Source organism: Coturnix japonica, chromosome 9 (assembly GCF_054131305.1).
Source record: "Coturnix japonica strain WE chromosome 9, WE-NBRP24, whole genome shotgun sequence".
Taxonomy (NCBI): Eukaryota; Metazoa; Chordata; class Aves; order Galliformes; family Phasianidae; genus Coturnix; species Coturnix japonica.
In genome coordinates, this window is record NC_140671.1 from 2,640,914 (window position 1) to 2,755,725 (window position 114,812).

A 114,812-nucleotide genomic window follows, 5' to 3' on the forward strand; every position below is an offset into this window, starting at 1 on the left:
TAGCAGTAACTAACCATGGCATAGACTGCACCGAGTCATCCAAGCATAACATAGATATAATGAAAATATTTTTAAAGGCAAACATTACATAAACCAGTGCTAAAATTATCTAATTTACTATTCTGACACAAGTGATAAATGTAAAAGGAAAAAAACATATATCTCTATTTCACAGAGAATGTTCCTTTCTGTATTTCTTGCTACATGACTTGGATGTTTACAAAGGAAACGAGGTTCTTTGTAAGGGGTATTAAAATGTGGTGAAACACGTTTCCCATCTGAATTCCAGTCTATAGTTTTTCTGGATAAAGTTGATCTTGTTATTCAACACCACAAAATTCCCCTTCAGACTGACTTTTCATTCACACCCCAACACATCTACACGGCAGCCATTAACATTTATTGATGCCTGCTGGATGTTTGTGGACATCAAATGGTGGATGTGGGCACAGTGAGGTGGTGGGTGGTGAAACACTGTGAAACAGTGGATCACCTCCATTGGTGCAGATATTTAGGAGCACAGCATGCAAACTCTTGTGCATTGCTGGTGAAAATACACAACCAATGGTGGTGACTGTGTTAAAAATAGTAGCTGAGTATTTGCTCTATCAAATAGTGTTATTGTGTTCTCAGAATATGTTGTCATTTCCATGGGAATAAATAGGAGGTGTTACTTTTGATGTGACCAGCGTTGTAAGTGCTCTGCTTGTCAACTGTGAGTTACAAAGCACTTAACGAAGAGGACAGTATAATTATTTTCATTTCCCTGATGGAATAAACACATAGTCAGGACAAGCTACTTGCTGAAGGTCATGCAGTGGGGTACGAGCAGAACAGTGAAAAAAAACAACACGTTTTTTTCTGAAATTGTATCCTTTCTAACTGTGCCTGTGCTCCCAGATATCCAAAACGTGGGGAACTGACAGTTGCCACAGCTACTTGGCTGCAGAATGCAAAATGTCATGGGAAGTTAACTGTGGCGTGTGCCCCCTCTGCTGTACAGCAAATTGTGCACCCAGTCACAGAAAATAATCACAGAAAAGAAGATGCTGGTGTGATGGTGGGAGGAGACTTCAGGAAGTCTCATCTTTTGCATGTATGTGAATACATACAACCGTATACGCACATACAGACACACATATATAAAGTGTGTGCATTCACGCTCTGTGTATCTCTGTTATATTCAGAGATCTGATAGAATGAGAAGTTTTTCCTTTGAGACAGAATTTGATACTCTGTTGCCTCTGTTTTCTTGTCCACAAATGTCATTTTTTCAACTAGGCTTTGATGCCGACCAGATTGCTGGAATAACTGGAACAGAAGAAATAATAAGCATCAGATGCTTCAGAAATCTTCCTTAAAGGGGAGGGTACGCCTGTGCTTGGTACATCCCATAGGTGTAAACTGTAATGCAGAAATATTGTCTGCACATTATCTATGCAATGGTAGCCCACTTGATTCACATAGTAGGGGAGATCTCACGAGTTGAGATCTGCTTGCTTGAGCATAACATTAGCAGTCATAGGAACCATAATTTTATACTGTTGTTTATAATCCATGTCAAAAGAATAATTTGAACATATACAAAATTATTTTAGGAAATTAAGATTTCTTATTTATCTGAGAAAAAAAAAAGAAAAAACAACACAACAAAACTAAATTATTTTCCTACTTACTGGCAAAGTCATTCCTATTACATTACACATTTTAAAACTCACATCTCATTCAATTAAGATTTCATACCATTGACAAAATGATGCTGTCCTGAAAAAAAATATTGCAAAAGCCACAGTATACATGCCATAAATAAACTGCAGGATTTCCAGGCTTCAAAGACTGAGGACAGAAAGAGACTGTTTAAAGATTCATTTGTACATTTCTTATTCAGTACATTTGCTGCATTCACTAACAACAAATACATTGAATCAAACAAAAAGAACAGATTTAAATGGCTATGGAAAATGTTTGTGTTTTTTTTTTCTCATCAGTCTATCAAAAACATAAGAAACCCCAGCCCCAAACTAACATAAATACCATGTTCTACCTCCTAACCTCATGTGACATAAACAAGATGTATACTGCTTCATCACAAGTCATGTTCAAACGTTAATGCACAGGTTATCCTCGGTGGATCTCAGTAGATATAATAATGCTCCCTTAAAATCTTACACATTTATAGCACATTTTGTAGTACAAAACAAAGAACATTTGCATGTTCTTCTTTTCTATAAACAATTTTAAAATCTGGTATATACCTGGATGGAAACCAGATTGAGCTCCTTGTATCACTGTCACTTGGTACTGTCATTTGTATGTCATGTGTTGTTTTCTGTTGGATCTTGGGCAGCGATATGGGCGGCCAATATACAGCCAGCCAGAAAGGAGGAAATGCATTCAGTGAAAACTGTGTAGAAGGAATAAGTAAGTCTTCAAAAATAAGATTTAAAAAAAAAAATCTTTGTTCCACTACAATGAATGGAAGTTATGAAGGAGGGTTTAAATTGTTACCCATGATCACAGTGTTAAAACAAACAGACAAAAAAACAAACTATACACATGCTCCAGTATCAAAAAATATGCTTAAATACGATGTCTGCACACAAAATAGACACTTTGAACTCTGCTATCACAGTACAGTTACAGTCTTCTCCATACATTCTGAGGGCTCGTTCTACTGTATCTTTTGGGGCAAACCAAATGAACGAACAAAAAAACCATAACATTCTCAGACCAAGAAGAGTAGGTATATTTGTACAGCTGAAAGACAGTCCAACTTATAAAAAACTAAGAAGAAGCTATACACAAATGCTGAAAGAAGGACACAGCCATTTAGACGTTTAGCTTTTACTGACCCTCTCTAGCTGTCAAAAACTTGAGTTTATTTACCAACTGGCAATGCAAGATTAGAAGCCTATAATTTTATGTACATACGTGTCACATTCTGCTCTGTTCTAGCTGCAGAAATTCAGAGTAGGTCTGGAGAAACCAAGATAATTTCTGTAGACTGTTTTGATTTGTAGCCACAGACAGACATGGGTGAACTGTGGGCTTTCAGTTTGGTGACCATACCAAACCTTGGTAAGGATAGAGAGGAAGCAGAGGGGATGGAAAAGCATGAACCAAACTGAAATAATTCATTTTTTTCTTAGTGCAGGCAGGAAACATGGAGAAAACTTGTTTTGGATCAATAACAAATGAAATGTATCAATGCTTTCTAAAACTTCAACTCCTTTGCTTTTGGATGAAACTTTTCACTAAATTCAGTCCTAACTGATGAATGCTTCTTGTTCCTAAAGTTCAGTCAATTTATTATTTTTATTTTTTTTTTTTTCACAGCTTTACTGTGCAATAAACAATTTCTACCCTGCAAATAACAGTGCAAATATCTTTTCTCTTTGAAATCACAGGCAGGCATCTTGCTAGATTCACTGGGACCAGATGTCCTCCTTTTGTGGAGGTTTGGTAGCCAGGTGTCTTGCAGAGACACTCAGGACAAGGAGATATGGCACACAGCCACTCTGTGTTGGAGTCTCAGCATCACCAAAGACTGTTTTTGGGGACTCGGGCTGCTGAGTAAATCCTCGACCACTATTATGCGTATTCAGGGACTCTGACCATCTCTGGGGCTTATAGCCTGCTTTACCCCAGCTGGAAGGTTGCATCATTGGCACAGCCCGGATTGCACCCCTTGTACTCCAGAGGTCACTTTGGTGAATATACAGAACACTAGACTAAAAGAAAAGTGCACTATTTTTTCCCCTTAAAGATTCTTCATAGCAGTACTAAAGCAGAAGTTATTAGGTGTTGAGCAGAGTTTAAAACCACAGAACACTCAGAGGAGACCTATTTAAAAGTTGCCTGTAGGTAACAATACACAGACTTATTTGTAGTCTGGCTGTCTTCACAGTATACCATTGTGCAACGTTTTTGTGGTTGCAGTTCAGAGTCCCAGTCTGACAAGTAAAAGGAGAAGCATAAGTCACAGCGCCAGGCTTTGGTTTCCAAAAGCTACAATTAATGCATTTGCAAAACGCAGTTGATGGACAGTTGTTGATTGCATCCAAAGCTTCAGACAAAGCAATACAAATACTCTGTATTGCTGATGGTGTGGACTGCTATAGGACAACCGTAGCCATTTCTGCCTTCTATAGATATGTTGTAAACAGCAATATCTAAAATACTAATAGCTTCATGTATAGAAGTATTACATGTAACATGTGCTGTTTATTTGTATAGAGACATATGTGCTGCTCAGCTTTGCTAATTCTACACACATATCTGGGAGCTGAGTAGCCTGGATTTGCTTCTCCCTCAAGTCTCGGTTCCTTTGTAGCATTTAAATTAATCACCACACTGTGGATTTTGAATGTTTCACTTCAATAACTGGATTTGGTAAGGCATTAAGTGTAAACAAAGTGTGTACAGCAAGACTGGAATAGCCTCATTACAATGTCACAATGGGAAACATTTCATTTTAGAGCATAAAAATCCATCTTTCCCAAGGTACGCTGACTTTCCTCTGTTCTGGGATCTGGAGAGATTCAGATGGCAATAAAACTTTTTGCATACCTGGTGCTTTCATCAGCGCTGACAAAGCCATCCAGTGTATATTTGTGCTATTTACTTACACCAATAAGGCTAACAGGCAAGTGGTAGAAAGTGGTACAGTTTTGAAGACAAACGGAATAGGGCTATTTAGTCAAGAAAACAATATGGCAATTTCCAATCTACTAGTCGGTGATTAAAAAAGCAGTTTTCTACTGGTATTAACAGTGAGAAAATACTGGTGGACATTGTGTCAGAGGTCCTGAATGTATGGCTTGGTTTTCACTGAGGATCTGGCACTGCTGTCAGACTGCTGATAAATCAATGCGGTTGGCTGAATTGGTGCTTTTATCCCAGGTGTTCAGCTTTGTGGGGGTTGTGCCTGGCCTGTTCCCACTCATCTAAAAAAAATAACAGTGAAAGTAGATTTATTTATTGTGCTAAACCACTCTTGTCTGATGAAATAAAAGCTTGAAAGGATCTATTTACATTACACCGTTGTCACAGAATCTTGAAAGCATATTCCATAAAGGATTTTTAACAGTTATTGCCAGAATCTACGCTGATTGGCAGTGATTGCTTAATAATACCTATCACTTCAGAAAGTCTGGCTCTTTATAAAGACTAATATATTTTGCCTCGAGGCAATCTAAGCAAAGCTGGAAAAGCATACACAGGCATTGATTTATTTAAGAGTTTGTTTCTCAGACTTAGAAGTAAAAGTATCCTATCAAAAAGGCATAGTCATAAGGCAGATACATTGTCAAAATGCCACTTGAATGCAGAATGTGAAGTTCATTACAAGTGATGGAAATGGTCTCGTTGAACCACACTCTGGAGTTGGTAATGCCTGCTTACTTTCATGTGGTAGTTTACCAGGAAGTAGATTTCTGTCCTTTGCTTTCAAAATATGTACCGTAGCTGCAATATAATACTTGCTGATTCCACCTCTGTTCACTGTGCACTGTTAGGTATCCACACACCTTTTTGTGTCCCATTCTTTCAACAGAATGTGATGTAGAACCCTTTCAAGTACAGTAGGGAAAAGAAAGGACAAATACTCACGATGTCGGAATTGAAGGGTTTTACATTGATGTTGCGAGTCGAGCTACTGGTGAGGGACCACACCTTCGTTTTGTGCTTAAAAGCAGCTCTGACCTGTGGGAGGAAAAAGTGGTGTCAGACAGAAGATTTATTTTGAACAAAGTTGTGTGTATTTTCTCAGGTGCCGCTTATGATTACATCCTCATTAACCTTCCCTCACATTAACGTTGCTAACAACTACATTATGTACTAAAAACAACAGTCTGCTCCTACGCTTTTATTTACACTTATTTTATTTTTCAAGTACTCACAGATTAAATACAGAACATTTTATAACCTCATTATGTCTCATTTCTCTGGCAGTATTTTCATGCTATCTGGGTTATCCCAGCCTCCCAGATGTCCAAACTATTACTCTTCATCTTGTATGAATGGAAAAATATGTAAGCATACATTCTTTGTATTTGCAGTCCTTGTAGGAAGGAGCACCTTTGGACAGGCTCTCCCTGGTGATCTTGCAGCCCTGATGGTAAACAGACACCTTGAAGACATAAGCCAGCTGCCAGCCTGCCTTTCTCTTTGCTGCTTGTGCATTTGTTGTCATTGAGCACAGGGAACGGAGCTCAGTGTTTTACGCAGCTGCTTGGAAATATCTGTAGATTTTTGCTTTACAGTGTCTGAGTTTTTCTTCTGTGGTAAGAAGGAAAGCATTCTCACAGTTTAGCTGAAGTATTTTAGGGATGCACAGCATACAGCAAAGCCAATAGCACCTGCTCTCCAAGAGTGCCAGTTCACATTTGCTGTACATTAACTGTTTTTAGAGTATTCAAATCCTGAAGTGTTACTGACCTTCATTTCTCATTGGCTTTCTGGAAAAATGCCCAAGATTCAAATATTTGTATTTGATATAAGAAGTGATACTTGACAGAAGGAAAAAGGCTTTCTAAGTGTGGGGTAAAACAGGATGAGGATGTATTTTACTTCCTTGCCTTTAGCCTGCCTGCTTAACTTCATTTGATTGCAATGAAGATAAAGAATTTCACAGTCACTCTTGACTCTGTGAACTGACTGTAGAAAAAATCACATCAGTGCTCTAAGACTGGATATGTTGGTAAATATTAATAAGCCATAATTGATTAGTGAAACATCTCCTTGGAAGAGCTGGAGTGCTTTTGATGCATAGAAACTGAACGAGCTATAGGGCAGAGCTATTCCATAGCATCCTGATGGAATAGCTGTGGAAGAATCAGATCTGTGCAAGTATTCCCTAGGCAGTGCCCACTGTGGCCATGTGAGAAATGGTTTTTGTAAGAAATTTTCATTATCAGTAATACATGTTGCTGAGGATTTTCTGCTGTGTGCTGTTGGAAAAGAGGATGCTGTGAGCTGTGGGCCAAGCAGGGATGTCTCTGCGACATCAGCTCTGCTTTGGCTTTATCCCAGCTGCTTCGAGACAGCCTTTGTGTGAAAAGATGCCTCTTGGTCCATTGTGAAAACCTCAGCTCCTAGCCAAGAAAAATACCTGGAATATGTTCTACACTGTTTGGTTTCCCATTAAGAACTGCATGAGCAGTCTCCTAAAGTATGTTTTGCTGAGATTAATGCTTGTTTCCCTCTATGGAACTGCAGATGAAACAAAGCCAGAGGCCCCCAAGCAGGGACTGCCAGACTGAGTCCTGCTGCCACTGAGACAACTTCCCTCAGAGCACAGCCTGTGCCCTGCTCAGCCCCTCCAGCCCCTGGGAATGTGTCATTTATTTAATCTTAAGATGCCTTCACTTATCCCTTTTTGAAAACTCTTCTTTGTTAAATAACATACATGTCAAACATGCGTCAAAATGCTGCAAATCAGTAACAGCAGTCATACCAAATTTGCTAAGGCCATTTTGTAACGTACCTCTGAATTCAGAAGACAGTGAAACAGGAACATGAAAAACCCCTGAAACAGAGAAAAGGGTCAAGGGTAAAGAATGGCTGTGAAGAATGACATACTGTAATTGTAATCTCTCACAGCACTGTGTAACTATAAACACTGAAAAGTGGGATAAATTTTGCCCACCATTAAACTGGAGAAACATGCCACATTAGGTTCCTATGTAGCTTGCCTAGACCTTTTCATGTCAAACTCTGCCTCTGAAACTTTGGGGTTCTGCAGCCAGAATTCTTGTCATGAGTTACATGAGAATATTTTGATTGTGCCTGAAAATGTAGAGGCTGAGGGAAATGCTGCAGAGAATTTCCCCAAAGAACTTCAATAGAGTTTATTTTCTTTTTGGTGAAAATTTAACCTTTTCTGATCAGCCCATCAAGAGCTCTGTGACCGCCTTTCTGTGACCATAGCAGTATTTGTTCCTGATGTAGCAAAGGGTTTATTAAAGTTAACATTTTCTCTCACTTCGTAATCATCATTTAGGAAAGAACTCACCTATAGATTTATACCTCTACTGGAAACTGTGTTTAATGCTAGGCAGATGCTTGCATTCTTTCCCAAACAGAACTCTTTTTCCAGATCTGTGTCTCAAGAAGTCACGTCCTGCTTTGTGCAGCGTGCAGAACAGATTCCTTTTCCTCTGTATGCTGCTCCCAGCAACTTCTGTTTGTTTTCAGTTATTCTTGGTAACGAAGCCTCAAACTGACACAGAAGTTTTGTTCTAGTAAATTTAAAACAAGAATCTTGCCTTTACCTTTAAGAATCCTGCCTATGATACCTAGTGCTAGAAGGGTAATCTGTTGCTCTATCTCACTGTCTAATTTATTTAGCTCTTGATACTGGAAACACTAAGAAATGGGATGAAAGTTCTCTTTATACAGAGATTAAACAGTTGGCAGCACTGTGTGGTCAGCAGCACTTAAAAGACACAGGAAGGAATATAAAAAATCCAATAAATGAAAGCATGTGAAAATATTGTTAATGATCCATTTATTGCATCTCAACAGCAGATCAGTAGCCACAACCTTTCCAACCAGATACTTACTTGCAGTGAATTGAAGACGGCAAACATATACTGAAATATTAATGTGTGGGCATTGACGGCCAGAATCCCAAAGATCCATGAGCTTCCCAGGATTGGTAAGAGAACTGCTACAGCTTTAGCTGTTAGTCTGAAAGAGAAAATAATGAAACGAAATGTGATGAGATAGTTAAACTTCAGGGAAACGCCAGGGAATTTATCAGTTATTTCTTGGTTGAAAGGCGGCGTGTCTGTAATAATGTAAAAATTCCTTCAGTGGGCTGGTCTCTTAGTTACTTGTTGCTCATCTATAGAAATGGGGATAACAGAAGCTTGAATACAGATTGAGAGAGTAGGGCACTAAGGGTGCCAAGGAAGGGATGGAGAAATTCTGCTGTAGCTACTGTAGTTGTACCTTCAGTTTACAGTGATATATAATCATCTCTTCAGTGAGGAACAATAAGCTTAAGGGTCAATTGCAAAGGGCCAAAACTGAGAACAAGGGCAGTATCACACGGAAAAGAGTAAAACCATTATGTAGTATATCCAATGTACATTCTCTTACTAGCAAGACAATTTGGTATTGCTCTTCTGGAAAGTGACTTGGGATTTTTAATCACCGCAAGTGGAATGAAACATTATCTACCTCTGCCAAATGCAAATCCTGTAACACCACAGAATTATTCTGCTTCCTCTTTGCTTTGTCAGAGTTGATTCAGAGAAATGTATGCCAAATACTGAAATAACTTGTGTTTCTTGGAGGTGTCTCCTGATACAAGTTCACTCTGCTTAGCTTGGATCATTTGGCCAATTTTCAGTAAAAGATGATATGACAGCTGAAAATAGAAGAGCACTGAGGAAACAAGAGGGGTTTTTGGTTTTGCCTTAATGAGCTGTGCTTAGGATGTTTGTTATAGTGGAAGATCAAAAGAAACTGAAGAAACTGTAGTATTCCAGAGAGCTGTATAATCACAGAAAGCTTTTTGCAGCAGCTGAATTCTGAGGATCAAATTCTGTATAATTTGGTTCTTGCATTCATTTTCTGTTTTCATATGAATATTGCAAATCTCTTTCTCTCTACCCCAGAATACTACACACCAACGTCCAAGAAAGTCAGGCTCAACTCATGAATTGAGTTCACTAAATTAGTGCTTATCCTACACAATTGTCTTCTTGTGAAGGCATCGGAGCATCATCTCTGATTGGTGCTAACAGATGGCACTCAAGTATTGTACTTTTTTTGTCTGCATACACCCTGTAATACTGAGTGCAGTAGTGCTGTAGTGATGTCCATACAGAATGTTTCTAGTGTATTCACAGAAAAACGAGAAGACAAGAGGGTTACGCTTTGTAAGTCCTTGCTAGAGGATGTTACAGGTGTCCAATACATCCAATAAATTCATAGAAGACGGTTCGTTGTGGATTGTTAGATGATTTAGGATTGTTCGGGTGTAGGAAGATTAGTCTCTAATCTTTTATATGCAGAAAAATGGGAGTGTGTATTCAGAGAAGAATCGCTTTGCTTGACTTTTATAGTAGGAATCTGTGGTTGGACCAGTGGTCCATCCAGCTTAAAGCAAGATGGCAGTCCTTCTGTTCTTAGTTTAATCCATCTGTTTTTAGATTAAGACAATAAACACCTTAGTTACTGTTTGCATCAATTGAGCCAGTAAAGGCAGGTGTGAGATAGAGCAGGGCCAAGTGACTCACAATGGAGTTGTTATTAAATTGTCTCTCACTTTTTCCCAGTAAATGCCATACACCTGCTTCACAGCACTGAGCAACCCAAAAGCATTTGTGATGTTTGTCCACTCTGTAAGCTCTCGAAGCTCCTCAGAGATCCCACAAGGCAAGACATGTTTGCTGTCAAGACACTACTAAATAGACAGCCTGGTGATATTCTGCCTGTCAAGGATGAGCAGATGTGCAAAGAACCTTTGCACACCCAGGCATTACATTTCAGTGACAGCTATCAAAAGACTCTTCCTCTGCAGCAGCTGAGTACAGTGTTGGTGGCACAAAATAGAAAGCGTGGGGAAGGAAACTGTCCCTGCTTGCAAGGCAGATAGATGCAATATTTAACACAGTGCTTATAAGCATGTACTTAGCTGTTGTAGCCCATAGGATTTAAGCACATTCTTAAACTTAAATATGTGTTTAAAGTATTTCATGAATTTAGTCTATGGTACAATTAAAGATAAAGAAGGCAAGAGAGCAGTAAAGGGAGCACAGGAGAGGAGAATCTAAAAGCCTGTCCAAGCTCACATAAGCTCAATTTCTCAGAAATTAGCAGATTTTTATTTATCTGGAAACACACAGTGTAGGAAGTTGTTTCAGGGAGATTAATGTTGTATATGAGCCATTTAGCCCCTCATACAAACTGAAGTAGAGGTTTGGGATAGCTGTGCACAGAGCTGCATAACAAGCAATCGCTTGCAACAAACATAAGACAAATGAGATTGTTTCAATTCAATGAAGAAATCTTTTAATTAAATACTTAGATCCAAGACATCTTGTTCATTTCAGTGACCTGAGCACTCACTTCATTATATCCTTCATTAAAAATCTGTGTTGAAATACTGCATAGGCTTCAATTTTATAGGGAAATCTGGGGCAGAGAAGAATCAGGTATCTATTATTTCCCTGTATTGATAAGTATCTTAGTGTCCTTGGCCATGACTGCTTCTGCACAATTTAATTTCATTCTGCAATGGGTTTGTTCAGCCAGAATAGTGAAAGAATACAAGAAAGCCTGAGTTCTCTTATTTAATTACAATATGCATTTTAAAAGACACCATTTTAAAGCAACTAAGTGATAGAAGAGTGTTTTCATGAATCAAGGATGCTTTCTTTTTCTCTGTTAAGATTTAAATTCATCACCTCAGCTGCAATAGAAGGCACATGCTCTACCAGGGAGCTGCCACAGATCACCTCCTGCAATAAATGCTCTGCAGAAATATCTGTGTGATCCTACACAGCCTCAGGAAAATGCATCTTCACAGAACTCAGAGCAGACAGAAAGGGGAGAATGAATGAGCACACAGAGGATGGGGTAGCTACATTCAGACTCCATGATGGTTTACAAGTCCCTTGTAACCCAATGCAGCAGGTGATCAGTATGCCCAGCACAGCCACATTTGTAAAACTCTCTTCATTACAAAACACCTTTTTTCCCTTTTTCAGACGCTCCATTTTTATAAAACTCGCAATTTGGAATATAATTTTCCTGAGCTTCTTTATTACTAGAAATAAGTTTTCATTATCTCTTCTTGAGTTTTAGTATTAACAGTTTCATTCATTGTAATCAGGGGGATAGAAGAGTTCGGTTCAAGAACTTTTAACATCACGAATGCCTTGAATATTAGATAGATAGATAGATTGATAGATAGATAGATAGATAGATAGATAGATAGATAGATAGATAGATAGATAGGAAGATTAAACTCCACTCACTTTTAAGCACAGAGTTCAGCAGAAAAATACAAAATACAGATATATGAGATTTTTCTTGCATATGTATACATTTCATGACTACCATTTAGAAATGCAGCAGAGGGGAAAATTCATTTAAGACCACCTAGGAGTTACTTCTGCCTGAACATCAAGATCTTACTAAGCCTTTTCTTATTTGTTAATTGTTTACCTGCTCTGAATTTCTGTGTAAGCATTGTTAATTCAAGGCATTTGTGAGCTCTATTCACCAAGCAGAGCAGTCAGCTGTGTTCTTCTAACCTTTCATTTCTTCCCCTTACCCCTCCCCTCCCCATCATTGTTTCATTTTGTCATTGAGCTTCAAAAAAAAAAAAAAAAAAAAGTGTAAAATGCTGTGTCAGAATGCAACTAAGGCTGCAAGGTTAAAAATGACTAAAAAACCCCTATGAAATACCAAAGTTAATGTTCCAGCAGGAACATTAATTCCATCACACTGCAAGTACTTTATTTTATTTTTTTTTATTCCCATTTTTCTCTGCTGCATGAATATTTCAGCAGATTAGCTCTAGCACACTAACATGTAGAGCACAATCTCATACATGTTGTGTTTGGAGAAGGAATACTACACGGCTTCAACTGGGCAACACTTAAAACCAAACTCACTCTCGTCATTCATCATTTGAGTTTTATGTCATCTGTGAAATTGGTGACATGAAGAACCAAGACAGTGGGGCAGAGGCAGGTGTTAATGTGCAGATACTGGGGTCTGGTTGAGAGAGGGCTCCATAAACCTTGCTAAAATCTTTCTTTGTCCTTGTGCTCTGAATGTGTTGGGAAACAGAACGGCCTTTTCTGTAAATCTCTCCTGTGTGCCCTTCTCATGCCTTGGCTTTTGAAATTAAAAGCAACACAGCAGCTTGTCTTTTTGCACCTACTTTTTAAAGTTTGGATATTGTTACTCTTCTGCAGTCTAATAGTATAAAGTCTTGTGAGTTTTTTGTGTCTCTGCATCTGAGTACATTGAGTGATCAGCACAGGGATTAATCAATTCAGAACAAAGCAAAATTAACACAAAAGATGTCTTTTATCCTATTGTTATTTCCTTCAGCCAGTGTTTTTAGGTATGTGCCTGTTATTACTTCATAACATAGAAAATTTCTGTGAAACAAAAAAAACTTAAGTCTGATTAAATTTTTATATTCGGTGTACGTGGAATAGTCCTTGAGATATCCTACCTATCAATTCGTGCTGCTTCTAGTGTGGTTTCTCACTCTGACCCTGTACTAACAGCATCTGCAGCTGGACTCAGCATGAGCTATTCTGGTGTGACTTGATTTCCTTACAGTTTTCGTGGCTGTTTATTGCAAAACAAAAGCATCACCAAACTGGTACAGCACAGCACCCATCCTACCATCCCATCTGCAATCCTGACCTGTGCATTAATCAATTATTAGATGAAAAGGAAGTCTTCTGAGTTGGATAATTACTGTAGCTGTATGGAAGTGCTGGTATGTTGGTTTCGGCACCTCTGAGGCATATTTTATTTGCCAATGTCACATCAAGTCATTGCACTGTTAGTAAAGTTTCTGTGAATGTTTTTCCAAGAGCGGAGGTGGACCTCATAGTTTTATTGTATTTGCAATTGGAACAGCTCTCCTCAATTGAGATTGCTCCCTTCCCCTTATTTAATCTCTGCCCTTTTCTGCTATTGCCCTGAGCACACTGTCGATATCTTATACCAGTGCAGAACGACTACACTGACAGCTACAAGAAAGAAATTTCACTGCTTGCAGAAGGAAAATTTTATTACTTCTGTGAAGGGGACCCTTAATTCACAAATCAGTTTTATTGGCTGTATATGAAGAACTAATCCTTTTAAGACTTTGATATCCACTTTCAGTGACGATGCCAGCTGAAGTAAGAATTAAATTCAGACCCATAAACAACATTATATAATACTGGAGGAAACACTGTCTATAAAAGCAAAAAAAAAAACCTTCACAACAATTCATCAAAATTGTTACCCTGACAAATAGGCCTTTTAACTGAAATTTCCCTCTTGTTCTTAAACTCTTTGCTAGCCACTGTCAGCACTATCCTTTATGTAAAAAATAAATGACTCCAAGAGCCTATAACTAACATTTCAGACTAATGCTGAAAAAGGTTGAATTCAGCCTCAGTTTCCCATTTGCTACAGCTATCCCGAGAAGATGCAGCTAGTGAAAAGCACTGTAGAAGAGATCTAAGCTGTAACAGCAGCTGTCTTGTGAGTGAGATGGGGAGTGAGTTTCTCCTTTCCTGTTACACTCCAAGTACAACATGCAGACATTGCACCACTGACCCTCACCAGAAGGCAGCTGCTACCAAAGCAGTGGAGCTTCTTGTAAGTCTTCCCAAAAGGTAAAACTACCTCAGCATCCCATACATCTGGTAAATACGAGAAGTGCTGCCTTTTCAGTCATCTGCCGATAGCCCTGGATAAACCGCAAGATTTACGGCAGCCTTGTTCCCACTGCTTGCTCAGCAGCAGTTTTTGTGGATGGAGCCCTGGTTCTCTCCTATGCTCTGTTCTGCAGTCTTTTCAGACACTCATTTTGCTCTTCTCACTGGAGGTACTGGCTTGTTAGGGAAAATGATCTTTGTCGTTTCATACCTGAGCCCTCTCCTTCAAACAGATCAAGAGAGGTAAGCTCTTGTGTTTCATGGGATGTGCCCCATTCACTGGCTAGGCCAGTAGATGCAGCATTGGCTCACAATATAGTGGGTCTGGGCTTAGATCACTCTTCTGACTATGACACTGCAGTTCCCTTTTTTTAACCAGATCACTTTGACTCCCTGCTTGCTGCTCATTCTCTCCTATTGAACCTGTTCTGCTTATACTGAATAATTAAATATTCACTGGGTCAGAGAGATTAGTTGTGAGGCACCCACTCGAGAGAGAAGTCCTACCTAATCTTTGCTTTATTAATATTTCCTATTTGATATTAAATATTCAGTGGAGCAGGAACTGAAATTCAAGTCTCCTTTCAAAGCCTCTTGAAACCCAACAAAGCTACAGGCATGGCCAGAAATGGAAGTGCCTCAGGAACTTCAGTGCTGAGAAGGCAGTCCCAAGGGCTGGCAGCATTGACTTTTGGCTTCAGCACTAAACTAGGGATTTAGGAATCCATGCCTTGCTAAGTCCTCTCACAGATGAAATCCTAGGATTACGTCCTGATTCTAAAATTACAAAAGAAAAATAACACTTGCCAAAGAAAGTAACAAGCACTTAACTTAAACATGTCCTTCTCTTCAATTCAAGCCATTAAAATAATATAGGGAATTAAAATTTAATATCCATGCAAGCTGGATTTTCAGGGTGAAGATGTCCCCAGGAGAACAGCATTTGCAGAGGGAGTTTTCCAATTTATCTAGAATACACTTGAACATTTCTTACAGTAACTCCCTCATTGCATGGCTGCTGAGACAGCATTCCCTGTTTTTTGGTCCCCAAATCCAATATTAAATCTAATTTTCCACTGAATTTTGCCATTGAGTCATCAATAAAAACTATAACAAGGTATTCTCAAAGCCACATCCAGTTGAGGAGCATTTATAATTTGTTTTGGAAGAGGTGATGAAAATACTACCTGCACTGTGAGGCTTTGCAGCGCAGGATACCCTGTGGTATGTGTGTTCATTCCCAAGAGACAGCCAAAAGCTCTTCTGTTCCTACTGAAGTCAGTGTTTTCTTTTAAAGGTGATTGGGAGCTTTAGCTAGTTAACAGCCGTGCTGCTTTAATCAAGACTCTGTATTTGTGTCCACGTGTGCTGCCCTTCCTGCTCTGTTTGTACTAAAGCATCCCCTGAATCTCAGGAAGAGTCCCCTTTATCCCATAGTAACCTCTAATACAGCAAGCAGCATAAAAAATCCTGGTTAGTTGATGCACAGAGTACCATCACACACTGGCAACTACACAGTCCTATTGAATACAATCATTTATACTGGCCATCAATTATCTTTTTTTTTTTTTTTTTTCCTAAAACTAAGCAGAGTAAGGGTCTGTTTATTGCAGCCATATGTTAATATGTTTTATTAATAGTAAAAGTACGTCTGCTGAAGAAAAGCTTTTGGGAGACTTCAGTGCTTTGTGACAGGAGAAAAATTTCCCAGTGTGTTGTATTGATGGCCATGGCCAGGAGACAGAATAATCAAATTCTCAGAAACCACTGTGGAAGATGAAAGCAATTTAACAGAAAAAGGAAAAGAGCAAGCCTTGACCCTCACCATAGCATAGATTTGTTAATGTCTCAAACACAAACTGTTCTTTTCCATAGTTCTTAGAGTGTTTTGTTCTTCCTTAAAAGCTGAGTCTGGAATTATTTCGAGGGAAGCAGAAAGAAACAGAAAACCAAGACAATCTTACATGATTTCACTTCAGGAGTTCCTTAATAGCATCACAGAAGCACAGTGACAGGGGAGTATGGATGGATTAATTTGTTGTTCTAAAAAGAAAGCAAACTGTAATGTTGTAATGTGTTGGGTCATGTCATCATTAAAGGTAGGTTTGTCTCCAGAAGTAGAACAGACCTCTTACTTTTAGAGTTCCAATGTACAGAGCAAGCACTCAAGAAAAGAGCAGCATTTTCCCTCCCAGACAGAAAGTAAAACTTATGCAGGAGGAATTGTTTCTATCCACATACTGCTAGCAACAAGCTAATCCTGGGCTGAAAAAGGTCATGAAATTATTTCTGTTGGTAGAACAGATGAGCAAAAGATATCAAATAATTAATTGACAAAATACAACCATAAAATGAGTTGTAGGAGCAATATATTAATAGGATAATCTTAACCTTGGCTGCTGCTGAGGCTCTGCATATGTGGAAACAGATGTTCCTCCAAACTCTCCCCTTCTAATATGGACCTAGTGACTAGCTTAACTTTGGACTCAGCCCAGGAGAAGGAATTTGTTACAACAGCTTATTCCCAGAAAACTCGTTACCTGTCTCTTCCAAGGGCAAGGCAATGGAAACGTCCCAATGGGCTGGATCCTGCCTGTGGGTGCCAGATGGACCAGGCTATGTGTCATCCACTTCTTTTCTCCAACATTTGCACCTAATTATTTCTTCCACTACAGTCTCCATTGTCTTAGCCATTTTCAAAGCTCCCAGCGCAGGACTTCTTCCATCTCAGGACAGCTTTCTGCATAGCCTATCCCTAGGGATCTTCTCAGCACGAGGGATTACATTAGCCTAGTGCTCACTGTTTTTAATTGGCTAAATCTCCACAAGTCATCTTGAAACAATATACTGAAATTAGTCTTACTGTGCTATTTACAGCCATCTGAATCTTTTTTATGTTTCTTATGTCACGCGGCACAAATATTTGTTTTCTCAATGATAAAACAAGATGACAGACCAAGAGCTAATAAAGAGGGATTGTCAAACCATGGAAGTTATGAAAAGAACCTCATAGTGTTCGCCTTTCCTCATATAATGGAGATTTGATGGTAGAATTCATATGACTTGAATACTGATGTGAAAGGGCACAGCTTGTTCTGAAGGTACATGCAGAGAAAAAGAAAGGGGGTATCAAGAATGTAGATCTGCTCAGAGAGCAAAAAGATATAGGCAGAAAATTTCTGTGCAAAATAAAAGAAAAAGAGATGGAACAGTAGGGCAGCACGGCATCTTATCTGGCTTGCCAAACCATGGACATAATGCAGATGGAGCCTTTTTTTTCCTCAACAGTTTAAGAGTTGTCTAAAGGAGAAGAAGTTAGCACGGAACCAGCTTGATTCAATTGATGATACTGTTAATGAAAGACAGAGTTTACAAAACTGTTCTTTTTAAGAAGAAGATTTGTAAAGCTGCAAACAGTGATGGATCCCATTGCCATATTTTTCATTTTGTTGTCTCCCCCAATATCAAACCAGGAACAACATAGGAGAGAAAGACACTGTTGCCCGCATCCACTAGAGGAAGACAGTTTGTCCTTTCTTAAACTGTCCTTGTAGAAATGTCAAGCTTTTCAGGAGAATCCAATAGAAAAACATTTCTGAAGCAGCTACACCCTGAAGAGACTCCAATTTCTGTCACTGGAGGCTTTTAACAGATAGTGTTTTACACTGCATTCAAAATAATGAGAAGCAATTACACAGCCAGTTACCACTTTTCAGCTGACAAGTGGCAACAGGCCCCATGGCTTGGTAGTTTTCTGTACCTGGGAATGCCCAGAAAGAGCAGCTTCATGGACAAAGAGTTTATTGGAAATCTTTGGATTGAGTAAATATTTCTAGCTCTTAGTTTGAAGTCAGTGGGGCTTAATTTAGGATGACATAGTAACAGTCACATCAACCAATACACAAAACTTCTGTGGAATAACAGCATTCATGCCCCTGAAGAACTGAACTCTGAAAATGATCTCCTGACCTGAGTGGTCTCAGTGACCCTTAATTATGCAGTGATATCAACAGAAAGATCATTCTTCTATTTCCATGGTAACGGTACCAGCGAACAGCAAAGCTATCAAGGTCAGGCGTATAAACTGAGAACGAAAAGTAATTTTCTGTAATGGTTCATACGAGCCTTAACTGCAGCACTGCCAAATAAATAGCCATATACTTGCTTGATTGCCTGCCTCAAATGTACGTAAAGGGGGAAAAAAGAATTGCCAGATTACAACTACAATCACACTGCCTTGCTGCATGGTTTCTAAACTGCTTGCTAGTGACTGTTGCTTCAGAGGATAACACGAACTGCAGAAAAGCATTGAGCTGTGCAGTGCCGTAATGTGAAGAACTCAATTTCTTATTAAGCTGGTTTTAAAGAAATGAGGCAACATATGGTTTTTATTGTGTTTATCAAAGTTAATGTCATAGCTGACGCTGTATTACTTACAAAAAGCCCAGCAAGAGGTCATAAAAATTCCTCCAAAATATTTTCCAGCTTGTTGAAATAAAAACATTTTACTGATGGGTTCGATTCCCACCTTCTCTAAGGTCCTACCTGCAAATGGGAAAGCCAGAACAATCTACGTGCTTTCCTGCTAACCTTCTTTCCAAAATGCCTATAACATCTCTGTAGGTAATGGCACATTATTATGTAAATGAAGACAGTATCTAAAAGTTTGGAAGGACTTTGGATTCTAAAATAGGACATTTTCTTGGTTGCCATTACCCATATTTTTCATTTATTTTCTTTATTTTGCGAAAGCATTGTCGGGAAAATACGTAAATCACACTTAGCTGAGAGCTGTGTCACACTGGGTAGTGATTTACATGGCTGTTCAGAGCTCTGCAAAAGGTGCGTGTTTAAATAAGCGTTTACTTTATGCAATGGTCTAACTATAATATTTGTCTTATTATTCTGCATAAAGCTGACAAAGAATTCTAGGATTATAAATTAGGCCAAGGACATAAAAGCAGCAGCAGCTCAAGCAAGCTCTTGCAGTTATTGCTGTTCACAGTGAGTCGTACCATTTCATGATGAATGACCAGCATTTAATTGTTACTCTGGTACCAGGCATAAAGCTATGAGTAATTCACCATCCTCCTCCTACTGGGATTTTTATGGCTTAAAATCAGGTATTAAAAGATTGAAATCTAAGAGAAATTAGGGCATTTTTAAAACAGAAGAATGCGCTCTCCGAAGCACTTCTTCACTGCAGATTGTCAGAAGTTGACATTTTCTGCTGTTTTAAGTCTAATAAGCACCGGGGCTGAAATCTATAGTGGTACAAAGAATAGTTAAACCCCACCAGAGTCATCTTAGGCTCATGATGTCTCTTCAGAGACGTGACTTACAAAGCTGGAAAACAGATAGAAAGAGGAGAGGGAAGGAAAGGGAGACTGAGAGGCAGCAGACAGTGAGTGATTTGTCACTAAGGTCACACAGTCAGTCCCCAGCAGACCCTGGCATGCAAGGCAGTGCCCCACAAACTGAATGTTTGTAAATGGAGCCACTCTGGGAAAGAAAACGACAAAACTTCACTCAAAAATGAGCAGTTTTTCAAGTAGGCTCCTGGAGCAGATTTATAGATATTGGTGTTATATTTGCATGAAACAGTTAGTGTTGGGCACTTAGAAAATTCCAATCTCAGAAAGAAAAACCTATTGCTGTCTCCAGGGCTCAGACATGAGGGACACGAGCAGTGTGAATTTTAGCAAAGCTGTCAGTAGTTCTTCTGATTGTTTATCACTGTTAATGCTGTGTCTTTACTTCCCTTCCTAATAAAGAAGAAATTAGCACATGGAGTTCAGAGTTCCTTTGGAGCCCATAATCAACATGTGAGCCCTGCTCACTCTTGAGCAGTAAATCCTATTTAAGGAGAAAAGACAGAAGAAAACCAGCTTCCATAAAGGATGATCTTGGCTCAGAAAAAGGCAAGCAAGAAAAAATAAGCTGTGAAAGGACTCACAGTGTCATCTTGTCCAGTTCAGCCACGAGGCAGGGTCATTTGTCACTCCTGGCATCAGGATTAGCTGTGACAGACATTTGTGCAACCACTTCTGGAAGCTGTTCAAAAGACAAACTCAGCAGCCCTTCAGGTGATCAGCTCCCTTGCTTTGATACTCTCCTTCCACTACTGGAAGTCTGAAATACTTGATTTTTTCATCAGTTGAAGATTCTTCCTATTTCTCCCTTTTTTTGTGCCCTTGAAGAAGTGCCTCTTTCCTACAGAAATGTTTTACATACTTGCAAGCTTTTACCACCCCTCCTGAAACGTGCCTAAGATGAGCCTGAGCTATCATATGGCCTGAAGCCTTTCTTCAGTGCTTCAATTCTCAACTTCTGTACTAAAGGAAGCACTACCATTACTGCCACTATGGTTACTAGAAGATTAGCACTTCCTCATTAATACTCTTATTGCCAGCACTTAAACCCATGTATTTTTAGTCTAAAACGCTGAGTCTAATAAGATACCCAAACTGCATTCATATTTGTCATATTCAATGAGCCAAAAATTTAATTTTGTTGAAGACATTATCATTGGCAGTAGCACGTCGGCTCACTAATTGTCATTGCTTAGTACATCCCTTTTAATTATTTCCTTTATTGCCAGTCACTCTCCTCCTTCCAAGAATTTCCGTAAGGCACATCGCTCATCCTATTTGAAGCCACGTACAATGAACGTGATTTCTTACAGTTATAAATTGTTAAGAAAGGATTGCTGAGGGCAGATCCAACTTGCCAAACTGTTCTTTCTAAATGATGGCTCTCCCTCAGCAAACAGGAAAAGCTCATTTCTCTTTTGACAGAACAGAGAGAAGCAGAGCACCGTGTCTCTCAGGGTTAGAGCTACTGTGTGTCAGCAAGGCATAGGAAAGATTTTCTAGTGCTATGGGTCCGGAATCCCCGTGGACTTTTAGAAGAGTTTGACAAGATTATGACTTTTTTCTCATCCTTGAAGGGAGAGGGGAGAAAAAGAAATTCTCTAATGGTATTGCAAAAGGGTAGAATTTAGTTATGTAGAGAAGTTCCGGTATCTTCTTGTTAGGAGAGCTCTCATGAGAGCTTCAGGTTATGTGTCATGATTGACAAGTGCATTCTCCAAAAATGAACAGCTGGAAATAATCCTTAGAAAGAGAAATCCTTGCACTGCAAATGGCATGAAACAGGCACTGGGTTGCAAGAGGAAAATGCAACTAACACACAGTTCCTCACAGAATAAAGCCTTACATTAAAAGCACTAAAGTTAGCAGCTCTGACTTGGAAGAGTGTTACCTGAGACAAAAGGTGACTGGGCTGAAAGGCAGGCAGTATTTCTATGAACAGTGTAAAATGCTGATGTGGAGTTGTGGCATGGAATGGATCATTGATTAAACGGGTGAGCCATTTGCCACAGCGCATTCAGTGTGCTGCGGAATATAATAGATGGCTTTGCAAAGTGCTTTGGAACGGTCAATTACATGCTTAAACTCTACAGATGTCTGCAGCATCATGAGTTGCTGGCAGACAGCCCTCGTGTATTTGGATCTGTCAAAGGGAAAATTTTTCTGTGCAGCTTTTTCCCCCCCCAGATAACCAAAGGAAGGAACAGACTTGCAGGAAACTTACATACCCTGTTTTCGGGTACACCCAAGGTGGCTTATGCTACCTTTGAAAATGCAGAATGAGCTGACACAAACTTACTGCAGATCTAAGGTCTATGAAAATTGCATTGCAACCCCTGTAATCCAGGAGACAGGTAACCCAATAATCAGTCATCATACCTGTGACAGGCTTAATCGGGGAAGAGTTCTCCTCTTGGAGTTTATTACATTTTATTACAAATGTGCACATCTTTAAAGCACTGTCACATTAGGCATCTTTTCTCACTGTAACAGAGAAGTAAATTCCCAAGTAAACACAGCACTGGGGCTTTGGAGGGGTAGAGCAGGAATAAGAAAAACACCTATTTTATTCCTAGCCAGAGGAAATGGATGCACTGAGAGAGGAATTAAGATTTTACACAGCAGGAATACGGAAAAAAAAAAAAAAAAAAGTGTTCAAATGGTCCATAACTCAAAAAAGTAATCATTTGCTTCTTCAAGCACGTGAGCAATTCCATTAAACTAATCTGATTTAATTGCATTTAGCTCAGAGAGAGACTGCTTGTGTGCTTAAACACAAACATAGAATGAATTGTTTCCTGAAATGAAAGTCCAGTCAAGAAGAATGGATAATACAAACAAATGTGAATATGCATTTACATTTTTCAACGTGTTTGATTCAGTATTCTTTATAGTAAAACATTCAAATTAGCCTTTTGGTGGGAAATCTGTTCCCTGGCTGCAAAACATTCTCATAATGCAACATCTAAATTAGTTACCACACAGCGTTATTTTACTGAGAGTCAATAGCTCACCTGGCAAAGAGCTCAAAAACAATCCATCTCATCTAAAGGAAAAAGCTTATACAAGACTGTGTTCTGTATGCCTCAGAAAACAGTACAGAAACCATGTTCTGCAGTGAATTCAAGTAAGAAATAGGAGCTCTTAGTAATTCCTTGCTCACCTCTTACCAGCAATCTGCTTTTGCAGTATTAGTTTCAGGTGATAAATAAGTGACCATTCACACACACGCACTAATTATACAACATCCAAATATCTACTACCAGACTTCCACGGGAGTCTGTTATGTGATCGTATATTGTTTAATGAATTGCGTTAATTTTTCCTTAAGTTATTGTGAGGCTTGCTTGTTTGTTTTAAATTATGTATCACAGACTTTACTCCTTTATGCTTCTTCAATTTAGGCTGGATGTATTATTATTTTCTTTTAAAAAATAACAACAAAGAAACACGTCCACATCTGCCTGTATCTCCAAAAACAGGGGAAAATGATCAGCAAAATGTTGTCTGATATCTTCATTATGACTACAGACCTACATCAGACTACAGACAACATCAGAACCTGAAAAGGTCAATCAGCCCATAATGTACAGCTCTTTATTCTGAGCGGAATGTGAATTGGGAAGATCATGAATTAATTAATTTTATGATATAAAAGAATTTTGTTAACGCTTTCCTCGTTTGCTTTGGCTTTTTAACATGAAGTTTATGAAGGCTCTGCCTTCAGAGCTGAGCCCTGGCTCATCCTGATGCAAATTCTGTGGTCATATTTGAGTCAGCATTTAAGAGGACCTGTTGCCACACAGAAAATCAGGAACAATTACTCTAAATAATCACATCAGTTTATTGCTGTCTGTTGCCAAGAGAAACAAGTCCTTGTTCATAATATCCAATCGCGTTGCCAAGTAACTTAATCTTTAGGGAAACTAAATACGCTCCAGCACTAACACTAATCTTACAATAAATATCTTCTCTAATTGATATCATGGCTCATAACTTCATCTTTGTTCTGACAGTTTACTAAGGTAGTCTCTGTTTAGTCACAGCCTGATGACCTCGAGGTGTGAGTTATGACACTGGACTTGATGGTGCTTGTGGGGTATCTGTGTTGGGGCCAGGCAACTTGGGTTTCTCTCAGATTCACTGGAGAGAAAGCAGAACCTTTAAGGCAGGTGTGTCAAGTAGACGAGATGGACTGCAGGGCAGAAACACGCATTTCTCCAGTGATAGGGAGGGCAGGTGAGTAGAGGTTTCTGATTTGAGGTGCTCTCCCACTCGGGTTGCCAGCAGAAATGGAAGCCAGAGCTCTTCAATGTGATAAAACTCTTCCTTTGGCCAGAAAGGTTGGCAAGATACAAGCCTGATGATGGGCCAGATCCATAAACGTGCAGGCTGGGGTTTTCAAACCTGAATGCCGGCAACTGCTTTTTGTTTGAACTCGGCAGCTGCTGCAAGGGTGAGGTCTGTTAGGTGCTTACAGCAGTAGTAAATATTGGCCTGAGTTACCAAGGAGAGGCAGCCAACACCTCTCTTACACTCCCATCACAGCACTTCAGTTGCTCTTTAGCCAGTTTTGCAATGCCTTTGGTTCGTTACCACTTGTAACCTTCAGAGCCTCCACTGTATCATCTAAATTGTTGCAGACAGAAACTTAGTGTTTCTTATTTCGCTTTCCACTTAAATTTCACTCCAGCTTGAAAAGAATGTGCTGAAGTATCTCTTTCACTTGCAAGTTTATTGGATTGAGCAGTTCTCATTTTCTTTATTTTGTCTTTTGCTTCTTTTGCTTTACGAAACAGTGACTACAGCCCTAAAAACCCCCTTTCTCCCTATGAAACACTTCGCTACAGCAAAGAACTAAGACATTGTGACAAAGTACATTCCTGTCTCACCACAGTCATGTTGTGCCATGTTAATTTAGATGTTTCCAAGAAAAGCTTGATAAATTCTTTCTAACATATTCCATTTTCCCCCATAGCTAATGTCAACTGAATAGCCCTAACCAGATGAGTGCCTGACAGGCCCTTTGTTTAAGGCTTGTGGTGCACGATGCAGTTTGTGATCTTCAGTGATTTCTCCCTAAGCCAATTGCACTTGTTGATTCAAAAACCACCTCATGGTTCTTGCTGACAGCAACTTGACAGGAACTGCAGGGTTATTGCATTTGTCTCATTTCTCTGTGCTGTCACTGGTTCCTTTTGCTGCGCTTATCCCCTCTCATTTGTTAACAATCTCTAATCAACATCTGGGATTCTTCAGTGGTTGCAGGCATTTTCATTTCAGCACAAAAACCATTTCCCAACCAGCTGTCAGAACAGAGCCCACTCTTCTTTTGTTCTCTTCCTTTTTGGAAAACAGTACTGGGGGCAGAATTAACTCACACCAGACACAAACTGTTCTCACCTGTATAAGGATTACTGATGACAAGAAAATAGATCTAGTGCTACAAAGCCCTTCTTTTTCTTTCTTTCGTTCCAGCAGGTACACTGGTTACTTTTTCCATGGCATCCTCTGTACAGGAAATTCTAATTCAGCCTGCCTCACTGCTACGTCGAATCAGGTTGTTAAGAATCTCTAAGATCTGATTTGTATAGCAATTTATGCTGTTCTCCTTTCAAGTTTCTGAGGACCTATTTATGTAATGATATCTACAGAATAAGAGCTATTCTGTATGTTCTGTTTACTTTTCGATCTATCTTATTCAATCGATCTGTTTTTATGAAGAAAACCTTATTCATGACTGTTGTCACATACAGCTTCTCAGTAGTTATTGGGTCAAATCCTAAAACTGTGCTTCAGAAATACCTGGCACAAGGAGCATCTCTTAACGAGGTTCATGGACACTTCACATTTTCAGTACAGAGCTCTACCATTCGCAGTCTATAGCTGTTAATATTTAAACTAAGGGCATGTAAATGCATTTCATCTTATTTCTGGAACAACTATCCTTAAACAGTTTTACATATGTATCCATACATGGCTTTAGGTAAATATATATGTATATTTAGGGAGAGAGAGAGAGAGTAGTGTTCAGGGTAATGTGTGTATTGAATTGGCTCCTCATTGTGGCACAAGTAAGGAAACACCTTACTGCATAAAGCTACCTGTGTAGCTCTTGTTTATGGATGTTCTCGTGTTTTCATAATTCTAACAATGGATACAGATTGTCATTGACAATACACAGTTATTTGCTTCCCAAAGTTCTGAATTTCCTTTGTATTTCTGACGGTCACAGGGACTCATCCAAATCTGAAACGGTTATTTTAATTCCCAGTCCTTTCATTTCACTACAATGTAATTATCGTATAGATTTTTGTGTAGGCTTATTTACTGTTTTTCTTCTCCTGTTGGGAAAGCATACAATAAGTATTCTAGTAGGTATCTATTTCCAATATTGTAATCTTAACGGCATTTTTAAAGTTACGTAAGTAACTCAAGCATAAAAATGATTCCTTATGACACCAATTCAGATTGGTGGCGCCGCACCTTATCACACAATAGTCTGTGACTCAGAAACATTAAGCACAAACCATCAACACATTTTTCCTCTACCCAAGCTATAAACTCCTTGATATATATACGGTGCATTTTGTATTTGGACTAAAGTCTTCAGAAGGTAAAGCAGAAAGTGTAATATTTCGCATTTTACTTTAAATTCAGTGTATTAAGTTGTCTTGTTACTTAACCACGTATAATCCTACAGACTTTAGAAATCAGAATTTGTCCTTTCATATTCAGATGCAGCAATGTATCTACCTTAAATTTCCCCTCTAGCCTCAATAGCACAGTATTTAAGAGATGATACACTCAGAGAAGTCACAATCCCTGGGGGCTCAAAGCACCTTGATATAAAGACATAGTTGAGTTTAAGAACACATTTAAATCCAGTATAAGTCTCTGTGCTTTGCAGTATCAAGAGAGTGTTAAAAATAAGCATGTGCCTCAATATTTTGCTAAACTGGGGCTCGAAACAAGTTTATCCTTTGAAAGAATGGAATAGTTGCAATACCCAAGGACAGATTAATCGTACTGTGTGAGATTTATCTTTAAAAATAGCTGTAAGAGGAAAGTCTCCATTAATAAAAAAGGAAAATAATGGATCAGCAAATGCAGGAGACTGTAGTAAGCAGGAAAACACCTTAACTCATGCCAAACTAAAGGCTTCATCCCATGCTGCATTTGGCTTTCATAAAATATAGGTTAACTGGCTGCATTCAAGCAAATAATGTGCTATCGTTATCATTATTTGCTTGTTATTAAAATGGAATGGTATCAGCGTTCTAGAAGACCATCATACATGTCCTGGGGCTGTGACATGTGTGATTACTAGCTTGTTATAGCAGAATTTGAATATGGGAGACTTACTTGAAGGCATTGGCATCTCCGTGGACTTTATAGTTATCTGCACTGATTCTTGAGATAACTCTTGTAACAGCAATGAGAATACCAATATTGACCTGAAGAAGAAGAAACAAAACTTGATCAGGAAATGAAGAACTGACTGTGTCAGAGGTACAGAGTGCCCTCAGAATTCACTGTGCAAATGCAACACAAAATAGAAGCTTTACCTGATGCTTTTATTTAGCATAAGAGAGAGGTTTCCTGTTTTGGACTGGTATAGTTTGACATTTGTTAATGGATTTCCCTCTCCCCTAACTGGGTACTTAAAGGCAGCTTGTGTTTTTTTTCTACATTCAGAAACAGCTTGCTTCTTTCAGATGAGGACAGATTGACACACTATTCGCAACTAAAGTGTTCAGGATCCTTACTCTACAATTAAATACTCTGGTAATATACCACCAGGTGACAAATTAGACAAGAACATCAGTGAACAGGGGTCTGTCTGTGTCTGCATGCTCTTTGGTTTTGTCCTTTCATATGCACAAGCTTCAGAAAACACCTTTCTCACTAGACTTAACAATGTAGAATTCTTGTTTCTGACCAAAGTCTGCTTGCAGCTTAAGCATGAGATTATTTTAAACGAGCAATGAGAAAAACATGTTAAGCCTGAACTCTGCTCTCCAAAAACTGTACATGTTTTGATGTCAGGGATGAAAAGAATTCCCACCAGAAACCCAGGAATTCTTGAAACGACTAACACTGAAAAGGTGCAACAAAGGGAAGTTTGCTCCAGAGTCACAGGTGAAGAAAGAAAGAAATCTTCATCATTCTAAGGAGATGTGGCACAGACTGTCTTGTTTTGCAAAAACCTCAGTTCTAAAGAAAAAAGAGAAGGAGAGAGAGACTATGAAGGTGAAAGACCCCTGTCCCTTCTTTCTGTCCAAAGTTACACATCAGCTACAAAGCTGATATTTGGCACCAAGAAAAAGGAAAGAACAAAGCTCTCTTAAACTAACGTATAAAAAGAATTCATTATAGCACTACTGCTCAGTTTAAACTGAATCGTCATAATAAATTCTAAAATAAAATTTAAAATTTGGGGATCGTGGGGGGTGAGGTAAAAATGATGAAGTTTGGTGATAGTTGTTTTTGTGGCATTTTTAAATTTCATGACCACTTCTTCACTTGTAGGTTTCTCAGGGCAAATCATCACCTGGTGTAAGATGTGGGGACGGATGTGGTACTTTGTTTCTGCCTTGGCTTTTTAGCCCACACATAGAATTCCTTGTAGAACAAAACTGTTTTTCAATTATGAGAGTATTCGTTGTTCAATCGGTTTTACAGAGATTAATAAGAAGTGAAATTGAATGCTCTTGTGATCATTTTCCCTATTCCCACCAACTCATATATTGAAAATATTTTTAGCATCTCTTTGAGGCAGTAACAAGCATTTCTGAAAAACCCATTTATATGCTAAATATGCATGTTGACTGAAGCAGCAAATGATGAATATGAACAAGTTGTGCTTCCTTTTCTTTCTTTCCTCTTCCAAACTATCCAGTTTTTTGCTGCTTGTCCACCAAGCAATGCTCTGCGGCTCTTCATTCGAATTTCACAGGAATTCTGTACCCTTTACTTCTTCCCCAGCAAATTATCTTTCACAAGCCCTGTTTGGTCCTTTATCCATAGAATCAGCCTCTTCGTCTGACACTTTTTTGCAGATGTCTCATTGACAGCTCAAGTTCAACTGCTGCATGAACCCTTTTTCCGATAACTGCAAACAGCGCTCCTGCCAAGCTCACTAGCACTTAACCCCAACCCTTTCTTCCATTCCTAATTCTTGTTAGACAAACTGTCCTAGATTTTACTTTTTGCACAGCGTTCTTAAAAATACGCAGATTGTGCAATAAGAATTGGAAAAAAAACTGAAATAATAAATTCCAGTGAAGTCAAGATGAAAGGATGAAACCTCATTCCTCAAATTCTGAATTTCCTGCATCTTACCAAAGTCAACAAGAGCTATAAACAGCAACAAAGGCATACTCAGATTCTTGCAGACTTTCACTCAAACTGGAAAAGAACCCTAGGAAGTGGTTATCAAAATATCACAAGCGAGATGGTCTCCAAGGGGACAGAAACGAGATGGTTTGCTATAGCACAAACAGTTTAGCATTTCCAGATTAATTTTAATTTCTTATGTAAAAATAAATGAAAATGGAAATGAATTTACTTTATATTTTGGCTTGTCTAAAGTTGAAAGGTAAAAAGACCTTGAGCTCCTCCTCTTGTGCAGTCAGTGTAATCATATCCCTTCCAGCATTCTTTAGTTAATTATTTACAAGACGTGACGGAAGCCCTTTTATCTGGCTGTTGATAAAAATAAGGTACGTGTAAAATTAGCAACCAACCCTTAGACTCAAGTCCCAGAGATCTATGTTTAAATTTCCTAAAGCACTTGAAAATTTCTGTTTAGATATTTTGAGAAATTAAAGTATTCTCATTCAGTCTAAATAAACAGGCTAGCTATGAATGTCTTCTTTTGTTAATGTTTCAGTAAGCAAAGCATGGAGATATTTCCACTGTCTTTAAATGGGAAACCAAAACCAAAATACAGCTACTGAATTGTTCCTCCCAGTGATTTTTGATTTTTTTGGCATTTGAAATAAATGCTTAAACAATAACTTTAATAGGGGAATGATTAGTTGATGAAGTAGTCATTATTTTTTAGCATATATCAGAATGTGCAAAGTAGGAGAGCAAACATTTAAATAAGAGAACTGTATTCAGCTTCTATCTCTTACTTTTCTGAAAGGCCGGACTGCCTGCAAGTTGCAGTTATTTTTCCTTAAAAGTACACAAGAACATGGAACTGAGTCCACTCTATCAAGTACAGCTAATAACAATAGCACGTTTCCTAACTCACAGGACTCCTTTCAAGGCAGCTGGTCCGACCTCAGGAACTCACAACTCTCTGTGAAACTGGCAGGAGCTGCCAGTTCCCATTATGGCAGGCTTGATCCAGAGCCCACCAGAGCCCATGGGAAGATCCCAGGAGCATCAGGGAGCTCTGGCTATCCCTTGTAACAGCCTCACCTGACTAAAAATTGTTGGATCGAGCAGAGAGTTAAATGAGTAAAAAGAACTCTTTCAATGTGAATATTTCTTGTCAGCATTTCTTTGGGTCATATTTTTGGACGTGGAAAAACACAAAGTGCATGAGCCAAACTATCAGCAGTTCTAACACCTGATGCCTTTTCTCAGCTGCCGCAGTGGGATTTCTTGAATATCTCACTGGAGAAGCAGAATGAATGCAGCAAACAATGTGGTGAGATGACAGAAGGACTTCCTCTCACTTCTTTTTTGAGGTTTTCACTCAGATTCCTTCCAGTTCTCATGAGATTTTTGTTGTTTCTTTAGCACAGTGCAGGAATCCCATGAGTAAAGCCCTCTGATGCGCTGTGTTTCATCCTGGCCAAGAAATGGCTTGGCAGCACAGAGGAAATACAATTTTTAAAACACGGATGAAGCATATTGCCTTAATTAAATCTACTGAGCAGCTTTCCTCTGAAACCATAAACTATTTTAAGCTCCACTTCAGTTTTGGACAGTGGTACGGGGAATTAGATCTGTTTCTTCAAGTCTGAGATTTAACGTATTCTCTGACAGTGCAAGTTACTCTAATCTCTACCATGACATCATTAATAGCACGCCAGCACTGCAAGCTGTTGGAATTGCAGCCCATTGCCAGGTCACATCAGAAATCAGGGAGTGTGATGCATTTCCATACACAGAGTTGTTTAAAGCTGGGGGAATGATTCTGGAAAGCCAAAGGGTCTTCTTGGAATTGTTTTAGATTTCTTGCACATAACTTCCAGTTTTAATTTTTTACAATTTGTCCCATTGTTCTAAAAATCATCTCATATTTTTCATTTGGTGAACTGAGAGGAAATTTAATTTTAAAATAATGAATAAATTCAATTTAAAAATACGAAACTGGCTTATAACTGAGTGCTAATAAGAAAATTAGAGTAGCTTTTCTGCTGTGGTCTGTTCGTTTGTGCTCTGTTTCACCACAGCACTTAAGTATGTACTTGATTTCAGTCACTGAAAAAATCCTACTGTTTCAGCACCTTTAAACATCATCGGTCCAGTTCTGCCATTTTTTCCCATGACAAATGGTGTCTAATAATGGGCATGAGTTGCCACTTCTAAATCACTGGGCCCATCTGCGGAGTAAGATACAATTCAACACACAAAAACAGGCTCAATTCTGCACTGGCACATAAAAGAAGACCATGAGGCTAACAGAGCTTATTAAAGCATGTATGAGCATCATGTGTAAGAGGAGGAAATCTGCTTCCATATGTTTAACACTCATCATAAACAAGTGCTAGTTGAAGCCAGAGATGGCACTCTCAGCCTGGGATTCAGGTTTCATGGTGTCCTATCTGAAGACACAGGCTACAGAGCTAACATCCATACGGCACAGAACCATGGTAGCAGTATGCTACTGATTATGTCCATAAAGAGTTAGAGAGATGTGAAAAATCATCAGGCAAGTAACTGCTTGCAGGGAAAACAATAGAAGGAACTTAGAACCCGAACCCAATCTTCCTCCAGCAATGGATTGCTCACTGTAGCATACCCAATGCTCTGCATACACAGATGCTTTCAGTAGAATCTCCTTCATTCTGCCATATCTATGGATAGACACCAAGGTAGCAGATGGCTGATAACAAACAAAGCGTTCTGCCAGAAGCTCTTACTGTCTTGTTCCAAAAATTCAGGTGCTTCGTCAAGTTTTGTTTTTTGTTTTGTTGCTGTTGTTTGGCTTTGAAGACGTATTTTCTTAGGCATTCAACACTGGCTGAGGTTAGGCTGGCTTTCAAATGAGTTGTGGCAGTTTTCATGGGAAGTCGCCTTACAAGGATGGTATTGAGGTTTGGTGTTGTGGTTGGGGGCGGGGGGATCCGAAGTGGATGTGGAGATTCAGGTAGAATTCCAGAGCGGTACGCATGGAAGGAACTATTTATTTCCTCATATTCCTCAACTTTGGGTATGAATCCATTTAGGACTGGGAGGTTCTGCAAATTACTCCCTAGAAAAGTATGTGTGAGTATTCTTTTCCCAGTCACACTCCTACCACATCATTCTGTTTTAAGGCTCCGTGATGTCTGTATCGACTGTGAGGCTGCAGCAGGACAAAAGCAGACTGGGTCTGCCTATTCTCTAGTGAGTGGGAGCTGAAAGGAGCAGGCCCCCTGTTTTCTTCACAGTATAATCCCTTTTCTTGGCAGAGATAAATTGTGCATAAAAGTAGTCAAAAAACCGCTTTTTGAGGCATATTTTCAGAGCTAAACACTAATTCACACAACTAGTGGATAATTTTCTCTTTAAAGAGCAGAGGTACACATGCACACACAAAATAGTGTTTAGCCTTGTTATTTCCCTATAGGTGCTAACGTATTTTTCATCTAGCATATTCAATGCCCAGAGAGAATAATTTGTCAGCCAGCTTGCTGCTGTTTCGCACAGAGAGACTGGGTTTAGACTATTTAACAAATTGCTCTACGTGAATCAACCTTGTGAGCTCATTCTTTTGCAAAACATTTGCATTCCTACTAGAATATAACTTGAGCTGCACAAATATTATATATCATAAGCGATAGCCAGATAGTTAAACCCTTACGCTCATTGGCAAGCAGCTACGAATGCAAATTACAGAGGGCTGTGCTCACTCAGGTGAGTAAGTGCTCCACTATCCAGCATGTTTTGATTAATATCATCTTTGGACAGCAGCTGGGAAAGATTGGATTTTACAAGTTGCATGTCATTTCCTCCTCTGCTGCTGAATAACATCCAGAAAGCAAATGCTAATGTGAGAGGAGATGTTCAAACATTACGTTATTTTAATTGCTCTCCAGTCATCAATATCCACACAACTTTGAATGTAAACTCACATACAGAAGGTCAAAGGTTCTGGCAAACAAGATAATAAGCTTGTCAGAACACAGTTCAGAGCTGTTTAGCCAACCCTCATCCTGTGATCAACATTTCTGATTTACATTCATATGGTTTCCCTCAGAAAAAAAAAAAAAAAGAAATTCTGTGCAGGGATTTCCACTGTTGCCATTAATCATTTCATTAAAACACTAACATGAGGCAATTTCTGCCACACTCACATAGCAACTGTTTCCATTGTTTTTTATATATGTTTATACAGCCTCCTTTTTCAGAGCCTATCTCTCAAGTGGAATACACTGGGCTAAGAGCTGCTGGTTTTGTTGTCTCCAAGCCAATGCTAGAATGTGAACCCAGGTGCAGTATAAAATGAGCTGGGATGGTACTGGTCAACCAAAGAGGCATCCTGATTTTTCAGATCAGTGGGTCTCTTCCATGTTCATGTTCTCACTCTTACATTATAAATTGCAGCAAAAATCGTAGATAATGTGATCAATAACAGTAAAGGAAACGGTGTTGTAGGAGGAGAAATCTGCTGAATCCCTACAGGCCCCTGACTCCTTAAGCAGTCAGCATGATTGAGCCACAATGCACTGTAATTTTATGTGTAGGTATAATTAAATCGCTGTAGGGCATCTATGTCCCAGTATTGCAGTCATGAATGTGCATGCTCCTCTGGAAAATGGTGTTCATTGCAGCTGAAAGGTGTCCTGGTAGCCGTCCCAGCCCTGTCTCAATTGGCCCAACAAACTGCCACAACCAACATCCAAATCCCAGTGCAGAAGAGCACAAAGACATTATCACTGAAAGAAGGCAGATGTAGAGGCCACTTGTTACCTTCCCCAGAGAGGTGACAGCTCGAGCTGTTGGTTTATTGCATTTCTGCCAGCTGCTGACTGCTTGCAAGCCCTGCTGAACATCATCTTCACTGCGGGCATCAAGCTTTCACCCAGAAAAGTGAGATCTCTACAAGCAACAGCTTCAAACACCCTCCAGCTGAGTTCTGTTCTGTGGCTGACAGACATCCAGTATGAAAACAGCAGCCAGGGGTTTACCTACCAGAATTACAAACAACGCCGGTGCCACAAAAGCCCAGATTGCTCCGTTCTCTAGGGAAAGCCAACAGCTGTAGAGAAAAATAGAGTGATTTTAGGCAAAACACACAAACATTTCATAAGTAATGTTCTTGATTGAACAAGAGACTAAAAGTAAGTTTAAAAACATTGATGCATTTTAAAAGCTAGAGCCCTCAAATTCTGATGCAAGATCTCATTTAGATTTGATCTCATTTAGACCTTTCAAAGAGTCAGGGACAGCTACCTGCCTCAGCAGGCCTTTAAATAGCATTAGGGGCAGAAAGACAGGAAGAAAGGAAAGGTTTTATTTGTTATTGGTTGTTCCTGCATCCACTGAAAGCACTGCCTTTGTAGCAAGAGGCAAAACTAAGCCTTTTCTTACTTGCCCAGCTGGGGATGGGCAGGAGGTGGGAAAACACACGGTCATACTTCTTTCTTACAGCAGAGGCAATGTAGGCTGGTTAACCACACACAGCAAACAGCCCCTGCTGCAGAACTTTCTCGTACATATTGGCAGAATTGAATCCTGTGTTTTTTTCTCAGATAATTTTGCTTTCCTTTTTCCAATTTAGATTGGAAGGACATCGATTTTCTTTCTTTAAATATCAATTCTAAATCTGCGGATGCTCAACTGCAGTTTTCTTCAAGAAGCCAAATATCTTTAACTAATATCTAAGTTGAATATCTTAGTTGAACATCTTTATTCCCATCTTTTCAGAATCCTTCAGCCCCAGCTTTATTCTATGTGTGAGTGAGCACAGTGCTCCCATTGGGTGCCCGCTATTGGAAGCAGTGACGTCTGCCCATCCTCCTGCACCTCCAGAACAGTGCAGAGCTGCAGCCCTGCTCATAGACCAACGAGTTTTTCTCTCCTGCACATTTTTCATCCATGCAATACCTGACATGGAGACATGTTCATACTCACTTGTCACTTTCTCCATAGCTGTCCAAGGACGATGTTGCAGAAATTACACAAATCACCAGCGGGCAGCCTGTGAAAAGGCAAAGGTTGTGATAGTTCCAGTAAACCCTGCAAATTCAGCCGACCTTTGCTTGGACAACAGAGCAAGTCAGAGCAATTTTAGAATTAAATCTAACTTCTTTTGCAGCTGTTTAATGCAATATATTTTAATCAATTAATGTTGGACAAAGAAATTGACTTTTCAGTAAAGCACTAATTTAACAAGTAAACTGAATTAGTGCTAATTTCATTGAGAATCGTAACTCTTTTTCAGCTCAGTAGGTTTTTTATAGTATGATTTCTGTCTCTCGCTATTTGAACAGTGATATTCTGTGGAGCGATACCAAGTTTATTTGTACCACTTTCCCCCCAAGTAAGCTCATCTTGCTCAACAATTCAGAAACAAACTGTAAAACAGATGAGTTTCTTATAGGGATACCAGACTAGAAGGTGAGAAGACAGAAACAGTGACCTTCAGTTGCCTAGAACATTGTGCTCAGTGCTTAAAAGCAGTTATGAATGGAGCAAAGCAAATTAGGATCCCACTCAGGTGTCAGACCAATATTTATTTTAATATAACTATGTAACTACCCAGCAAGATTTCTGAGCTTAAAGTAGATGATGTTTCCAGATAGGTTTAGAAAGCTCCAGCATACAGCATCCAGTGTGGTGAAAGAGTGCTTGGGGGGGATGACGTGGGGATTATCCAGAGGCAGAAGAATATGGCCCTGCTGCCAGGGGTGGCTGTGTGCCGCTGGCCTCAGCACTGTCCTGTTGTGCCACTTACAGCTTTCCAGGCAGGGAACTGGAAAGGGAACGAGGGCCTTTTTGCCAGCAGTTCTGAATATAGGGAAACCTCATCCCTTTAAATATTAAATGATCATCTGTTAATCCCTGTATGATTTAATAAAATGTGAAGGTTTAGGTTTCTGTCATCTTGTGGAATTTAATAACCATGTCCCAGACAGAGTATTATACATGATAGCTTGAGGTTTCAGTTTTCTTTTAAATTCTTCAGGGTTTCTTCATGAGGTTTTTACAAAATTCTCTGACAAGCAATTTCTGCTTCAGCTTTACTGATTGTTCTCATAATCTTGTTAATCATCTTCACAGAATTCTGCAGAACTTTCTGGTGGCTACATGAGCTACTTGGGCTAAAAGTCCTTTGGTGTGCCCTCATATCCCTGACCACAGACACTGTTGGTTGGTACAGTTTATCTTCTGATGCTGTCTTCCTTCAACAAGCAAGCTCTGTCTGTACGTCACAGAAGCTCTAACTCTCCTCTGCACTTCTACTTTGCATTTTTTTCCCAAAAGCCGGATATTCAAAGGATTTACTGTGACATCAATTTTAAATGGCAGCGAAGAGGAAAATTAAATACAAAGTTCTTTTAGAAGATAATAAAACTTACGCAGATGAAACACAGAGCAGTCATCTGCATAAAAAGACCTGTTAAGACAGGGGTAGTAAAACGTTCTGCAGCTTAAAGTGCAGTGCTTGCTTTTTTCTTTGCATTGACAGGATATTAAATGGTAGATAGCAACGTATGCAGCATCAAGGTTTTGTTACAGTGAAATGTGACCCTTTTTGCATTAAGAAACAATCATTCAATAACTCCATAAAAGTTGAAATAAAACTATATTTAGCCTAGGAGGGTAGTAAGATTTATTCTGGACTGAAGAATCCATATGGATTGTATATTATACACAAAAGTAAATGTGTTTGCTTAATCTTTTGTCAGAAATAATTGTGTAAGAGCTGTGTAGTCTACCCCCATAATAGGAAATGTTGATGTTGTGCTGGCACTGGTTACCATCCATGAGAGAATTACGGTTATGGTTCTTGACTGTATCTGAAAGTTTTCTCAGTTAGCAGATGCTACAAATATGCTCACCAATTCTACCCAGAATTGCTAAATTTATGATGCAATAGACCGTGCATTCCAGAGCACAGGATCAGATGAAAATGTTCTCACACACATTTCTGGCAGCTGATCTATGGCAGCGGTGTCATCTGTGTCTCTGTAGTCCCAGTGCAATACAGTGTCACCTTCAAATGGGACAAATAATTCCACACACCTCCCTGTGCTGCTGTAGCTTGTCCAGGTCCGCAGGCCATCTAATTTAAAGCTACCTCTTAAACTAAGAATCAAAATACAGCCTGCAGAGAGGGCATAAACTCAGAGCGGCTGAGCACAGGAAGCCCAAAAGCCCCATCTTTGCTCAGATAGAATTCTTCCTGTGCTGAATTTATCAGCCCAAATACAGTCTCAAGTGCAAAACCTAAAACGAACATGAGAGAGATTACTAGTTTCCTTCCTTTTCTTCAGCATTAAACTTCACATGTAATCCATTTGCTTTACGTTTCTGAGGCACTAGTAATAAATTAAATGGACACAAATGAAGTATATTTCTTTCTAATACTTAAAAGATGTAATTTACTCAGTGTGGAAAAGTATATTCTTCCATCTGTTTTGAGGAAGTTAATTTTGTATGATTTCCTTTTGCTGCCTTATACTTCATCTATATCTATGGATGAATCTGGGACAGCAAATAAGGAAGCTTAGATCTTTTGACAGCTTAGAACAAAATCTCTGTTCTAAAGTGGTCTTCAAAAGAAAGGAAATTGTCAGGAATTGGAAGACAGGTTAAGGTCAAAGTGCTGCAGCAAAATCTCCAGTATCACAGCCCTTATCTTCAGCGTCCTACAGATGGCTGGCTGAGAAGAGCTTTGTTACAGTAAACATACTGTGTATGTTATGCCCAGTCACTGGGGCAATAAAGCATTTTTTTATCCCAGTCAGTCTCAGAATAGTTTTAAAAGTAGAATATTATCACCTCCCTCAAATTGCTCTTTTGAATTACAACTGCAGGCTTTAAGGTAATTTTAGCACCCTTGGGACTAAAGATAATACACAGGAACTTCAATCAACTCTGCATATTTGGTATCCCGTCTCTCTGATTACTGTTAAATTCATTTTACAGGAGTGTTATCTCTCTGGAGCCTCGATAGATATTAGCAGATCAGTGGTAGTCAGTGTGGAGTTCCTTGTTCCCAACTCCTGTCAACTCGTGCCTCAGGTTCCAGCTTGTCATCAATAGTCTCTGCAAACTTTTATATGTATGCATAGACCAGAGCTTCTGCTTAAATAAAAGTAATGTGTCTGAGTTTGTAATTTTAGAACTGAGGCTTCACATTATTCCAGGTCCTATGAGTTTGCAAATGAGTTTGTCAAATGCAGTCAACGTTTCATACGAAAGAATCAACAAATGAACTGCTTTGACTAACATGAGAAGAAATATCCTTTGTTTCTGATTTCTTTTGACCTTTTTAAATCTCTGCAAGAATTAGCCAATCCAAGCTGTAAAAAATGGCCATTCTTATTAGGTACTGGATTATGTGTAGCTGTTGTGGTTGCAGAATGGCACAAGAATGCTTGACTTTCTTTTGACAGCTGTATTCAAGAACAATTTACCCTCATTTCAACAGCCAAACAAAATAATCTTAAGATAAAGGCTTCATAGCCTCTTTCCCCAAACATGTAGAACTTCTTTTAAGATTTGTAAACTATACACATTAAAGCTGAATTCCTTTCTACTCTCAGGAAAGCAAATTGGGATCATAAGATCACTCTTTTACGTATGCTTCTGAATATAATCTTGTTCCACAGTGAAGAGACTGAAAGCAAGCAGCAAATAAATGCTTACCCCATCCAATTCCATAATAATACAAGTGCTTGCTCTCTTCTGACCCAAATACTTTGATCACCATACTGTAGAGGTGAAATCCTTCCACCAGCATCCATGCAAAAGCACTCAGGAAGAAAAAATGAAGGAGAATGGCCAAGATCTTGCAAGGCACCTAAATTAACAACAAAAATTAATAGATTACTTCTTTGCAATGCAGACATATTGCTTTTGTAATTTTAAAATTGCTATTATTTCTTTTTACATTTATACTATATGCTACATCACTGGTTAAAAGCTCTTCTAAAGAGCAAAGCATGAGAGGACTTCATTTTTTTAAGACATTTTGAGATAGTTTCAGAGTAACAGATTTTCTTATCTCACAGAATAAAAATTAAAACCTTACATTGCCAGACATGATGTGGAAAGCAAAACTGATTATTTGTATGTGCATAAGCAATACTGTTACCATAGTCTACAAGATATTTAAGAAGTCAAAACTTCAGTTTCAACCTCTTGTTGCCAAGTCTGTAGTGGACATAAGAGAATCAGAGAAGTGGGAGTACTGTGCTGTCTATGGTGGCATTTTATTCTTTTTGTTGATAGTTTAGGACTTTTTGTGCTAATGAAAATTAAAATCTTAGATCTTGATAGCATAGTGCAATATAAAGACTTCCAGACTTGCACTCAGCTTCTCTGCTTGTACAGGGACATTTCAATGCAAATCCACTGTGATTAGATGTAATAAAAAACAATAACTTTGGTTTTAATTCATGTAAGTGAGATCTGTAAACATTTAGTATTTCAAATGTTCCGTGACATACAGCTAAACCAGATTTGCTTATTGTCCAGAACTGTAAAAATCTTCCCAGTTAATTTTATCATAAGGCTATGAAATCCATTTAAATTCCTTTTGATTTCCAACAGAAGATTAGTCCACAACAATAAAAATGCAACATAAAGCTGACTTAGAAGCTGCACTTGTCAAATGGATGCTTTCAGTTTTTCAAGTAGCCAAGCAATATGCATCACAAAACAGCAAAAAAATAGCAACAGTGCAGTAGCAGGAGTCTGGTCTGTGCACAGTACTGAATAATACTCATTCTGCTTGTATGCCTTAATAACTACTTTGATGACATCATTAAATGATAGAATAATAAAAAGATCTTCCTGAATGTATTAGATAGATCAAAGTTCTATTCATGGAAGTAGAATTTTGTGATTAGTAAGTTAAAAATTACTCTTACACTACAAAAGGAAAAACTCTGTAGTATAAATTGCAAACAATTAAATAATACATCTGAAACTACTAGGGAAATTCTGTATGCTATATTTGGGATCAAAACCTAAATATCAGTAGAGGTGGGAGAAAGATGAAGTCATACAAGAAAGTGATGCCAGCTCATGGCCTGTCTGTACAGTGCCATTCCTTATTGCACTGTATTTCCTCAAGAAAACTGGTTCCATTTGTCCTCTCAAGCAGGGCTCTTATAAACTGTTTAGCACTAAATATACCCATCTTTGACAGATGCAGAAGATTAAGTTCACCTCCCAGTGTACATATTGTCTCTCTCTTTTTGTAAACTACCATTTAGCAGTTCGATTACAGCAGCAATTAAAGGTATTAAAACTGATGCCCAAGCTGGTGAGAATTGAGCATGCAGAAGGGAAAGATGCAAGAATAATAACAGGATGAATCACAACACCTCTGATCCCTAGAGGTTATAACAGTAGAAGTAAAAGTGCAGCAGATACCTGCTTGATGCTTTTCAGCTTCAAGATCTTTACAGAATTTTTCCCTACAATTATCGTTGTTACAGTTATTGCTGAAATATCCAGGGATTCTGTGAAACGTTTCACATCTGAAAGCCTGCTGCATGAAAAAAGGGTTCACTTTCTGTGAGCTGTGGTTTACAAAAAGAAATCTTCACACTTGTAAACATGGTGGACATTTCATCCTCAGATATAATCAACTATGGAAGAGATCAGTGCCTGAGATACATGGATAGATGGACAGAGGAGGAATAAATAGATTGTAGACAGATAGATCCTTTGCTGCTCTCCACTGTCTCTGTTTCATTTTCCATCTAAATCATTCCTTATTATTTTCTCCTTTGCATATTATCTTACTCACGACCTACCAGCAAAAGAGTATGAACTTAGATTCACAAATTGGTTTTAGATCCTCATGTAGTAATAGAAAATGTAACATCAGATATTACTGTTATTTATAAACTTAAGAGATGCTCAAGTAATTCAATTTTAGATAAATATAAATTTAAGTCATTTCTGTGTTAGCAAAATCAGAAGTATCCAGACCTCATATTTACCTGTACTGGAAATATATATGTATATATATATATATTATTAGAAACTGTTGGAGCAATGGCTGACCACAATAGCAGCCCATTACAAGTTTTGCCATTTACAAAAATAGAGCACACTGGAAGGTTGTTTTAAAATCAGTTTTTGTTTCTGCCTTTTTCAGGTGGGACATTTCATTAACAGATCTTATGTTTTTATGTTGTTTTTTTTAACACTGCCATGGAAAGAAATTATTTTCACTGTTGTGTAATATAAGTAACTTGACATATTCATCTTAATTGAGACTAATGTTTGAGATGCCCATTTAGATGGTTTAGATCCTGGTTTTCTATATAAGGAGTTCCCATCTATCATAGCAGATCTATAAAATCAATCCATAATTTCAAGCTCAGTTCTACAGGATCAAGCAGAAAAAGCCTATAATTACTTAAAGCACCAGATCAGCCATATGAACACATTTGTCATTTGCTTGTGTAGTTACCATAGATGTTTAGAGAAGTGTATCCATGCTTTATAATGCTGAAAATCCTCAATTTGACTCATACTGATACCTAGAGTCAATGTTTTCTGCCACTTCTGGCTAAGTAAGCAGTGCTTTCTGTGTCTTTCTCATTGATTATGACTCAGGTCAAACAAACATGAGTAATAGTTTAGAAACATAAAATTTCTGGAGTAGAGATCACGAGCAATAGATCCGCTGTTCAGAACAACTGAATGTTCTACCACACAACTCAAATCCATGAACAAAAAACAGACCTTTTGTTTTGCTGCCCATGGGAGCAGAAGAAATTGTGACAGTTCTACCAAGAAGCTCAATTGATCCATGTGAACATGCAGCTGGAACCTCCTCATTACTATAGCAACTTTACCATTTGTTGGGCTCCTGTACCCTTCTGTTCTGCAGACAGTCAAACATGGACAGATACTATGATAATGCTATTTGAATTCACAGAAGGTTTTATCCAGTGGGGTGGAGTGGCATTTTTTGCTTGGCATATGAAAAATGGGGGATCTCACACCCTATAGACATTGTATGTGGCATTCATACCATGTAGAAGCCTTGCAAAATTGTCATTGCTCTGTCTCACTTACCGTTCCAGGGCTGAACTGAAAACTGGTGACAAGCAGAATCTGAGCTACCAGGACAGCAAAGGACAGGTTGGCATGGATATGATAGCGTTGGTTGCGGATGGTGCTCACAGACCTGGCAGAAGACAGAAAGGTACACGAACAAAACAGTATTCTATGATGCATGAATATACTTATCAGAATACTTATCTGACTCATCATAAATACTTCTGATTGGCTTTTGGTTGCTTGTTCTGGTGGAGTGTCTGTTGAGCACTTACTCCACCAGGTCTCAGTGGCACCAAATTGGTTTCCTGTATATTCTGTCACCGTCCCAAAGGCATTAGAAGTCTGATTTGAATGGTAACTAGCTCTGATAATGAGTTTTGACTTACGATTAATGAAGAGTTTGACTCTAAATGGTGCTGAGCTGTCAAGGAAATCAGATCTGTGCCTCACAGAAAATGTTCAGTAATTTATACCACATTGCCCACACTCTGGCACTAAGTTTCTGTTTGTATTTTGTTTGTATTTGCCTGTATTAGAAGGTAAGTAATTAAAAAACCTCCGGGTACAATTCTGAGTTTACCACTATCAGCTTTTTAGCACTGGAACTTTGGCTTCATACACACATGGACGATGCCTGTCTTGACAGTGCACTGAACATGATAACAACATTATTTGAACCTCTCTCTCTTGTCTTTGTAAAGTGGCTGGCAATCTGACAAGAATACACTTCCCTGGGAGTATTCTGACCTTTCACTTCTGTAGTCACCCAGAAACAGGAAGTAGAAAACAAACAAAAACATTTATCCAAACATTTCAGGCCTTTTGCATAAAGACAAAAACAGTAGTAGTGAGAAGCTTTCTTGTTTAACATACTGCCTGCCAGCCCCTTCAGTATCAGGAGACCTAGACCATTTGGCTGCATGAATGACACAGCTTCCTTTGCATGACAGTATGCACTCCCATCTTTTATTATGCTGCATTGTGATGACTTTTGTAACAGCTGGTGCACATTGTGCATGTCCCCTTCAGCAGGGTGGCATAGGCTCAGCAATGCAGCTGATGGCTTGCAATTAGCCCTGGTACTTCCAGCACCGTTTCAAGCACTGTTCAGTGAGAAAGGAGCGAAAAGGGAGATAAAAAGAAATATTGATGCCCTAAGTGTAATTCTGAAAGACAGGTTGCGTTGCTTGGTACCAGTAGCTTTCTAATAAGGAACTTCATGCAGTCACACAGTGGAACATCATTCCCCAGAAGGCAGTCAGGACTGCCCTCCTGGGAAGCAGCCGTCCTTGCCAGTACACAGAGTAGCAAAGAACTTGCCAGATTCCTCTCCACTTACCTCATGATCATCTAACACTACATTGCAAAATTTCACTTCAGCTGTCTAATGAGGCCCTGCTCTCCAGTGAAAACCTAATCAAATTATTTTTAATTGGCAGTTTGAATGATTCTGTATGTAGGTGGGGTGCTTAACACTGTGATAGTCAGCTGGGTCCAAGCTCTCTTTCCAAGTATGCTCAAGGAGTTTTCAGCCCAGCTGCAGCAGTACCAGCTCTTTTGCTCATTTTCCTTTCTAAACACTAATATCCAGCTCTACACTCAGAGAAAAAATGGAGCAGATCATTCCCCTTTGCCTAAATATGCTAATAGCACAGTGCCAAATGGGCAGACATTGGACTTGCTAGGGGTGGATTTTGCCACACACGACACACTTAATCCAAGTATGACCAACACATATCTTGAGACTTGGAAGTAATACGGTGTTTGGAACAAACAAACATTGCAATCAGTTTACTGTGTTTAGCAAGCCCTTTTTCCTAGAAACTGGCCTCTCAGCATGGTTTGGTGCTTAACAAGCAAGGAGACAAGAATCACATTCCTTGCCACGATCCCAATCTGCTGCACAACCTTGGATGAGTTACTTCACCCCTCGTTAGGTTTCCTATTATTTGTTTAGACAGAAAATTCTATGAAAGCTTTTTTCCAGAAATGTTTGTATCAAGCTGAGCTGGGCCTCAAACTCAGTTGTCACAACTGGAACATAAATTGGCAAAAAGGCCCTAAAGCCCACATGGCAAAAAACTTCACTGTGCAGAATACCCTCAAAGGGGTTGCTGGGTTATAGGTGTTAGGGTGCAGAAATTCAGGGATTTAAACATGAGCCACAGAGTGAATTTCACACTTCATTCTCCTTAGCAGCATGTTAGAAAACCAGCCTAAGAGGCAACAGAAAGGTACTCAAAATTAAATGTAGGTCATTTGGTGTAATTGCACACAGTATTTAGGAAATAGAACTGAGGCAGCAGCTGAGCCTTCCTCTCCAGACATACCTAGGCAGTTTATAAATACACTGCTTTACAGGCAAGATGGAAAGCAGTAAGTACTGCTTCCTTCACTCCAAGCAATCCAAAGATACTTCTTCTGGGGAGATCCTGTGGTCCTTGCTGATCCTGTGCTTGCCTTGAGCTCCTGACAATGACTCCTATAGCCTCCTCTCAAGATTCCTGAACTATGGCAAAACATGGAGAGCTTTAAAAAATCTAAAAATGTCTCATAGCATGAAGATAGCTTGCTTTATAGGCACCACCCCTATTAATTAATGAATTTATAAATAACCAACCCGTACAAATACATGTGCAGAACCTAATTAAGGGTGATTGAAAAATTAGTATTCTTTGTTTTATTCTGGGCATCTAAAGGGATCCAAATCAGTGACCTGAAAGGCACTATTTGACTTTCTGTACCACAGCAGCTCAGCACATATTCAGTTAAATTCACTCACGACAATACAGCAAATGTGACCAGCGTGATCGTCAAGCAGAAGATGGACAGAGCACAGCCAATGTAAGTGATGGAGGAGAGGGCCACCTGGTGTTCTCTTGTTAGCTGTACACAAACAAAATAAAAAGAAAACCTATTAGTTGATTTATTACACCACCAAACCACAGGTCAGCCCCCCTGCACACAGCATTTCCTCTTCCGTATACAAGCTGATGTTCATGATCATTCACTGCTGTTTCTAACATGCAAAATGAAGAGCTGTCTCTGAACTGCAGTCTCACAGCCAAGGAACTCACATGCCCATGGCATTTTGGTTCCTCATTGTATTTCATACATCAGTATTTCCTCAAAATAAGTTTGCTTCTCTGCTGCAGTGATAGAATCAAGCCTGAGATTGGAGCAGCTTATTGGGCTGCACAAACAATGTCAGCAATGGGATATTTCACAGCTTGCAGGGCACTCTGCTAATGCTCTCATGCTGCAATAATTTACATCATTGTGCAAATACCAGAAGTGCTTCACAGCGGTGAGAACTGACAAACCAAGATAACCCATAAATCATGGGCCATTTATAGCCCACTTGTTTTGTTTAATGTATCATGTTTTCAGTGCCTGTTGAAGGAGCTGGAATAACATCCACAGAATGGATACCCGGAGAAAAGACCCAGTAAGAGCAGCCAGCTTCAGCCTCTGTTTATACCTATGGGCACCTTTTGTAGAAGAAGTTCAATTTTCAGACATTTAATCTCTGACTGCACCAGTACACAGCACCAGGATGCTCGTTGAAACCTGGATAGATTCAAAGGAGGAGCAACATTTTGTTTTCACCCTCCATCCTAAATTAATCAGCAAAGTATGCCTTAATTTTCCATGCAAGTCCTCACAGAAGAATGACAAAAAAGCCACACCTAGCAAAGGGAGCCAGGAGGTATTAATATATAATAAGTAGAACAGAACTAAGCAGGAAAATTCATTCTCATCTCAGAAGAATTTTCAAACATTTCTCCCGACTTGAATTTGGATAGAGCTGAAATTTCCATAAACTGAACATTTGGGAAAAAAAATAGTCAATCAAAATGTTTCATTTTGATGTTTGAAATACTGCGCTCTTCTTTCTATTCACTGTAAGTTAAACTCCTGGCTGAAAACTCATTCAAAATATTTATTCATTCTGAAAAATACTGAAAGGAACAATATTTTTTTCCTTTCCTTTTTTTTTCAGAAAATCTGATGAATAAAATGAATTTAGCATCACAGTTTGGAATTTTCCATTATTTCCACACACACACACACACACGTTATGTCCCCCCACACAAAGTATTTCATCAAGGATTATTGACCTCATCAGTTCTACTGGTAGATTCCCCCCAGAAATTCCTTTTGAAGGAGAAAAATAAGTGTTATGTGGCTACAAAGGGGAAAAAATCATTTTAGATAAAAGTAAAAATGATGTGCTGTATAGATACGTCTTTCCTGTAATGATCCACCAACAGCATCAGCTCACGTGCAGTAAGTTTCACGGCAGAACAGACTGTGGCTCTCGGCAATCTGAGGACTATTAAGTGATACAGCAGCAGCACTGAAAGACAACTGTTGCTATGGTGTTAGTGCTCCTAGGAAATATGCTCTTTAGAAGTTTTTTTCTCTGTCAGCCAAAGACACATTTCTTGTCCCTGACTTGGACAGCATCAATTACAAAGACAAAAGAGCTCTGTGTGCTGGACTATCTTAAAAGGTTGACATAATTTCTGTGAAACAACTTCTGTCTCCCCTCAGAAGCCACATATAGCCATTCTTCACAGATTGTTCCTGAAGTGGGAATATCTTGCACGGTAAATCGGGTAGCTTTAAAATGATTTCCTCATCAGGGATATTCATGTCCAAAATGAATGGGCCTTACTCCCTGATTGCTCTGATACACGTCCATTTCTCTTGCTATGGGTGCTTTGCAGTTCTCAAGAGGGAGGAGGGAAGCAGAGGAAGCTCTTCCAGTTTCAAGTCACTCAGGAATCAGAATTTCTCAGCATTTTAAGGCTTTCTTTCACTCCTTTCTTTCCCAACAAAGGCAGCCAGAAAATACTTTGTCTGGGTTTTAGCCCTGTCTTCCTCCAGAAAACAGTGCAAGGCGTGAATCAGACGCTCCCATGTGGAGCCTGTATGAGTTTGAAACCATAAATTAAAAAAAAATCCCTCCTCCATAAATTGTAAATAAGTCACTCTAATCTAAAACAACTTGCGTAGGTTCCTGCATCTGTGAACTGGAAAATGCTCTTTCCTCTGGTACATAAAATCTGACAATGCTCTAAGAATGGCACTCTAAAATCAATACCCACATCTGTCTGGTAACAACCATAAGCAACATCATTGAAGTTTGCTTTCTCATCTTGCATAGTACGAGGGACATAAAGCTTGTAGGTAGTTCTGAATAATTTTTTTCCTTGTAAAGAAAATGGTAGAGCCCTGTCATAGCTGTCCTCAAATCGAACAGCCAGGTTGGAGTTGAGCAAAAGTCCTTGCTCACATCAGCTGCAGCCACTGCAGCATCTTTTGGTGGATGATATAAATTGTGAAGAAAGGATACAGCATGAAGAGACCTGGAATGATTTCCAGGTTGTGCAGCCCCATTTCTGCAGACAGGTATGTGGAGTGGGAGAGAAGAGAGTCTGTGTTTAAAATATCAGGTCTCTACTAACTTCAATATGTAACTTCTCAAAACCCATCTATTACAGCACAGCTAGACAGTGTGTGTTTATGTTCATTGTAAAGGATAATAAGCATGCAGTTTTTTAGGAATACCAGTGCTGTCAAAGCATTGTGTATCATCAGTTCAGAGACAATTTCCTCTTAAGTCCCAATGCTCTGATGTGAGCTAATTTCATCTTACCTCAGCTAGTCTTTCTGCAGTTTTTCAGACTTAATGCATGACATGGAATACAAAACACTAATTTGGCATGATCGTATTGTCAGCACAAAAATGCTAATCAGGCTCTAATGCTATTACTAAAGAAAATAGCATTAAAAAGTAGCAAATAAACCGTTGAGCAATCTGTGAAGTAGTCCCATGAGCATGATTCTCACACTTGTCCCAATCTACATCAAATTATTCTTTGCTTCTAAAATAATTTGCTTCTTTGAATGTATAAGGTCATCTTCTGAAGTCTACAGCAAGCTGAAGCACTGGGAAGCAAGTTCATGAAGTCATGAGTGTTAGTAATCATGAACACTATTAAAAAAAACCAGATGTTTCTCAGTTGCAGCTTTGAGAAACAGTTACATCAGAAATTCAAACTCCATATAATCCCCCCACACCCTTCTTAGCTCAGCCTGTGACAGCCTTTACCTTGCAAGTGTCGCTAATAACGTGAACAGAGATCTGGCAGTTTCAGCAGTTACACACATCTGAAATATTATAGACCATTGTCTTACCCTACTTCTACCTCGTAAAAGAAGTTAGTACATTGCTTGACAATTTTATCTTGGAAACTCACAGGCGACCGGATGGTCTGAGAAACAATCCTGGAAAGACTACGGCTCAGACTCCAAATATATATTTTTCTTTTATGATGTTGTTAATAACAAGAAAACGAGTGACACCGAACTCCCCAGTTTAAAAATAACTGCACAGGAAGATGAAAATATATTATTATAATGGGGTGGTACTTTTCATCTCTGGAGTGTCTGGAAAAGGTCACTTGAGGCTGGAAGGCTTGTTCAGTGGGTTATACACTAAAAACTGTTTTGTCTGTATATAGATCAGAAAACCTGTTTCTTTATGTAGTATTAACAAGCAACCACATACACCGTAAAGCACAACGATCTGTCAAAAAGCTAAATGTGCTACAGAGAACCAAATTATCAACAGATCAGATCAGAGCATCTATTAGAGCAGCACAGGGCTCTCTCTCCTCAGCATCTTCCGATTGTTCATTTGTTTCCAGTGAAACTGGTACTCCTGTTCCTGTTTTTCACTCTTTATCCATCAGTTGGTTGATCCCCATTTCTCCTTTACAGAAGGTGCACCAGGAGGTGCCCTTTTGGCTTTGTCTAGAGAAGGTATTTCTGGGGAAGTACTGATCGGTGCTTTTATTCTTTACATACTACATAACACCCCTCCGTGTCTCCCTTTAGAGACTACACATCAGACACAGGGCTGGGTTCAGCAACCTAAAACAAGGTCTGATACAGCTGAAAAAGTTTGTCTGTGTACCAAATTCTGACTTAAGACTTCCCAGTGAAGCCACGAACAGATTATTTTATTTTCTAATCCTCTGTTATGAAAAGCAATTCATCTTCTTCCAAAAAACAGCAAGTTCTGAACCAGAAAGAAGTTTTAAAGCTTTAAGAAACGAAACCTGCAATCTAAGGACTATATTGTACCCACAAATTGTATTTTAGAGTATTAATTACTGGTATAGCACATAATATGATGTGTTCATATAGCATAAACATTATATAAAAGAAAATCTATTTGTTTACTGGTGGAAATATAAGGCATGAACACTGTGCTTTGCCTTAAGAGCAGTCGATACATTCCTATTCCTCTTGGTCAGCTTTCCATGTCAAAAAAGCATCGCTATCACAGAGGAACTTGAATGTATGGTTTTTGTACTGTTTACTAAACTGGCTGAGATCTGACATGAGATATCAGCTGCTGGCCTGGGCTGAAATCCACTCTGTAATCCTTTTGCAAAGGCTTGAAATGATTTCTGATGAAACATTTCTTGGGGGGAGGAAAGGGAGGAGAGGTAGGGGTGAAAAATTAAGGTTCAGCCAACCCTCTTGAAGCTGCACCTTTAAAATGCAATCTGAATCCAATTAAGAAAAGGATGAATAATTAACTTTGGCAGCCTGAGTGTTTCAGAGACATTAAAACGCTGGCCTTGGCTGATGAAGCTAATGGTTTTAATTGCCTCCAGAAAGGCTGCTGAAATTCAATTTCGGTCCAGTGAGGCCTTTATTTATATATTAAATAATAATAACAATACAAATCACTGTTTTCCTTCAGCTTGCCAAGCACTTTGTTATGTACATAACATTACGGTTTGTTTTTTTTCAAATTAACATCTGTGTTTGGCTCAGGCTGCTCTGAGCCCACAGGCACCGCTCTGCTGGGGCCACACCTATGGGGGCTGCGCGGCCATTACTCACTTTGAAAAGTCTAATTTGATTCAGGGACTTCTCTCAAGCCACAGTGTATAAAATACCAAGACAAAAAGAACACAAAACCTTCAGAGAGTCATGCTCTGCACTGTAATCATCTTCATCAGGCATTTCCAACAGAACAGCTTTTGAATTCCCATTCTCTGTTAAGTCCACATCTCCTTGTGATCAGCAGCAAAGTGCTACAGAGGGGACTTTTCAGGCTTTGAAGGAACACTTTTCTCCAGCCAGCCCAGCCTTGTGGCTGCTTATTTAAAACTTTTCACTGTGACATGTAAAATGTAGAATTTTCCAAATATCTCCGCCGAGGTGTTAATTAGTATTTTTTAAATACATGGTCTTTTAAAGTACTTCTGGGCAAGATGTCATCAAACAGTGGGTAATCTGCTCGTTACAAATCTCACCCAGCAAGATACTTGTTCAAATGAAGCCTGAAGGAAGCGTGGTGGGGAGGAAGGATTCAAGTTGTGAAGTTTGGAGATCAGAAAAGCAGATATTTGTGAGTCCTTCCTCAAGTCTGTGTTTGTGTAACAACAAGCAGTGAGCTTTTCTGCCTTCTTTTCAGGGCTGAGACTTTCAGTCGTCGGAGAAAAATAGCTAAATGTTATACTTACAGCAGATCATCCTATGTGAATCTGAAGGAGTAACTTTTGCCCATGCACCTCAGATTTATACATCTGTTCTGTGCTTTCCATTCCAACAAGAGCAGACTCATCCTGTTCTCCAATTAACAGGCAAACCAAAGACATCAGAGAGGCTTATGAGGAGAAGAAAAACCAGCATGGGTCCAGCAGCTCTATAAGGCCAAGAAATGATGGCCTTTTGCCAATCCCAAGTCTGAGATCTTTCAGAGCAGTTGGGGATAATTAAATACCCAGAGCCCAGCACAATGAGTATGTCCACCTCTCCTGTCCCAGCCGTGGCTCTGATTCAGAAATGTCCATTTCACTTTGGGGCTGCAGCAGTTGTGGAGGCCCCAGGTGCCTGGAGTTCCCATGGCAGTATTCTCTGGGATGAACTAGCACCCATAGGTCGGCACTGAGGCACTGACCCCACTGACCACTGGGCAGGGAGGGCAGAGTTCAGTGATGTTCAGCAGAGAACAGTGATGAGTAAAGGTGTGGTGCTGTAATATTTTTATACTACATGGGGAAATCCTTTAGTCAGCAAAAATATCTAGCTGCCAAACTGCTCAGTGCTTTCATTTCCAACCTAGGAAAGAAGCCTGTTGCTATTTTGTTAAGTATTCTGATTACAAAAGTGTCCTATTTCATGCTCCTCGAACAAAAGAGCTGTTTGACCATTAAAGCATTCTTAAATATTTGTGTTTCTCCAAAATAGAAGACAATTTTTTGTTCCTTTCTGCTCAGTGAAATCCAGTAATTGCCAAACAATTCTCCAAGGGATGTCAAGGGTTTAGTGTTCTGCAGCATTAGTCCAACTTTTTCCATGTAATTCTGTGAGATTAAGGACAGACCCAGAGAGTCTCCTATTTCCTCCTATCAAAATTAACAGAGCTGCGCTGGCAGAGGAACAAAGGAGAAGAATGAACGATGGCTCCGAGTTAAAAATCAAGATCAGTGCTCCATTTTCAGGAAAAATGAGCATGGGTGTAGAACAGACAAATACAACAAAGTCACACTGTGAGCACATCAGGGAGATCCTCCATGGGGGCAACACTGATGGCGATAAAATGGAGGGGGAAGTGGAGAGAGTGCGAAAGAGCAAAGAGGAAAGCTTACAAAGCAATGCGAGCATAAACGCAGGCTGATTTATCCGTGTTCATCTGTGGGCAAGGGCTGTCTAAACTGTCTGTGGAGATCTCTTCAGTTAAATAAACTGTCAGCGGTAATAAACAGGGACAAAACATTGCAATGCCTATCCAATTTTTAAATATGCAACACAAAAGAAAAATTACTGGGCTAAGGCACTGTTATTTTTTATGTTCTCAACAATGATAAACATGCTGAGAAACGTAATTACGTTAAAATAACAAAACAGCAACAAACCACGTTGCTTCCATTTCATCATCCCATTAGAGCACACGTTCTGAACCTCAGCGGTCTGAAAAATTTAAGAACAAAAGTTATCATTGCAGACTGCTGTTTTAACGTCCTCTGAGTGCAATGTGTGATTAATAGCTGGAATGTTTGATTTAGGAAAGTATTGCACCAGTCTCACAAATTATACACTTATGCCCAATATTTTGTAAGCATTTGACAGTGTTAGGATGTTTTTAAACAGTCTTTATAAACATGAATAGATGCACTTTGTTCTTTCCTAGTCGGGCACGTGTTATCAAAGATTGCTCACAAAACCAGCAATAGCAGTGGAAATTAGAATAAAAAAACCCGAGTTGCCCCAAGGAAAACAACAGGATTTCTTTTCTTTTGTAAATAAAAGCCCATACCCAAATCCCCAAGCTTCTGAAAAGCCCTGGGCTCCTTGATATGCTGCAGGTTGTCTATGGATCTAACTGCAAGATTGAGAAGTTTTAAATATTTTCCCCTTCATAAACTCTTCTCTGTTTTCAAGCCCACAGGTGGGCATCTTGAAGCGTATTGTTTGATCTTCACTTCTGAACTGTGGAACAAGATCTCCAAATGGGATGAAATACAGTCCTTTCTAGTTTGAAAAATGCAGGAAATGTGTCTAATTAGATGAAACCATTACTTTGTTGTAAATGTCCGTCCACATGTCAAACTATCATTTTTACAACCTCAGTAGAAAAAAGGAAGAGCAAAAGCCCTCAGGTAAAACCATCCTAAAAGAGCAGTCTGTTACTGCTGTGTCCTGCAGTGGTCACTTACTGGAGAGGGACCCAAACTTCATGCTTGATTTTTGCCTTGGGGACAGTGATTTCTCCTTTCTAAGGCTTTGGAACTCTGTACCCCAGGTGTCCACCATGCTTTTGCTGCTGAAATGACATTTATGTGGCAGATGGTACAAATAGCCTGGCATGACTTGTAGTTGTTGGATCACTATAAAAATAAAATCTGCCAGATGGCCGGCATGTTTGCTGGCAGTAGCACAGGACCCCACTGACTGATGAGAAGAAGTAAAGCTGCCCAAAAAGAAATAATGGCATCTGACTTTTCTTTGGAGTGCTTTTGAAATGTGGCTTGCTCCATGCTGGATTTGACTCCTGCTGGCTAGGAAGCACTTTGTGACATTCCTCTGCCTGATTGTGCCAGAGGAACATCACCCATATCTCTCCTGATGTCAGCTGTCCTTCCCAGCCCCAGGCGTGGGCATGTTCCTCTCCAGCAGGAGATACCATTTATTACAGGTTGAGATCTACCCAGGTCCTGTGCAAGTGGAGGATGCTTAACTGAGGGAACATCTCATCTGCTGTCCTCTGCTGTTCCTATTCAGGTTCAGATCTTCTGTACAATGAGGACTACAGCACTTTGAGAAAGCCACCATAGTATCGCTCTGGGTGCTCTCTGCTTGGAGTTTTTCCAAAAGAAGCAAACATATATCAGTTTAGATATATCAAACTAAATGCCTTATTTGTTTTTCCTGCCACAGTCATATTAATGCACCTTTGTCTCCCAAACTGTAGCACTGCAGGGCGGCTGGCAGTACAGATTTGCTCTGACAGCAGGAAGCACAGATTGAGGTATAAGATAGAACACAGCTCTGCAGATCAAGAAAGGACAAAGACAGGCATGAACGCCTGAGAGTGCAGTTTTAGCAAGGATTTGCTACTTGGGAGATATTTGCTTTTTTTCAGCTCCTCCATCAGAAAGAAGAACATAAACTAATTGGTTAATGTCTGCACAGCTGCTGAGCGTCCCACTGACATGTTCTGTCAGAGTAATGCTTCTGTAAAGTTCTCAATCTTGCTATATTGACCAGAGCTGTGAAAAGGCTTCTCAATAGTTTCCAAGTTCTGGTGTTATCCTGGCCTTAATTACATCCATGTAACCTCACAAAGGCAATCAAGGGCTGAACGTGTTCCTTCAGGAACATTCTGCTCATCTTTCGTCACATTTTATCTTGATTTGCTTATTTGTTTAAACAAATTGATTGCCACAAATCTCCAAAACTCCATGCGAATGTTATCATTTCCCAAGTTAAAACCAGCATGATAAATGAACCTCGGTGAGCAAGTCTAATTCTGGGCCAACCATAACAACAGAGTGCTGAAGACACGGATAATTTCAGCACTCCACGTGGCTGGTTCATCGGCAGGCTAACAGGTCAGTGCCAGCCTGACATCTGAGTGCCACATGTTTGCAGATTTATCCCATAGTTTTTTTTCATTCCTGAAATAAACATGTTACAACTGCGACTCTCCTGCGTGGCTGAAAGCAGCAAACTGCAGACATGGATCCCAGGCTCATCAGCAGTATTGTTAGTGCTGTTCTTCCACAAACATGGCAGCTTTAGTACATTCAAGTTGTTGCTGAAACTAATGTGAAATTTGAAGTAGTGTTCAACTACACTTGTAATCCAAGCTCAGTTGCAGCTAATTCACAGCATTCAAATAAGTTCTCCACGCACTGTTATACAGAGCACCAATATAAAAGTGGAGGTTAACTTTCTCACATGGAAGTTAGCATTGTAGAATGTAAAGCTTTCTTTTATGTACTCTCAATTTCTTTCTCTGAAATACTGGGATAAAAATACTCTTATGTTTCAGAGCTTCTACCTACTTACTTTCTTGTATTTCTGTTTAAATTAGACCCACCTGACAGTCTGCCCCATAACTGCCTAACAATGTCAGCATTCGTAGTCTCAATATATTTCAAGTTTTCAAGACAAAGCACTACCAGATGCCAGATATCCTATAACTCTGTCCATATAAATGTCCCTCTGAAAGAAAATAAAATCTGTACGACACATTGTGATTCCTCTCCAAGCCAGATGCATAAAGTATTTACACAGATCTTTTCCTTGTAATAAAATTGCAATGATAAAGAATCTTGAGAATTTACAGTTGCTAGTTCTTACAAGTGAATTGGGCCAGTGTTAGCAGAAAGGGAGGCACGAGGGCAAAATGCATCAAAGCTGGTGGGTCTGAATTGTGCTATTGTTGTCGAAGTGGCAAAAGCCAAACCATGGGAAGGGACAAAGAGTGAACCAAGGAGAATCTTGCTTGAGTTTAGCGTAACTCCAAAGAAAAAGTCTCTATCCTTGGTAAACAAACAGCATCCAAGCTCAGCTCCCTGCTTTGTTAGAAATGCTCACCAAGTAATGAAATGAAAAGGTATTTTTGAGGAAACTCACTTATTTTCAGTCTTTCTTGCTTAGAGACACATCAGCTTTTTCTGAAGAGAGCACTTCATGCTCTCCTGTCTTGAACAACAAATTCTCTCTGAATACTCGCAGTGCCTAAAAAACACTTATGCTTTTTTTCTTAAGCAAAAAGAAAACCAATCTTTCTCATGAAGAAGGGCCAAGTACATCAGAACACACACTGAACTCGTCTCAAGCACTCGTGGATTTCCACATCAACATTGTTCTCTGTCAACCACTGCATTATGTTAAAACCTGGGATTTTAGGTGAAAGAGGTTAAAGGTGTAACAGAAGAAGATGGGTATTAAGGTTTTCAAGCATCAGTGTCTTGGTTTACATCTCACACGTTCAGCCAAGTGCTGAGATTTTACATGAATTTTGTTTTCTAACTTATCATGAACAAGTAAAATGGCAGTTCAAAAATATCTTACAAAATTTGCAGGTTTAGACAGTTAAGATGGGGCAAAATGCTGAAAACAGAACCATTAAATGACTGTGAGAACTGGACAGTGCGTTCATGTTTCCTAATTATGCATTTCAGATCTCTTTAAGATAGTCTGACTCCAAAGGCTTTGATATAAAATGTCTTTGATCTCCACTGACTAATATTGCATATTATTAAAATTTACCCCAACATCTCTTTAATCATAACAATCTCACATCTGTTTGTTTGAAAGTTATGCTGCTCAGAACTATTCCCCAATGGAAAATCAATGAATCTTTCACCAGCGTTTAATTGGTGGATGTCCTGTTCAATCCTGATTAAATCATTTAATCTCTTTACACCGCTCTTTAAAACAATTTTAATAATAACATATTTCTGCCGCTCTATTTTTACCTCTCAAGTGGGAAGCTGTGTAGGCAAAACCTTGTTTTATTGTGAGAACAAAATGTTCCTAAGAAAATGATACTTAGAAACCAGCTGGGATTATTAGGTGTTTTATAAGTAACAAGGACAACAAAGGGTAGATAAAAACTAGGAGACCTGAACAAGGTGCCCTCCCTCTTCCAATGGCAAGACTAGTACAGAGGACTCTGGGAATTAATTAAATTGTTTGGATTGCAGACCATGCTGTTCTACACCCCAGCTGTGATGGCATGACACCACATAACTGGGATAATCATGCAAGCAGTTGTGCTAGCAGTGTTACTGAACCAGTAATTCCTAATGGCAGTTTTGAATCATTCATTTCTTGAAAAGTCTTTGCTGCAGCTCAGTGGGATAGACCTGATTACACTGATGCTGCAAGTTCACTTTTGTGTCTATCTGCAAGAACCTCTGAGCTGCCATCACAAGCACAGGCAGCTCATCCTGCTGCAGCAGCTACTTCAGGGCTGGGCTACTGTCTAAAATAAGAGCACATCCATCATTCAAACCAATTAACAGGAGCCTGAGACATGGCCCCATGCTCAGTGCATCCACACCAACCAAGCTGACAAAAACCCTCTAGCTGTACCACAGAGGACACCGCACTTGTTAGTAGCACACCATGATAAATGTGACAGTACGACTCCTACTGTCCCTCTGAAGCTCTTCTTCACTTGTTCATTTACATTGTTAGGATGGTGCCTGTAAAAAGCTGAGAATGTGCCTGAGAGTATAAATTTGACAGACAATCAGTGTAAATTACTTTAAATGTATGGTCTGTAAATTATTTATATTATAGATTCATTATTTATCAGCTGGGAGTTTTGCAGTGCAGAGCTCTGTCACTGCATCCATAGGATCATCCCTGACAGTAGCACACCAAATAAAGCCGTAAAATCATATTTCTGATGCTCATGGCAGTGCTGCCAGTTTGCCTGCTGAGACCCAGCAGGGGGCTGGCCTTGCCTGGTGCTGAGCTTTGGAGAGGAATTCCTTCAGGAGGCACAAAACAGCATTTCACCTGCAAGGAGCAACACTGCCATCTCTGAAGAAATCTCAAGGCATCACATAGCATTATGATAGCAAGAACATGTTCGGTGAGAAAAGTGATACCATTAAACTTCATCTGAAAGCACTGACGAGTATGAGGACCAAGTAGAAACCCTTGGTCACATTGGACAGAGGATCTGAGCACAGAGAAACTATACATAAAGGGTTCACTCTCCAGTTCTTTCTCACATTTCTATGCACATCTCTGCTCAGCAAGGAGGTGAAAAAGAGTAGCAGAGAAGCACTTGAAAAGCTGGCAGAACAAGTGGTAGGGCCACTGGCAGCAGTTTGCTTCACGTGGAGTTCAAACTTGGCTGTTCAAACTCCTCAAGTCTACTTAGCAAAAGCCTTAAACAGACACATCTCAGCTTTCTTGATCTTGAAAATGAAATCATCGAACCCAGGCTGGTCTGTGCTGTTTTCCAGAGCTTTTCCTGCCTACTACTTTAAGAAATCATACTAGAAGGATAATAATAAAGTGCAGTACTTCAGGATTCCCACCTACCACAGGGATGTATGCTCCATTCAGTTCCCAAATGTTTTAGAAAACGTATAGTCCAGAAGGATTAGTACAGCAGCCCAGTAAAGAAGCTGTGGAATAAATCTGAATAGGACAAATATGAGCCCAGTTCCAGTCACTTATTGATGTGGTGTGTATTTATGCTTTGTTTTCAACAGTTACACTTTTGTTTAATCTCACCTTCAGAGGCACCACTTGCATCAGAATGGCGAAATTAGTGAGGTGGTTACAAAGACACACTGAGTAGTTGAGGTCCCCGCTCTCACGCACACAACCTTCATTAGACCAAACACCAGTTCCATTGCTGCAAAGCATATAAAAATGGCACAATCTCTATCAAAATGCATCTTATTCAGGTTAGTTTGACATGCATTGCAGTGTACAGGAGATACAAGGATTTGAAAGCCATTGTATATTCATAAACAGTTAGTGCCCTCACAACTCCACCACAAAAATAAATAAGGAAAATATTGACCAGAAGAGGGCCTAAATCATACCCCTATCTGAATGTCACTAGAGATTACTTTCTGGTTTTATAACTAATGAATAACTGTTGTTCTTCATAGCATTATGCAACTCACTTATGGCATTTTATCTAAACCTGGGTTTCTGTATTTGGAGAACTATCATGTCAGACAAGTCAATAATCTTGAAGTCAAAGCATATTGTATCTCCTGCCTTTCTATTATTCAATGTCCCACTTGTCCTAACAAAGAAAGTAATTTAGAGTGATTGAGCATGATTTCTAGTGAGCTACCCATGCCAATCGTTTTTCATCATTTCACCCTCAGGGACAGCGAGGGCAGTTCCTGCTCCACTGAGGATATGGCTATCCAGGCTGCATGGCTCAGTCCCAGGGCAGCAAGGGATGTGATGCTCATAGTTTGCTTCTTGGAGCCAGGGAAAGCCTGGAAAGCCTTGTGCTGACACAGCCCTGCCAGGAGTCCTGCGACAGAGCGGGAACATAGAAGCCACATCTTGGTGGAGTTTGGGCCAACATAGGTCACTGCACAAACTGCCTATTTCTTAACTATTTATTATTTTTTATATTCTTTGGGGTTCTGAAGCTGAGTGATGAATATTTTCATCAGAGCTTATTTTACAATAGGTAAAATAATCATCTTTCATTCTATCCTTTGGGACCTCCTTGAATTCTTAAAGGGAGCCGTCTGTACATCAGGAATTGCTTGCTCTTTAACTACCATCCGCCAGGGAATAAGAATACCTTGACACAAATAAAGCTCATTTGGAAGGGTAGATTTTGTATTTCAGTTTCTATCCCAAGGCATAGCCTCAAGGGCCCAAGTCTCAGTGGAAAACCACACAGGAACAATGCCCCAGCCATGTTAATTTGCTTCAGTAAAATCTGTTTTGAATTTATTGTAATTTGTGAGTAACCATAACGACAAGTAACTGCTAACAGCTGGGACACTTCAACATCCTTGAAACAAAACTTCAATAAAACAATTACAGTGACCTTCCCGTGTGCATGATGGATAGGAGATCACAGCATTGCAGTCCTCTGCTACATCAACTAAGCTTATATCATGACAGGTCAAAAATTGTTAATCCCCATAAAATTCAAGTTTCAGAAAATACTGTTTGTATTTTAACTCAACAAGAGCAACATGCCTGGAAATCAGAAACAGGTTAAACAGATTCAGAGCTAAAAAAAAATAAAAAATAGAAGCTGTTCTTTTCCATAGATCCCATTTTCTAAGTGACATTTAATTTATTTACCTTTCCTTTTAATTTGTATTCAGGGGCGTAATGTTTCTTCATTGCACACGCTGGCCAAAACTCACAGCTCTTAAATACTGATTTCACATAGTATTGTGAAACAGGCAGAGATCCAGTGAAACCAATGGCTCTGCTGGAGGTTTGCCATCCCAAGTGTCTGCCCAAATGGATATATTCATAAACCATCATAAGCAGGATCAGTATCAGTCTGCATTTTAGTTTTGATTCCAAATTTTTCAAGCTCTCAATCCCCAACTTAACACAGGGTCAGTGAAAAAAAACCAAAACTATTTGTAGTAAAAAGCCACTGTGAGATTGTGTGTGTTGTAAACCAGTGCCTTCATTACTTTAACTACTTCTATAAAAGAAAGAGAACAGGAAGAACATCGGCAACATAAAGCATCACAAATGAGATGCTGTTTGATTTAGCCAAGTTAAAGAATCTGAACTCATATACCATACCTGTAGTCCAGAAACGCACAGTAAAGATGGACTCTGTTACTCCTGTTTAGTGCGAGGCTGTATTGTCTGGGAGTCTGCAGGAAGGAGAAGGAAAAAATAAAAAGCCCTGAAGGAGTGTTTTAAAAGAACCAAACTCTAATGTTCAACTAGCTCAGATTCCTCCTGTTCTATCAATTACAATTGATTTTCCAGCTTAACCCACCATACTGAAAGGAAATTTGTTCAGTCCTCATGGCTTTACACAAACCCCAAACATGCAAGGGCTGCTGTTGTCTAGAGTTTACACGCTGGGATTCATGTCACTTGGTGTCAGAAATGTCATCCTGTATAAGTAATATGTAAGTAACAGCAAAACAGACTTCCTTACTGTACATAAGCAAAGCACAAATGTGTGCACTCATTTTCACAGCATGTATTTCACTTCAGTGGGTTTTGTTCTCACTCATAAATATCTCACATTTTAAGATGAATAACACTGAAGTACGTGCATTACAGTGACCAACTCACAGACATTTTCTTTCCACAATACCAATTATTTTTAAATACACAATCAAACTGAAGGAACAATGCTATAGTCCAAGATTTTATTTTAACAGACCTTGGCATTGTGGTGACATTAATTTTATCTTTCACAAATGGATTTGGCAACATTCAATCTCATCCATTCAGAAACAATTGAGCCCTCATTCTCAACTCTGTCACATCACTTTCTGGACAAAATAATTCAAACAATATTAGGATGAATTAGTAGCTTGTAACAGACAAAATACACAGACAAGAGGTTTCCAGGATCTTTTGTACCCTTTTCAATATAAAAATCCCCCATGTCTACTCTGTGTTTGATTCAACCTTCGAGCAGTTTCATTTTATTACAAGCATCTTCAACATAAATCACTGATGAATTAATAGACCTGATACCATTACAGCACACGGTCAATACTGCTGTGAAACTGGAAGACAATCCAAAATTCTTGTTTTAGAGAAGAAAAACAACAAAAACAAAAACCCAGCATGCTGAAACTTGGGCAAGTACAAGAAGTCTCTGAAGCAATTTTCCTTCTCCTCTCCCACAACCCAAGAACACGTATCAGGCACAAGGTAGCACAGCACCCTCCTTACTAATGATAATGAAGCATTTCTGCCTAGCCCAAGACATTCACACTGGATTTCCACACACTTCAGGTAGCTGTGCTTTAGATAAGGCCTTTTATTTCTGCTTTATTTACCTCTGGGTAAAATAAATGGAATTTTCTTATCTACTTGAGCAACATCTCTAAATAAAACTTCTAATTCCCTATCTGACCCTATTTTTCCTAAGATTTCATTGGAGAAACAGCTGAGATTGCAGGTCAGGTACTCTCAGAAGGTGAGCTCTGAGAACAGACTGTCACTGATGTGCTGATGATCCATAACCCACAGCTGGAAAAACTCCTTCTGCAACTTCAGCTAACAGCAAGTTTTGTTGGTAGAGTTCACTTTGTTTTACTGGCAGAGAAGGCATGTAGCATAATGTTTGCCTGTTGTGCTGTATGGCTTTATCTCCATCATGACATAGCTTTCATGAAGTATGTAACTGAAAGAATTCATAGCCAGTTTGTATTACAAATTACTTCACTTTTATGACAGACAGATGAGAGGCAATTTAATAAAAAAATGAAAAGAAAGGAGAAAGATCTGCTGTAATAACAAAGATTTTACAATAAGTGTCACTTCTGACTTGTAAAATATCCCTATATAAATCTAGATTCTTAATATTCTAAATGGAAAGGGCACTGCTGGGTCAGGTTGAAATAAGACATAGTACTTCAGTTGTGTATCTTTTCACACAAATAAATCCCAGATGTATGTTTTCTCCTCAATTCAATGTCTCTGGCAAGGGACAAATTACTGTTTTTCTCCATCTTTGACTCTAAACACAGATGTCACCAATTAGACAAAGAAACACACCAGGGGAGGCTGTTCGGACTATGAGCTGCCCAGAACTGTGCGAGAACATGCCTGGAAAAAAATAGACATCTAACATGTATACAAGAAGAACCCACACTACTTTGTCTACTAATTCTCTTAAATAATGTGTTACTTGTTTTGACGCGCACAACGCAGGCCTCACCAGTGCTACTCCTGATAGCCACATAACAGTCATCTCGGACTTACAGAACTGCTGTTCTGTAACAAAACTGTCAGCAGGATAGAAACTCACACAGCATATAAGAAACTGGCTACAACAAGGGATAAACCCTCACAGATCTTCAGCAGCTCTACTGAAGTACTCTATAATCTTTGAAAAAACAAACTGACCATGTCTCAATACAGTATTTCTGAAGTTAAACTGTGTGTGACGGCTTATATGTGACTTGGAACCCGCAGCACTGAGAATATTGATTTAATGTCATTGATAACAGAGAACTTAATATGGAAGTAGGCTTTTTCACTAAGAGATTAAGTCACTGAAATGCTTATAAAAGCCTGTGAAAGGACAGTCTGTGCATCTTTTAGTGGTTTGGAGAAGGAAGGTACCAGTACACTACGTAAAATAGGGTCTGTGCATCAGTTCTCCATCACCTCAGTTCTTTATATAAATTCTTCTGCATGGAGAGGGTCACATCTGCAAGTTCAGAAAATAATTACATTAAATGAAACAAGTGCCAGGATGGTGGCAAGCAATAGCCAGGAACAGATCCCATACCACTGAACAACTCAGTGCAGACTTTGTTTCTCTGATGGGCCATGTAGCCTGGGGAAGTACTGTCTCTATTTCCAGCAGAAATACAGCTGTTCTGCATACCCTGCACTAAGCACTGACTCTCAGTGAGTTAATAAGATTTACATGACAGCCACAGAAACTCACAGTATGTATGTGTTGAGGATGTGTAGAGTATTTGCAAGGATGTGTGATGGCGATACGGTCCTTAAACCGCTGGGAACCAGGCACAAGTCCTTGGTCAAGGGGGGAAGAGTCCAAAAAAGGAGGGCAGGGGGCTGAAAGGACTGCTGGAATCCTTCAGAAAAACCTCGTTGCAGGAAATGTCATGAGCAGAATTGCAGAAGAAAAACAGTCAGCCAGCTGCTGCCGGGGAGGCTTGCCAAGGAAGAGAAGCCAAGCAGAGGGTGGGGTGAACCTTTGTGAGATTAGCTTTTTTCTCCTCCCCTGAATTTAAAGAGCAAACAAATACTTAGTGGCCACCAAGGGAGGAGGGTGTGCACTTTCTAATTCAATTTGTTTTTTTCTCAAATGTGAAGAAGGAGAACTCGTTGGGATAGTTCTGCTGATCATCTGAACGCAGTAGCTCCAAGCCCGAATGTTAGGGGTTGGACTCGCTCTTATCCAAAACACATGATAATTTACTCTATGAAGATAAATTTGGAGGCCACTTGACTCTTACAAAGTACAGAATTCTGCCTAATTCAGAGACTTTTGAAATCTTGTCATCTCAACATCCAAACACAATGGATTAAATTGAAGGTGTTGAGAAAGTTCTTTAATACTAACAGATGTCTTGTTTCTCACACACTTCACAGCCCCACTGAAATATTCTTACAGGTCCGTGAGTCAGAAGCACGTTGATTCTAGTTTATGGATTAAATTAGAGACTAAAATTATACTACCAATTAGAGGATTTCTATCTGTTTACATCCTGACTGTTCACATGATCTGTCCAGGACCATGTGATCTGCTGACTTTCCTTTCCCTCTTATGCAAACTACTTCTAACTACCTAGAAAATTAAAACTTTGAGGTATGTTCATTTACTGATTCCCCTGGAAAAAGACAGACAGACAAAGAAAGAGAGAAAGTATGTTGGCTGTATTTTTCCAAGTTGTGAGAATACTGCATTGCAACAGACTTAGATCACCCAACTATTTTAATTTAGAGTTTGTTGGACTGACTTACACATAGATGTCACCAGCACACATAATGAAAATATTGTTGCAAACTGTAAAAATAATAATAATAATAATAGTAATAATTTTATCAACAGGGAATTGGAAAGTGTTGTGCATAAAATCCAGACCTTTAGTTGATATAAATCAACCATGCTCCATTGTAGCCAACCAATCTATGTGAGCGTATGCTTGCTGAAGGGACGCAGTAGAATACTGTAGGACACAGGGTCAACATGAAAGCTCTCAGAATGTATTTCTTAATGGTACAGACATGCAGTTAAAAATAAACCAACAAATAAATAAATAAATGAAGCATGGTGACACAAAAAATGGAAGACTGTGGCAGACAAAAATATAAAGGAAAAAAGTGCAGTTAAATATCAGATCCTATAAAGGTATATGCAATTAAAATAGGTTGCCATATATATCTGAATATGAATTGTCTTTGAGTCTTCCTTTGCCTGAGGTTAAGAATAGTCAACATTTTGATTTCCTTCAAAAATATTGTTAATAAAACAGTACTTCAGTATTTTTCCCCAGCTCTTGGAGTTCTCTGTTTAACAGCTGCTTTATCAGGCAAGCAGTGTGAGAACAACAAATATAATTCTATTATGTGAGCAACGGAATAAAAAATATCTTGGCTGCTTTCTTAGATAGCATTTTTATAAAGAGGAAAAGAAAACAAGGAAGGAATGGACAACAACATTGTCCTGATACTCTTTTTCTGCTACTGTGTATAACAAAAAAAGTTGAATTACTCCTGAGTGTGTGTACAACACCAGAAGTTCTTGCTGTTCTTCTTAGAGTAGCAACTCTGCATCTCTTTAAATAAAAATGCCATCCTCTTAACTGCATCCCATCTTTCTTATGGCACTGAACAAGGGGCTTCATCGAGCAGCTGCCAAGACAACATCTGACCACTTGCACATCTCAATGTGGCTGTACATCTGCAAAGCAGTTGTTTATGGTCTGTGGGAACTGAAACTATCACTTGGTGCTCATCTCCCTTCAGCTTGTCTCTTTGATCTACTTCAGGCTAGCTGTTTATAGCTCTGGTAGCCATGATAGCATCTACAACAGATGGGGCAGTGTATTATAAATGCACTGTAGGTGAAACTGTCAGTGTTAAAAAATGAATAGCCCCCATCTCTGATTTTGAGTATTAAATAGCATAAAACCCAGTTTTTCCCAAGGAAAGCTGCCTAACTGTTGAACAATTATGGCAATGGAAACTGTGTGCAACCCTTGAGTTAAAATTACAGTCTCCCTAAACATGAATACACAGATCAAAAATGTCTTTGCTGTAGTTTTTCAGCCCCCCAAAATCCCATTAGAAGAATAGAAGATATATTCGTATAGATCTGTCAGGCTTTTAACACAGTATGCCATCATTGTTTCAGTATGAGATTTGGACTTGGGAGCTTCTAACAAAAAGCACCTTGCTCACATCACGAAGCCACACATCCTCTATGGATGATACTTCCATACAGTCCTCAGTTTCAAAGGTCTCGAAATTGCGATATCTTTCTTTCCTCTTCCTTTTCTTTTGGCCTGAGTGCACATGGGCATAGTGAGTGTTTTGTATGTATTTGCTAACACTGGGCAGTGACAAGTGCCAAAGTCTTTCAGCTTGGAAGCCAAAACTATGTAAGACGCAGCACTGCAGTGTAAAACCATGCCAAACACCCATTGACTGCAATTGGGATTAATAATACTCACAATATTGTTGTAAATTATGGTAATAAATGGAAAGTATAAAAAGGATGAAAATAGCCATGGAAAGGAAAAGGTTTGTTTTCATTACAGTTGAATAGAGTTGACTTCAATGCAGGCATGCACAAAAGGAAACTGCGAGATGAGGGCCTTTGAAATTCAATTCGGGCTGCAATCAAGTTACATCAGTAAATGTTTAAAGTTTTGAAATGAACTTTAGGTGGGAAATGGGGCCTGAAAGGGAAGCGTTTCCTAACAAAAGTATCGGTAAACATGGCAACAAACTGATGATCTGGATCAAAAGCTGCTTTGATACTTGGGTGAAAAAATGGTTTCTCGTGTCATTTACAGGACAGTTTGGTTCCAAAGAGTATCAAAGTCACTCTGGGCATAACCTCCAACTAAATATTGCCTCTCTGGAATTATTGAGTACAATCTGGTTCCAAACAGGTTTAATTTAAATCAGGTAATTTAAAATGTTATTTCACTCAAGGTGCCTGTGTTGAAGCAGTTACTCATTGCTCAAAGGACCTTTTGTTCTCATACAGCCTTTTTGGGCACTCTCACAGTGGCCACATGAGATGTGGACACAGCCCTGCAGAATGCGTTTCTTCTCTTCCCTTCTCCTCTCCCTTCCAGCACACACTCAGAGCTACCAGACCTTCACACCATAGAGACAAACCCCGTCTCGATTGCCAGGGCCTGAGAGCACTTCATCAGACTGTCAAAAGGTTTTTCATTTTTAGACCTATTGGACCTGGGATTTGCTGAGAGGTCATGAAAACAGAATCATACTGGGTTGTTATCCCCTAAACCAGATCCCAACTACATCTTTTACTCTTTGTCATCTTTCAAAATGTCTGAGTCAGGTGGACTGAGATAAAGATCATCCATCAGCACAGATAACACAATGATAAAAACACAGAATTCCCCCAGCCCTGGGCATTTGGCCTGGTTCTTCCAGGAAGTCATTTCAATAAATACTACTTGCCAATGTTGGCAGTTAACGCAAATTTTTGTCACTTTCACTCCTCTTGTCCAAAATTCTGTTGCTTTTTGCTGCTTCTGCATATTTAGGCTCCTTGAAAAATGTATTTTTCATGTGAAGAAATGCAAATACTTACAAAGTTCTCTGTGCAGGTTATCCACCAACCTTGACGTATCTATTCACATAAGCTCCGAGAAGCTTTCTGGTATTTTCTGATGGATTAATGAAATCTCACTTCAGTTCTCCCCTACCCACCATCCATTCAACATAATAAAGTAGAGTTTGTGGCCATGTTGGTACAAATCCACAATAACTTTCCAATATTGCTTAGTGAAAAGGGCTGTAATGTGTTTGTTAAGGTTTTTTGTTTCTTTTTGCTGACTTTTTCTGCTTCTCTGCATTATTGTATTAAAAATGCATTGCTTTTATAAAATGAGAAGCAGATGTTCCTTCCATACACCCTATTTTAATCTACTTTAATTTTCTTAACTCATGGGAAAGTGCTGCTAAATGAAAACAACTGGTCTGACTGATATTGAAAAGGCTATTAAAAATGAACATAAATTCTAATCCAACAGAACCATAATGAAAGACATAAACAAGTGATCTCTTCCCCCATTCACCTGTAGTGTTTTGACACAAGCAGAAATATTTCCCTTTGCCGTACTATTATCCAGGCCTGTTGTAGAGCTCTGTAACAGGAAGCAATGTCTTGGCTATGACAGGAGCTGTGACAGGGACCAGAAGGCAGGCACAAAGTATAATCCTTTAAAGGGATGCACTGAGTAGAACCAGTTTTAAGAATACTTTTCCTATTAGGTAATATTTCCATAATTCTTAGTTTCCAAAACAGTGCTTAAACTTTTCCTCCTTATAGCTTTTCTTTCCTTTTCTTTTTTTTTTTTTTTTTTTGGTAAGAGAAACATTTGCATCAGATGATAACCATGTTAGACACTAAGCTTTAACATATAAACTGCAGTTGTTCACAATCCCCAAGTGAATCAGGCAAGGAGAATTCAAACCAGAAGTAAGAGGCTGGGGCACACAGCTCTAGCAGGGATGGACAGCCAGCAGCACCCACCTGGGTTTGCTCCAACATCCGTTGTACAGTCACAGTCACTCATCTCCCAGCTCACACATGCCTGGATTTTTGGTAACTAGATTTCACTAAGCTTGGCTGCAACTGAAAACCCTTGAAACAGAGGTTCAGTCTCTATGACTAACTCGCACCAGTAACAATGAGAAAATGCTCTGAATTGAGAAACAACACAAAGCTACAAAAGCCAACAGCAGCATCAGTGTTTTGCTGCACTTCAGTTTTGCAAGCTTCTTTGTCAATATAGAAATGAAGACTGGATGAGTAAACATCCCTCTCCCACAAAACTGGAAGTAGTAATTAGGAGACCAGTCAATCAGTATTTACTCCTATCCATTGTGAAAGAGGCTTTAGTTGCTATGAGGAAATTCTGCACACGGTGACCCCTCATAGCTTGGCTAAGACAGATTTCCAAGTGAAGAATCGATATGCATTGCCTTTTCTAAGTATACAGGGAGGAAAAGCAAAAAAACATCCTGATTTTCCAATGCAACAACAAAAGTCTGTGTCCTTATTTTGAAGAGCAAAAGGACCTTGACAGCCTGGAGGAATGAAACATTACAATTTCAGGTACTCCGCATGGTAATAAGAAGAACAAGCAATGTTTGTGGAATTATTGGAAATAACACATTCGTCTGACTTTGTAAAGACTTCAGTGCCCTGCATTTCACCTGCAGAAACAAAAATAGCTGTGGGAATGGGTAGCTTTGGGAGTCTGGGATTGCAAGAGGATGCAAGGCACAAGCATAAAACTCCTTTCGGTTTTCTCTTTGCCCAGCATGTAACTTAATAAGACCCCGGTTTTCTGCTGAGAAAACATAAAAAAAGTGAACTTCTAAAGGAAAACGTGAGCTTCTTCAGATGTCAGGAGAATCCCTTCATCAGTTTCAGTGAGAATCCCATCAGGTCTGCATTACATGCTTTGAAAGATCCATGATGTTCAGTTCATCATTATGCATTTTTACTGTCATCTTCATCATCTTCACTAGCGTTTCTGTGCAAACAAAGGCCTGTGGTTTAAAGGGCATTTTGAAGACGTGATTTAAAGGAAGCTTAGGAGAAGTTTTAATAGCTCATGTCAGAAGCAGAGTAGAGGCTTAATGGTAAAAATATTTACCACTCAGTATGCCTGTTGCTAATATTTTTTTATAGGATTGAATTTATATGTTAGCATTTTCCATTCTCATTAAAATCCTGGCTATGCGAATGTTAACTCTGAAAAGCAATGCTTCACATTCTTTGTGAATTATACGTGGCAGACTTTGTTTTACGTTGACCCTTTCAGCTCTTGTATCCCTTGACGAACTGCTAATCATCATTTATCCTTTCTCTGACTCTGCTAATCTCCGGGGAGCGGGTGGGATAGGCAGTCAATGGAGGCGATGGAGTATAAATAATGACGGAGTACAATAAGCATTCCAGTTGTAATGCTACATCTCATGACAGAGACTTTCAGAGAGATACAGCACACAGCCCTTCTATGATAAGGCTGTTGTAACCAGACTGGAAAATATTACAAAAACCTTATGATTGCTTAAGCCCAAAGATATTCAGGCCCACTAGGTGAGATAAGGGAATGTTTATTTTGTGTAATCAAAAAATCACTTGGATTCAGGATTCTTGTTTTTATTCCTCAATTCGTTTTCCCCACATGACTTTTCATAGGTCCTTTCCTAGCTCTGTTTCATTTCACACCCATTATCCTACCTATTTGGTCTGTAATGTCTCAGAATAAAATATATCTCCGGAATCTTGTTATGCTTTGCGCAGTGAAAATCCAGCTAAAGTACATAAAGACCAGAGTAAAAGCCCGTGTTAACACACAGCCTAATACTGTGGCATTTTTTGATAAGCAGCCTTGAATCATCTGAATACCTCATTAAGTATCCAGTGAATGCAGGGGCTTTCTTCCCCTGACAAATCATTCCCCACACTGCAGATGGGAAACTTACTTAAGAGCATTGCTTCACTTGCTTTGTTTCTAGCAAACATACAACCACGGACTAAAACTGAAAAAGAAACCAAAACAACAAAAAAGGATCTTGAGAAAAATATGTTTTCTGTCACATTGACAAGTTAAAGCTGCTGTCTTAAGCAACATGATCAGTTAATTGTGATGAGGATCCCATGGCCAACAGTGCAGGTACAGGAGCAGGATTGGTCTGTTAGATACCATCCAGATCCAATATTAATCCTTAGTCACAGGCAAAAATCCTTTTCTGCAACACTTGCTGAGCAGAGCAGCACAGTCATCTGTCAGGCCCTCTTGCAAACCTTAATGTTCTACTGTGATATCACAATCTCCTGCCTGGGTCTTTCTCCAATTAAGCTTGTGGTTTTCCATGAGTTTTTTTTTCTTTCTTGCTTTTTTCCCAATTTCTATTGTGAGACAAAAGTCCTCTCAAGAACATTTACATTTTTCTTTCTCTGATTTGAATCTTTTTCTCCCATTCCTGTATTTTTGCCAAATATGAATTCTCTTTTAATCCGTTGCATGAATGGGGATGAAATACACACAACTATTTAGTCCAGCATCATTTTTCACTCACAGGAAGTGTCAGGGTGCCAGAACTATTTGATCTGTGCATCAGCCCCATTCAGTGAGCTAAAAGCCACCCTGAAATTAGGCCTGCTCCATTAATGAGAGCTGGAAAGTTGAGTAACATGAGACCAAGCCACTGAATTCATTTCTTGAATGACAAAATAATGGCAGTTTGTGGAGCTTTGCATGTACCTGCAGACATACTGCAGATAGGGGCACTGTTGCTGGCCTAACAGAGAAACATCCAACTGATTTAAGTTGTGGCTCAGCTCTGAGCTGATGTCTGCTGCCTGAGAGCAGCGTGCTGAGGTCGCAGGGCTGGCACAGCCACTGCCCTCCTCCAGCTTTCCACTGGGGCGCAGTGCCTGACCAGCAGGCATTCTCAAGGCCAGGTTTGCAAATTGCAATAAATACAGTGCTCTTGAGTAGCCGGGAAGTTCCATTTTTTGTGTATGATTTCTTTTCAGCATAACCAGGATAACATTTTTAAAGCCTCAGTATGTTCAGATTTCAATTTTAGCCCCTTTGCAAAGAACACCAACTTTTCTTCTATTTCCATAGCCAGAAGGTTACATGAACACCTGATCAGAAGAGCTGTGCAGCAGGATCAGTTGGGCAAAGCAAACCCAAAGCTAAAGATGAAAAATAAGAGCCCAGTAAGGTATTACTGCCTGCTGACCCGATCATCAGAGAAGAGCACAAAGTGCCACATGAAGGCATCTTCTGCCATAGATTTGAATAAGTTCAAAATTACTCAGCTCCTACTTTGCACTGCTTGCCTGGAGCTGTTTTTCCATGTGATTCCTGAAATCAGCAATGGGTCCCTCTGGAAACTGATCTAATGGTTTGAGGAATGTAGCTGTGGTAATTGGAGCTTGGCGGCCTTTTTCAGCAAAATCTCCAGGCTCTCTTGTTGATTATTTAGCACAAAGAATGAGAACTCTCATGTTCCTTCTTCATTGGAAATGCTGCTGCACCCTCTTCATTTCTCTGACTTACTCTTGAGCGAAATGTCACCATTTGGTAACCTGGCTTTTTAAGCATCTCAACAAGATGCAGCGGCCAATAGTTGAGCAATGTACCAGAATCCAACATTCCAGTAAGCTCCCGTGACACGAGCACCCTGCATATCGATTGGCATATTTTCTTTTCTTGTTTTTAAGTAAAATATATTGCTTAAATAGGGGAAATGCTTTTAGGCATAATAAAGCTATAATGATATGCAAACAGAAATGGCCAACTGCACAATTTAATTTACTAGGATAATTGTGTATAGCTTCTGGAAAAATTACAAACCAAAAAGCAAATGGCAGCAGCAAACCGTGGCATGACAGCTGCTTTTAGAGCACTCGTTCAGTTCCTACTGAACTTAGGAGGGAAACTCCCTGTAAGTGCAGTAGATACAAGGCACAGCATTTCTGTTCTGCTGTGAAGAGTTCTGTTCTGTGATTAAGAGTTATTAATAAGAAAAACTGTTCAGTTCTAGGAACTCTGTGTCTTAGAACATAATAGCAACTATTTCAGTGTCACGGGCATGGAACATGGAGATTTCATTCTTTCACTAAATGTTATTTCTGGAAAAAGACCTCCTAGCATCCATGGGAATATATCCAGAGAGGTCACACTTCCAATAAAGACATTCCTTTTATAGTTTACAAATACTCTAATAAATGGCTGATGGCCTTAAAAATAAATGGATTTTTTAATAAATGGATAATGATCAACCTGTCACAGAGTCCAAATGAGTCAGGAAATTCCTTCCAACTATTATTTACAGCGTTAAGGCCTTTTAGTGTGCTTATAACCAACAATGACACATGCTGCCCACATCTGTCCCACATCTATGTAAACTGCTGCTCTTTTAGGAACCTTTAAAAAGTGATTTGTTAAAATAAAATCTGTATTTTTTTTAAGAAAACAACACCCATAGATGAAATGTTCCTTTGCAAACACACATGATCGGTGATTCAAAACCAAGTATTCAACCCAAGTACTTCTAAAGACAGAAGAAGAAAAAGGGGGAAAAGTCCATCCCTGGAGATATATTTAGATTCTCTTCAGTGCAGTAGGTTGGCATCAATGCAGTGGCATCTCTGTAATCACTGGAATTCTTGGACTCCCCTGCACACAAAAGTCTTTGCTGTGGATAGTGGGAACATAACGCAGAGTCTCACAGGCATCCTCTCCTAACTGTAATCAGAGCTGTGTTACAGGTTTTCATCACATTTTCCAATAAATCATTAGTATCCGTATGTTCAACCCTGTCTGGCTACAAAGTGAGCATTATTACAGAATGTATGGCTTGATCCCAAAGCTATTTAGGCCAGTGAAGGTCTTTATTTGGATTTAAAGGAGTTTTGGATCATTGTCTCTATCATAGGGCCAGCAAAATTTCTCATTGACACCCTCAAAGACTTCTGATACCAACAGATTTCATTGCTCAAAAGTGCCATCAGACCAGCAAGAGACTGCTGTCTCTTCCAGAACTCGAGCCCTTTGCAGTGCAATGGCTTGGCTTGCTCTGGGGATACATTTTACTTGTTGTTGCTATTCCAGGTTTCAGTGTTTTCCAGCAATTTGTTCATAATTGACTCAGATACAGGCAGCCTTAATGCATGCAAATGTGAGCTGCTATATTCAAAAATAAATTTTTGCCCAGAAATATTCAGGACAGAAAAGAGTCACTGTATGCAATGCCACCACCACCCCCCACTGCTTTATCTCTCCCATCGTTTCCAGCTATATCCTCACCCAGAAATACAGCCCACCTTCCTGTGAAGAGAAATGTACAGCCTTGCTGGAAAAAATTTCAACCACCTGCATTAAGGGGATGTACCTGGAGAATAATCCTAGACCACAGAGATAGAAGTATTGTGCCACATGGATCTCCCCACGAAGGGAAAGTGCAACTCAGACAGTATCTGTAAAGGTCTTTTAATTAGTTACAGATACTTAGAGAATGTAACATAAGGATGTGACATAAGAGCTTGCATGAAAAAACAAACAAACAAAAACAAAATATGTGTGAAAAAGTCTGAGATATAAATGTAAACATTCAGGTGTACTGAGCTATTTGATAAAATACTGAGGGTTATTAGATGCAATCTGTATTGCACATTGCACACTGAGGCTACGGAAATACTATTTCTCCCCATATCCACATCCCACTTGTTCTGCTTGTGGCTTCTCTTTGTTCCCTGCCCTCGAGGACTGAAATCATAACAACAATCAAATAATTTTTAATTTAACGGAAGGAAGAGTGGAACTAATTCCAGCCTTAGGCAGTCCCAGCAGCAGTAATCCGCTCTGATCCTTGACGTATTGTACGTAAGTGAGACTGCAGCTAGATTGTAGGGCTCCACTCTGTTCTTTTCACTGGGTGCCTAACAGTCCCTCCCTCTCATGGAAGCATGGTAAAATATTGAAAAACCTGAAGGTAAATGAAAGCATACATAGTAACATACCCCATAGAACAGAATTTGCGTAGATGGCTATATATGTTATTCAAATTGCAGCATATGTCTGTGTGGTACAGGGATATTATAGGCTACAGCACTCACTAGACTTGGATTCGTTGACTTCGTCTGTCAAAAAATGACATCCCAAATACCTACTTTTCTCTACTCCTTCTTAGTAATTAACACAAGAAGCCTTTAATGTATGTTCACCAGGGGACTGCTGTCCAGCCGTTAATAGCACACAGCCAATGAATGTGGCAATCATGAGACTCTGGCACAGCAGTCTCTTGTTCCCCACCATCAATTACTAACACAGCTCCTCTGACACAGGCTATATAAAGCGGTTTGCTGGCATGCTAAGGGCCAAGGCAAGGTTTAAAATATCTCCAGAAAACTATATAACGCATGCAGATTTCCCACAATTATAAGCAAGGGGTTTTTTACTCATTCTGATTATGGCCTTTATAATATTCTTCCATTTAACAAAAACAAAGGGGGTGAGGTGGGGGGGCTTAATTTATCCTGTTTTGTTGTGGCTTTTAAGCATGCTTTTCTTAGAGGGTAATTTGATGAAAGCAAATGAAAACGATCCTTCCCCTTCACTCCTTGTGGTGACAGAAAACTTTGAGAGAATGCTTCCATTTTAGGCTGAAACACGGTGGATATTATTCGAACAGAACTATTGCCATCTAATTCCAACTTCTAGAGTGGTGACTTTTACAGTGTTCTTGAGCTGGAAGACATAATGTGTTTGGGCACAACACAAAGCTGCAAACTTAAAGACATTCTCTGGACAATGCTGACAGCATTTTGGCTGTGGTTTGAAACTACACAAACACGTGGATGAACACAGAGAGCCAGAGCCTCACAAAATACATTCTGCTCACAGGACAGACTCACTGTGATTAGCTCAGACTCAAGTTCATCTGATAGTAAAGAAGGATCTTATCCAAAAAAAGGTCCACAGCTACAAATATTGAGCACACAAACAATCTGTGCTCAGTCTGTGCTCATCCTACTCAGAAGCCTGATGAAGTATGAAATTACCTATGGGAGAGCTTTGGATTACTTTCTCATACACAGACACTGCAGAAAAGAAAATCACATGCATGCTTATCCATCAAATTCTTTCTGTGATGTGAAATTACCCTTTAAATAAGTAAGTTCACCCATTAGATTGAAAACTCTTCAAAAGGTTTTTTTCCTTAGACTTTATATAAAACTTAAATACTTCACTGGATGCCCTTCTGAGTGAAGGGGCAACTATTTTAATTTTGACTTTTCATTTTTTGGTGTAATGTGGGATTGGAAAAGTAAAACTAACATGACAACCTGAAAATTAAAGTAAGGAAAATTCCACATTTCCTACACCATTTCCTTGTGTGAAAGTTCACTGCATGATAAAGAATTGCCTCACTGGGGAGGGAGTTAAAAAAAAAGAAAGAAATTTTCAAAGCAATTCAATCTGTTTCTTCCAGGTCTCACTCTCATGTTTTTCAGCCTACATGTAACAGAGTAGATAATTAATTTGAGTCACCTTAATTCTCTGCCCAGAAAATGTATCTTGGCATCTGAGATGTTTACATAACTACCATACATTCCTCAATGTGCTGACACAGAGACATCACCACAATCTGAAGCACAACAGCACAACTACTTAACACATTTCTGGATAACACATAACCTATGAATCCTGAAGGCACGTTTACCACCTGTATTTCCAAGGACATATATGCCATTTTTCCTTTCACACAATTTCCCTATTAATATCTTATTGCCTTTCCCAGGCTGCTCTTCCTCTGGTGTTGAGGATTCTTTCTGATTTTAGAGTCAAGAGGATCAGATCCACCAAGTCTGTATAGACCTGCAAAAGCAATCCCACTAGGGTAATAATTTCAGAGATACTCAGTAAAATAGAGAAACCAAGCTTTGGAGTTTTGTTTGTTCATTGGATGGAGTTTGTTTTGATGGATTTTTTTTTCATGGGTTTTGTTTTGAGTTTTAGAGCATGACAAAGCACGGCCTGAAGCCAACAGTGTCATTTATTTATCTAAGACTTTTGTGAAGAGCTTTTGCCATTTTTTAAGGAAAGGAGATTGAAAGGGAACAACAACTTTGCTTTGAGCCCTGCTTCTATTACTTCAAGTTTTAACTCTGAACGACTTGAAGACCAAACTGTAGACAACTAAAATACAGGGTTTCTAAAGAAAATGCTGACAGCCTCTGAACTATAAAAGTTATGGAGAACCCTGTAATAGTAATAATAACATCTTTCATTTATATATAGCACTTTTTCTCTCAAAACATCTCATAAACTATAAGTCAAACAATCACATCTGTAGCAGTAAAAAAGACGGAAATCAGAAGTATTGTAAACTTCTGGGTTGGAGAAGGCTTCCACTCTCAGTTCTGTTTCTTGCCTTGGCTTTATCTGCTGTAAAATTAAGTTCAACTAACCAAAATACTATAGGCAGTTCACTTGGTCAGTAGGGCCTTCCCTCTGAACTGCTCTGTGTGACTGCAATGAGACATGCAATAAGAGCAGTTGTCCAGGAGCTGGCATGATGAAGAAAAAAGATGTCCCATAGGCTCAGAGTTCTGAGCAGCAAAAATACAGACCATAGGCACAGGATGTAACTTGGAACATCCAGCTCTTGAAATTTGCCTCCAGGAAGCTCAGGAAGGAGCACATCACCACTATAAAACATGCAGGCTCTTAATTAGAGCAAATGATAGTTTGGAAAGTGTAAAAGATACGCTTTCCAGCAGGAACTAGTAAGGGTACAGTGACTTTTAAAGTTAAAGTTAAATCTTTCTATTGAAATGGTGACTTCAACAGAAGAATGGATTTTTTCCTGAAGACCAAACTTACAATAAATAATAATAATAAACATATGAGAATCCTACACAAATCATAGAAACTAAGCACAGAACTACCTGGGAAAAGTGGAGGCGATGTCTTTGATGGATGATGTTTCCTGCCAGAGTACGTGGTATACAAGAGGTCTAACTGAAAGTATGAAATATCTGACAAAGTAACTTCAGACAGAATGAAGCAGTATTTTTTGTGTAACAGTTTCTTCTTCAGGGATCCTAATAGCAAGTGAGATAGCAAACGTCTGCTTCAAATGCATGATGAAAAATGGACACAACCCAAATAGAGAAATATTTGTGGCATATAGAAACCAGCAAGTATGTGAAGTGCCCAGATTGTTTGCAGTTAGTTTGGCTTCCTTTTATTTAAAAAAGAAATTAAGAAAAGATATATATAAACAGACAGCAAGTCGAGTTTTGTACTACAGATGAGCCCCTGTGCCTGCCTAGGATAAATGCACTCAGCTTTTGTGATGGCTCAGCTTAATCAAACTATATCACAAAGCCTATTTAAAATTGAAGTGGGCAGATGACAAGAAAGGGATAATAATGAACAGTGGTCCCTGGCACAAGGATGAACTCTATCAAAACCAGATTGTTCCCAGTCCATTTTTTCTTTTGTTTTTTATTTTAAATTTAGAAAGCTCAGAAATCTTGGATGCAGGTTCAAAACAGCATGGTTTACTTATATCATCTCTGAAACTCATCCCACAAGCTGCATCTTCCTCAGTTCCATGGGAATGATGGTTGCATGAGATTCCTCACAGCGCCTCATGAGCCACAGACCAGAAATGCCACATGAAAAGCTTTTTTTCATGGTATTTGCATTCAGTTCAAACCCAGATCAAGAAGTGCAGAGTCACACTGTGTTTTTAAGCTAGCGATATCTTTCTGAATCTCAGTATTACTTAGGTGCTGTTTGGCTCAGAGTATGAATTTACATCACTTCTTATTTCTATCAATTGCATATAAATTTCTTGCGCTTTGTTCTTACAGTCATTCCTGTAAGACTGAAGAATCCACAAAACCTTCAAGGTTTTCTGAAACAGCTGTGTTTAAACTTTACCCTTATAATTTAACTTGCTGGCCAAAACTTCTGTTTATGTTAGGTTTTTCTGTCCAAATCTTTTTTAGTACCTTTCCTTGCTTGTTTTAAGACACTCATTTTTGTGTCATCTTTTTTCCCAGCTCTTAGTGTTCTGAACGTCTGGAGTATGAACAGATACACACTGGAGAGAGGTCTTGCATGATATTAAGCTTAATAAAAATGAGGATTAAACAGGAATTTAAAAGACTTTTTAGTAGAAAATAAGATCCATATTCTGAACTCAGTCTATGAAATCTTAAGTTCTTCTGTATTCAGCAGGTTTCATAGCAGTTTACACTCACAGAACACCCTGATCCCAGGGCAATACATCATATAAAATACTACAGACCGTTTTAGTTTGATGATTTTCCCCAGACGCTCCTATCACTTACCAGTCACTAGGGTAGATTTTTGGACAAGAGCGTTGATCAGTACCAGAAAATAAGGCAGGCAGCCTGGTGGGGACATTGAGAAATCTACCTTGTGCCTCAGCTTTTGGATGCAATCATTCAATATAGTCTGGAATGGTCAGAAACAAGACAAAGTCTCCATGTAAATAAGGGCACGCAGACTGTGATTAAGTTGCACATAATGCACTTCTAACACCCACGATTAAAGGCTTCGCACTAAGTGCAAATTCCTTTTGTTTTCGTCAGAAGCTATTTTAGATCAGCTAAATGACATTTCATGATTAATTATTGAAAAGATCTGGAATGTGAAATGAACACGTATCCCTTCCTAAAATAAAAGAGCTCAATTTTTTATATCAATCTAAATCATTCCGTCTACTTGAAAGGGCAAATTACAGCTTGATTGTAGGCCAATTATTCTGGTGGATCACTTGAATGACTATAAATGTATTCTTTTATTGGCAGTATTTGTCATTTTAACAGCAATGTTATTTAATTAAAGGATACAAAATGTCTCAGGTATTTTAGGTCAAAAAGTCATTGAAATCACTGTAGTACTGAGTAAAAACTGTTGTACTTTTCTGGATTGGGTCTTTCAGACTTTGAGGTCTGAGTCTCATTTATCCAATCAAAAGCAGTTCTGATAACATTGATAGAGCGGCGGAGCAAAAAGCACAGACACAAACCCATGGCTGATCTTACGGTGTTGTCCTGGTGTCAGTATAGCAGCTTGTAGCTGCATGCCCATGGTTCTGCAGAAAAGTGATGTACTTTTAAAGAAGAAGCATGGGCTCCTCTGCTCCTATAGTCCAGGTTGTGGAGAAAATAAAAGACAATCACAGAGTTTAAATTCTGAGCAATAAGCTTGCTCTCTCTCAAAAAATGTTATATCTAAGGAACAGTAACTCAGGCCTCATTATAAAGAGCAGATAAAGAAGGCTGTGAACCGTGCTCTGGATTATTATAATCTGATTAATACCATAACCTACTTTATCCAGCTCCATAGCAGTTCAGTGCAGATTATCTGGAATACTTCAGCTGGTTGTGCTGGCCCACTGAGAAGTCTTTCCAATGGCACTGTCTTGCATTAATTTAAAATGAAAACGTTTACTGTGTTAAAAATAACCCTTTCGGCATTTAGAAGAAAAATCCCTGTATTTGTATTTATCTTTTCATTCTTCACATTTTGAGTCATGTCTCAAGATCAACTAAAGGAGGCCTTATTGTGGTTCCAATGATAAAAATTCTCCGAATTTATGCCAATACTTTTATTTGTCATATTTATTGGAGCTGACATTTTTCTGGACTCTGTTCACACTCTGACTTATGAGCTTAATTGAGTTTCATTTGTTTTGCTGTTTAAAATAAATTGAGACCAGGGTGTGGGGAATTTGTTCCTCTCTCGTGATCTTTATTTTCTACTATTTTGTTATGTGAATTTGACATACTAGTCACTATTAAGTCATGCCATCTTATTAAAAAAGACCTGACCTTGCTATTTAGAAGATTCACTTCACTTCAGAGTTACTATTTAATTCAATCCCTATAACAAAATACAGATTTCATCTTATTATACTCATGCTAGGGATGAGGAACTGAAGCAAGAAGGCAGAGTAAATTAGTCTTTGCCTGAGATGCAATGGATACACAAGGGACTAACGTTCAGTCTATAAAACCTAATCTTAGGTCATATATGCTCATAAAACAAGCAACAACAGAGGAAGGGGAACAGTAGAGCTTGCCAGAGCAAGCTAAGGCTTAAAGGATTTTAGAATGTCGTAAAGAAAACAAAAAACATAGAAACAATGTGATAAATTATTCATTCAAACAATTCTAAGCTACAAAACATCACTATTCGGGAAAAACTTTTCCTCTGATACTGTTAGTGCTGAAAACATCTGCTGTGTGTCTAGGCAACAAGATTTCTGCCCTTTCCTGATGGTCCTCTGCAGTCATGAGATGCCCAACAGAGGCCAAGAAGAGAATAGGGTGGTGGGGGTGGTTACTGCCTCTGCATTCCACAAAGCAGGTACTGAGAAGCTGTAGGAACCTCCTACATGGGCATATTTAGCTCGACTTGTTTACAATTAAAGTTCATTCATTTCTGCCACAATCCAACCGCCAGTGAAGCAAAATCCAGTTTACATCATGATGATCCCCCAGTCTGAGAGAATAAAACTCAGATGAAATGAAAAAGTATAAAGAACAAAAACTGTTAGAGAACTGCTTCTGTGTTGTTCCCACAGGCCAGACACTCGTTCCTCCTAGACATGAGTTGAAGTCCTAAAGAGAGAATTGAAAACTCATGATAATTCTCTGTAAGATTGCTGTTGGGGTGGCTGATTTCTGATGAGGCTGTATTGATGAAAAGTCGGTGCTATTTAAAAGCAATTTTATCTTATGTCTTTGAAGCAAAGTTCGCTATTAATTGAAGTGCTCATAAGAGGAGACACTAAGCAATCCTGCTGGTGGAATAGCAGGGTGCTTCAAGGACAGTGCAGACAGAAAAGGAAGATGTCAATGGGCCCCAGAACATTCTCTCTTACTATTCTTCTGCTATTCTTTTAAATCATGTTTCACAAAGTTTTATGAATCCATTTCCATTAAGCTACAGAGGATCAGACAAAAACAACTGCAGGATAATACTTAAAAAGAACCTGGATTTATGTGTGGGAAGAAGCAGGACCATGATGTTTTTACACAAGATTTTTCACCAGCTGTTCACTTCTGAGCTAAGCTTCTGCAGGTATGCACCACTCTCACCTGATGGAGTAGGTCACCTTCAAAAGCCTCTTTAGCATACGTTACATAGTGACTAGTTTCTCCCCAGCTTTCAGCCTGCCCCGTTTTCCCCATCTGTCTGCTCTGCTGCAGTCAGTTCTTTTCATAAAGTCCTGAACTTTTTACTGCTCAGTTCAAGTACCCACCCAATTTTCACCCCTTTATTTATGCAGCTGGTAAACAGCAATTTTAAGTCTTCCTTCGATGCCTAAAATCACCTTAGACATGCTTGTCAGTTTTGGGATTGTGCTTCTCAATATTCTGGGATGACATTAAATGTCCATTTAACTATAAAGAAAGGCATATATAAGAGTTTTAGGTTGTTAAGAGAATACAGGAAGGTGAAAGTACTATCAAAGCTATGGATGCCTGCAAGCCCCAGACAAAACATGAGTACTGATCACTGGAAGTGTATCCAAGTGCTGACCTCCACATACATTTCTCTTCATTATGCATATTTGCACTTGTACAATTGCTATACATTACTAGGTTTTATTTTCCATTCTGTTATTTCTTCAGTCTCATCTAATAATTTTATATGGATGGCATTGAATACATTGATTTATCTGTTACTTAATCAACTGAGTCCTGTTTTGACAGCAGGGATTGATTACATCATCCTCTGTTTCTCCTAAACTATCTTGCCTGCTTAAAAGTTCCTGAAGAATTCTCCCACAGTGGAATTGCTTCTTTATCCCTCTGTATAATGTTCTGCTATACCCAATGAAGGCTGTAAGACAAGCACAGTTCATTTGATTTTTATTCCAAGTAGGGAATGTCATCTTGTTAGCATGAAATCAGGTGTCAAATTTATGTCAGACTAAAAAGAGGCTTAGTATTGTTCTGGGAAAACATTCTAATAGGATTCAGCCTGTAAATTTGGCATATCTCCTGCATACAATTATGAACAGACTTTCAATATTTATCTTCTCATCCTTGAAAAGTATGTATAGGATACTGTTTCTGTGTTTTGCTTTCTAATTCAAGAATCAAGTTAGGTTATACATTTACCATACATGATACAGAGACTAGATCCTGGTATTTATAGACCTATTAAGGTAAATCAAAAATCACTACAGATGTACATAGCAGCAAGATAAAGATTTGATGTACTTTAATTTTGTCTATGGGAACATATGTATCAATCCACATACGTGCTTCAGTTAATTCAGTTAATTTCACACTTCAGTCAGAGCTCACTTTGACTAGGACCACTAACAATTTGGCAGTATTGCTAAGGAATTATTATAATAGTCCCTTTCTTAAAATGAGAATCAGTCTATGTGAAGTAGTACAACACGTTCCTTTTTCTGACTTGCTTTTGGTCTCCAAACCAAGTACACATAAAGGGAGTACACCGTGACTCTTAACTTCCCTGGCAGTAAGGCAGTGCAGTGACAGAACTACTTTCCTGGGCCATGCTATTCCCTAGTAACCAGCCTTGACATTTCCCTAGCACTTTTTGTTTTATTTTTTAACAGAAGGAGGAATGGAAGCAGAAAACTTAAGTTATGTAGGGCAGAGACATGATCGCATTTTTCTGCTTTCCACCAAAGAGAGAGTTCTGTTATATATTTGTTAATGGGAAACAAATTATGACCGGAGTTAGGCCAATATAAAATATTTCTGAAAACCTTATTCTACATGCTATCATTTACACCTGAACAAAACAGATGGAGCATCTGCTCACATCAGGGTACTATATTTTACATGTATTCTTCACAGTTATAGAGGGCTCCTACAGGGAGCAGACAACAGTGAATTGTGTCTAAGTGGATTTTTTGACCTTATTTATCACTATGTCCACACCTGGCAATATGGAAAACAGAAGTGACAAATAACTAAGTTGTAACTGAGTACAAACTTAGGAAAGACAAAATATATCATCAGTGCAAAGGTATTTATGGAAGCATTCGCAATAGCGTATGTGCATTTCTAGAATAGCTAATTACTTCATTGTGAGCAAACAAGCAATTTGTCTCAAGAAGTGCTCCAAATAAACACTCTTATGTTCTTTACCATTTGCAAAGAGTGTAACCATCCAAAAAAACAAACCAAACAAACAAAAACAGCATCGTAGTGCTAGAGAAATGTAAAGAAACAATAAAAAAACCCAAACTCACTGTGTGTGTGACAGAATATTGCTTTTCTGAGTAACTTCTAATCTTTTCTTTGAAGTGTATTTTTGCTGTACTTTATACAGCAGGTACACATGTAATGGAAAGTGGTTGGTTGTGTCAAACAGGATAAATATTCCATGAGATTCCTTAAGGAACCTATATTAGTAACCTATACCTTAGTAGAGAGAGCTGAAATCACTGATCTGCAGGAGAAAAGTCCCAGGCTGACTGCAACACAAGAGCATCCATTTGGCTTTTCCCCACCACTCTTGATGAAATCATGCTATCTAGGGGCCAGTATAGTTCCACAGATGTGCTTCTGCCTCATAAACAAATGAATGAGGTGCCTTGGGAACAGGAGCTTTAATGCACAAAACAGATTGCATTCTGTCCTGCCGCAAGCAAATAGATGACTGACTGAAAAACTGATATCTTCATTTGCAGATATTTCCCATTCTTTCCTTGCACCAGGACACCAAGACTTTCATCACAAAACTGGTTTCTCCAGTTCCTGGAGCTTAGTCCAGATTTAAGGGTTTTGGCCTGAAGTAAGAAGGAACATGTTGGATGTCCTCCTATCTGCAGGCTGGTGTGGGCAGACCTGTACATTACATACATCTGTCAATTCTTTCACACGATTAAGAATATAAAAATAAATAATAATAATAAAAGATAGATAAGGGGTTGATAGGAACAGAGCCAGTTTTACAAAAAGGGTGAACTGCCTACATGAGCGTTAGACATTGCTGCCAGCCAGAGCATCTTTTCACAAAAGAAGTCATATTTAGGGTTCATTTTGCAAAGCAAGTTAAGAAGTCTTTGTGATGGCAAGGACTGGGAAAGGCAGAACTTGGCCAAATTGAAAACAGGCTAAGAAGACTTGCCCTTATTGTTTTTCCTTCAGACCTGAAGGAGGAACAATGAAGATGACAAGCAAGGAAGCAATAGAAGCTTTAGTCCCCATTTGGAAATTTAAACGTTTCATATGCCCTAAGAGACTAAATAAGAATGGCAGCATTATGAATAATGCTTCCACACCATACTTGGGCTGCATGTTCCGTAGTATTTTCCCAGCTTTGTATTAAGTTCTCCCTTCCTTTATCCTTCCGAACCTAATACAAAAAGCTTACAATTTCTGTAGCTGTGTCCCACATTCAACTGACAGCCTCCTGAGACCTCGCATCCTGGAAACAGCCTGCAATGTCTGAAACACTGGAAATCTTAAAATCCTTTGTACCTTTGAGAGGATCTCTCATTATGGTTCTAATGGGTGGAAAAACAATGAACAATGAAGGAATGGCTGATTGCTTAAAATTCACTGATTGTCTTGGGATCTTATTCTTTTTTTTCCCAGATGTTTAAGCCCAATCTGTCTGCAATTTCAACACACAACCTAAGAATCTTAATGGGTGGTCCAAAAAATCTATTAAGAAAGGCAGGATTATAATACAGGGAAAGGTGCTTTGTTTTATAGACTCATCCCAAGCCATTTAGTTTTCAAAAATCTGATTGGAAAGACCTAATGCTCGTGCAACTTCTACACTGCAAAAATCCATTTCAGGTCATGCCAACAGGAGATTTCAGCTAGCGCATTCCTTCCTCAGCCTGGCCTGGCACCACCAGGAGCAGCAGCGCTGGAAGGCACTGCCTCATTGCTAACATTTTCTTCAAGTCTGGAGTTTTTGTAGTTGGTATGAGCAGTGCAGAATGAACCCTGGAAAATACTTGCATAGATTCTACTGGAGGAATGGAGTGCCAGGATTAAATTATAAACAAAAGTGACTATAACTAAAATATCGTAACAGGTTGTGGGGACCATTGGTCATGGTCATTTAGCATCTGACTTTCAAGATATGATAGATGAGTAGGTGGTAGATATGAGAAGGAGGAGAGGACTCCTGGCTGGCCTGCAAGTTTATGTGATATCCTAGGTGTGATCTGCATTCCTCCTCTTTCTATCTCTCCAAATTACTTCTCCTTGACTTGGCACCTAGAAAATCTGGTCACCTTAATATATAGTTGGCAAGATTTCAATGTAAAACAATCCACACTGACATCTGAAAGTGATCATTTTACTGCCCACACTGGAGGAATGCATCCCCACAGGAATAAGGAATTTTATGAGTGTTATAAAAAGTTACTGGCACTACAACGTATTATCACCGGGGTATAAATTACCAATCTGTGCTGAGGCCAGCTGGGATAGCATCCAGAACCATCCCTCTGCTCTGAAATCTGCATGGGCAACTACCTCCCTTTGTGGCCTTCATCCTCAGTGTCAAGCAGTGTATTCCTCCTCAGGAGTGATGGATATAAACCAGAAGGCAGAGAGGGGTAGAGCAGAAAGCTCTTAGATCACACACTAATCATAGTACAACTGTGGCAGCATTCAATGTTTAGGTCACATCTGTCTTGCTGCCAATAAATAAAAGCAAAAAAACCACATAGTTTTTAATCAAAACCCACCAAATTTGTAGTAATTACTTTCTTTTACTGGAGTGAATTAAACTGAATATACACAAATATGTGTAAGTACACTTAGGTCTTAAAATATAAGACACAAAGATTCTCATCAGGTCTTGTATTCCAAATGCACAATCTTTTTCTCCAAAAGCACTGAAAGATATGTATTTTTTAAGCCTATGCTTTCCTTAATCAGCAGATGTTCCATGACAGAGTGGGCATATATTGTACTAAATGTGATATATTGATATCTGTACTATCCTTTGCCAATCATGCTTGAGCTGCCCCATACAAGTTACAAGTTTGTGTAACTAAAGTAGTACGGGACTGTGCATCCTGTAACTTAGTACAGACTACAGGGACTTGGTACATCTTTATCTCCTGTTTAGAAAACCTGTACCATGAGGTGATGGCACAAAGAATTTTGTCAGACAAACTGCAGCTTGAAGTGAAACCATCAATCTGAATGCAGGGAGTGTCATCATTTTCCATTAGTTTAGAATATTCAGCCCTGTCCGTAATCCATCAGTGGCTTTAAGACACATTTTGTATTTCAGGGTTCTGTAGCTCTGGGCTAAAAAGTCACATTTGTGGTGCAATCAAAACTTACGATTTGGTGTAGTCATGCTAAAAAATATGGGGAAAATAAAGGATTTTTATAGGCTTTAAGTACCTTTTTCTTCTGATTTTTTTTTCTCTATCTTTCTAAATGCATTCACTCATTAAATATGGTGCTCTGCAGAAACCCGAAATGTGGTAAGTTCTTAGCAGCATGTCCTCCAAATTGTAATCATTAAAAAATACAGATCTCCATATCTCACCTTCAGACAAGCAAGAATGATTCAAATACAGATAAAGCAGCACACCTTGCAATAGCAAAATTCAGTTTTTCTGCTTATTCTGTAACTTGAAAATGTCCCATCAAGTTCAGGTAAATGTAGGTACTATTGTTTTTATCTCTGCTTTAAGAAGATATTTATGCATTGGTTAAGACTATCATATAAATAAAACCTTTTTCACGTCAAAGGACAAAATCTTGTTAGATCTTCTCAGATAGGATAAGAAGTCTCCAGAACTAAGATGGCACGATGACAGCATGGAAGAAGAATGAGTTCAGGATATTTTATAGACTTTGGAGGTAGCAAGTAACTCTTTTCTTTTTATACTCAGGGTTTGGCTGAGTTTTTTTTGCTCTTTAATTGTACGGATATTCAGAATATGTATCTATTCTGAGCACTTCAGTGACATGCAAAATTCAAGACACCATTAGTTGTGACAATCCCTGAAGTCATGGATTATAATTTCTCCGCAGAAGGAGCATAATTTTGAGTCAAAAGTCACAGTTAAACATTTGGCTTTTTGAAGTCTGCCTTCCAGGAAAAGTATTTAGAAACCACTTAAAATGTGCTGTTCTGCTCAATATTCTTTCCAGTACATGTATTTTCTTCTGGCTAGTTGATAGTTGCAGGGAATAAACTTTAAGTGACTTGTTTTTTTTCGCTTAGGTGGAAGAATATTTATAGCTGCTTTATTATTATTATGTTTACTGAGCTCTAACTTTCCCCAAGAGAAAATGAAAGAATGAGTTAAAATATGTAAATCTAGTTCTGAAATACACAAAACATGAAAGTGAATTTGAGGGAAGTAGAAACCTAATCAACAGTCTGCAGATTGTGCCAGAAAAAGAATGGGAGTATACAGTAAAGAATTAGACTATATACTGGAGTTGCTCTTTTATTCTCTGGAGTACAGCCTTTACCACATGAATAAAGCACTAATCCCCTCTAATTCACTTTATAAAACTTACTGGGACTATTTCCATTCTTCCCTCTGGGTTAGAGTTTGCAGGATATGCTTGAGTTTGATGTTTGCGTACTCAGCTGAGAAATACATCAAGTAACATCACTTAATCCGTGGATATTAGAGAAGTGGGGTTACACATTTCTTACAGTAAATAGTGAGGCTGAATATCACATTTACAGAGAGCTGGTACCTTTCATGCTGCCTTCAAGGGATTTCATGGGACTTCTGCAGCAAATGGTTTGCACTCAGCTTCACATTTCACCTCTCCTACCTGTCCATTTCCACACTACTGTTCATTCCTTTACATTTTAATGCTAATAAGGAGAAATCTGCAGAAAACTCCCAGCTAGACACATAGCATACCTCTAGTTAGGATTTAAGGGTGGCGATTTCACTGTCCAGCACAGGTATTTGTTTGATGCTGTGGCTGACACACTTGTGTGATGACTCCAAGCAGATACATGCATGTACCAAGTGAGTGGCTGCACAGAGAAGCACCTTCTCTCTGCTATGTGTGAGTGCAGTCTGTATCAGTAAGCATCTTCAATGCTCCTGCCAGTTTGGCTACAAATTCCATAATAAATGGGCCCTGAGCATCTAACTGAATCTCACTTAGCAAAAGCTTTGACCTGAAAGATCAGGAGTTAACCTGACCTTATCAGATACTGAGCTCTAAAGAGAATAGGAGTTGACAGCACTCGGCCTTTTTGCAAGAGAACTCAGTCCCGCAGAGAATGCTGAATTTTTGCCTATTTGTATCACGCTGCCAGCATTTCCCAAGAGCAAAGTGATGCCTCTCTGAAGCAGAAGTGGTGTTTGTGCTGTGTTTTCTTTTACTACATTAAATTATTCCCTGGGTGACTTTCTTCCTTCCCCCACACCTCTTTTACCCCCTCTAACAGTTTAATTCTTGGCAGATTTTCAAGGCAAATATTTCAAAAGAAATATTTCAGAAGAAATATTTCCTTGAAGGAATTTACATAAAGCCCAACTGCTTTGCTAATGAGGAATGTGTGAAGATGTCACATCTCCTTAGCGACAGTTTAGGAGGACTCGGTGCTGCGCAGACAAGACCAAGAAAGGGAACATTTTTACCTCCTCTGCCAGTCATCAAACAATTTCAGCTTAAAGTTTAATTTTAGGTGTCAAAGTTCATTTATGCCAGTCTGCAACAATGGCTGCAAATTTACTGGTGGCATTAAATGGATTCACAGTGGTCACATTTTTATATATTTTAGTCAGTTTGGGAACAGTCAGTGGCTTTACAGTAATGCCTTGGGAGCCACTGTGAGCATGCCTGAGGTCTTTCCTATCGGAGATTTCTGTACTTCATACTAACTGACATCCTTGTATTAATTTCTATGAGCTCCTGGTGCTTCAGTCTACACAAGATTGTGGCCCCACTAAATGTTTAGTCATGTTCTATAATCAAGTTTTGTCTCCTTGAGCAAGAAAAAAACAAGACTGTTAGACTGGAGAATGGCTCATCACAATATAACAACAGTTCTGATTAACTTCATTAATTTAACATTGACATAAGTCTATGGGAAAAGTTCTGCATGAATCACAACTCAACTATCACCATTGATCTCCCGCATGCAAAATTATTTTTAGGTTTGAGGGAAATGAGAAAAAGAGATTCTTCCTAAATCTGAAATTCCACAACTTGCTGAGGGTAGAATTGCCATCCCTAATAACGAGTGGGAACCAGAAAGATTTCATCAGTGCTGCTGAAAACACTGCTCAGGAAAACCAAATTCCCTGGTGTGTCTGATGCTTTAACTATTAGACATCAATTATTACAGCACACAGAAACAAGGAATGAAAAATACAGGCAGCAGTTCTTCTAAAGTTGTAACTATTGAAATTATTTAAAACATTTTTAGACTAATATAAAGTCCATCATAAAAACTGTTGCCAAAAAGCAGCATAATTCACATAGTGTACCATGAACAAATCCATTTCTTAAGTGCTGTAGGATATTGTTTCGTTTGTTACTTTATTAATGAGAAATCTCCTTGAGGATTCAGCTCTCACATTCACCAATTTACAGCCACAGAAAAGTAAAGTGTCCGTCCTGCACGACTGCCCTGCAGAAATGTCAGATGTTACAGATGCTTTTCACACCAACCGATACTGCATGTCATAACAATTTCTCCAATTCATGGAGAAAAAACACTGAAGTATTTCTACAACCTCCATCCTCCCTCCTGTTTATACAGAGCGGGAGTCTGGAGGTAGCTCACAATAACGTCTCCAAGCTTTTGGAAATACCATGTTATTTCATTCTCACACAGAGCAAACAGACTGAGTCATACTCTGCAGGACTAAATATTTCACAGCTCTGCATTGAGCATGAATGCAAATAATGGATGCGGTGACTTATACTGAACTAAAAGTTAGTGGCTAAATATTTATATCTAGGTAATAAACAACGATGCATCTAGGGATTATTTCTACCCCAAATCCGTACATTATCTGCCAACTTACATCTTGTCATCCCAGCTCAGTAAATTCTTCCTACAGTGCAACACACAAATAAAGCAGCAGCCTCATTCTGTGGTGATGGTACGAAGCCTCCCTTCTTTAAAAATTTAAGTTTGATTTTTCAAAAAAGGTTACTATTCTGAATTAGACTTGAAAATTACCCCAGGCTTTATTTACTGCAATATTAGGTTTCTGTTTCATTTTATCTGTTCGTGGGATTTTTCTGTTTATTGCTTTCTCTTTGCTCTCTCATTTTTTAGCACCCTGTAAAACACAACTTCAGCACAGCACTTAGCAGTGTGCCTGATCCACATCACATGATTAATCCCTGTAAAACACACTGCTAAGTTTTTGCTGTCTCACCTAAACTGTGATGCTCTGGTTTTCATGCTGAAAATAGTATGATATAAGCGTTGCCTTGGTCTAAAGCATACTTTTTCCTTGCAAGCATATGTTAGTTATTAGATGATAGCTTGAACAGATCAAGATTACTGAAATTTATTGTGAGTCACTGCAGAGGAGGAAGGTATGCAGAGCTAACTTCAGCATGAGTCACTGAAATGCAGTTCCTCTTGGCTGGTCCCATCCTGATAGGAATCTTGTTGCTGATCCAGCTTGTGTTAGCTTCTTCAATTGGGAAAGGCTCTATTTTTTATTCTTTAAAAAGGGAAAATCCCTCCTTAACAGCCACACATTTCCTGCTAAAAAAACCTCTCCAAGTTGCTATTACTAGCTGTTAACATCATTATCTGCTCCTCTGTTGCGAAGCATGAGGAGTGGAGTTAAAATTTCTAATGCAACAAGTGGTGGTGGGAGGGGAATAAAAGCAAAGCCAGAAAACTGCCATCCACAGATTTGCCTCAAGGATGACTCCTCTGACATTCCTCAACTAAAATTAACTCTGTTCTCTAAGCCAAACTTTCTCTTTGTATTGCCTGAACTAAATAGATGGATTGGATTGGATTGGATTGGATTGGATTGGATTGGATTGGATTGGATTGGATTGGTGGTGCTACTGTAACAGCACTTATGTTTAGTGATACTGCTGCCTCATATGGATGGAGGGGAGATAGATAAACATTTGGAGCCACAAATAAGGAGAACCTAATGCTAATTCATTGCTGCCTCAATGAATTGAACTCCATTAAGCCTAAAGGTCACCTAGGAGTAGGCATTTTCAAAGATACTATTGCTGGTGTAGCAATAATTTGGCATAGTGTAAAGAATTTAGAAATTCCATCTACTTATCTAAACTCTGACCATAAAAATGATAGAGCGGTTACTATTTCAACAACTCAGCCAGTAACCAAGACAACAACTGACAGAACAGCCTGTGCTGAAATCCTGGATCCAGGTAGAATCGGGCAGAAATGTTCTTTTCTGTCTTCTGAGATTTGCTGCTGTTTTGCCACAGCAAAGACAGAGGGAATATGAAATTACAGAACCAGGAAATCATTTAGGCTGAGACCTCTAGGGATCATCCAGTCTGAGCACCGCGCTGCGGCAGGGTCAGCTAGATTTGGTTGTGCAGGACCACTTCAGTCTGAGTTTGAATCAGATTTGTACCTTGCAAAACTTGTACCTTTCTCTTCCTCTGAACTATGTGCTCCTTTTCATCCTCATGCTGAGGAAATGAAAGCAGAGCCTAAGGCCATATATAACTTCCAGAAGGCTTATTTTCACCACAAACCTTCAGTTTCTTATTCCCTTTATGTACATTCTGACAGTTTTGCACTTCCAAGATTATTCATATATTTATTGTTTCCCCCTAGATGTACATCTAAGCTCATTGAATATCTTGCATTTATCCTGTGCAACAAGTGGTGATGTGGCAATTCTCTCTCTCAGATACACATAAAAGATAAGATGTCAGAGATGGAAAACTGGCCTATGAGTAAATCACAGCAGTTAGGCACATGGTCTTCTCAGTGAGTCAATTTTTGCCATGTGTGAGAACACAGCAAAAAAAAAAATAAGATAGCAAGTGGCTTCCTTGTATAATTCTAGATCTTAAAAGCTTGCCAGTATGCACAAGATGTCAGGGTGAACCCAGACAATACACAATGTAATGCTGAAATGTCATGGATCAAACTGTAACAAAGCAAGAAAAATAGACAAGAACTTCTTAAACTTCCCTCCAGGAAACAGCAATTACCTGGAGCCTAATCACATTGACCAGGAAGACAGATTGTAACTTTTTTTCCCCATAATATTTTAAGTCTATATATATCCACATGAACACTGTGCAAAGAAACACAAAGGAATCCTGGCAGTTCATTAAATGTGGCACAACTGTCTGGAACTCCTGCAATAAGCCATCACTGCATGCAAGGCTGCTCTGAGGATGTAGTCAGTGATGAGGAACTTAAACAAGGGGAACTAAATTGAATTTAAAAATTGTAAGAGAGGCTGGGAGAGAACTCTGCCTCATTGGACCAGATTTGATCGCATCAAATATAAAGCCTGAATTTTTCTCTTCTCCTCCAGTGACAAATGTTCAATCAAAGGGAGCACAACATAGCTCAGTATGCCGCAACTCTGTTAAATAGAATGACTGGGGAATTCAGTACTGGGTTTATAAGACAGAAGGAATTTTTCAGACTTTATTGCTTGCAATGGACTAATCTTGGACTGATGATGCAGTGTCACTCCATCTCCTTAGGAAACAGGTAATAGTGTAGGTATTAATTGAAAATAGAACTTGATATATACAATTATCCACATACTGAAGAATGAAAATCAGAAGCTAAACTTAGAATTGAAAGAAAACTTCACTTGTTTACTTCCAAAAGCATTCAGTTACTTCATGGTGCCGTCACTCTTGTCACAGTGTCCCCATCAAAGGGTAGGGACTCAGTTACAAGTATTGTGGGCATCTCATGACAAATGAGTGATAATGCCTGCGAAGTGATGCACCTCTAAAATCCAAAGTCAGTTTTAACACAGAAAATAAACTTTCTATGAATTATAACTCACTGCAACGTAATCCTTGTTATTACAGCAGGCAATTGAAAATGTGCTTAATGAAAATACGTATTTTTTGTTACTGTGCTTTTGTAGACTTTAGAGTGAATCCCTATGAGAAAATGAGTCCTAGGATGATTCTGTTAAAAACATTAACAATACAGAAGTATTGCTGCATTGTTTAGAGATGTCGTATATCACCATAATGACTATTGCTATTTTAAGGTTGCCTTGGAACAAGAAAATTAGCTGTAACTATGTTCATTTCTCATTTGAATTCAATTGATTTTCTGTACTCATTGTAGCAAAGATTTAACTTATATAAGAAAGTACTGAACTGTGTATTGATTTTTAAATTAAAAGCTTTTATTGTTTTTTTCCTTTTTGTTTAATTGTGGAATACTCTGTATGAGCCACAGTTCTAGTTATATTGTATTCACATTTTCTGGTAAAGTCTGCCCAGTTAAAAATTAAGCCTTTGTTCTTCAGATGTGAGCAAAAACCATTGTTTTTCCTCAATCAATATATAAATTAGTCAACACTTAACTTGCCATAAAAATAAATTGACTCCACATTGATTTGTCTCTCGTGGTAGCACGAATATTCATGTACAGATTGGAACTTGTTCTTCTCTCATTTTCTTTTCCTATCAGCAATGATAAACAAACATAGGGACATTGCATGCTGCTGGCATGACAAAAGGCAACAGAGAGAAGGATCATGTCTGGGTACATTTAGAGGCAGCTCAGTCACATCACCTCATTAAGAGCTCGATGAAAATATTCCTTAACCTTATCTCAGTCTCGCTGACCTGCAGGAGGACTTTCATCCTGACTTTATGATGGGAGCAGTCAGGAGAAGAGGTTCAACTTTTCCCTGCACTTTTCCATCTCCAAAGGAGTGCCCCAAGAGAACACTTTCCAGACGCGTAGGCAACACTACAGTAATAACGTTGACATTCTTGTGTGATTCGTGGTTCTGGAGAGTTAAGGAAGTCGTGTAACAGAACATGAGATAGGATTTACAGGAAAACCTGAAAGGGTTTCACTGATGAAGGGTACCAGGGAAGCAGGACTGTGTACGCATGGCACTAACAGCATATTTGTTATGGAAGATTTAACAAGCAAATTAGTCTGTGGAATTATAAATGCTCCCTGAAATCTTGAATCAAATGTCAATACTCAGCTCACGGACATCTTAAAACTATTTCCTAGAGCAGACTTGTTTTATTTCACTGCCTTTTGCTTTCTGTTGCTCATTGATTGGCCTTCTTCATATACTCATAGGAAAAAGAACAGAAGTCTTATTGAGCTGTGCCAAGCACCACTACAATCAGTGCAAGGAAACAAAACATTCTCCTTTCATTTCTCACATTTTTCTGCTTGTACAGTCCCATGGACTCACTGGGGTAGCAAGAGCTGAATCAGTTCAATTGAAAGAAGTTAGCATCAAGCTTAAATTTTCATAGGGAAAGCTATTTGTTTGGATTTGTTGCTTTTTCCTTTGTGATTTTATTATTTTGCTTTCCTCTCTGTACCTCTTAAGTTTTTGTCAAGTAACTGGATGGTACCAGTTATAACAACTAGCAACATATTATTACCAACACTTAATCGACTATTTATAATAGATTTCTTTTTATAAGCAAATCTGCTATTACAGATTAAGAAAACATGAGAACAACTGCAGCTCATATTGCAGACTGTGTAAGTTTTTCGGTTCCTGTTATTTTGCAGGATTTTGGAGCACAGAGTAGCAGGTCTATGCTGGAATGGTGACATTACTCTCCCTCAGCCCCCCAGCTTGTGCTATACTTCATAGCACAATATACCTCTATATACCTCTAGTGTTCAAATGTAGTCTAAATCAAACCCCAGCCAAACTAAATGATCATGTGCTCATCTGTTTGCTCTCAACCTATAATAAGGAATTATCTTTGGAAGCCAAGGCAAAAAAAACAAACAAAAAACCTATGGAGACAATTGGGATGCTTTTTTCTTTAAAAAGAAGGAAAAAAAAAGTAAAAATGGATGGGTTTAAAAATACTGCTATGCAGTGTGCTGTGATGGGAAATGTGACATTTCTATCTGCAGACAAGGATCCCAGTGATCTTCACAGAGAATAGGCATAAAATAAAAACAGTAATGTTTAATAATCTGCCTGTAAATCACCACTCTAAAAGCCTGATGAGGTATCTGAATAAATAATTCTAAGTGCATTTTATAAAGGATCTTCACATCATACAACCAGCGTCCCAATGATCAGTTCCCACCTGTATCAGGTGTCCCACCTGTAGATTCATTCTGGAGAGTCCTCAGCTTGGAAAACATCAACTAACACTTTTCATTTATATGTCTAAAGATTCTTCCTCACGTCTGTTTCCCACTGTCTCCTCCATCTTTGCACTAAGCCCAGCAGAAATAACATGAGGTGCCACCACCTGAGAATTTAATTAATTAAGTGAATTTTGCATGGTCTACTGAAATCGATCAGGTTGAATACAGTTTGTCTTGGTGTTTCTCATATTCAAAATAGAGTTCTCCCCTGTTCTGTAGTAAGGACAGGTGCTAGATCAGAGTTGAACCTGCTCCCCTCTCACCCCACGTGTTGCTCTGCCCATCATATTCGGAGGGGTTGTATCTCTCGGTTCATTCATGAGATCATTCAAAACATGAGTTTTATATTAGTGTAGAGAAAAATCAAAAGCAGAAACCATAAATAAAACATTTTCTGTCAGCTCCAATGTGAAAGCAGCCATTCACATCACTCTGTTGCAAACTGCACAAGCATAACCATAGAACAAAGTATGCAGAAAGTCCTAAAACTATACTTCTCACTTCATTGTCTTTTTCAGCACATGCAGCCTTTTGCTGTGATGGAAACAGAAGTCATTTATGTGAAATGGCTGGAAAAAAATACAATATTATAGTCACAAATGCCATCCCAATTGCTACTAAAATTGCCCACAGAAGCTGCAAGAAAACGGCAAAGAAGTCATTGCAGACATTGCAGCTTTGAACAGCCATCAGGACAGCCTCAACTGAGAGTTTCCATTTTACTTACCAATATGTGGGTGAGCTGGATGGTGATAAGAGGAGATCCTGACAGGTTGTGGGACAACTTGGGAGGAGGATCTACTTTGATAGAGATGAGATAACTGGCTGCTGAGATCATATAGCCTTTGTAAGCAGCAGCTTCAGCAATCCTTAGAAAGAAAGAAAGATGTTACATAAGTAGGAAAAGAAAAACTTTCTAGTTCATGCTAATATTGACCTCTTTCAGCTTGGCCTGGGAAATGTTGCTCCTGTCTGATGCCCATATTGGAATAACGTCACAGTTGTGAATTATCCAAGCACCCACTTTCCTAACAAACTGCCTCAACCAAAGGGTTGTTGTGAGCAGTAGAAGAGATCATTAGAGAGGCTGCAGTGAAGTAAGGAGTATAAAAATAAACTAAGCAAAGAAAAACTCATGCAAAGAGAATAATTGCCTAATTAAACATGCATACTAGTATGAAGCATACACTGGTATTGTATGCAATGAATAGATCAGGTATGTTATGCATATATTTAGAAACAATTTATAGTTTTGCTTTGAAAACAATGATTATTTCCAGTAACATTTGTTGGAGAGTAACTGGGGACACAGTACAACAGAGGAAGGCCCGACTAATCATCCAACTAGCCCAGGTGACTTTTTTTTCCTGGGCTGAAGCAGTTCTGCACTACATGGTAAGAACATTAATTTCTGCCTTCAGGCCTTCATCTATAACTTATGACTTCCACATTTCTGTGCATTTAGGGGTAACTAAAACCTACTCAGCTGCAAAGTAGAATGTTTTACACTCTCAGTAAGAAAAAAGTGTGCAGATGTAAAACATTTTCTGTCATTCAACTCTTCAGCGTATGAATGAACATTATTTACAATGAGAAATTAGAGCCATGGTGAATTAACCATCAGTATGGGTATCCAAACAAGGTGTATTACTGGAAAGGGCCATATTTGAAAGACACGTTGAAAACTATCTTATATCTGCCACCTGTTTGCAATGTTTTCTTGTTTCTCTTTGTGGAAAGAAGAAAAATGTCAGATATTAAAATAACTTCGTTCAGTTCCTCAGCAAGATCAAATAAAACAAATCTCATTTAGCACAACCCCAAGAATCAATCCTTGGTTCTGACCAGGAAGAAAAATCACTATAAGACGTTAATTCTTATCCCAGTAAGTGGAGTGAACAGCCTCTATTTCTTCATGTCAGTAAGAAATATTGCACACTAATGACACAGATCCTTCACAGCCACCTGCTAAGTGCCCTTTTTTGAAGAGAGCAGGGAAAGCAACAATGCAATTTACTACTTGATTTAAAAATGCTATTTAGTAGTAGTCATGTCATTATCTCAGTGTGATCAATCTGGTCATAAACCAGGAACCTTTACCCAGGGTATCACAAATGATTTCCCACAATCATGACCTTCCATGTAGCTTTATGTAAAGAAAGGAAAGTAATCCCTAAACTAAATGACAGCTGAGATGCTTCTTCCTTCCTTCTGTTGTCATACATAATGTGATGAAAGCCACGGTATGGAAAAGACAGAAAGTGTGACCTAACCTATGTATGTTAGTGTAGATCAAATGAAAACATTCAGTCTAAAAGAAAAGTGTAATGATTTACATGCACGGCCTTGCAAAATTCTCTGGGGATCTCTCAGGCTGAGAGGTATATAGGACTCCATTTACTTTATCTTATCTGGTAACGATTTCATTGGTGCAGCATATAAAACAGAAGGTCTTTTAAGCATTGCCTGGTCTCCTGTTGTAAAATTATCTTACAGGTTTCCAGGATTCAGATTTTATCAATGGAGGGATGTTGTTTTCTTACTTGTTTCATTTAAGTGCAAACTTTATCTTTGTATGTGTCAGGAGAAAAGATGTAATTTGCCTTTTATAAGACAGATTAAAGTTATGAAATTCTAATAGCAGATCTGATGAACAGAAAGAGGAGACAAGGAAAGACAAACATGTTGCCATGGGAATCTATTTTACTATGGCATAAAATAAAACATCTAACTGAAGATTTAATCTGACTCTAGTTAATGACTACATGTCGTCAATATTGCAGAATCAGGATCAAGGCTCATAATTTATTTACAGTTGATAATGACACGACCGCTGTAAAGGTAATAAACAAGCTGTTACAACATGAGAGGTCTTAGATACTTACTTGGTATCCATAGGGTTGATGCTATGAAAGAAGTAGTGCATGTTATGGTAAAACATGCCGACAATGGTAATCCAAGCTGTGAAAAGAAAGAGGCGTCATTTCTCAAAGCAACAGAACTAAGCAAGAGACTTTTCTCCTCTAGAATTAAAACTTTACTAAGAACTTTGGTTTCTGTAATTCTCATTATGGAATTCTCAGTATTTTTTTAAATAAGTGAAAAAGTATGAACAACTTGCAGTACAGCGCAGGAGTTTGATATCCAAATAGAAGGATGTTTGCCCCGTGCAGCTGTACTTCCAAAATGAGTAAGCTGTTAAGTAATCATTTGTCATTGTAAAACTCCTACATGTCACTAGAATGGCTGCATGCTGTGTGTAGTCAACATCTCAATGGTAGCTGCAGTAACTTCAAGGCCATTTAACCACTATGTACATTAACTAGCAGTTTTCAGTACTTGAACACAGGCAACTGGTTTCTGCAATGACTGCCTGTTCACTGTCTGCATTCCAAGTATTTATGGGTTCTTCAGCATCTAAGAGGAGAGAGAGAGGTGTGTTTTATGAGCGTCCTTTATTATCCCTTCTGCTGGGTTCCAAGTATTTGTAATGTGAACTGCTTAAGGTGGAATAATAAATGTTTAGGTTGGTTCTTTGGACTGCGTTATTCAGCATAAGGTTCAACTTGTTCAGAAGTGAGTTTTGGCTGCAAAACACCCCTGCAGAATATCCACAGCTAACATAGCACTGTGTGAGTAAGGAACCAGACTTTTTTTAACAGACCAAAACTTCAGATTTTTGCCATCTTCTCACTTTTTGAGAGAAGCTAAAATTTTAGCACAGGCATGGATTTCTTAGTTCTGCCCTTTTGCCTTGACTGTACTTCACATCTTTATTCTGTTTCTGGATATGCTGTTGCTTAGGTCTGTCATTTTATAGATAAATCTCATAAAAATGTTAAAACAGATTTCGTATGCTAATACAAGTAATGACCTGAAATTTCTTACAAATAACCAGTTATGATGAATAAAAATAATTTAAGAAATGAAGGCCTTTCTCACGTAAAAAGACATCAGCATTAAATGGCTGCCTCCTCTGCAGCCTGGCTGTATTATTCAAGGTAAATTCAAGTAATAGGAATATTATTCAAGTAAGATGAAAAATTCTACCACATTGATCATTCATTAGTGTGGCAGAAGAACTGTTGTTGGTTTAGAACAGGTATGATCAATGGCAATCAAATCGGTTATTTGTCAAAGTAAGGCAAACAGAAAACTGCCTTCAAGCAAAATTAATCTCAAGTGCCCTGTTTACATTCTCCTGCTCTCCCTTTAATTTTTTCTTACCTCTTTCTTGAAAAGCTTCACTGGGAATAGAAATATAACTATGTCCCCGAGATGGAAAGCGATAATGGGACACATTCAGAGTCTTGGGATGCATTTTGGCCAAAGTGTAGTCTGTGTGAGAATCCAAACAATAATTTGTTAAAATCAATAGCCTTTATTATGACCTTCATGAGTATGTAGCTTTGCTTTTCTAACAGCTACTGTAAATCTTGACTCTAAAGTTCCATATGTTTGCAGAAAATAGAATAAATTCCCTGCATACAAAATTGCCTTTTATACTCAAATTAGGTTGTAGGATGCAAAACAGCGGCAAAAGAAAACATTCTCCTAAAAGTTTTAAACCAGATTTCTCTCCCCAAATTAAAGTTTTTTAGTACCTATACATTTGCAAGTTCAAAGCACTGAATAAAAGCTCTGGGCAGTTCTTTAATTCCCTCTAGTATAGTCTGTGCTGTGCTAAGTCTTCTGTATTGTTTTATTGGGTCCTTATGCAAAATCATTCCCCAGATAAACTCAAGAACCTCAAGTGCAGTCAGAGATGATTACCTCTGAACTTTCTGCAGATGAAATGGCATCCCAAAGAGAGAATAATCTGTTCTGATTTCCTCTTAAGTGTTAGCAAAGTGGAGGGGCTGCATACACAGAAACATTCAGGAAACCCTGACAGGCCAAACAGAGAGAACAGCTCTGTTAAATCCTACCTGCTATGGATGATGAACCCTCAACAGTAAGAGACATCGAGTTTTCTTCCAGATTGCGTGTCATGTGCACCATCACACTGTCAATAGTTTGAATTAAGCTTCCAAATATGTGAGCAGTCTGGGAGAAGAAGAAAGATAAGGCTCTACAACAAGAGAAATTGAAGCTCACAGCACAAAGTGCCAAGGTGCCGTGATAAATTCCTTTGTAAGTCATTGTTTGTGTGTCCAAAGTAACAAGTGATTTTCTCTATAACGTTTTCCACATGTAGTGGATAAAACGTTATTTAAAATGATGTCACACAGAGCGTGATCTTCTAAAATATTATGTTTTATAGAGCATCTCTAAAGGACTCTTTGCTCCCATCAGCATTTGTCAAATATATTCAGGATTCAGAAAAATGACATCAAGAACCGAGCAGATTATTTTGGCAATATTTTAAGACTTGGATCAGACACTCACTGGGACATGATTTTAAATACACTGTACTCCAGCTTTTCTTTCATCTGTATTAGAACATCCCCCAGTACAAAGCTACAAGGGAAGTGTTTATGTCTCCTAGAAAATAGTCGTCAGAGTGAATGCATGCTTTAATGTGGAAGAAATCTTGATTTGATATTTCCTTACACAAGAGGCAATCTAGGATTTTAAGCTAACAACTTAAATTCATTAGACATCTATCTGTTTTTCTTAAAAGCACTTTAGGATTCAGTCAGACCCTAAGTCATCCTGCTAGTCATAGCAGGAAGAATAGAGGCAACCCATTTCATTACTGTCTATGCTAAATCACAGATCTGAATTAACCAAGAAATCAAAGCTCATTTGTCTTACCTCAGGTATTTCAAGCCAGTTGGGTAGCATCAGAAAGTCTTCAATAACTTTTAAAAATGCCTAAAATAATGAAATAAAATAATTCTGTTTTTCATCTGTTACATCACCTGGTAGGAACACAAGGCAGATTTCTTGGATTTCCTTTGGTTTATTTTAAGATTACAAACTTTTTTTTTCACTCTAGTCAGGTTCATCCCCACTGCAAGCATTCCCATCATCTTTTGTCTAGTATCATAGATTAATAGCTTATTTATTAGAAGTAGTACTGCTATGAAATCCTCAAAGTACAATAATTATATCAGACAAGTATATGTAGTCAGACAAGTGACACAGTCTGTGTGTATGAACAGAACTCTGGTGTTTATTTCCCAAAACAGATTTGCTAAGGATAATCATGTCCCACATTTCTGTTTGCACATTACTTTCACAACACACAAAGCAACAGATAGAATGAGCAACCAAATGACAACTGAAATGATATGGGCAGCAGGTGTGACATCTGACAGGCTCCATTTTCAAATTAGAGCCCACACAGAATTTTCAGCAAAACAAAGGAAACAATGAATTAGAGATTCTTAGAGAGATTTTTGCTCTGTATAAAGTTGTGATTCACAAAGGACAAGCTTTACATTTTCCAAATGTTAAACTTTTAACAGAAACTGTCAGAAGCTGCCTGTGTGTTTTTAGAAGCACTGATTTATACTGTTGGTCCAAGTAAATAATCCTTGTCACCCTGGTATTACCCACAGGCTTAAAGAAACAATCCCTGGTGAGGCCAGAGCTGATGGTTACAATAATAGTTTTTTAGCCTGCTGAAATCAGGGAATTAGCTGCCCATCATTTTACAGAAGGCGAACTTTATGTTAGCAAGAAGGGCCCCTTGTCATCAGTTTGGACTGCAGAAAATGCCCTATAGTATGTATGACATACATTGAACACACAGCTGAAAAATTAATTAGAAATTCTTTTCTTCTTTTCTATTTTCTTTTTAACTAAATCTTTAATGTTCAGTCATGGTTCCAAATATTATAAAACCCAAGCATTAAATTGACTCCCCAAGAACTAATGAACTATTCTCTCTGGTTGAAGCTCACTGTCTGCTGTTCTCTATAACAGCTGCTGCTTACTTCATACACGTATTCTGCAATCTGAAAAAACTTTTGTAGTTGCATTCCATATTCTACCTGCTGGGGAAATTTGAGTGTTATCTGGATGCACACACAGATTTTAGAAGTTTACCTCTGTCAGGCTTAGAGCAGTATTTTCTGACAAGGATTTGTTGGGCAAGCTGAATGAGACGTTCTCCAGGTATTCCAGCAGGATGTCAGAGGAGTGGAAGTTGCCTCTCTCTTTGGTTAGATTAGTTATGATGGGATGATAGGCATTTGTAGACAGCTGCAAGAGAGAGATATAACTCACCAGCTCATTCCAAACAGCAGGTGCCATTTGTGATGTCAGCCCAAAAGGGAGCTAAGGGACAGTTTTCATAAATTCTGATGTTTAAGAAAATAGTTATGAGGACTGTCTTACCACAGGTTTTGGAGTAGTTGTCATCGTAGACCATGAAAGAGTTGAAGAGAGCAAAAATTGCACACCTAGGGAAAAATTCATACAGAAAGGAGTTAAATTTGTTTAGGAAAAAATAACTTTAAAAATATCCGTATCTTATCAAGAAGAAATGACATACTGTGGGCACTTCTGACAAGTTCCTGTGCGGCCTAAGTATATTTCTTTATATATGATTCTTCAGTATAGGGACTGAGAAGATGCAGACATTGAAAACAATCAGAATACCATCAACCATGGTTTCCAAATGCTAATGTTGTCCAAATAAGTATTTATGTCTTGAGTCCAAATCACTTGAGTGGCAAATAAAATAGTGCAAATTCAGAAAGTCTTTAATAAAAACTCAAAATCAGTGAAAAACTCTTCAAAAATTTAGACTTTATACAAATGGAACTTCTCTGTACACATATGGATGGTTGGGTTAACTTGAAAGCATCTATTGCACTTGAATTTAGCAGCGTAACATTCTGCCCTAAATCAAGGAATGTGTTTTATGGCGTCTTTGAGTTGGATTCTGTTGTGGTAACCCCAGGTCGCTGTGAAAGATAAAACAGCCAGATGCTACAACAGTGTTTCCAACATGACCAAAACGTTATAAACTTAACAAAACATTTTAATTTATTTATTTAGATTTTCAAACATGGAATAAAAATTTGTGCTATTTCCTACTTTAAATAAATTATCTGAGAATGTTTGAAGACATCTGTAAGAATCCCTTCATAAAGCATAAAACTTGAGCATGATTTCTGTCTTTTGTGTTGTACAGCATATGGTCTGCTTCATTATACACTAGATATAGGGTTTTCTTTTCAGTGTTTTCAATTCTACTTTATCTATTCCGGATTTTTTAATGTATTACATATGTAAGTTACTTGCCATTATCAAACCTGGATGTCACAAATGCACATGTTCTCATTTACAGGTTTGTACCTGTGCTGTGTTACTCAAAGAGTGTCCATTGTGAAAATCACTCCCGTGGGTTTAAAAGCACACAAGTAATTGAGTGTAACTGCGTTAGCTCTCAGTAACCTAATAAGAATTAATGAAAATAGAGAAACCACCATCGAAGCCAAATGTTCCAGATGCCCCATAGCTTTATTCCTGAGAGGGTCATTTTCTGATTGCTACTCGCACATGAACACCTGATAGCAACAGCCCTTCTTGTACTGAAAAGTTTATTATGAATATCTATAGCATGGCTGACATATTTCTGGCCACTGTCTTCTACATTTTTGTTCAAATCCTGATTCTTTTTTAATTTATATTAAGTTTTAGCTCATATCTCTCTGGTTTAGTTCGCAAATCTACATGAGTTACTAAATCTTTGTTGTTCCAGGAACTGGAGAGATAAGCGTTATTATCCACATCTGCTGGAATACGCTAAGTGAGTTTCCTCTATGATTACACAAGAGTGTTAGAAATCTGGAGTCAATATTTCTTAATAGCATTCTGCCTCAAGTCTAATTATTGCTCTTCTTCACTTGATCCCAGGGGACATAAAAATGGCTGCAGACTTCTGATCTTGGTAAATTTATTTTTTTTTACATTTTCAAGGAAATAGAAGCCCAGATGAAAACACTGCATAGCCAAAGGCAGCTGAATGTTTCAGTGCCTTTCATAACTGCCTCTGAAAAAAACTACATTAAATAGCTGAAAGATATGAATACAAATCCTACGCGGTAATCATTTTTAAGACAGTAACTTTACAGAACATGACTTATGGCAGTAAGAGTGCACATACTCACCAATAGCAGCTGTAAAGTACTGCTCAATTTCATTGGGGGTGAGTGCCCTTTCCCATATAATGAATTCATCAAATGCTCCATTCACATAGCGCTTTGTTTGATCCCCTTCTGTTCCAGTCAACAGATTTGCACTGGGGTCTCCATAATCATAGAAAACTTTTCCATCTGGATCTGTTGTGTTTAGAGTTCCATTGACGTAGACCTTCAGTCCTTCTCTTGATTTCCAAGTGAAGAGAATGTGAGTCCAATAAGGACCTACAAAACAGTAAGTCACAGCAAAATCTATGAATCATTTCCATTTGGAGCCTCACCTATTCAGTAAGTTTTTGCTGACTTGTGCAATGCTATAGAGCTGCATAGGAAGTGCTAAAAGTGAATTATGGAATGCTGATGTCATTTATATTAATCTTTATACACATGGGGAAGCCCATACTTTGGCAGAACGCCTGTTAGCTTTTGTCTGAACTCTTACTGAGGCTCTCTGCAGTTCCATAAATTACACTTGCTAAGTACTATTGGCCAAGACTTGAAGTCTCTTCAATACTGTCCCAAAATTCAATTCAGCAAGAACTTCATAAAGACCGCAAGAACTGGAGAGCAGGCAAACAGACTAATTAAAGCTGCCACACTTTCTTTGTTCAAAGGCTGAAAACATCCTACTCTTTTTTACTTGGATTGAATAACCCACACTAAGCTACTTTTATGCCTACATTTTCCTGATGATGTGCTTGTACCATGACATCTCTCTATGAGAAGAATAATGTAAAGAAATTTCATAATTTCATAAAGAAATGAATGAAATTAAATATAATAATAATAATAATAATAATAATAATGAATGGTGTTAAGCTGACCTGGTGGACTGAAACTTGCTTTCCACTTCATCATTGCATTCCCACGGGTGTAAAATTCTACCGAACCTTCACCTTCACTTGAACAGATTTTGAAGCCACTGGAAATCACTTGACCACCAGAGGCAGGGGGAAACTTCGTCTGCTGGTCTTGAGTCTTCCAGAAAAAGGAAAACGTTACTCCTGACGGAAGGAAGCAAGAGTGGATTTTTAATGAAAATCTTCCACCTTCACTGTGCTTTATGATGCTCGAGTAACTTCATGAGGTGCTGACAAAGCAAACACTAAAGTAACTTCTCATTATGCTGAAATAATGTTCTTGTGCTATAAAAATAGATTATTCAGAATATTATATTATACTATGGATGTAGAAATAACATGACTTGCATATATTTTATACTTCCTTGTGGTATGAAAAAATATATTGGAGGATATTGTATGTGTCTGACAGTATGTCTGCAGTGGGATGATGAATTCTCTTTTCCAGTGCTCTCATGTAATAGAAAAGGTATCTTCTTTCTGAGTTTCTCATTCTTTCTTAGAAAGTTAATGCATAGCTAAAAAAAGAATAGGAATCCTATTTCACGTTTGAAGAATGGCTTAAATCAATAAAAGCAAGAAAATTCAGTGTTAGCAACAGTGTTTAAGCTTAGGGACTTCTGGAGGTTATGTATGGAAGGAGCGGTAGTAAATTGTGGGTTTTTACTTTGGCTAAATTTTGAGTCTGTAGTGAAGGTACTGATAGTGACTGGTTTATGCTGATGTTGATAGTTGCACGCAGTTCTAATGTTCTTCTATAATCTAATCAGTGCACCATTGTAGCACCGGTCATTTTGTGATCTTTACCCAAAAAGAAGGAAGGGAAGAGAACAGCTATGCTGTTGTTGCTGTGCTTTCCATTGCATTACATGCATTCTCAGCAATCACCACTCAATTGTTTTACCAGCCAATGAAGAAAAGTGTCAAGCTGGAATTTTAGAGGATTCATTACATTTCATTAGAGGGTTCATAACATTATCATTGAATTACATAAGTTGATAGCAAAAGATAATATTAATAGATTAGTTTACTAACCTTCAGGTCCACAAACTTCTGGGTTACTAATGCAAGAGTTTTGATATCTTCCAAAGAAGAGAAAGGTAACTCCTTTCTTTTCAGTAACATAAATTCCTTTGTTCACCATTCCTTCTACAATGTCTAAAGGAAAAGCAAGACTTAATTTAACATTTATGTAGGCTTAAAAATTGATGGAAACATGTCTTTTAGCAGGCTTACACAATTCCTTAATGGTTTTTAACCCACAGTTTTCTTTGTTGTTGTTGGTTGGTTCTTTGTTGTTAAATTTTTTTCATATATTGAAAGAGAAGTTTTGTGATCAAAATCCACTTTCCATTATACATATATAAGTATACTTACAAGCTATATTTAAAAGACATGAAAATATCTTTTTTGAACATGCTTTGGTATGAATTACACCATATATGACTCATAAATCTGCTCCTTTGTCTACAATGGACAGTGATTATTTATTTTGTGAGTTACTTGTGATCTCTGCTTCAAAAAGCACTGTTTATTCATTCCCTAATAACCAAATCATGTGAGGCATCCGAATACTTCAAGAAACCTGACACACATTTACCATAGGAAACCTCACTGAGATCTGGGAGTCCAGCTGGTTGTGATAGGAGTTCTGCAATGCTTATGAAGATTCAGTATCTTGGTTTTAAAACCCTTGTCTGTAACTTCTTTTGACAAAAAAAAAATAAGTCTTGGGGAAAGAGCTGCTGTAAGGGAAACATCAGCAATGAGGAGGTGTCTGCTCTAAAGTGCAGGTAGCCAATTAGGTGATGCTTGATATTCGAGAGCTGAATGAGATTGTAATGGAAATGAGAAGTGCACAAAATGGTCTATAACACCATAGGGGTGAGCAAGGAGTCATCAAAACAGATGAATATTAATCCAGACAGAATAAATACCATAATGTATTGCATCCCTGTTTCCACTGCATTTTCTTTGCCATGTTAATGTTCGTACTGAATGCATCTTTCTACATGACAACTATGCAGAAGTTCTGTAAAGCAGATAAATGAGGACTGGAAGAAATTGGGGTCATTTGACATTCATTATAGAGTTCGCTTTTCCAGCGTACTTTGAGAGCAGAAAAACAGTGGGTTTATCATTCTAATATAGGCTTCCTAGCATTCAAATGACTATTCTACCATTTTCATCCTTCTCTTTACATTAGATTTTCCAATGACTAGATGTGAGCTGATACTTAATCTTTAAGTGGCCAACAGGTCATATGTCAACTGCAGAAGTATAAACCTCAAGTGACTTCTGCAAGTGACTTTGGTTACATTCATTTAGTTTCCTGTCTGGCAGGTTTCTGCATGGATTGCTGTCATATTCTGTTCTTCCTTTAATGTGCTACCATATTGATGGGGGGGAAAAGAATCATTAAAAGACTACATATCTAAGATTTGTGCTAGCTTAATTATCATTATTAATATGTTAATTGAACATGTAATGATTGACAAGATTACTTCCAGGGCTTGCAAATTGACTTGCATTTGCCTTTCTTAATGTGTCCTTTAAAAAATGAGTATGAAGTGATGACAAATAGTGAATGTAAATGTAGATCTTTACTGAGCAACTGAACCAAAACTCAACTTAGAGTACACTGTTCCAAGAACCCTCCAGCCTGACAAATGCACAACAACAAAAAAAATGTAAATCCTCACCTACAGTTGCAGAGAAGTTAGAGTAGGCAGAGTCATTGGTATATACAAAGGTAGAGTTATGGGAAGGAAGCACAGTGAAGTTGTGGATTCTTAGAGCTGGGTGAAACAACAAAAAAAAACAAGCAAATAAGAAAAACAATGAATAAACACAATGGTAACGATTTGACCAGTTCATATCTCTCAACTTAGATCATAAATGTTGGGCAGTGGCCTTTAAACTGTCATATAACCATGTCTCACCGACAATCTGTAGGTATGTGAATGCAGTGTCCTTTTACTACACAATTTAAATACAGTATCACTGAGACCATTTTTCTTCCTTGCAGGAATACAAGAGGAAAAATACAATAGTACTACTGCACTTGGATGAAGGGTTCTGAATACAATCAGGTCAGTCATAAACTCTCCTTATTTCAAAAATCATTATGTGGTAAAAAAGTTATGGTGACTCAAATCACATGTCTGCTTCTGGATTTCCCCAATGTGTGAGATACATGGATATATTAGAGCAAGTCCCATGAAGGGCCACAAAGACAATGAAGGGATTGGAGCATCTGGGGTAATGCCAGACCCTCCTCAGTGATACCTAGTGAATAGATAAGACTCTATGGGAACAAGTTGAAACATGGGAAATGCCATTTAAATGTATACATCTTATCTGTAAATGTTTTAATGAAAAATTATGAGGATCAGGTGCTGGAGTAGCTTGTTCAGAGGAATTGTTGTGTCTCCATCCGTGGGGATATTCAAAACCTTATGGGACACGGCACAGCCATTGACAAATAGACTGTCAACAGGTCTGAAAGGACAGCACCAGCACTTGTTTGTATCTAGAGCCATTCCACCTGTATAGTTCTGGGAGCTATCAAGTTAATTTAGGTATCTAACAATATATTTTTTTCCCCTCCCCATTTTGATAATTCAAGAGTATCTTTCACACTAATTGTTTACCCTGGGTGGGTAAACAGAGCATGATGGAGAGCCTGTGTAAGTAAATAGATGTACTGATTTGGGATTTAGACCATCTGGGCTCACAGGGGGAAAAAAAATCTTTGAGTGCTCAAAAATATAAAATCCCTCAAGAGAAAATGTGTGGCAAACAAGGGGTGAGGTGAAAACCTGGACATGGTCACATTCTTTTATTGGATGTTTTTCAAGTTGGATGTTTCCCTTCAATTCCTTTTACTGCTTTTATTTCTGAGATAACTGAAAAAATAATTTACTGACACTGCCTCGCACAACACAAATACATTGAGAGATATAAATCTGGCTTCACACACAATGACTTCAACAAATAAAATGGATTAATGTGACGGACAGACTATGATGCTTCAAGTGTTTAAGAGAGGAAACATGGAATGAAAATAATTGCATGAAATTATGATGAGTGGAAAAAACAAGACTGGCATAATAGAAGAGTTGTTTAATCAGAATGGTATCAAAACCTGGCAAATTGTTACCTGCATTAGATTGCAACAATTAAACTTTTCTTATGTATTGAAGTCAAACATCAGAGAGATACATAAAACTTCTCCTGTAGGCAGTCGTAAAAAGGAATTGGACTGCAGAGAAAAAGATTTTTGGCCACCACATAGTGAGACAAAGTCCTCCAAATCTCCTTTTTCTTGTTTCCTTCCCCCAACAGGATCATACAGCAGGCTCATTTGTGATGTTATTTAATACATAACAGGATTCAAAGACAGTTACTCATGTAAGCCAGTCTTAGTCTTCTTTGTGGGATCAGGAACTTCATATATCCTAATTTCATTCTTCCACACTACCACTAAAAAGATTTCTGATTTTTGCTGCAATGATGAGATTTAACAAGTTTCAAAAAATAATCTTTCCAACACTGTGCAATGATAATTTGTCCAACAGCTGTAATTCATTCTAGATTTAAATATTCCTTTAAAAACAACATGTTTGCAATAAAAATGTCAAAACTATGTTGGATGAGGAGTGCTTTACTCTCCTTGAGGCTACACGAAATCCAGTGTTAGAAAATGATGTTTGCACACTCTTAAAGAACTTGTATCTTAACTTTTTGTGGATCAAGTTATGGCCCTTTGGAATTAAGTGGGGATGCTGTGTCCAATTCTTGTTTAAATCTCTTGCTGTCATATTTCTGTATAAGAATACAATGGTCACTGCAGTGATAGTACTGCAGCTATTCTTCACTGGTACAAAAGTTTAGCTCAATGGCCAGGGATGTCAGCACAGTGTGGTAAGTGCTGGGGAATACGTATATCAACCCAACTTGCAATTGACTATAAAGTCTCAAGGGAAAACAGTTCTAATGTGGAAACTACTTATGGGCTTTTGAGCCTCAGAAGGGAGCAGAGTATAGTTGAAAATTGTTCCTGAAAGGTGTGACCCTACAGGCTCATCATGCAGCAGTGAGATGTTGTGGTTCTGCCAAAACTCCATCAGTTACATTATTTGCACATCCCTGGGAAATCATCTCCTATTTTCAAAACATCAAAAGCAGAAAACTGCTGAAACCAACCGTTCTAATATCATTTCTTCTGAGTTCTGGCAGTTCTGACAACTGACATTTCCCTTTTGCTTTACCAAGTCTTTCAAGAATTTGATCAGCTGGGGGGGTGGGGAGGGAAACCTAAACACACAAAACAACAACTGCTATAATAGGGCTTTTAAAGAAGTCTCAGAAATATAAAAATGATTAAGAAGTATTCAGATAAGAGCTTTGCGCTTCTTTTGCTATGGATACTAAATGTGATTTTCAAAAATGCCTGTAGGGTTTAGGCATTGAACTACTTCTGAAGAGTTAAAAAGAACCAGGCATTTTCACTGCTGGCATAGCCAAGATCTCAGTTGCTGAGCTTATTTAGTGCATATTATACATGTACGAAGTCAGCTAATAACCATGTTGTTTCAGTGACTCTCTGCATCATGAAAAATTTCTCTTTATAACCTTAACAATGCATAGACAGCCCACAGAATGTCTGAGAATACTCTGAAAAATCAGCTCTCAAATATAATCTCACTTGGACTTGGAAACATTGCAGAAACATAAACTTAAAATCTCGGCTGTTGCGGTAAAAAAGCTGACTGCTCTCATTTCTCCTGCTTGCTGTCTACATACAGACTGCACAAATACTTATGTTACTTATGTTATTGCCACTGTCAATGAATCCTTTGTCTACCTCCATTCGTATCCCGAAACTCATGAATTCCATCCACGTCTTCCAGCGGCCAGTAATGGGAAGCTGATGAAAAAACTTTGAACCCTTTCAAAGAAACAGATGAAGAAGGAGTTATATTCCTTATTGGACCTTACTTTAGCAAGTTTCCACAAAGAACAATAGAGGAGGTCAATAAGTCAATTAAAACAAGATATCTAATATAAATCAAACACTGCAGATAAGCAAGAGCGTGAATCAAAATGGCAGGGGAGATTAAAGCCGGATATCGGACTGACTGCTGTGGAGCATTCAACTTAAAATCTGTAATCATTTCTGATCAAATTTCTGCTGGTGTATCAGGCAGCATTTGTCAGCACCAGCTGAGAAGTTGTCGTACATGGTTTGGGGGGGATGCTTGTGGCCTTTCTTTTCCTAAGCATCCACCTTAGCACCAGAAATGCTGACAAAAGCAGAACATCTGCTGGTTTGGACTGGCAGATTTAGCTGTAAAGCCTAATTGATGTGAGTTAGAACGGATTTTAGGAGTTGTGACTACTCAAACCTGAGCAGAACTGGGCTGTCCAATGCAATCAGATTTTGTGCTAATGTGATGACCATTCTAAAGGTATAGCATTAATTATGTAGGAAGACATGGACTTTCTAATCCAAACCAAGGAGCTATGAACTCTTGTGATGTCTCATCCTCGTAGTATAGTTTCAGAGCTCCAATGAGGAGAGGAACCTACCACTGAATAAGATCACAAAACGGACAAAATTCTTACACATCACAGTAAACAGTCATGGATCTGAAGGCACAAAACTATATGAAGCTTTGATTTTGTGAGAATGAATGAACTACTCTGATTCCCTTCCAAATGGAATAGTACCAAAGGTACCTAACAAACTGTTCCTAATTGACCAGAAACTACTATTGGCCAACCTAACCAGGAGTGTTTGCTGTTAACATAGAGGTTTTCCCACACAAAGGGAACATGAGTGGGAATAGATGAGATTGGGATGTGTTTAGAGAAATGGATGAGGTTCTGCGGTGACATTTCCTTTGGATACTTGAAAAATACAAAGAAAAGCATAGTTGCTAATGAAAGAAGATTGCTACTGGCAAGGTAGAAGAATAATGACACAGAATAAGCATGCACAAAGCCAAATCTGAGAATTCCAGGCAGTCAAATTCAACTGAGCTGTGTGTGGAAAGGCATGCTGAGGAAGGAGGGTGTAGGAACAAGCTTTCATTTACATAAGCTAAATCCGGGTATGTACTCAGTTCTGTCTTCAAAGAGTACATTGCAAAAGAAACTAAAGTGATGAATTCCTGTGATATTATGAGAATCAACATAGGGAACCTGTGCGGAAGGACCTCCATACCACCCTCAAAATATCTATTTTGCAGAGCACAGAACGTGCCTGCTGATTCACAGTGTGCTTATCTATCTGCAAATAACTCTGGCTTCCAATAACTTTTACTCTTTATATCAGGGGAAAAACAGATAAAAAGTTAACAGAAGTGTTAGAAAAATAGAGCAAAACAGAGGAAAGTAGGCAAGCAAGAAAAGTCTCTGGGAAGAAATGATGTGATGCCAGAAACTGTATCTTGATATGCCATGAAAGTTTTATTAATGGCAGTAGTGCAGTTGGTATCAAACAGATTCCTAAGGAGAAGCTCCTAAGAACCTCACATTCTGAAACTGGGAAAATTGGGCAGAGAATATGGGAAAGCAACCAGAGATTCAGCAAAGAAATGAATTGCTGAGAGCCATGCGGCACACCAGTGGCTTTCCTAGCTGCCAGTTCTAAACTATATAAAGCCATGCTGCTATCCCACTTGCAATCAGTCAGCCAGGAGAAAACTTCTGAAAACAAATACCTATTGCTTTGAATTCAGCTTATATGTGTAAGGTCTTTCAGTGGATAACGACCCTGCGTTTGGGACAAAAGCACTTCTGAATTGATTGCAGCCTCTACAAATTCAGAAGGCATCACTCCCAGCTACATTCCCCCATAGAGACTGTGCTACAAACAAATGTCAAATATCTTGCCCCATCTCACTGAGGGAGACCTTTTCTCCCTTACTGGTTCTACTGGCCAGAAGCCTGTCATCCTTATCGATAGGAGAAGAGATGGTATTTCTTAGTTTGAATGAAGGCAGAACACATAACTGGTCTGAAGTTACAGCAGTAGCAGACAACACAACTCTCTGCATCACACTGTATTTTATTTTGAGCGTAATTATATATTGTGGAAACTTAACAGCATGAAGCAATGCATGAATTGTAAAGCAGTAAAACTGTACTTGCACACCACCATGAGGCTTGAGGTTAAACTATTTATATAAACAGAAGGATTCAGCAGTTACACACACAGAACACAAATAAGCTTTGAGTGAGAGTATCTGCATTGAAAACAGATGAGAGGTCTCTAAAACACTTTAGAACTGATTTTAACTGAAGTGTGATGGCCAGGAGGAGGGTAGATCACTTGATGCTGTGGCAAAGTACACAAACCAGAACATCTAACTGGAAATCAAAGAATTAAAACATTGAACACAGAGAGAGAGAAAGACAGAAAAACAGCCTGTGTAGAAATCCAGTTCAGAAAGCATGCTGTAAAAGGTAATAATAAGCATTGTATAGAGAGATTCCCTATCGAATACGAGCCATTTTTCTTCAAACATGCTTCTATGCAGATGTTTAGCAGATAGGCTACCGAATTTATACTGCCAGGATGGTCTGATACTTTGATAATTCAGTCTATTGTATTTTTCCTAAAAAGCTGACATTCAAATGTAGGATCACTAATTCTTGGAGCTACTAAACCAATGGGAAATACAAAGCAAGAAAACAACGTATAGTACGCATGCATTTATAAATGTGCAGTGTAATAAAATATAAGTAACACATTCCTTACCTGGGTGTTCGAGTAGCTGGGAATAGTTCCCATGCACCTGCACATAAAACATTTTATAATGAGACATGGTGAGGTAAAACTTGGTAAGAGGAATCCAAATATACTTCAGTGCCGACTGTATTCAGAACATTACCTGATGTTTGAACTGAAATAAAATCAGCAAAGAATAATGACAGCAAAGCAGAGATAATAAATTCTTCATCGTCTGTTTAAGGTTAGAAGTTCAAATGAGATCGAATTCCTGCAAGATTTCAATCATAAGTTTTCCTTAGCTACTTTTGGTATTAAAAGGGACATTTTCCGTGTAGGTTCAAGAAGTCTGTTTCTCCAGTGATGGTAAAATATCCTTCCGACCCTTTAAGTAGTATTTCCTCGCTTCACACTTTGATCTCTTCATTTAACCATAAATAAATTACTGTGATTACAGAAAAAATTGAAAGCAACGTGCATCAGATCCGAAAGTTGTACCGTTCCGTGGAAAGAAGTCAAATATTTCTGTTAGACTCTGTGCCAAAAAAGAAAAGATCTTGTTTTCAACTTTCTTCCTATGGTTGTCTTTTCCTTTCAATTACTTTCACGTTGTCAGAGATCCGAAGGCAGTTTTGGTTTTGCTAGCAAGTAAATGTACTTCCTTATAGCGCATAAAGCGTGTTGTGAGCTCTCACTCTCTGCCTGGGAAATGAACTGAAAAGACTTGCTAACTCCTCGCTTGTCCAGCTCACGTTTGCACCTCCATCCCAGATCTTTTTGGGTGGAGAGCAAGTCTGAGTGATGTCATGCTTTCTTCTCAAACTTTGTCCCATTCTGGTACTCTATTTATATCACGTTGCTGCTGTCTCTTTTCTGGGTCCTAACACCAGCCAGCTAGGAACAAGTGGAAACAAGTTAATGTGCCTCAGCCCTCAGCAAACAGATTAAAGAGATTACAGCTTTTAGCAATCTGCACATTCAGAGAAGAATCAAAGCCAGAACAATTGTTTCTAATTCAAATGTTTAAGAACAATATAACAGATTTTGGACAAAAGTCTCTTAAGGAAAGCT

General features: G+C 38.7%; 1 protein-coding gene and 1 long non-coding RNA gene across 4 annotated transcripts; one reads left to right on the top strand and one right to left on the bottom strand.

Moving 5' to 3' along the window:
- Positions 1 to 1,592: 1,592 nt before the first annotated feature.
- Positions 1,593 to 114,572, bottom strand: ADGRD1 (adhesion G protein-coupled receptor D1). Of its 3 annotated transcripts, XM_015878382.3 has the most exons (26): positions 113,905 to 114,541; positions 113,772 to 113,808; positions 110,871 to 110,954; positions 107,704 to 107,799; positions 106,037 to 106,159; positions 104,966 to 105,145; positions 104,112 to 104,366; positions 102,331 to 102,395; positions 102,040 to 102,195; positions 100,801 to 100,860; positions 99,972 to 100,089; positions 99,271 to 99,381; positions 97,929 to 98,004; positions 95,771 to 95,912; positions 60,041 to 60,114; positions 58,019 to 58,142; positions 44,997 to 45,100; positions 42,230 to 42,341; positions 38,834 to 38,987; positions 35,090 to 35,156; positions 34,148 to 34,214; positions 27,152 to 27,243; positions 8,565 to 8,691; positions 7,487 to 7,528; positions 5,611 to 5,703; positions 1,593 to 4,946 (listed from the first exon to the last, which is right to left on the bottom strand). In XM_015878382.3, the coding sequence occupies exons 1-26, from the start codon at positions 113,971 to 113,973 to the stop codon at positions 4,851 to 4,853; spliced, it is 2,724 nt and encodes a 907-aa protein (XP_015733868.2). In that variant the 5' UTR covers positions 113,974 to 114,541; the 3' UTR covers positions 1,593 to 4,850. The 3 variants fall into 3 exon arrangements, with proteins under 3 accessions (XP_015733868.2, XP_015733871.2, XP_085365554.1); XM_015878385.3 differs by lacking the exon at positions 107,704 to 107,799 and having other exon boundaries at positions 113,905 to 114,572; XM_085509428.1 differs by lacking the exons at positions 1,593 to 4,946; positions 5,611 to 5,703; positions 7,487 to 7,528; positions 8,565 to 8,691 and adding an exon at positions 25,987 to 26,130.
- LOC146759639 (uncharacterized) lies at positions 42,235 to 109,649 on the top strand. The gene is made up of 3 exons (XR_014931951.1): positions 42,235 to 42,359; positions 108,030 to 108,093; positions 109,349 to 109,649. It is a non-coding gene; the product is annotated as an uncharacterized LOC146759639 (long non-coding RNA).
- Positions 114,573 to 114,812: the final 240 nt, after the last annotated feature.

Excerpts from the sequence above, each read along its gene's own strand:
- ADGRD1 (XM_015878382.3), bottom strand. The coding sequence starts at position 113,973 with ATGAAGAATTTATTATCTCTGCTTTGCTGTCATTATTCTTTGCTGATT. Across the intron at positions 106,160-107,703 it reads TAACTTCTCTGCAACTGTAG|ACATTGTAGAAGGAATGGTG; the intron begins GTGAGGATTTAC and ends CTTTTCCTTTAG. Across the intron at positions 102,196-102,330 it reads CAACTACTCCAAAACCTGTG|CTGTCTACAAATGCCTATCA; the intron begins GTAAGACAGTCC and ends TCTCTCTTGCAG.